Here is a 144,179-nt window from a genome sequence, read left to right as displayed (position 1 = left end):
CACAAAGCTCTGACCTTATCAAATAATTATTTGGGGTTAAACTTATCGCTTTTCAAATCTTCATTAGTGTCTAACTTGGAAATCAGGCTCCTTATTTCCTCCTGTAGTTATATTTCACCTTGTCTGATTTGTCTCTGATGCAGTCCCTTTGCACCTCATGCTTTTTCTCAACTTATTGTGGCACATTTGCTGAGGTTTCAAGTAGCAAGGTGCAAGGTGCAGCAAGGATGGCTCTTTGCATATTATCAGACAAAGAAGGAAAATTGTGTGGAAACTGAGATATGGAATGTCTTTAGGCACCTATGACTTAAGTAACATATACTGTATATACATGTGGAAAATGAATGTGGGAAAAGAGTAGCTCTCCTGGGGAGGCAGTGAAACTGATAAGAAAATAGGATATTGCATCTGAGTGTAAAAATCTGGATATGCACTGGATGGGAGTAAAGTCGGAGAAAACTGCCATTCTCTTTGTTGCAATCTACTAGTCTTCTGGGTTTTTGTAGACCACACTGTATATAGTAACTTCACTTCCTCATCTGTTTTACTGCCTGCTTCCCATGTCTATGATAGCTTCTCCCTTGCTCATTTTCTGCCTCTGGTGCCTGGATCATAGAATCATCAAGCTGGAATAAGCCATTCTAGGCCATTGATTCCAGCTGCTTGCTCAGTGCAGTAATCAAAAGGCAAGAAACCCAGCCAAATGGCTAACCAAATTTTGCTTTTACAGAGTATCAGTTCTAGCTAATTTGATTTGCTATTGACTTTCTCTTGCAATTAGAAAATTGTTTCTAACATTCTGTGGAATCTTTCTATAAATCAAAACCATTATTATAAATTCTGCAGTCTGAAACAGCAATTATGGCTTTGTTGTAGTTGTGATGTTATGCCAGTCACCAGCCCTCCCCAAAAGTTATCTTTTCTCTAGGCTAAACATAAGCAGTAACTTAATCTTTGCTTGAAAGACTTAGTTTTGGAGTTTCTGTTCTTTTTATTTTTGTTTATGTATTAATCAAATTTATATAGCCACTTATTTCCCACAAAGGGGATTCTGGGCAGCACACAAGAGTGTTGCAACTCTTCCAGATCGTAGTCCTCAGAACTGTATTACAATTGCAAAATAAGCTACATGTAGTTCTCAGAAAATAGCTGTAATTGGGACCAGGAATTCTATTGCTAAACAACATGGTTGTAAAGAGAAAAAAACCCGACTTGACTTACAATGGCTGTGCCCGCTACAGGTGTTAAATGAATCCTGCAGTCATTAAGTGTGATGTCACATGGCCATGGTTTGCAACTCCCTACCAGCTTTTGCATTGACTTTCCTTGTTGGAAGTGGACAGTGAATGTCACAAATGGTGCTCATGTGACTGCAGGACACTGCATTATTGTCACTGCAAGCTAGTTGCCAACTGCCTGGATCACAATCATGTGACTGTGGAGACACTGCAATGATCTCTGGTCATAAGTCTCCTCATTCAGAGCCATTGTAACTTTGAACAGTCACTGAATGAGTGATTGGTAAGGGAGGACTACCTGTACCACTATGCCTTTCTCTGATTTGGAAGCTATCTCTGCTGAGGCAAAATCAAAGGAAGTCTGCCTTTTGCAGCAGCACTGCATTCTTGACTCATGTTCTGCTTTTAATCCACTATAACAGCGGTTCTCAACCTGTGGGTTGCGACCCTTTTGGGGGTCGAGCGATGCTTTCACAGGGGTCGCCTAAGACCATCGAAAACACATATTTCCGATGGTCTTAGGAACCGAGACATCGCTCCTCTATCCGGCTGCCGCTGCCGCCGCCCTCCTCCTCCGGCTCCTCCGCCTCCAGGGTGCACTTCTCTGACAGCGCCTTCTCCTGCCACTGCAGCACCATCGTGCACGCCCCTGATGCCACCCTGGGCCGGCTCAGCTGTGTGGGCGGCCGGGCTGAGCCGAGCCAGTTCTGGGCCACTGCTGGTGCTGCTGCTGGGCTGCTCCGCCGCTGCCGCTGCTGCTGGCTGAGCTGAGCTGTGGTGCCGAGCCAGTTTCCATGCCTCCTGGTTGCCCGGCCACACTCTGCTCCCGGCTGCCCTCCATGCCACGCCAGAGCCTTCCCCACGTCGCCCCGCCCACCTCCCTTGCTGTCGGAGGCTGCCTCGGCCCTCTGGCACCCGGCGCAGCCCTAGGGCTGATGGGCAGGAGCAGCTGCTACCCGGCTCATCGGTCTCCGGGCCTCGGAAGCGGCCAGGCGGTGGGGAAGAGGGCGGGGTGGCAGCGATGCCCGCATGTGCATCGGAGGCCAGCCGGCCGGGCTGGGAGGGGAGAAGCGGCACCTTCTGAGCAGGAGCTGGCGCTCCGGCTGCACCCCTCTCGCGTGCGACGAGTCAGGGAAGGGTCATGGCGGTGAAGGCTGCATGGCGTGGAAAGGGGCTCCCGCAACCTCATCGCTATGATGGCACTCAGGAGGCTGGAGGGGCGGGCAGGTCCCTGGAGGCGGCTGGGAGAGGGCAAGAGGTATCGGGATGAGGATGCGGGGCTCCAGGTTGGTGGGCACGAGAGGGCGGCCGGCGGCTCTGAGGCACGCGGCTGCTCTGCATGGCTTCCAAGGCCCCAGAGGTGCCGCCGCTTGGCTCTCTGCCAGGCTCTCCGCCAGATCCTCCCCCCTCCCCGGGAAATTGTGCAGAGCTGCTTGTGCATCCTTGCCTGTGGGCAAGGCTGTGTGCCCAAGCCGAAACACAGCACTTTTCCTACCGCTTCTCTTCCCGTTGGTCAAAGAGGCAGATGTGATTCCCCTTTCCCTGGTTCTTTTCATCTGTGCTGGAAAGGACGATTTGGGCTATTTTATTACCGGTACCTGTTGCTTGTTTTATTACTTGTTGCCTTTGCTGAATCAGGGAAAATTGGTTAAAGTGATTTTCAGGAGTTGCAGAATGCGTCCAAGTAAAGCCGCAGCAATTACCCAGACAATTTTCCCTGCTAGGGTATCTGTCTGTGTCTCCAGACCTTACTGGACTACCATCCCCAGCAGCCCTAAAAAGTACTGTGGAAGAGTGGGGAATGCTGGGAGTTGCAGTTCATCACCATCTGGGAAAACATGACTCTCCAAAGATCCATCCATCCTTCCTTCCTTCCTTCTTTCCTTCCTTCCTTTCTTCCTTCCTTCCTTCCTTCCTTCCTTCCTTCCTTCCTTCCTTCCTTCCTTCCTTCCTTCCTTTTGCCTCCTGGCTTTCTATCAATCGAGGCAGATTACAGAGCTGCGATCCACTCCCGCGAGCCACAGGGCCCCGAAATCAAAGGAGAAAACTCGTTTCGGGGCTGTAAGAAAGGATCCCTCTTCCCCACCCAACCCCCGCCACAAGCAGCGTCAGAGTTTGGAAAGGTGCTGGTCTGGGACCCTTGGCTATGGGGGCAGGCCGGCGGTGCCTCTGCTCAGATATGGGGGATAAAAAAAAACAGCTGGAAGGGAAGAGAAATCATTCAAGAGGACCCTGCTTTGGATAAGGCTTCGTGGCTCAGAGCGTTTAGTTTGGAAACGTTGGCACCAGTTTTAATCCGGGGCATTTGTGCTTTCTCACCCCTGAGCGCACGCGCCTGTGTGTTTTCCCCAGTGGTAGCCAAAAAGGGAGGGGAAGGGGCAACGGTAAGCATCCTTTAATACATCATTTACACTCCTGCCTCCCCAATCAGGCTTATTTGGAAATCGGTCCGACGGACCTGGCTTCCTCAATCAGCCACCGGGGGTTAAAATATCTTTCCCTGTCGGGCGTTATAAAGCACCTTTTCCTTCCTTCCTTCCTTCCTTCCTTCCTTCCTTCCTTCCTTCCTTCCTTCCTTCCTTCCTTCTCCTTCCCTTCCCCTTCAATCTCTCCTTCTTTCCTTCCTTCCTTCCCCCTTCAATCTCCTTCCTTCTCCATCTCCTTCCTTTCCCCTTCAATCTTCCTTCCTTCCTTCCATCCATCCATCTCCTTCCTTTCCCCTTCAATCTCTCCTTCCTTCCTTCCTTCCTTCCTTCCTTCCTTCTTTCCTTCCTTCCTTCCTTCCTTCCTTCCTTCCTTCCTTCCTTCCTTTCCCCTTCAATCTCCTTCCTTCTCCATCTCCTTCATTTCTCCTTCAATCTTTCTTCCTTCCTTCTGCCATCTCCATCCCTTCCCCTTCAATCTCTCTCTCTCTCCTTCCTTCCTTCCTTCCTTCCTTCCTTCCTTCCTTCCTTCCTTCCTTCCTTCCTCCTTCAATCTCCTTCCTTCTCCATCTCCTTCCTTTCTCCTTCAATCTTCCTTCCTTCCATCTCCATCCCTTCCCCTTAAATCTCTCTCCTTCCTTCCATCTCCATCCCTTCCCCTTAAATCTCTCTCTCCTTCCTTCCTTCCTTCCTTCCCCTTCAATCTCCTTCCTTCTCCATCTCCTTCCTTTTCCCTTCAATCTTCCTTCCTTCCTTCCTTCCTTCCTTCCTTCCTTCCTTCCTTCCTTCCTTCCTTCCTTCCTTTCCCCTTCAATCTCCTTCCTTCTCCATCTCCTTCCTTTCCCCTTTCCCCTTCAATCTTCCTTCCTTCCTTCCTTCCATCTCCATCCCTTCCCTTTCAATCTTTCTCCTTCCTTCCTTTCCCCTTCAATCTTCCTTCCATCTCCATCCCTTCCCTTTCAATCTTTCTCCTTCCTTCCTTTCCCCTTCAATCTCCTTCCTTCTCCATCTCCTTCCTTTCCCCTTCAATCTTCCTTCCTTCCTTCCATCTCCATCCCTTCCCCTTCATCCTTCCTTCCTTCCCTCCTTCAATCCTTCTTCCTTCCTTCCTTCCTTCCTTCCTTCCTTCCTTCCTTCCTTCCTTCCTTCCTTCCTTTCCCCTTCAATCTCCTTCCTTCTCCATCTCCTTCGTTTCTCCTTCAATCTTTCTTCCTTCCTTCTTCCATCTCCATCCCTTCCCCTTCAATCTCTCTCTCTCTCCTTCCTTCCTTCCTTCCTTCCTTCCTTCCTTCCTTCCTCCTTCAATCTCCTTCCTTCTCCATCTCCTTCCTTTCTCCTTCAATCTTCCTTCCTTCCTTCCATCTCCATCCCTTCCCCTTAAATCTCTCTCCTTCCTTCCATCTCCATCCCTTCCCCTTAAATCTCCCTCCTTCCTTCCTTCCTTCCTTCCCCTTCAATCTCCTTCCTTCTCCATCTCCTTCCTTTTCCCTTCAATCTTCCTTCCTTCCTTCCTTCCTTCCTTCCTTCCTTCCTTCCTTCCTTCCTTCCTTCCTTCCTTTCCCCTTCAATCTCCTTCCTTCTCCATCTCCTTCCTTTCCCCTTTCCCCTTCAATCTTCCTTCCTTCCTTCCTTCCATCTCCATCCCTTCCCTTTCAATCTTTCTCCTTCCTTCCTTTCCCCTTCAATCTTCCTTCCATCTCCATCCCTTCCCTTTCAATCTTTCTCCTTCCTTCCTTTCCCCTTCAATCTCCTTCCTTCTCCATCTCCTTCCTTTCCCCTTCAATCTTCCTTCCTTCCTTCCCCTTCCCTCCCTCCCAACATTTTTGAGCAAGGAAGAGTAAGCTTCTCCAGCAAGCATTGCTATATTGTTTTTGTGATTAACCACTATGCTTTAATTATGTTCAGTTCGTAACAATAAAAATACACCCTGCATATCAGATATTTACATTACGATTCATAACAGTAGCAAAATTACAGTTATGAAGTAGCAATGAAAATAATTTTATGGTTGGGGGTCACCACAACATGAGGAACTGTATTAAAGGGTCAAGGCATCAGGAAGGTTGAGAACCACTGCACCATAATATTTTTTCACACACGCATATTATAAATCGTATTACTTCTCACTCTGTACTTGTGCTTTTGAATTTTTCCCCAAATGAAGAAATGTCTTTTGTCTCCACTTATATTTGAACAATTTCTTTGTTTCATTTTGTTTCTGCTTTCTCTTTCTCAAGCCATTAATAGAAATATTGAACTAAACTGAGCAGACTGAAACTGTAAATTGTGAGTCATCCTACTCAGTGCCATCATGGTGAAGAGCTTTTGATGTCTTCACCAAGGAGATATATAATCCAGCCCATATTTAACTTCCTTCCTAAATAATGTTTAAGAACTATGTGTCAGTATATTATTAATTAAGAAGAAGCTGCTGGAGAAAAAAAAAACATGACTGTAAATTGAAAGAGAGAGAGGGAAAGAGAGAGAGAGAGAGAGAGAGAGAGAGAGAGAGAGAAAGAAAGAGAGATGGTTATCCTTTTTCTATCAATTTTACAATGCTAATTTGAACAATTGTATTTATTTCATTAAAAAGTATGTTTTTGCTATTTCTCACTATACAGACAGTCCTTAACTTATGACCACAAATGAGCCCCAAATTTCTATTGTGAAGTGAGACATTTATTGAGTTTTGTTCCATTTTATGACCTTTCTTGCCACAGGTGTTACGTGAATAACTTCAGTTGTTATATTAGTAACATGGTTGTTAAGTAAATGTGGCTTTTCCATTGACTTTGCTTGTTAGAAGGTCACAAAAGGTGACTGCATGACCCAGAAGATTGCAACCGTATTAAATAGGATACCAGGCGTCCGAATTTTGATCATGTGACCTTGGGCATGCTTTTTTCAGTGCCACCATAACTTCAAACAGTCACTACACAAACTGTAAGTCGAGGACTACCTATAATTGCCTCTGAAAGGTTTCTTACGGGGGTTGAACTAGAGGGAGGTGTGTATGGAGTGGATTAAGGCAATCTATGATGATGTCATGTAGATGAAATTTGTTTTTATTACTATTAAGGGCAGTTATATGTGTGTCCTTAAGGGGATATACGTTATACCTTTGCTCTGTGAGCTGCGTTCGTTGCCAGTTTGCTCCCAGGTACAAATTCAAGGTGTGGTTTTGACCTTTAAAGCCCTACATGGTATGGCACCAGATTATCTGAGCTACCACTTCTTCCTGATTACATTTTTCTGTCCTATCAGGTCTGGCAGAAGAGGCATGCTGTGGGCCCCATCTACAAAAAAAACAATTCATTGGACGGAACCTAGGAGGTCAGCGTTTTCTGCCATGGGACCCACCCTCTGGAACCTCCTCCCTCTCAATGTGAAGTTAGCTCCAGCCTTACTGCTTGTAGAAATCCTTAAAATTTGGGTTTTCCAGCTCTCTGGGGATTCCTAGATAATAGGGAGGCCATGTGTTGGCTGTATCATGTATAGTATTTTTCCTTCTGTGGTTTTATCATATGTTTATTGTTTAAAATGTTTTTAATGGTTTTGTATTTATTATATGCTGCACAAAGCCATTTCATGTGAGATATACAGCCATATAAATTTGGCAAACAAACAAATTTGATTTTATAATGACATAAATTAATTGATTTATCTGAAATGAATTAAAATGCTTCAAATGTGATATTCCTAAACCAGTGCTTTTCAACCTTTTCACAGATTGTACCACTTTTAGGATATGGCAATATTTGAGTACCACAGTCACCTAGCAAGGTGTCAAAAACCTGATGACCCAAAAAAATGAAAAAAGTGATAAAGTACAGATAGTCCTTGATTTACAACAGTTAGTAACTGTTTGAAGTTACAACGGCACTGAAGAAGGGACTTGTGACCATTTTTCACACTTATGACTGTTGCAGCATGGCTCCAGAGTCACAATTTACATTTGGATGATTGGCAACTGATTCATATTTATAATGGTCACAATGTTTCAGGGTCATGTGATCCCCTTTTGTAACCTTCTGATAAGCAAAATCAATGAGGAAACCAGATTCACAACTGTGTTACTAATTTAACAACTGCAATGATTCATTTAACAAATGTGGCAAGAAAAGTTGTAAAATGGGACAAAACTCATTTAACAAATTTGTCACTTAGCAACATAAATTTTGGGCTCAATTGTGGTTGTAGGCTGAGGACTATCTGTACACCCACTTATCACACTTTCAATGGGAAACTTGTACCTGTTTGTCTGACATTAATCTTTGCATTGTTCTATCCCCTTCTCTCCCTCTGCTTGTCTCAAAGAAGCCTCTCCTCTTCTCTGTCTCTCTCTGTCCCCTTCTCTTTCCCATTGTCTTTTTTTTCTCCCTTTCCCACCAAAACCTCCTCCTTTTATATCCTCTCCTCTCTCCCCCCCTCCTCCTCCTTTTCTTTTCGGTGCAGCTCCAGCTGACTCATCTCCCCAAGACTGCTCCTTCTCTTTCTCTGTCCCTTTCTCTTTCCCTGTCTTTTTTTTCTCTTCCTTTCCCACCAAAACCTCCTCCTTTTATATCCTTTCTCCCCTTCCTCTTCCTTTTTTCTTCGGTGCACCTCCATCTGACTCCTTTCACCCAGGCTCTGTGCTTCTCCCAGAAGCACCAATCATCTGAAGCCAGAGCCCCAGCAACACCACAGCCCCAGCTGACTCTGCAACTGGCCTGTGCGGCACTGCCGCTGCTTCAAATCATCCCCCCCCACTCCACTTTAACTTTTTTTTTACACCTTTATTAACAGTGCTTTTCAACACATTGTACACGTATCACCTGCCAGGTACCAAAGTACTACCAGAGGTACGCGTACCACAGGTTGAAAAGCACTGCCCTAAACCTCTATTATACTGTATAGTTTGCATATTCCTTTATTTTTAATAATTAATAGGTAAATGAAGAAAAAGAGAGTATTGTCATTTATGAAACCAAGGGGCAATGGAATAGAGATTTTACCCATATAAAAAAGGACAGGCATAGTCATTTTAACTGCTGCTTGTCTATCAAACAGTGATAATGAAAAATGTTGGCAGGACTTCAGTTGTGTTTTAATCTTCAGCAAAAGAGGTCTTAATTACATATTTTTAATTGATGTGGAACCTTTGCGATAATTACTCTTCCATACTTTGGTCCATTTCAATATGAAGTCCAGGAACTTCTTGAAGCTGTTTTATTATTCTTTACTGAATTTAATTAACAAAGCAAAGATTTATTACAGTCAACTTATAAACCAACAATTGCATGAAATTTATTTTAACTTAGAACTGCAATAATACCAGACTCTTTAAGAAAAAAGACCACATCAAAGAGATTAATTGTATTATGTTCAATTTTTATATTAAGACCCTTAATACTAATATTATTCATAATACTCAGTGCTAATGTTACTTTAATTACATTGAGTAAAATAGTTGAGCATAGGTGTATTTGTTTGGTGCCCCGTTTATTTAAAAAAGTCTATCCAATTCATTGATACTAATGACTGTTTATGTTGGTGAGCATAGCTGATTAATCGTAGAAATGAACTTGTGTTCCATTTTCAATAACATTTTTTAAAGAAATAGAGCTTCCACCTGATCAGATGCTTGAAAGAAAAATGTAATAATAGGAAAGCTAGTAAAGTTTTGGTATATCTGGTACACTGTATTTGTAGTGGAATGGCTGAGCCTAGTAAGAGAAAGCTGGAGGTTTCAAAATTCATCTCCCAGAAGAAATACAAATCTCTATTTAGCCCTTGTTTGGTAGTGTTTGTTAGTGCTTTGGAACAGTTAGTCCTTGATTTATGACCACAGTTGGGACAGAAATTTTGGTCACTAAGTGATGTGGTTCTTAAGTGAGTCATCATGTGACCAGAGTTCATTTTATGACAGAATTACAGTTGTTAATTGAATCACACTGTCATTACATGAATCTAACTTCCCCAATTGACTTTCCTTCTCGGAAGCCAACTGGGAAGCTCACAAATCATGATCATCTGACTGCAAGACACTATAACCATTGCACGTGTCAGCTAGTTGCCAAATACCCAAACTGTGATCATGTGTGATGGCCATAACTTCAAGAATAGATCATAAACCACTTTTTGTGAGGTAGTCATAACTTTGAACTGTTGTTAAATGAACAGTTGTAAGTTGAGGACAACCTGTAGTTCTCACTGCCACCATTTAAACTGCAACAAGGGAAATACTGAGAATCAATTAGTCAACTAAACATATAAATATATTTTAAATTGATGGATTGTTAAGCTTTAAGCAAGTTAATCATGTTCAATTTGCTATGTGCATTTAACAGCACTTAATTCCTTCTCAACGCTCACTGAGAATTTACTCAATTTGAATTGCCTGCTAATAGAACTTGACTTTTGGGTGTATTTAGACATTTGTCCCTCCTTGGGGCTATAGTGTACAACAATATACTTATCTTCCAAAATGCTTTTGATAAATATTTTGTGGGTTTTTTGGAATCAGTCAAAGTCTTCTGCAAGATGAGGGCTTTGTGATAACAAAACTTTGACTTAATGTTAAGAGTGTGAAGGCTTTGATGTGCCTTCACCCGACATTTTGTGTCCTGGAGGCAAAGCAATTCTTGTCAAAGAGAAGGGATGCAGAATAGAAATAAACAGGAAGCAGAAGCTTCTTAATAATAATAGTAGTAAAGTTGGAAGGGACCTTGGAGGTCATCTAGTCCAACCCCCTGCTCGGGCAGGAAACTCTACACCATTTTGGACAAATGGCTGTCCAGTCTCTTCTTAAAAACTTCCAGTGTTGGAGCATTTACTGCTTCTGGAGGCAAGCTGTTCCACTGATTAATTGTTCTCACTGTCAGGAAGTTTCTCCTTAGTTCTAGGTTGCTTCTCTCCTTGATAGTTTCCACCCGTTGCTTCTTGTCCTGCCTTCAGGTGCTTTGGAAAATAGCTTAATTCCCTCTTCTTTATGGCAGCCCCTGAGATATTGGAATACTGCTATCATGTCCCCCCTTGTCCTTCTCTTCGTTAAACTAGACATACCCAATTCTAGCAACCGTTCCTTATATGTTTTAGCCTCCAGTCCCCTAATCATCTTTGTTGCTCTTCTCTGTACTCTTTCTAGAGTCTCAACATCTTTTTTACATCGTGGTGACCAAAACTGGATGCAGTATTCCAAGTGTGGCCTTACCAAGGCATTGAAGAGTGGTATTAATACTTCACGTGATCTTGATTCTATCCCTCTGTTAATGCAGCCTAGCACTGTGTTGGCCTTTTTGGCAGCTGCAGCACACTGCTGGCTCATATTTAAGTGATTGTCTACTAGGACTCCGAGGTCCCTCTCACAGTTACTACTATTGAGCATGGTGCCACCTATGCTGTACTTGTGCATTTGGTTTTTCTTGCCTAAATCTAGAACCTTGCTTTTTTCACCATTGAATTTCATTTTGTTAGTTAGTGCCCAGTGTTCAAGTCTGTCCAGATCCTTCTGTACCTGAAGCCTGTCTTCTGGAGTGTTGGCTATTCCTGCCAGCTTGGTGTCATCTGCAAATTTGATGAGTTCCCCATCTATCCCTTCATCCAAATCGTTGATGAAGATGTTGAAGAGTACTGGGCCCAGAACAGAGCCCTGGGGCACCCCACTACACACTTCCCTCCATATAGATGCAGTTCCATTGAGGACCACTCGCTGAGTACGGCCGGTCAGCCAGCTACGGATCCATCTGGTGGTGGTTCTGTCTACCCCACATTTTTCTATCTTGTCAAGTAGTAGGTTGTGATCTACTTTATCAAATGCCTTACTGAAGTCCAAGTAAATTATGTCCACAGCATTCCTCTGATCCACTAATTTTGTCACTTGGTCAAAGAATGCAATAAGATTTGTCTGGCATGATCTATTTTTGACAAACCCATGTTGGCTTTTAGTAATGACTTTGTTTGCCTCTAGGTGTTCGTTGATTCGTTGTTTGATTATCTTTTCCAGGATCTTCCCAGGTATTGAGGTCAGGCTGATAGGTCTGTAATTTCCTGGATCCATTTTTTTTCCTTTTTTGAGGATGGGAACTACATCAGCTCTTTTCCAGTCCTCTGGTAGTTCCCCTGTGTTCCAGGATCTTTGAAAAATATAGTTCAGTGGCTCCGATATCACATCTGCCAGTTCCTTGAGAACTCTGGGGTGTAATCCATCTGGTCCTGGCGATTTGAACTCATCTAGGCTGGACAGGTGCTCACTAACCATTTTCTTGCCTATCTTAACTTGTGTTTCTGTTTTGTTTTTTATGGCACTATTTTTGATAGGTTGGTCTGTTTTTTCCCTTTGTGTAAAGACAGATGCAAAAAATGAGTTAAATAGTTCTGCTTTCTCCCTGTTGCTTGTCACCTTCTTGCCACTTCCACCCACTAATGGACCAATCATTTCCTTCACTTTTTTCTTGTTTTTTACATGTTGAAAGAAGCTTTTTTTGTTATTTTTGACTTTGGTCGCAAGCCTTAGTTCATTTTGAGCCTTGGCTTTCTTCACTTCATCTTTGCAGGCTCGGGCTATTTGCTGATATTCTGACTTAGTTATGTTCCCCTCTTTCCACTTTCTATACTTGTCCTTTTTATCTTTCAATTTGTCAGAGAGTTTTTTATGCAGCCATGCTGGTTTCTTTTGAGAGCTGTTGTTTTTCCTCTTTGTTGGTATTGTGCTAGACTGTGCTTTTATTATCTCATTTTTCAAAATTTCCCAAGCTTCTTGAGTTGTTTTCCCCTTGAGGATTCTCATCCATGGAATCCTTCCCAAGCCCTCTCTAAGTTTATTGAAATTAGCTCTCTTGAAGTCCAAGACTCTAGTTTGACTGTGTTCTATTGTTGTGCTTCTATAATGTTGAATTCTAATATTGCATGATCACTTCCTCCCAAGGTTCCTATGGCTTCAACACCATCTATCATTTCATCTCTGTTAGTGAGAATTAGATCCAAAATGGCTAATCCCCTAGTTCCCTTCTCTACTTTTTGGGAGACAAAGTTGTCTGCTAGGTTTGCCAGGAACCTGTTTGATCTTCCACTTGGTGCGGAGTTTGTCTCCCAGTTGATGTCAGGGTAGTTAAAGTCCCCCATTACTATTGTGATGTGCTTCCTACATACCTTAGTTAGCTGACTAGCAAAAAGTTCATCTATTTCCTCTGTTTGGTTGGGTGGTCTGTAGTATACACCTATGGCAATGTCATTTCCCCCCCCTTTTATATTGACCCAAATGCATTCAAGACAGTTTTTATCATTGTTGTACTCTATTTCTGTGGAGATGTAGTTATTTCTTATATAGAGAGCAACTCCACCTCCTCTTTTATTTGGTCTGTTTCTTTTAAATAATTTAAATCCCTCTAGCTGTGTGTTCCATGTGTGAGTTTCATCCCACCATGTTTCCGTAATGGCAACAATATCGTATCTGCCCTCATTAACCTGAATTTCTAGTTCACCCTGTTTGCTGTTCATACTCTGTGCATTGGTGTATAAACATTTGAGTCCTTTGTGGGTGGCCCTGTGTTTCCTTTCTACATAACCTGTGTGGTGCCTGAGTTCCCCTATTGTCTTACCACCTATTTGGTTAGTGCACTTTATGTGGCACTCGCTATTAGAGGCTTCATTTTGATTGGTAGCAAGGTTGGTATTCTTGTCCACACACACATCTATGCTACATGCACTGATAGCCCTATAGTTTTTAAATTGCCGGGGACAGGGTTGTTCCGTATCAATTAACTCCCTGTCCCCGCTGTTTAGTTTAAATTTCCCTCCAGAAAATCTGTGAATTTATAGCCGAGTAACTCAGTCCCTTTTTTTGATGGATGCAAACCATCTCTTTTGTACATCTTTTGATTGGACCAGCTACTGACATCGTGACTAATATATCCGAAGCCTTCCCCTTTACACCACTCCTTTAGCCACATATTGAATTGTGCTATGCGCTGGCCTTTTCCGTTTTGCTCCTTATACACTGGTAAAACCTCTGAGAAAGTAAGCCTACAGCCTATTCTGCTAAGTTCCTTCCCCAAGCTCTGGAAATCATTCTGCACAGAGAGTACATCTTTTTGGGACAGATCATTAGTGCCAAGATGTACAATAGCCTCCACATCACAGTCCTTGCTGCCATTCTTGATTATTTTAGAAATACGCTTCTTGTCCCTACTGGCAGTAGCACCTGGAAGACACCTGACCTCTTTCAAAGCCTCTGTGTCCTTTCCTAAATTTACATCCCTTATAATTGAATCACCTACCAGAAGGTAGCTTCTCTTTTTGGGAGCCTTTCTATTCTTGCATGACTGATGTGCAATACCTGATTCACACTTCTCCCTGTCAAAATCTAGTTCTTCATCTCGGACCACAATCCCCTGCTTATTTGAGTTATCTTCACAAATACCTTTACCAGTCTCCTTAATGTCCCTATTAAGGTCAGCAAGGGCACTGTAGCTGTTGTGCAGGGACACAGTGAAAGCTTTGTGTTTATGGTTCACAGCTCTCACCCTGCCAGATCCCACGGTTGTCCACACTGCCCTTTTCCTGCAGGATCTTTGTGGTAAAGGGGGCTGATAGCAGGGAGGCTTACTAGAGTAGAGGGGCTGAACTGGACACCTAATTTCTGCCCGAAAAGCACGGATTACAGACCCTAGGTAAGTGATCTGTCCTTGTAGGCTAGTGATTTGTTTACAGATAGGACAGTTTCCAAGTTTGAAAAGGGTACTGCGAAAGACAGCTGCAAAGCAGGTGTTGCACTGAACTAAGCCGGACATCTTAGATACAGGGGATGTCAGACACACTTGCCCTGAATGTACTGCTACTGTTTGTGATTTTTAGTTATATAATTATATAATTTGCGTGCCATTAGGCGCGCGGGCTGCTACTTTCCTGGTGGATTCTCCCAAAACGTACAGTTTAAGCAGCAGCTGGTGGGATGTAGCACGTTCCAGCACCCCAACCGAAGTTGGAATGGGGTTTAAATAGAGTATAATACACTATAAATATAATGGAGATCCAATCAGGGCCTCGCTACTTTCCTGGTGGATTCTCCCAAAACTTACAGTTTAAGCAGCAGCTGGTGGGATGTAGCACATTCCAGCACCCCGACCGAAGTTGGAATGGGGTTTAAATAGAGTATAATACACTATAAATATAATGGAGATCCAATCAGGGCCTCGCTACTTTCCTGGTGGATTCTCCCAAAACTTACAGTTTAAGCAGCAGCTGGTGGGATGTAGCACGTTCCAGCAGCCCGACCGAAGTTGGAATGGGGTTTAAATAGAGTATAATACACTATAAATATCCTCTACAGCACATACATTCTGATATCCTCTACAGCACATACCGTATAAGAATTACAATTTTTCTCTTACTCTATAATTACAAAAAATGCACATTTTTCCTATATCTCTTTTTTCCCCTAATCATCAAAACCACATCGTATTTCTTTTTATTCTTTCTCGGTGCACTTTTTTTTCCATCTTTTTTCTTTGTTCTCTCTATTTTGTATTAGTTTACATTAGTTTTTATGTTGTTTTTAAACTTTTGATAAAATTTATTTTCAAAAGAGAGAAAGAAGAAAGGATGTAATCTGCTTTGATGGGGCATTGCAGGACATTTCCTCAAGCCTCCATGGAACTGGATCTCCAGGCATTCTCTGAGGGCCAGATGGTAGTCAAGAGAGGGAAGATACTTAAGGCTGGTGAGGTGGACCTACCAGAGGGCCACACAGCAGACATACAAATCAGTTTGATATTCCACAGTCACACAGGAACCTCAATGGGGAGGTAAGGTAGACAGCAACATCCCAGTACCACCAAAGGATAAGAGGTCCTGAAGAGCCAGCTCAGTTTAGTGAGCTGGCCAAAGAAGGACATGGAAATTGCTGATATGAAGACCTGGTACAAAGGTTTCCACTTCAAATCCAAACTGCACACTAACTGGAAAGAGTAAAGATCAAAGACATTGTCCTGGATGAAACCCAAAGCACCCAGGAGCATTATACAGGAACTTCTGCATAGAATATGGGATAGACCAGGGTAGGCAACCTTGGCTCTTTTATGACTTGTGGACTTCAACTCCCAGAATTCTTGAGCCAGCCATGCTGGCTCAGGAATTCTGGGAGTTGAAGTCCACGAGTCATAAAAGAGCCAAGGTTGCCTACCCCTGGGATAGACCTTTCTAAGTCTAGATGGGAGATCCCACAGAAGCTCATGGAGAATAAGAAAGCTAAGATCCTGTGGGATATCCATATCTAGACAGGTAGACAGGTACTAGCCAATTGACCAGATACTCTGGTAGTAGACAAGGACCATAACACAATGGTGGTGATAGATATAGCAGTGCCAAGTGACAGTAACATCAGGAAGGAGTATGAGAAGCTGGAAAAGTACCAGGGCCTGAAGGAGGAACTAGAGAGAATGTGGATAGTAACCCTAGTGGTGGTAGGAGCACTTGAGGCTGTGACTCCTAAGCTGGGGAAGAGGCTCCAACAGCTCCCAGGAATGATATCAAAGCTCTTTGTCCAGAAGACTGCTGTGCTAGAAAAAAGCTAAGATCCTGTGCAGAGACCTCAAATTCCCAGGCTCCTGATAGAGAACTTGAATTGAGGAAGCCACATACCACCCATAGAGGTGAGCAGGGTTAGGTTAATGATAAATAATATTTTTATTCTCTTTACATAATGTAATTTCCCAAAATGCATTTAGTAAAAACATATTCAAAATAGTGTGTTTTAACAAACAGCCCCCTCACTGTCAGCCCAAACAAGAACAGATTTCCTTTGGAGGGAGTTTCCTTAGCTGAGAAATCTCTTTGAGATCAGAAATATCAGCTTCCCAGCTGTTACACCATTGTTCTGTGAACTGCACTGGCTTCCAATTTGCTTCTGAGTTAAAGCCCTGTCTCACCCCAGTGGGAAGACCTGTTTCTCCTGTGCTGGCAAGAGTGGCCTGTTGCGGGCCCCATTGCCCAAGGAATTCCAGCTGGTGGGGTCCAGGAGACAAGCCTTTTCTGCCGTGGCTCCAGCCCTTTGGAACATCTTAACTCCCTCCCCGCCCAAAGTGAGATGGTCTTCCATCCTTTTGACCTACCATAAAAGGGCCTGAAGACCTGGCTCTGCCAGATGTCTTGGAGATCCAACGGGGGAAACATCACACTGAAGGTGGTTGATAGAATAAGACAAAATCACTTAACAACTGTGGCAAGAAAAATTGTAAAAATGGAGCAAAACTCACCCAACAAATGTCTAGGTTAGCAGCAGAAATTTTGGGTTCAATTGTGGCCGTAGGTTGAGGACTACTTGTACCTCTTGAGGATGAAAGACAAAGATGAAGTTTGCTTGAGCATCTTAAGCAAATTCCTCAGCAGCTATTACAATACCAATCAGCTTTGTATAAATCAGTGAGTGGTACTAATCTTAATTACTTGAAGACTTTAAAGACTTTTAAGATACTTTGTGGCTTATTGTAAATTTAAATAGAAAGCTCCAGTGATAACCCCCATTCCTCCCTACTTTTGCCTGCTGATGTAACATTGCTGTAGTAGATCTCATTAATCTTAACTTTGCAATTGTCATTGTTGAGACAATCACATTTGATATTTCCATTTCTAATAAGCATGTTTTGGAGACTAACAAAGTTATAATCATGTCTTTATTTTTGGAAATGTATCATAGCATCTCAGTCTAGGATCTTCCCAGCAGGTCAAGTGTACAGTATGATTAAGTGTATTGGACATATCAGTTTCTGGGATTTCTTCAGTTGCATTTAAAATTGCCATAAATTAGATGTTTGGATTGGATCCTTGGCACATAATGTAAAAACTATTTTATAGCACAGCATTACAGTATATAGTTGCTGGTGAAGTGTTTGTTTATTTATCTATTTTCAGGATTATATGTCTGCCTATCTCATATGATGACTCTGGGCAACTCACAAGAATCCATAAAAAATATAGCTTGGAATAGAAATTGAAGAAATAAATAAATAGTTAAATACTAAATATCCTCCTCCCCTCCCACTCCCAGGCTCCAGACTAATCCCCCTTGTAGTTCATCTCCCTCTAGCCCAATGCTTGGAGGAAGCTAGATGAACAGAGATCCTTCAGATCTCAGGTGGAAGGCTGTTTTGAAGAGCTGAGATAGCTATCTAGAAAATGCACTTTTGAGATCCCATCTGATGACAGTGTTTAATAGAGGGGACCTGGAGTGCACCTTTCATATCTAACGTTGTAGGATGGGCAGATACCCTCAGGGAGAGGCAGTTGCAGGTTATGCATGGTCTTCAAGGGTAGTCCTATGTACAGAGCATTGAAGTAATCAAAATTGGAGGTGACTAAGGCATGAATGATTGTGAGGAAGACTTCCTAGGCTAGAAATGGGCACAATTGGTGCACAAGATACATTTGTGCAAAGGTCCTATGGGCACTACTGTCACTTGCCCTTCCAGCAGGAGCTGTAAGTCCAAGAGGACCCCAAATTTGCACAAGATCTGTGGGGGGGGAGCATTACATATTCCAGAACCAAAGATGTCAACTCTCTTTGATCCCAGGGCCCCCGAACCCCACAACCAGTCTGTTTTGCTAGGATTAAGTCATTGGTCTAGGCTTTCATAACCTCTAGGCACTGAGACCAGCATCTGAACACTATGAGTTGCCACGCATGGGATACAGATGTATAAAATTGGGTATCATCAGAATATTGATAATACTGCATTCCATGCAGGTGAATGATATCTCCCAATGGCTTCATGTAGATGCTTAATAGAAGAGAAGAGCAATCTGAGGTACCCCACATAGTAGGGACTAGGACTGGACCTCTTCTCTCTCACTAGAACTGACTGGTATCAGCTGCAGAGAAAGGAGGAGAACCATCACAAGATAATGCCCCCTGCTGCTGAGAGATCCAGAAGAACCAGGATGGACACTGTCCCCATCCCAAGCCCTCCAAAGTCATCTGCAAGTGTGACCAATGCTCGCCTCAGTATTGTAGCCCAGGGCTATTGAATTCTGACTGAAAAGAGTCCAGATCACAGAATCATAGGACCATGAATTTGTGACATGAAAAAACTGTTTATAGAGGAGGGCTGCATTTATATGTCTGACTGCCCATAATTCTGAATTCGTATAAATAAAAATGTTAAAAACAAGAAAAAAATACAACGATGAACATAAATGAATAAATATGGTAAGGATGAAATGGGAATACATGGGAATGAAAAGAAAGAAATAGGAATAGCAATAGTACTTAGATTTATAAACTGCTTCACAGTGCTTTACAGCCCTCTCTAAGCAGTTTACAGAGTCAGCGAATAGCCCCCAACAATCTGGGTCCTCATTTTACTGACCTCAGAAGGATGGAAGTCTGAGTCAACCTTGAGATGGTGAGAATCGAACTGCTAGCAGTCAGCAGAATTAGCCTGCGATACTGCATTCTTACCACTGCACACCATGGCTGTCAAGAAACCCACACAACCCAAAAGGGGATTTACTCATGCTCACCAAAAGCATACTGTTACGACATCCTGGACTGGGATTTAGTTTGCAGCAATAAACAACCAGCAGGCATGAAGAACAAAGCTTTAATGATGTCAGGATGCATGAATAAAGTCGGCACTGAGAACTCTCTGCTCTCAGTGCCTTTAAATACTCTTTGGAACCCAAGCCCCACACCTGAATTTCCCACACCCATCACCAAGCAGTTCCGCCTAATTACCCCCCCAGGAAACCACCATTCGGCTCTGTCCAATTGTCCCATGTGCTGATGATCCATCCCGAACAGTGTCCTCCTCCTCTGCGCAGGTGTATGAGTGTCAGTTCACCTCCTATTGTTCACTGCGCATGTGCGAAAGTACTTAGAAGACTCTGCGCATGTCCGGAAGCGTTCAGTAGTCTCTGCACATGTGCAGCATCATTCAGAAGGTTCTGCGCATTTCTGGAAGCGCCAAATACCAACAGTGCATGCGCAGAACACCATTGCTTGCCTTTTCGCCTGTGCGCATGTGCAGGACAACCAGACAGGTATAGTACTAGATGTTGGGCGCCATTATGGAACATTGCCAGGAGCATCGAGGACTGCGGGACTCGCCGGATTAGCCGGTAGTGCCTTCAACCATGCCTTAAAGGCCCGACATACCGCCCCCCTTACCAGGGTTCCCCCTAGGACAGAAAACACAGCAGGTTATTTAAGACACTACATTGGTCTACACAATACTTGCCCCTGGTTTTCCTGGATGCCGCATATGAAACTTCCTTATCAATCAAGGTGCCTGTACATCCGCATCAACCACCCATGAGGCTTCCGACAACGGATAACCTCTCCATAACCTACCCCGTCTAAGGCGTGAGTCCAATATCTCCTGTACTTCATATTGATCACCTGCGATAGGGCCAGGCAGAGTTGTTGCTCGAAATTCAGATACCGGCTTCAATAAGCTGCTATGAAACACAGGATGAATTTTTCCCAAGAACCTAGGAAGTTGGAGTTTTACTGTGACTGGATTGATTATTTTAATTATTTTGAAAGGTCCTATATATTTGGGGCCCAGTTTTCTACACGGAACCTGCAATCGTATGTACTTGGTGGATAAATATACTGATTGCCCTACAGTAAATGGTTTAATTGATCTACGTTTTTTATCCGCCTGTTCCTTGGCTTTCACACCAGCGTTTGTTAACGCTTTTTTAACTATACTCCACACTCCACTAATTTTATTTGCCCAATCTTTGGGTAAACATGGGTGGGATTCGAAATCTTGGCATTTGGGTATTGGAACAAAGTCTCTATCAGTTACTACCCGGAAAGGGGTATATCCGGTGTTGCTGTGTACCGCGTTGTTGTAAGCAACTTCAGCGAAAACAACTAGGTCCACCCAATCTGTTTGTTGATATGACACATAGGTACGTACATATCTTTCTATTGCTGTGTTTGCTCGTTCTGCCGTCCCATTCGTACTCGGATGGTAAGCAGAGCTGAGCGCTTGAGAAGAGCCTAGTAAAGATACAAAGTTCCTCCAAAAGCACGCTGTAAATTGGACTCCCCGATCGGATATAATTCTTCGAGGAGCACCATGTATCCGATAGATGTGGGTGAGAAACAGATGGGCTAACCTCTGAGCCGATGGCAATCCCTTGCAGGGAATAAAATGAGCCTGCTTGGAGAACAAGTCAATAAATGTCCAGATCACTGTATAACCCTTGCTATCTGGAAGGTCTACAATAAAGTCCATGGCTATATCCTGCCATGGATATTCTGGATCGGCTACTGACTGCAAGAGTCCCAGAGGCTTTCCAGGGTAATGTTTAGAAACAGCACACGTTGGACAGCTTTTCACATATTTCTCCAGATCGCTTCTCATTTTGGGCCACCAAAATTGACACCTCGCAAAATGTAAGGTTTTCAAAAAACCGAAATGCCCTGCCTGTTTGACGTCATGGCAGCGTTTAAGGACACTGTTACGCATTTCTTGAGGCACATATAGTTTCGTTCCATACAACGCTAAACCCCCTTGCTGGGTCAACAAACTCTGATGATTTTGGAACCAAGGATCTTGTGGAAGAGCTGTGAGCAACTCATGTTCCAAATCCATAGTGATCGGGCGGGATACTGCCTTGGCAACTCCCTGTGTATAGGGAGGTAGGGTTGCCTGAATTACTTCCTCTCTTTTACTATCATACTGTGGCATTCTGGACAGGGCATCGGCTAAGAAGTTTCATCCCCCTGGCACGTACTTTAGGCGGAACTCAAAATGCCTAAAATATTGTGCCCACCGCACATGCTGTGGGGATAGTCTTCTAGGCGTTTGTAAAACTTCTAAATTTTTGTGATCAGTCCAGACCTCTACTTCATGTTTAGCGCCCTCTAATAAATGCCTCCACATTGACAACGCCCATTTAACAGCAAAGGCTTCTTTCTCCCACACAGCCCAGGCTCTTTCAGTATCCATCAGCTTGCGTGATGTATATGCACAGGGTTGTAAAGTTCCTTTCGAATTCCGTTGTAACAAAACTGCCCCCACTGCTACATCACTTGCATCGGTCTGCACTATAAATGGTTGGTCTGGATCTGGATGTAATAAGAAGGGCTCTTTGGCGAATAAGGTTTTTAACAGCTCAAATGCTGCCTGACACTCCGACATCCAAGCTAATGCCTGACCATCCTTCCAAGGTCAGTAAAAGGAGGACCCAGATTGTTGGGGGCAATATGCTGACTCGTAAACCACCTAGAAAGGGCTGTAAAGCACTATGAAATGGTACATACAGTAAGTCTAAGTACTATTGCTATTGTCATATCTGTTTTGTAGCATTGTAGCATCACACTTACCACTCTAATGGCAGAAAGTGAAGAGGAACTAAAGAGCCTCTTGATGCGGGTGAAGAAGGAGAGTGCAAAAGTTGGCTTGAAACTCAACATTAAGAAAACCAAAATCATGGCATCCGGCCCTCTCAATTCCTGGCAAATAGATGGGGAAGAAATGGAGGTAGTGACAGATTTTATTTTTCTGGGCTCCAAGATCATCTCAGATGGGGACTGCAGCCAAGAAATTAAAAGACGCTTGCTCCTGGGGAGGAAAGCTATGGCAAATCTAGACAGCATACTAAAAAGCAGAGACATCACCCTGCCAACAAAAGTGCATATAGTCCCGGCCATGGTTTTCCCAGTTGCAAAGTATGGCTGTGAAAATTGGACCATAAGAAAGGCTGAGCACCAAAAAATTGAGGCCTTTGAACTATGGTGCTGGACAAGACTCCTGCATGTCCCTTGTACTGCAAGGCGTTCAAACTGGTCAGTCCTAGAAGAGATCAACCCTGACTGCTCTTTAGAAGGCCAGATCCTGAAGTTGAAACTCAAATACTTTGGCCACCTAATGAGAAGGAAGGACTCACTGGAGAAGGGCCTAATGCTGGGAAAGATTGAGGGCAATAGAAGAAGGGGACGACAGAGAATGAGATGGCTGGATGGAGTCACTGAAGCAGTAGGTGTGAACTTAAATGGACTCCAGAAGATGGTGGAGGACAGGAAGACCTGGAGGAACGTTGTCCATGGGGTCGCGATGGGTCGGACACGACTTCGCAATTAACAACAACAGCATCACACTTAATTGGAACAAATTGAAAGAATTTAAAAAGTAGAATTTGGCTGGCCAAAACAATACTGTGCCACCCCTATTTTCTGAGGGAGGATCAGCTAGAATTCCACCTGTAGTAGTGTTGGGGTATTTCACACTTATGCCTATCTGCTCAAAAATAATCCACATGATTAGGTCTTAGTTAGAGGAAAAAAATGAATTTGGTATGCTAACAATTTTATTTGCGTATAAACATAAGTAACAGCAATGAAAGGCAATTAAATGAAACATATGTCTTGCAGAAAGCTTTGTTTGATTAAGTGATCTCTGGCATGAAGATGTAATATATAGAAACTTGAGGGCAATTGGAGAGATCAAAGGTAAGAACAAAAATAGTGATGTAGGTGCTCATGAAAAACTAACACCTCCATTTGGACAAAACATCTTGCAATAATCCTTGTAAATATTATTATCTACCTTGGAAGAATATTTATTTTATTCCATTCTATTTTATTTAGAGTCAGAGGCCAAATTTAAAAAGCAAAATACCAAAATACATACAGAACAAGTAAAAGCAGTGCTTTTTTTCTCATAGAATGCCGAGAACGGAGTTCTGGCACCTTTTTGGGATGGAACCTTGTAGGGTAGGCAAGGCGAGTTGTATGATGTGTGTGAGTTCCGGCACCTTTTTTTTATTAGAAAAAAAGCACTGAGTAAAAGTATAAAACTAGTACAAGTATAAACTAAAACTACGTAGACTAAACTAATTATCCAATTATCAGTTGCCAGCTGTTGTTTCAGGGGCTGCACCTGAGCATATGCAGTGACAATCTAAATAGGGCCTCCCCTCCTTGCTAGGTACATCTGTGTGGACAAGGTGACAATCTCACTTGATGGTAACCCCCGCTTAGGCAGCAACAAGAGGAAATGCACCAGTCAAATGTGCAAATGTATATGTTTTCTGTGTTCTGTACTAGACTTCTTAGCAGAAATGGAACAAAAGGGGATTCATGACCAGCAACAGCCTGGAGATTAAGGGTGAAGGATTGGGAGATATAGAGGAAAAAGAGGTGCTTGTTGGAAACAGAAGATATAAGAGTGAAGTGACATCCTTACTTAAGATGTGCTTTGTATATAGATTTTAATGGTTATTTTTGGAGATGCTATATCGAAGGCTGAGTACTATAATAAGATGGCCTCCCAAAAAATAATTTTTTTTTAGAAAAATGGATTTACTACATTGAATAAATGATCTTTGTTGAAATGAATTTTTGGTTTAGTAATAAAAAGACAGTTATAAAAGGAAAGATATATTTGTTAAGAGTGTTTATATGCATATACTTCCTCCTTCCTAAGAATCTGGGCTACATCAATTAATTTTGATGATTAGTAAATATGTGGGCTTAAAGAATGAGGCTTATAGTGAACTGTATTTGCAATGAGCTTTTTATAAAAATGTAAAGACAAAACGTAATGCAATGGATCTTTTGCTAGGATGAATGAACAGAATGGGGGAAATACAAGACTTTGTTTTTTGGGTTTATGACATTTTACCACGGCCAACTTGCCGTGGCCAACTCACCACAGAACAACGCACTGCAGGACAAGAGTTACACTGATATCAAACAAATAATGGAACAGAAACATTAAAGAAAGGATGCAAAAAGAGGGACAGAATGAAATGTGAATGGCAAACATTAAAATATTTTTATTTAGTTATTTTAAGTAATTCAATAGAATTGTTCAATTGTCTTGCAGCGAGTTATCCCATGGCGAGTTGGCCATGGCAAGTTGTCCCATTCCATTGTTTTTTCTTGGGATTACATTAGTGTAGCAACATAATGTACAGAGACGAAAGAAACAACAATTAGTAATGAAAGGTTTGATTTGGAAAAATGAATTCATGGAGAAGTTATTATTTACTATTTGGTTATTTTAATATTTTGTTTTGGTTTATTTTTAATATGGAGATTTTTATAATTGTTTGATAATGACTATTTTTGAATTAATCATTGAATAATTAGTTTTGTTTAAGATTGTAGAAATATTGTATACATTATTAGAGTTAGATATTGGTTATATTAAGTTTAGAATAAGAGAATGCTTAATTGTTTAAAGTGAGGTACCCCAAGGCTCTGTTCTGGGCCCAGTACTCTTCAACATCTTCATCAATGATTTGGATGAGGGGATAGAAGGGGAACTCATCAAATTTGCAGATGACACCAAGCTGGTAGGAATACCCAATACTCCAGAAGATAGGCATAAGATACAGAAGGATCTTGACAGACTTGAACATTGGGCACTATCTAACAAGAGGAAATTTAATGGTGTAAAAAGTAAGATTCTACCAAATGCACAGGTACAGTATAGGTGGTACCTCGCTCAATAGTAGTAACTGTGAGAGGGATCTTGGAGTCCTAGTGGACAATCACTTAAATATGAGTCAGCAGTGTGTTGCAGCTGCCAAAAAAGCCAACTCAGTGCTGGGCTGCATTAACAGAGGGATAGAATCAAGATCACGTTGTAAATGCCACTTTACAATGCCTTGTTTAAGGCCACAGTTGGATTACTGCATCCAGTTTTGGTTACCACAATGTAAAAAACATAGTGAGACTCTAGAAAGAGTGCAGAGAAGAGCAACAAAAATGATTAGGGGACAGGAAGCTAAAACATATAAAGAACGGTTGCTGGAATTGGATATGTCTAGTTTAATGAAGAGAAGGCTAAGGGTGACATGATAGCTATGCTCCAATATCTCATACGTTGCTATAAAGAAGAAAGAGTCGACCTATTCTACAAAGGGGCAGGAGAAGAAGCAACAGATGGAAACTAACCAAAGAGAGAAGCAACCTAGAACAAAGAAGAAACTTCCTGACAGTTAGAACAATTAATCAGTGGAACAACCTGCCTCCAGATGCTGTGAGTGCTCCAACACTGGAAGTTTTCAAGAAGAGACTGGACAGCCATTTGTCTGAAATGATATAAGGTTTCCTGCCTGAGCAGGGGGTTGGACCTCCAAGGTCCCTTCCAACTCTTTTATTCTATTCTATTCCAATTATATATCTGTATCTGTACTACGGAAAGTTGGAACTTTTTTTTCTAGTTTTTCTCTTTCCCACACTTTTAACCTTCTACCTTAATGAAGTTTTTTTTTTTAAAAAAAAGAAGAGATAATTTAGGATTAAGTATGAATAAACCAAGTAACAACGATTCCTTGCACGCTATTTTATACTTTCTCTCTCTCTCTCTCTCTCTCTCTCTCTCTCTCCTTGGAAGTTTTATTTAAATATTTTGCTGTTTTTAAAGTCATGAATTATTACATCATTTAAAAATATTATTTGTAGATGTTTTAGAAAATATGCATTTGAGAGGAATAAAAATTGTGCTATAAATAATTAATAAACATGAATCCAACTTCCTGATGAATCTTTATTTTGTGACAAATCTAATTAGATTTCTGTTGATATGCAAAGACATATTTGTTATGAGAAATTTTTGCAAAAACATTTTTTATTACACAAAAATAAATACTAGTAATATTCTGAACTTGTTTTATAGCCATTTTAATGTGCTGCTGATACTAGTTCCTGATTAATATTATTAGAGACTTTACTGGCAATTTTTTTAAAAAAAATCAAATTGTACATAAAATGCTAACATATAATTGCATAATATAAGATCTGTTCTTTATAAAAATGTTCTTTGATATCATTAGTACAGGCCACAGAATCATAGGGCTGGAAGGTGCTTTGAAGGTCTTCTAATCCAACTCCCCTGACCAAGGCAGGAGTACTTATTCCATGCCGGACAAATGGTTGTGTAATCTTTTCTTGTAAACCTCCAACAATGGAGTATCCACAACTCTGGGATGCAAGCTGTTTCACTGATTAATCATTCTCACTATCAGGAAATTCCTCCTTACTTCAAGATTGGACCCCCCTCTGATCATCTTCAACCCATTGCTTCTTGTTCTGCCTCGGGTGCTTTGAAAAACAAATCAACCCCCTCTTCTCTAAAACAGCCTTTCAAATATTGGAAGACAGCTAACATGTCACCCCTGAGCCTTCTCTTTGTTAGGCTAAACATAACTAGTTTCCTTAGCCGTTCAGTATATGGTTTAGTCTCCAGACCCCTAATCATCTTTTTGCTCTTCTCTGCACCCTTTCTAGGGCCTTAGCATCTTTTTGGTATTGAGGTGACCAGAATTGGAGACAGTATTCTAAATGGGGCCTCACTAATGCAGCACACCACAGCCCTATTTCTTCTTGGGATCTTCATGCTGCCCCTCTGTTGATGCAATCTAGGACTGCTTTTTTGGCAGCTATGGCACATGACTGACTCCTACTTAAACAGTGGTCCCCCAGGACACTCAAATCCCTGTCTGAATAGGCACTGCCTGTTCTCTACCTATGCATTTGGTTTTTCCTAAGTGCAGTTGTTATGTCCCGAGCCTTGCAAACGGGCTCGGGGTGTTTGCAGGCGGTCCCGGGCAGGTGCAAGCTGCCCGGGACTGGACAGGCTGTCGCCAGCACCTGTGTGCATGGGCGGGTGCTGGCACGGGAAAAGTAACACATTGACCCGGGAATTGCCTATATAAGAAGCTGGGAGCTTTTGGGCGTTGCTGAAGCCTTCACCTGTAAGCTGAACACAGAATAAAAGAAAACCTGAGAACTACAACTGCTTCTCGTGTCTGCTTTTCGCCAAGGACTCAACACTGGCGATGAAGGTGGGATGCCTTACATCGTCTGGAAAGGAAGAGGTGTAAGCTTACCCAAGTGAGTCCTGAGCGGCGGAACGGAGTTGACTCGGCAGCTACCCGCCAATCCAGTGCGCATTCGGGGGTAGGCTGGCTGATAGACCCGTCTCCAGAAGATGGCAAAGGTTGGAAGGCTTTCGGAGTTCGACGTCTCACATCCAGAGCGGTGGGACTCCTACGTAGCCAGGGTGGAAAACTACCTCAAGGTGAACCAAGTGAGGGAAGATAGCTTGAAGGCTGCCACCCTGCTTTGTGTCTGCGGCCAAGACGCCTTCGAAATCGCAGAGAACCTTGCAGCACCTGTTTCATTAGAGTCTGTCAGCTACGCAGATCTAAAGAAGCTATTGAAGGAGCACTTCCAGCCCAAGATGTCCGTCATCGCATGGCGCCACACCTTCGAGCAGAGGGATCAACGATCCGGAGAGTCGGCCAAAGAGTGCATCGCCGCATTGAGGAAAGCCGCCAAGCACTGCGAGTTCAAGGACCTCGAAGAATGACTGAGGGACCGATTCGTGTGTGGCTTAAGGCATCGAGATTTACAACAGAGGCTTTTCGCCAAAGAAGACTTGTCCTTCCAAGATGCCTTAAGAGAGGTCACCGCAGAAGAAGCAGCAGGCGGCGCCGTCAAGAACATGCGGCCGATCAGGAACAGTCCAGATGTTGCATCCGTGCACCAAGAGGACGTCCAAGGGAACTCCGAGGAGGATCCGGACGAGGAAGTCGACTGCCTCCACCCCGCGAAGGAAGGGAATCAGAAAGGAAGCTCTTCAGCTCCCCTCAAGTGCATCGGCTGTGGAGGTCGCCACAGGAGAACCGATTGCAAGTTCCGCTCCGCTATCTGCCGGGCGTGCGGAAAACAAGGACATATTGCAGGTGTGTGTCTGGGCCGATGAAAGGTACAACCTCAGGAAGAACTGCGCCTGAAAGGTACCAGGGTCCCCAGCCAGAACAGGGTAGGTTTTTGCGCTTCGCGAAGGAGCATCTTCAGGACAGGCACACACAAGCCCATCAAGAAAAAGCTGTCACTCAAGGTGAAGCTACAAGGGGTTCCATTAACTATGGAACTAGACACGGGGTCTGCCCTTTCAATCATATCCTTACATACATTTAGGAAGATTTGTTCCGGCAGTGGAACTCAGGCTAAATTAAGGCCTTCTGACATTGTGTTAACAGACTTTCAAAATTCGAGAGTGTGTGTTAAGGGGGAGGCCACCCTTAACGTACAGTATAAGAATTTTGAAGGTCCACTAGACCTATTAGTAGTAGGGGGTGAACGAACGAGTCTCATAGGACTCGATTGGTTTGAAGCCTTGGGGATACACGTCACGGGGCTCAACAGCTTACAAACACTCGACCTACAGGAAGTCTGCAAAGAATTTGCAGATGTCTTCAGCCCCCAGCTGGGCACATTCAAGGGACCCCCTGTGTCCTTAAAACTAGACCCCACTGTCACTCCCATTAGAATTAAAGCAAGAAGGGTCCCTTTTGCTTTAAAGAGTAAAATTGACACTGAGTTAGACAAACTGATCCAACAGGGAATTCTAGAACCTGTTGATTTCAGCCCTTCGGAGACCCCCATTGTCACGCCTCTAAAGGCAAATGGGGACATTCGCATTTGTGCTGACTACAAATGCTCTCTTAATAAGGCATTGCAGCAACATGCCTATCCTGTTCCTGTGGTCAGTCATATTCTGGCCTCCCTCAAGGGGGGGGGGGCGTTTTTGCAAAGCTTGACCTAGCTCAAGCGTATCAACAGCTGTCTGTTGATGCTGCTGCTGCTATAGCTCAGACTATTGTGACCCACAGGGGAGCCTTTAAGGTAAAAAGGCTACAGTTTGGAGTGAATGTCGCTCCTGGGATTTTCCAAAGCGTAATGGAAAACACACTACGGGGCATACCGGGGGTTTGCCCCTACTTTGATGATGTCTTAATTGCAGGAGACTCCACACACATTCTAGCTGAAAGGCTAAGGGCTGTTCTGTTAAGGTTCAGGAAAACAGGCCTCAAGCTCAAAAAAGACAAATGCAAAATTGGGGTGCCTTCTGCTGAATTTCTGGGGTTCAAAATTGATGCTGCTGGGATTCACCCTGCTGAATCCAAACTAACTGCCATTTTAGAAGCACCTAGGCCAAAGTCTAAGGCCGAACTTCAGGCCTTTCTGGGCCTCCTGAATTTCTACAATTCCTTTCTTCCACATAAAGCTAGTGTAGCTGAGCCTCTTCACAGGCTATTAGACAAACAAGCAGTGTGGCAGTGGTCACAAACACATGAGGCTAGTTTCAATGAGGTCAAGGCCTTACTCACTTCTAACAGTGTACTTGCACACTTCAATGAGTCCCTTCCTGTGTGCATCGCTTGTGATGCTTCCCCTTACGGGGTAGGAGCCGTCCTGAGCCACCTCAGGTCTGATGGAACTCAGGTTCCTGTTGCATATTACTCCAGAACACTGTCTTCTGCTGAGCGCAACTACGCTCAGATAGACAGGGAGGCTCTGGCTGTTGTTGCTGGAATTAAAAAATTCAATGATTTCTTGTATGGCAGGCATTTCACGGTCTTCACTGACCATAAGCCTCTGCTGGGACTGTTTACCACACGTAAACAAACTCCCCAAATCATTTCCCCTAGAATGCTTAGGTGGTCTATTTTTCTGTCTGCATATGATTTTTCCTTACTCCACAAGCCTGGGAAAGAAATGGGCCATGCTGATGGCCTCAGTAGATTGCCCCTGCCAGTAGTAGAAGCTGACCCTGCGCCAGCTGTCAACATTCTATCCATCCAAGCCTTGCCCGAGTCCCCTCTGAATGCCAGGGATGTCGCCGCTGAAACAGGCACAGATCACACACTTTCACGTGTCCTTTCTTGGGTTTTGTCTGGATGGCCTGAGCACTGCCCTAGTCCTGAGTTTCAGAGTTTCTGGTCCAAAAGGAACGAGTTGTCCACTTCTCAGGGTTGTCTGCTTTGGGGAAACAGAGTTGTCATTCCCACCTCAATGAGGACTAGGATCTTAGAGTCCCTCCACGAGGGTCATCCTGGCATTGTTCGCATGAAGGCCCTTGCGCGCAGCCACTTGTGGTGGCCTGGTTTAGATAAGGACATTGAGGCTAAGGTGCATGCATGCCACCTGTGCCAGCGCTCTCGCCCAGAGATGCCCCAAGCTCCTGTGCATAGATGGGAGGATACACAGTCCCCATGGTCTAGGGTGCACATTGACTACGCTGGGCCCTTTCAGGGCCAGTTCTTCTTGGTCCTCGTTGACAGTCATTCAAAATGGCTTGAGGTTGTACCTGTCTCATCCACCACCACTGCAAAGACTATCCAGGTACTGAGGGGGATTTTTGCTGCACACGGGCTCCCAGATGTCATCGTGTCTGACAACGGCCCTCAATTTACTTCCTCCAAATTCCAAGCTTTCTTACAGGCTAACATGATTCGTCATGCCACATCTGCACCCTTCCACCCGTCCACCAACGGTATGGCTGAACGCATGGTCCGCATCACAAAGGACGCCTTGAAAAGACTCACCTATGGGGACTGGCATCACAGGTTGGCTGACTTTCTCCTTTCTTACCGCACCACACCGTCCACTTCTACAGGGAGAAGCCCAGCTGAACTTCGCTGGGGGCGCAAACTTACTACGAAGCTTGACCGGTTGCATCCGGACAGACTGCCTTCATCTACCTCACATCCTAGGGCACCTAGAGGACTACTTGTGGGTGCCCCGGTTTGGACTCGCAATTACGGGCCTGGTCATACATGGGTCCCCGCTTCTATTTCCAGGGTCACAGGTCCTCTATCCTACGAGGTAGCCCTGGACAATGGTCGTGTCCTGCGCCGGCACATCGACCAACTCCGCCCTAGGCGGGATCTTCCAGCTGAGACTCCTGGGTCTTTTCCAGGGGGGGAGGGGGACCCTTTGGAGCAAAGGGAAGGGCACGAGCTGCTGCCCACCTCCAATGATGGAGCCACAAACGGCCCATTCCAAGATTCCGTGAGTGCCCCAAACAGGAATTCATGGGGTTTACCCAATCATCAGGCATTCACGCCTACTCCAGCCAGGGAGTCACCCCGGGGGTACAATCACTATCCATCTATACCACACAGCACTCCAGTCAGGGAGGATACCCGGGAGCGTCCCAATAAAGCATACCCCGCAAGAGAGCTGGCACATAATCCCCAGAGTTGGCCTGACCTTACCCCAAGTCCTACAGGGGGTCAAACATACAGGGAGGTGGTCGAGGAACCAAGTCCCGACTATAACACCTCTAGCACAAATCAGGGAGCAACTGAGTTTTGGGAAGGCACAGAAACCCACACAAGCCCGGACACAGAACGGGGCTTAGGGGATGGACAGCCTCCTGACAGGTCTTGGACGGACCTAGGAGGTTCTATAGAGACGCCCAGCAGTGGCTATCACTTCAAGGGGCCCGAGGGCCTACAGCTAGGCGGGTCAACCAGGTCACAAAGTGACAGAAGCCCTGGCCTGACGAGCCTGGTGGGCAAGCAAGCAGGCTAGGCATTGGGGCACAGTCCTTGGAAGGCACCAAGGCATGATAAGGAGAACAGGCTCACGTCTCCCCTCAGTCAGGGAACACCTGTTAGAAACCCAGAGCTGAGAAGGTCACAGAGAGCAAGGAAATCTCCTAAGTACTTAGAGGATTACATAACATTGCTGGCTAAATAAAAGCCAGTAAACAGTAGGAGCACTGGGGAATAGAACACTGCATCAAGAAACAATTGTATGTTGGTAGTAGTCTTAGCCCGGGGGAAAGGGGTGTTATGTCCCGAGCCTTGCAAATGGGCTCGGGGCGTTTGCAGGCGGTCCCGGGCAGGTGCAAGCTGCCCGGGACCAGACAGGCTGTCGCCAGCGCCTGTGCGCATGCACGGGTGCTGGCGCGGGAAAAGTAACACATTGACCCGGGAATTGCCTATATAAGAAGCTGGGAGCTTTTGGGCGTTGCTGAAGCCTTCACCTGTAAGCTGAACACAGAATAAAAGAAAACCTGAGAACTACAACTGCTTCTCGTGTCTGCTTTTCGCCAAGGACTCAACAGCAGTATCTTATGTTTCTCTCCAGTGAGCTGCATCTTGTTGGATAGAGCCCAGTGCTTAAGATGGTGGACAAGTATAAATAAAATACATAGATTACAGGTTGATAAATATAAATAGAAGGCATATATAACACAGAAATGTTTTGAAAAGAATATTGTATAACTGGTAATAGTGGGTTCTTTAAATTCTGACTTAAATGAGATTGTTAAGACTGTAATTGTCCTGAGGGTGAAATACTGTTATACTTTGATTTGTTCTTGGGCCCCAAATATGTAATCACCATTTGATTCTGAAAAAAAAACCTCATTAGAAAATAGAAGCAACATTGTAAACAGCACCAAGTTCCCATAGAATGAATGAAAGGACATCTTGTTTGCTTTCATTAATACCGGGTAGATTTTTTTATTTTTGAAAAGAACAGAATATTTTTTTTCTTGCCATGTTCATTTTTCTTGAAGTTTATTTACATCCTTGAACCTTCTTTAGTAAGATTAAATTCATTCTGCTAAAAACAATATACTATGCACAATTATGAATGCATAATATATGAATATTACTGTATGGAGATTAAGGACTGAAGTTCATTAGTTTACACTGAATGTGAAATTGTGTAGTGATGTGTGTTTAGATCAATATGTAAACCAACACTTTCTTATATTTCCAAGCACTCCTTCTGAAAATTTTACTAGTTTGCCCACATTTAAAATTAAGTTATGAAAATGTCTGTACAGAATTACATCTATATATAATGTTAATGGACTTGATGACCTCCAAGGTCATCCCTTCCAATTTTATTACTATTACTATATAGTCAAATAGGAAAAAATGATTTTAAAAATATATATTAGGTAAAAATTAAAAACAAAATGTGCACTTGAAAATATTTGCAAACATACAAAGAACCCTCAGGTATGGCAATCACATCTTTGCAACAATGAGAAACGAAGAAAACATTTAATGCATTTGGAATATAAGAAATGGGGGGGGGGGGGAATCCAAAAATGATACTCATCCTTTTCTAACAGGATGCGACATTGAGAAATGCAAGTCCCCATCTAGCTTGGGGATTGTTACTCAGACAGTTCAGTAGGAATCCAGATTGATCAAGCCATTCTGCCCAGAAGGGTTGCTCACCAATTTCCCTAGGTCATTGTGCTATAATTTCTTTATGGAATTGCCCTTGTAATTTCATTAGTTTTCCTATCTTTTTGTAAACTAAAGCCATTATGCAGTGCCCCACCCACAAGTATGAAAGGAAACTGAATTACGCCTTTTCTCTGACTGACCATTATTATTCTATTATTTCAAGAATCATCTTATATTCATTCATCTTCTCAAGCCTCAAGAATCTATTATTTCAAGAATCATCTTATATTCATTCATCTTCTCAAGCCTCAAGTGTTCCAAGTTCCTTCAATTTATCTTTAAAGGACTTAAGTTCTAATTCCCCCCCCCCCCACTTTCCTTTCTCTGAGCCTTCTGTATTGTCTGAATTCTTCTTTCACAATGATACCCAATCCTTGAGTCTGATCAAAATAAAGGGGAAAAATTACCTCCTCTAAAGGAGAATATTTGTAGTTCAGGGTTGAAATGAGGGGTTCTTGGTACTCTCTGAGCTTGGTTGTTTTCTTGCCGATATTTCATTACCCAAGCTAGGTAACATCATCAGTGCTAGTAAGGATTGGGGTTTACTCATAGTTTATATTCTAATGGGTTGCCTTGAGGTGATCTTATAGGTTCTTTGGTTGGACTGTTTACTGTTAGCTTGTTGGCTTGATCAGATATGTAGACATCTTCACCACGATGACACCAAAAAAGGACCAATTTGAAAACACCCAGTGTTTTCTTCAAAAGAATTAATTTTAATTCCTTCAAAGGAATTAAATTTACCAGAGAAGAAGAAAACAACAACTTATTATCCTTCCTGAACATCCTGATCAGCAGAGATCACAATGGCAAACTAGAAACACAAGTGTACAGAAAAATCACCTACACCAACCAAGTGCTCCACTACAAAGCAACAACCCAAACTCCCACAAGAGAAGCTGTGTAAGAACAAGCTCACTGCAGCAACTCTGAACAGCAGAAAAAAAACACAGCATCTATACAACATATTCCAACAAAATGAATATTCATGCAACTTTATCAAAAAGTTCCTGACCATCAATCCAATATAGCATAAGCAACATAATCCTTATAAAGAATAACACTGCCATACACCAAGAACATCTCAGAAATCAGTAACAGACTACGACAACCAAATGGAATCAGTGTATCACACAAGCCAACTAAAGCCCTTCAAAACATCCTAAATAAACCAAAAGACCCAGCAGACCCAGAAGAAAAAACAGGAGTCATCTACAATATGCAGTGTAATGACTGCAACAGTCACAATGTAGGACAAGTATGGACATGAATACCAAGTAGACATGATGAAAACTCTTTAATTTCATAACATATAGACAGACTTAACCATACTTTCAATTGGGAAATTATGGGTAGCCATACTAGATCAAGCCAAGTCCAAAAATGCCAGGAATTTCTAGAAGCCTGGCTCTGTGACAAATATACACATAGATATAAACAATATCTATATACTATATACTAAGAGACAATCAACAAGTCAAAAAGGAAACAAAAAGACCAATACACCTCCCCACCAGCAATCAGCACCCAGATGAGCATAGTTTAATTCAAAGATTAACATCAGACCAATAATCAAGTAAACAATACCCCTATCAAGGAATTGGCAAACAAGCCAACAGCCCAACCAAAGAACCTCTAAGACCATCCCCATCAATGCTGAAAGGGCAAGCCACTAGAATATAAACTGAGAGTAAACCCCATTACTAGCACTGTTGATGTTACCTAGTTTGGGTAATGAAACAGCTGCCAGAAAACAATCAAGCTCAGAGAGCCCCAAGGATCCCTAATTACCTCCTCTGATTTAAAACAAACTGCATGGTTGCCTCCATATACTTATTAGGAACTGACTTCAGTAACAGTGCATTTGCTTTTATTAAAAGTTTCTTTTGAATGTTTCTATAATCTGAGCATTAGTATATAGTATATGGACAACAAAGGCCGTGAAATTTATGAGTTAATTATTTTCCTGATTTTAATGTTTTAATAGGCCCCGCTGTCCCTACCTCCATTTACATTGTACAAATAATAATCCGAAATCCACACTTCAAAGTTTTTATCTTCAGACCCTGAGAAGATTCATTTTAAAGTCCTCCTGATCAAGCTTTGGCCAAAGAGGAATTCACTAATCCTTGGAGGTGCAACCCCTGCTGTGCCTTTCATCATCCAGGTAATTACCTGAGCTCCCAGGTTCTTGGGCTTCCTTCCTAGATCTTCAATGGCCTGGTTGTTTGAAGTTGCTCTCTGTGGTGCAGTTTGTTCCCTGTGGATTAGTAGGAAAGAAAAATTATCACTGGAAAGTCTTCTAGGTTTTCTGTATCAACCCTGATCTTAGTAGGCAGCTTTCCTGACTGCCTATCTTATTGGCATAGTTTCAGTTCAGTTCCTCATAGTAGTAAATTATCAACTACAACAAATCTGAGTTTCTGCTGCACCCTTCACCCTGACTGCACATATTCATTTTTTTCCTCATAATAATTACCGTATTTTTCCGTCTATAAGACGCACCCTTGTATAAGACGCTCTCCGCGCCGATCAGCTGTTCAGCAGAGCGCTGAACAGCTGAGCCGGCAAATCAGGCATCATGGCAACCCACACAGGCATGCCATGGGCTGTGGAGGTTACCATTATTTTTCCATGTATAAGACACACCTGATTTTTGAAGAAGGTGTTTGCAGGAAAAAATAGCATCTTATAAACGGAAAAATACGGCAGTCATTAGCTAACCACAATTCTAATAGGGCACTGTTGCATTCCTTCTACCTTTCAAGGAACAAACTTCCTGCTCAGAAACATCTTTATCTACCTGAAAGACCCAATTTCTTTTGTAAGGGACCGAAAAGTATTTCTGAGTTCTAGCAGCACTGAGTATCTTTTATGCCTTTGCTTCTAGTTGCCATTCTCATCTACCAGGCTTGCCCCTTTGGTTGTCTTTCTTATGCTTGTTGTTTCCTTTGTTGATTCCTAACAGAACAGCTCCTCTCATTGACCTGATGAATGCTCATCCTGTCTATTTAACAGAGCTTAGCTGTTCACACCTGGCCTTTCTTCAAGTATCACTGCAAACCTACATTGGTTCCAGATATATTCTAGGTTGTTCTAAGAGTGGCATACAGACATAAGGCAATAATAATAATTCTGTGGATGTTGACTTGGAAATAAGTCTCCTAATATTTAGTGGGGCTGTTGACATAAAAACATTCCTCATTAATTTCAAATAGAAATCCAAAGTAAACATTTGCTTCTATGCTTTTCAGAGTTTTATGGCTCAGATCAATTCCCTCCTTAGCAAACTTAGTAGTACATAAAAGAATTCTCAAGGTAATATAGTTTAGGGGTCTTTTTTTTTTCCAGATTCCTTCTTCTCATGCTTTTTCTTCTCCAAGCGGAAACCTATGTTTCATGATTTATCTGTTTTCCTGGCCAATAGGTTTCATTGGTTAAAAAAACAAAACAAAAAAAACCACATCAGATCTCACTGATTACCATCTATAACTGTCCAAGGGAAATCACAACTTGATGGGAATGAAAAGCAATCTATCAGAATTTTTAGGTGGTCAGACCTTCTAAATCAGGTATGTCAAACTCGCGATGTCATGTAATGTCACACAATGTATCTGGCCGGTTTTGCCATTGCCGGCAATGGGGTGGGTGCGGCTTTCACATGACGCGTCTGGCCTGTGGGACGGCAGTTTGACACCCCTGTTCTAAATAAAAAAATCTGCAACATGTTCACAGCTTTTTTTTTCATATTTTTATGATGCTGTCAACAGCTAAATATATGGAAGTTAGAAAACAGTAAGCTCAAAATATATTGTTTTTACTTGTAACATATATTTTTCTGCCTACTTTACACACACACACACACAAATAAAAGTGCATGCTAAAGTATGTGTGCATGTATGTGTAGCAAAAGTTTTCACTGTGTACTTGTAGGGCCTAGAGAGTTTGCAGTAAAATGAGAAATTCAGAAGAAATAAAATTGGTCTCTTCGGGACACATATTACTTCCCTCATAAAGAGAAGATGAGGTACTTCTTTATTTTCTGTCCAAGCTGGTTGAATTCTTTCTCCTGGTTGAACTCTCCTATACTTCCTGATTTCACTTTCTTGCCTCTTCTGGCCTCTTTGATGTTCTGCCTATTTTCTCCTTCCTTCCCCCATCTTTTGCCTCTTTAGAATTCTTCTTTTTTCTTCTTGCCTCTTCACGCTATCCTTCCTAAATTGCTTTTGTCCACCATTCTTCCCCTCACTTCCTCTTGCTTCTGGTTCCAAGGACCATTTCAGCTGATTTGATTCATGGTAAAATGATCTGCAGTTAGATCCTCAACCACATCTCTGGCAAGCTGGCAAGTATACAGGGCTCGCTGCTGACATCATTGTTGGATTCGGCTACCCGTTGCCAGCTCAGCAATGTTTCTGCTTGAACTGACTTGGAAGTACAAGAAGTGTAGCCAGCCCTAGTTCTCTACTGACAGAGCTAATTTTCTACCATCACAGTCTAAGAGGGAAAAGAAGAAAGCATGTTCTCCATTCCTAAGTTCAAAATGTCCCTGGAGATAGTCTCCAAAGTTTAACTGGAAAAACTCCCTCAGGTATCTTTCTCCCTTCTTTCCACTTCAGTTGTTTCAACTAGGCTTGACTCAGTATCCCATGTAGCAATCAGTTCACTGTGACCTTAGGCAGAGTTTGGAGGTGAAAGAAAAGAAGCAGAATCTGTTGTAATAAAATGGTTTCAAAAGATTTTTGGAAAGGGGGGAAATTCTGATAATTAAAAATTTTGTTCAAGTCAACAGAATAGAAGAAGAACCAAAGTGAAGTGTATCTAAGATATGTATATTTCATGACACAGTCATGACTGCAAATGCTGAATGCATTTTTATGCTACTTAAAGGTTCTTCCTAGTTGTTTTTGGTTGTGTGATTTAGACTCTTAAATATGGCCTTCTAGAAAAATATAGTAAAATTCTGCAGCTGAAAAAATGAGGTTTTTTTATGTCATCTGACACTGATGCCAGTTTATAAATTAAAAAGTTTAGTGGGTTACTACTCAACCAAAGACACGGGGAATTTATATGTTGTTGCAATAATTATTCATTCTGACATTTAAAAATGGGTGACATTTCACACCAGTTTCATCCAAAGCAATTTATAAATTATTTAAAATCATAAAGCACTTTAAAAGTGCATCTGCTTGATAAATATGAGTGAATGATAGATGAAAGTCTAATTTACCTTTATTGTTTAAGAAATGCGAAAACTATTTAAGTCAAGCAGCAAATCCCCAATCAACATAAGGATTATTTTTAGCCATTCTTACTCTTCATTTTACTAAACTGTTCTGATAGGTGGAAACCACCTTGCCTTGAACTCTTGAATGAAAGGTGATATATAATTGTAATCAAAAAATAATTCTTCAAGGTTTTATAGGTATATATCTATATAGATAGATAGATAGATAGATAGATAGATAGATAGATAGATAGATAGAGAGTGTGTGTGTTTTGTGTGTACATGTTTATGTGTGCATTCATCCTCATCTTAAATCAATGCTCTTTTTTCTAATTGTGAATAATGTATAATATTTATGTTAAAGTCTAATGATGCTTTGATACAAGTTTTTGAATGTTGAGTTCCCTGATGTTGTTAAGAGTTTAATACAAAATTCTTCTAGCTGTAGGAGTAATTCCTGCTATTCTGTATGGCTGAAAGGTACACTGGATCCCTTTGTTGCATCCTCAGCTCTAACCCACCATTCTTAGGAATAAATGTAGAAAGTACTCTCACTGCAACATGAAATGCATTAACTAGATAAAACTAGTGATGCATAATCCTTCATTTTTACATGCAGAATGGTCAGCTCCTATATTTTAAGTAATATCACTTATGACTAATTTTGTGTTCAGGCATGATTCCTGGTAATTAATTGCTCCCAAGACATTAAAATGTGAAATGAACCTCTGGAAATATATGAAAATTTCTGAAGAATCTACCACTGCTCAGTTGACATCCTCACCATGGTGTCCATGTAGCTGGATTCTGCTGGTGCAGCAGCATTAGTCACTGTAGGGCCAAAGCTCCCAACTGTTTCTATTTCAAGGCAGTACATGGGCTGTGTGTGCGCATGGGTTATAGGACTGGGGTTACGGCATTATACTCCCTGTAGTTTTTTAAATTATAGCCTGTCAATGTGAAAAGACTGTTTTGGTGGTGGTATGCAAATTAGAGCCTATAAAATAATATTTTAAAAAGGAGACTAAACAAATTAAAATAGAAGGGGAAAATAACTAGGGCTAGAAACTATGCAAGAAGCTAAAGTTGAAGTCTCCCCTAGAAAAGGAAAGCTACTGAAAAAAAATGCAAGTTTTTTGTTTTTTGTATTTTTTATTTTATGGTTATGCTATATATTTCAATTGCTGACTACTTAGCTATTTGTTCCCCTTGCGAACAGATTAATTATATACAGATTATTATACTTTACTCTCCCCGACTTTTGATCAAAATAAACCCCTTGTTAAATACAAGTTACATAATAGTAATATTAGCTGATTTTCTGTTTGTCCAACAAGCTCGGAAAAAGCTGGTGGAAGCTGTGAGCAAAGTTCTCAGGGTTGGATGAGTTAGAGGCATCCAGAGCTGAAGAATGTTAACTTCTTTGTTCAGCTGCCCATCGAAGCTGAAAATATTCTGATGATGCACATCAGTAAGACATAGGTTGGTCAAGAAGACATGGGTGATGCATTGAGACAACTCATCTCTGAAGAGTAAGACCCGTGTACACAGTAAGAAGTCATTTGGTGTTAGAATTGGGTCAGCAAAGGGTGCAGAGTCAAGCGCTTACTGTAGAGAACCAGTAGGGACTATAAATTCTACCAGAAATCAGATGAAAAGCAAGAATTTATTGTAGAAGCAATATATCATCATAGGTTATATATCTCACAGTAAAGCTACAAGCCTCCAGCAAATAGCTTCCACAGAAACTGAATTCTGTATGAGTGTTAAAATTACTGAAACTTTTCTGTGCTCAGGAATACACAAACCTACTCTATGTGCAACAGTTCAGTTACTCTGTGTGGTTGGGATGAGAAACCAGGAGACAGAACAGAAAATGCCTTCAACTATAAGTCAAGAAAGGTCTGAATCTTTTTAGGAATCTTGGTAAGCATCAATTTACAATCAGCCTGCAATTAAACTGTAAGGGTGAGGAGCCAGAAGATGGCATTTATGTCATAGTAGAGGTTGTTGCATACTCTTCACATGTTGAGAACCCATCTCTCATGATGCTGGTGGCCTTTATTTCTATTTTGCATGTATGTTTTTTGTTTTTATCTTAATTTTCAGGAAAAATAGATATAAAAACAGACTTTTTAGCTGTGCAGTTTTTGCTGAATATTGAGATGGGCACATTGTTAAAACCTATTGAAGAATTGTTGTTGAGCCAAAATGTCTTCTGTCAACTGGTTGAGACACTGGACCAGTACAACTTCCTGGGCCTGGTGCAATTTCTAGTCCAGGAGGAGGAGGAGGAGGAGGAGGAGGAGGAGGAGGAGGAGGAGGAGGAGGAAACTCTGAGATACAGGAATGTTATAATGATTTCCTTCTGAGAAATTAGTCTTCAGTAAGGCCTCCTCATCATGACTGAACTGGAGTACAATTATGTGGTCTCAAGTGAGTGCCTGATCTGGATAGAAAAGAAGCAACAACCTATGTTAATGTGTAATGCCAGATTTTGTATACTGTAGGTCCATTTAGTCTATAATCAGCAATCTATAAAGTAATTGACAGCCATTTCTATTTACTATCTCAGAAATTTCCCTTTGCTGTTAGAACTTGTATTATTGTTATTTATGATATTGCATTTTTATTAGTAGTTGAAAGTTGCCTGGAAAAGCAATATGAAAAATAAGTAATAAATATTTCCCAGAAATATCTGGTAGAAGAGATAGGAAAATGGTTATAGTAAAGAACTGTGGAAAGAAAGAAGAGAAAAGATGGAGTAGATTTTGTGAGAGTGAGAAGAATCAGAGAAAGTGCATGACTATCTAGCAACACAACTTGGTAATCAGTTGCAGAGCATAAATAAATCTACACTTAATTATGCTATAATCAAGAAATGGAATTTAAAAGAGCATGCAAGCAGATAGGTTAAAATATTGTGAGCTGCATGTATATGAACAATTTTGTGTTTATATCAAATTCAGTCACAGATCCATAGCAGAGATTTTTTTAAAAGCAACTAATTACTGAGAAAATAGTATCTCCCTTATAAATAATGAAATATGTTTCTTCTTCCCCAATGCTCAAAATGAAGGAATACAGATTATGGATGGCCACATGGATTAGAGCCTCGCTAGCTGTAAATAATGATTGGAACTCAGTTGCCAAGGAACAACAAATAAAAGACATATGTATCTTCTCTTTTGATTGTCCACCACTATTTTTACCCCATACCCTCCTTCTTGTTATATAGATAAGGATTCTTTTCTTATTCCCTGCCACAACAGTCTTTGAAAATTTAGCATTTTTTAAAATCAGTTTTTAGGGAGCATGGCTCAATGAGGGGACTGTAATTTTATGCCTGTATGGAGAAAAAATATTGCAAGCATCTATTCCCCAGAAGGTGTGATTCTCATACTGTACAGAGAATCATGCATTGTCTCCCTTTGTAAACATTATGAAAAATTCTTGTAAGATATACTCTTGTTAGAAATAGACCTGCAGTTGACTTAAAAATCTATATTAGCAATTTTGCCCTCTGTTGGAGATATGCTTCTCTAAATGCCATTCAGTGATTTTAAATGAAGTTATATATTTGGGGGGGGGGGGGAAATGCTGAACTGGACTGCATTGATATTTTGGTATACTATATCTGATTGATTTGCAGTGATAGTAAAATAAACACAGAGAAAAACATTATTTTCAAATGAATGACATTGTTTCTCTATGGCATAAGAGATTGGAAATGTGTAGACAAGAGAACAATGGGGATGCTGGAAAATATCAAAGAACTCAGCAAGAAGGTTTCAGGAGATCCATCAATACCAGCTTCTAGGAAAAAGAGTCTTAATAAAGGGCAGAATGAAGGCATGTAAACTAAAGCACAGAAGTTTTGTAGGCAGATGATCTCCGTATCTGCTATCTCCTAGACCAGTGATGGTGAACCTTTTAGAGACCGAGTACCCAAACTGCAACCCAAAACCCACTTATGTATCGTTGGGTGACGGGTGGGCATGGCCCATTGGGTGGGTGTGGCTGCCGTGGTAACGGCAGACTGGGTGGGACAAAAAAGTTCAATCAATCAATTCCAACTTTATGAAATCTTTTTTTTCCCCTCGAGAAATTGATATTGATTGATTGATTTACCATATATGCCGGCGTATTAGGCGACCCGGCGTATAAGACGACCCCCGTCTTTGTCGCTGAGCCACATTCCTAGAACGTTGTCTTATATGCTGGAAACTACCAGTATTTCTGGCGTATAAGATGACTCGGTGTATAAGACGACCCCCATCTTTGGTGCCGAGTTTAGTGCTTGCGGAAGTCATCTTATACGCCGGCATATATGGTAACTTTTTTTTTTTGCACACGGTGGCGGAGACCTAAAGCGAAAAGGTTTTATAAAACCCAGCTGAAGACCTAGGACTGGAGCAATGGGGTGAGTGCCCACAGAGATGGCTCTGTGTGCCACCTATGGCACTCGTGCCATAGATTCGCAAACCATGGACCTAGACCTTAAAAGTCCAGAAGTGCCTTTCATCACTTTCTATTGATTCATCATGTAGAATTGCTATTCAGTATTCATATTCATGCTTGCAAATGGAATGTAGTAATATCTGAATTCTCCAGATCTCTATTCAGCAGATTTAAGGAAAAAATCTATTTGAGAATTCATCCCCAAGTAATAGAAAAACTCTACTATTTCTGTAGTGAGCTTAATAATTGATATAATCAATCCATTTTGATACATTGTTTGCATCCATTTACATCATTTGGAAAATTAAATAATGGATTTTTTTTATCAATTGTATGAATTTACATCTGTGATATAAAACTGGATCTAATGGACATTTCAATATAATAGAATTCTCTTCCCCCTTAATAGTTAGTTAGACCAAGAATTAGCATAGCAAAATAACTTGCACAGGTAGTCCTTGACTTACAGCCATTTGTTTAGACTATTCAAAGTTGCAACAGCACTGAAATAAATGATTTATGACTATTTTTCCCACTTATGATCACTGAAGCATACCCACTGAATGCTGGTTTGGACGCTTGGCAAGAGACTCACATTTATGACAGTCGCAGAGTCCCTGGGTCATGTGATCACCTTATGCAACCTTCTGACAAGCAAAATCAATGGGGAAGCCAAATTCACTTAACAACCATGTTACTAACTTAACAACTACAGTGAATCACTTAACAACTGTGGCAGGAAAGATTGTAAACTGGGGCAAAACTCACTTAACAACTGTCTCATTTAGCAGCAGAAATTTTGGGCCCAACTGGGGTTGTAAGTCAAGGACCACTTATATAGTCAAGGAATATAGAAATCAGCTGCTGGATTGCCAACAAGCATGCTGAATGTCTCTTCCTAACCAAGCCTGCCTGAATCTTAAAATATACTCAAAGGACCTGCAAGAAAACAACCAGGCTCAGAGATCACCAAAAGTGTCCAGTTTCTGGAGCTCCTATCACAAATATGTGACCAATAGCACTGACTTTAATTGTTTTTTGAGCACCAAGTTAAATTTCTTGGCTCCAGCATGTTAATTGGCTTCTCCTTTTATTTGTCTAACTGCTTTTGAAATTTTGTTAACACTTGTTGGCAAAATGTGGAGGCAGGTCAGAATGAAGAAACCAGCCATGTTAATCTAATTTAGGCAAACACTGGGCAGAAATGGGCTTCCTTCTTTTTTTCCTTTCTTCCTACTCAAACTACTAACATGATGTTTTCTATATTCTGAAAGAAAGTTGTCATCTTCTGACATCTATTTCTGACACTGCACCTGTTAGAATCATTGACATTCAAGAAAAAAATATAATTTAAATGATACTTTAAATTTATTTTTATATCTGTGTATCTGGTGAATGATAAGAAAGGAATCCATACTACTGAAAAAGAGTATGATTTGATCAGAATGGCAAGATTCCACAAATAATAAGATAACAATCAGCAATTTTAGTTTTGATATATAAAACATTATCTTCTTTGGTACAGAGGTCCAAACCCCCAGGCCATGGATCAGTACCGGGCCGCAGCATGCCAGCAACTGGTCCACACAAACAAGCAAAGCCCCATCCATGGGATGCAGGCAGCACACAAAACCACACACTCTCCGGTCCACGGAAAAAACTTTCTCCACAGAACCAGTCCCTGGGGACCTCTGCTTTAGTATACCAATTCTATACTACAAAACCCATCTTTATCTAAAAGCCACATTGATACAAAGGAGAAAATTAGGAGCTGGTCCACCTCCAATTTTGACTCCACTCTTCCCACACTCACCACTCTCACACATGGACAAGTTGTTGGAGACATTGCAAAAAGAATGGTTGTAAACATCTCTTAATTGCAAACTCCTCCCAAAAATTGATGGTTATCTTCATGAAATAGCTACTTTCTGGCAGATCACTTTGAAGTGTCAACTCCACTGCAATTGAAATATGTCCATTTTATTTGTTCTTTAAGTGGAAGACCAAGAGTTTCTGAAAAATAATCTTCTCAAGAAGTTTCCACCACCTTTCAGTAGTAGTTGCCTGTAGGAATAAGCAAAATATTCCCTACATTTAGTAGACATAAGAGCTGCTTTTGAGTGATAAACTGAAATGTTTATATCATGCATATAAACTGAACTGAAATGTGTATTTGGTATCTTTTAAGTCATGCATAGTGAAATGGATGTGTTTTGCTTCAGTCAGAAGTGGTTGACAGAGCAGAGAAAAAACTAAGGATTTTAGTGGTTGGAGAATCAGGGGAAGAAGGGAAAGAAAGGCTCCAGGTTGGAAACAAAACACATTGATTGATTGATTGATTGATTGATTGATTTTTCACATTTCTGAATTGCCCATCTCTCTCAAAGAGGGACTTTGGGTGATGTACAATAAAGCATCAAAATATAAAGCAATATATAAAAATTAAAATGCTTTGGTTAAAATTTCAAATATAGATTGAAATTAAATTTTTTAAAATTTTTAAGGAGGCAAGAATAATTATTTAATTAAATATTATTTAATTAAATAATTAAATTATTAAAAATTAGTTGACAAAGGTAAAGGGAGAGCTCTCATAGCACCATCCAACTCAGGCCTGTGTACTCCTTTGGGCTTCCTACACAAGGCTGCAGAGCTACGTTTTAATCCTTTTTCGGTAAGTCAGGAGAGTGGGGATCTGCCTCACCTCTGAGGGAAGATCGTTCCATAGGGCAAGGACAATGGCAGAGAAGGCTCTTTTCCTAGACTCTGCCAGCCAGAGTTCCTTAACTGATGGTGTCTGCAACATACCTTTCCTGTCTGACCGGGTTGGATGGCCTGATGTGATGGGACAAAGCCAGTGTCTTAGGTAGCCTAACCCTATTCCATGTAGGGCTTTGTAGCTCATAACCAATACCTTGAACTGGACCCAGAAACAAACTGGCATATGGTTACATGTGCTATATAGCTTGCATGGTCCAATATAGCTTGCACCAGCTGAAGCTTCCAGATACTTTCAAGGGTAGTTCCATGTAGAATGCATTGTAGTAGTCCAAAAAAGAGATGACCGGGGCATGAGTGACTGAGCAGAGAGCCTCCCTATCTAGGAAAAGGAGTAACTGGCACATAGCACGAAGTTGACCAAAGGTCCTCCTAGTCAAAGCTGCCACCTGCTCCTTGAGCAGGAGTTGTGAGTCCAAGAGGACCCCCAAATTATGTACCAAATCTATCTGGGGTAGGTCATCTCAACCCTCCTCACAAGGAGGATAACTTAAGGAGAAACCATGTGGAGTTAGCCTTTGCCAAGAACAATTTTGTTTTGGATTACACTCCCCTGGCTTTTACTCATGCCTTCTTGCCTTGCTTCAAGGACTGCCTTTGCCTTGTACCCTATCTTTGCTTTGAGGACTTCCATTTTTCATATGCCTGGACTTTGCCTTGCAGATTTTCCTGGTATTATATGAGCTGCTGTTTGGGGGCTGAGGGTGGCTGCCTTCAGGGTAGCATGGCATGAAGCCTTATTGGTCACTGGAGGGCCATTTATTGAACATTTCTGGAGGACAATAAAGGACTCTCAAAAGGTCTCAGGACTTGACGTTGTCTTGCCTTGAACATCTGGGTCATAACAGCAGGGGCCATGAGTTGGACTTTTCATTCCCTATTAAAACCAATTCGGGCCTGCCTCAGAGGAACCAGCACAAAACTGTGCCACCCACTCCCATCTCCCTAGGTCAGCCCTGTAAGGACCTACTTCAACTAACCACCCAAGAAGGCAGAACTCTTGAAACAGTCATTGTCTCAAAAGGATACTTTTATTAGGAGTCAGTGACAATAGGGAAGTCAAGGCAAGATCTGGGGAAAAGCTTGCCAAAACGGTAGTTAACCAAGCAATATGCCTCCTCCCACCAAAGTCATAATGTCCATTTGAAATCCAGCGAATCCACAGATGGTCTGATGAGCGGGTAACTGGTACAGTTGGCACAGAAAGATGGCATGCATTTCATTTTTCTGTAACCATCTCCCTGATAAGGGAGACACATTCCTTTCTCAAAGGGACGGAGGCAGCAAGAGAGAGTAGAAAGCAAAAGTCATCTCAAGCTAATGCAAAGCTCCCCTTCCCCCAACAGAATTGCAGGCCCCAAAAGTATAATATATGTGCAAGATAAAGAATAAGGGTTTGGGGACCTGATAAACCCAGAGAGATACTGTGGTTGATTGTATTCAAAGCTGCTGTCAAAAACAGCAAGGATAGATGTACCACCTCCATCCTGCTCCTGCCAGAGATAATCCATGATTGCAATCAATGCAGTTTCAGTCCCATATCTGGCTCTGAAATGTGACTGAAAATAGTCAAGATATGTTTCCTCTAGGTTTCTTTGAGTTTCAATGCCATCGCCTTTTTCAGCATCTTTCCCAGAAAGAGGAGGTAGGAAACTGGATAAAAATTATCCAGAATGGTAGTGTCCAGAGTTAGGGGGCATGGGGGGGGGCATACCAGCGCTTTTTAAAAAGGAGCCAGGAACAGCCCCCCAATAAGGAAGAATTCACCATCACTTGGACCCACCCATATGACACCTCCTAAGCAGCCTTTACCAGAGTCTGGGTGACCCTAAACAGGGCTGCTGGGTGACATTCTGTGGATGCAATAAGAGAGTATTGAAGTTCCTCTGCTCTTGCTGCTATGAGGTAAACGTTAATAGCAGTTTTAACTCATGTTTGATCAAGTTTGCTTTTGGTTTTCCTGCAGCAGTGTTCTAGGCATCTCTTGACCCTTTTCAACTCCTCTGTGAATCACAGGGAGTAATGGGAGTGAAGGGCCAGGAGAGGCCACATAGGTGCGATCCTGTCTAAGGATCCAGCAGACTCATTAATCCAGGCAGAGAAGAGCAACTAATCCAGTACAGAGAAGAGCAACTAAGATGATCCAAGGCCTGGAGATTAAAACATATGAAGAACGGATGCAGGACTTGGGTTTGACTAGTCTAAAGAAAAGAAGAAATAAGGGAGACATGATAGCAGTATTCCTGTATTTGAGGGGCTACCACAAAGAAGAGGGGTCAAATTATTCTCCAAAGTGCCAGAAGGCAAGACAAGAAAAAATGGTTGGAAACTGATCAAAGAGAGAAGCAACCTGGAATTAAGGAGAAAATTCCTAACTGTGATGACAATTAACCAGTGGAACAGCTTGCCTCCAGAAATCATGGGTGTTCCATCACTGGAGGTTTTTAAGAAGAGACTAGACAGTCACTTGTCTGAAATGGTATAGGTTCTCCCTGCTTGAGCAGGGGGCTGGACAAGACCTCCAAGGTCCCTTCCAGATTCTATTCTATTCTATTCTATTCTATTCTATTCTATTCTATTCTATTCTATTCTATTCTATTCTATTCTATTCTATTCTATTCTATTCTAACCCAACTCATCAGGAGGGCTTTAAATTAAAACTGAAGGGGGAGGTTGACTAATCTCTAGAATTTCTAGAACCCAAAGCCAATCACAAATCCCAAGAAAACAAATCAAACAATGAGGTAAGCAGAGATGAAAAAAAGAAAAACTCAAACATCAACCAGGAGACACAGGAAACACCCCCATGGACAGGCATAAAAATCTTAAATGTTTACATGCAAACACTCAAAGCTTGGGGAACAAACAGGGTGAATTAGAAGCAATAGTACATGACGGAGGGTATGACATAGTTGGTATAACAGAAACCTGGTGGGACGAAACCCATGAATAGAATGTACTGATGGCTGGATACAAATTGTTCAAAAGGAACAGGTCTACAAAAGAGGAGGGGGAGTTGCACTATATATAAGAAAACACTACATATCTGCAGAAATGCACATGATCAAAGATAAAATCTCTCCAGAAAGTATATGGGTCAATATAAAAGAAAAAAAAGTGACATTGCCATAGGTGTTTATTACAGACTACCCCAACCAAACAGAAGAAATAGACAAACTCTTTGCCAACCAATTAATAAATGCATGTAGGAAGCATACCACAGTAGTAATGGGAGACTTCAACTATCCAGATATCAACTGGGAAACAAACTCTGCAGTGAGCAGGAGATCAAACAGATTCCTAAACAACCTAGCTGACAATTTTGTCACCCAAAAGGTGGAGGAGCGAACTAGATTTAAAGCTATAATGGACTTAATCCATACAAACAGAGAAGAAGTGATAGAGGGAATCAAAATCACCAGAAGCTTGGGTGAAAGTGACCGTGTCATACTGGAATTTAATATAATGCAAACACCAGCAATAGAAAACAATCCAACCAATATCCTAAACTTCAAAAGAGCTGACTTTAACAAACTCAGAGAGAACCTAGGAAAAATCCCATGGATGAAAATCCTAAAGGGGAAAACAACCCAGGAAGCATGGGAAACCCTGAAAAATGTGATCACAAAAGCCCAGAGCAACACAATACCACTGAGAAAGAAAAACAAGAAATCCAAAAAGAAACCAGCATGGCTATACAAAGAACTCTCTAACAAACTAAAAGATAAAAAGGACAAATACAAAAAATGGAAACAGGTGCATATAACTAAAGCTGATTACCAGCAGACAGCCAGAATATGCAAAGATGGAGTCAGGAAAGCAAAGGCTCAGAACGAACAAAGACTAGCAACAGAAATCAAGGACAATAAAAAAGCTTCTTCCAACATATTAACAACAACAAAAAAATCATGAAAACTGTAGGCCCACTAAAGAGAGTGAAGAGAGAAGATGGCAAGGAAATTACAGGCAACAGGGAGAAAGCAGAGCTGCTTAACTCATACTTTCTGTCAGTCTTAACACAAAAAGAAACAATAGCCCGACATACCCAAAAAACCACTGCAAAAGACATACTAGAAACAAAAATTAAAATAAGCAAGAAAATGTTAAAGGAACACCTATCCAACCTTGACAAATATAAATCATAGGGACCTGACAGGCTACATCCCAGAGTTCTGAAAGAGCTGGCAGAAGTTATCTCAGAACTATTGTACCACATCTTTCATAAATCCTGGAGCACCAGGGACGTTCCAGAGGATTGGAAAAGGGCTGATGTGGTCCTCATCTTCAAGAAAGGAAAAGAAACGGACCCAGAAAACTACAGACCAATCAGTTTAACATCAATACTAGAAAAGATTATCCAAAAACAGATCTGCAAACAACTAGAAGCAAACAAAGTCATAACTAATAGCCAGCATGGGTTTGTCAAAAATAGATCATGCCAAACCAATTTCATCTCATTCTTCGATAAAGTGACTAAACTAGTAGACCAGTGAAACTCAGTGGACATAATATACTTGGACTTCAGTAAGACATTTGACAAGGTAGACCACAACGTACTCCTTGGTAAACTATGAAAAGGTGGATAGACCACGTCACTATCAGATGGATCTGTAACTGGCTAACAAATCGTATTCAATGGTTCTACATCCATATGGAGAGAAGTAAGCAGTATGGTACCACAAGGTTCCATCTTAGGCCCAGTACTCTTCAATATCTTCATCAATGACTTAGATGACAGAATAGAAGGGGAACTCATCAAATTTGCAGATGATACCAAACTGGCAGGAGTAGCCAACACCCCAGAAGACAAACTCAGGATCCAAAAAGATCTTGAACAACTAACAATGGGCCCTATCCAACAAAATGAGTTTCAATGTGGAGAAAAGCAAAGTCTTACGCTTAGGCAGGACAAATCAAAGGCACAAATACAGATTGGGTGTGACCTGGCTTAAAAACAGTAACTGCGAGAGGGACCTTGGAGACCCAGTGGACGATCACTTGACTATGAGCCAGCAGTGTACAGCAGAAACCAAAAAAGCTAATACAATCCTGGGTTGTATAAACAGAGGCATAGAATCAAGATCACCATGAAGTATTATTACCACTTTATAAAACCCTAGTAAGACCACATCTGGAATACTGCAGCCAATTTTGGTCACCATATCACAAAAAAGATGTTGAGAGTTTGAAAAAAATTCAGAGAAGAGCAACTAAGATGATCCAAGGCCTGGAGACTAAAACATATGAAGAATGGATGCAGGACTTGGATTTGGCTAGTCTAAAGAAAAGAAATGGGGGTGACATGATAGCAGTATTCCAGTATTTGAGGGGCTGCCACAAAGAAGAGGGGTCAAATTATTCTCCCAAGTGCCAGAAGGCAGGACAAGAAAAAATGGTTGGAAACTGATCAAAGAGAGAAGCAACCTGGAATTAAGGTGAAACTTCCTGACAGTGAGGACAATCAACCAGTGGAACAGCTTGCCTCCAGAAATCGTGGGCACTCCATCACTGGAGATTTTTAAGAAGAGACTAGACATTTACCTGTCTGAGATGGTATAGGTTCTCCTGCTTGAATGAGATAGACTAGAAGACCTTCCAAAATACATTCTATTCTATTCTATTCTATTCTATTCTATTCTATTCTATTCTATTCTATTCTATTCTATTCTATTCTATTCTAGGAGACCATGAGCTCCCATGGCATTTCGAATATCTGCCCCAGGGACAGCAAGTTGAAGTCCCCCTGGACTATATAACTGGGGAATTCAGGCAGGGAAGTTGCTATGCAGTGGGAAGGCTGGATCCCAACTGTTCCTGTGAGCCTAACTTCAGGAACAGAGTCTCACAACTGGCAACCTGTGGAGCAGGGCCCCTGACAGCCACCAGAGATTGCTGGATTACAACTGCTACCCCTCTTCCCCTGGGCTCTTGACTGGTGCCAAACTAAACCCAGCTGGTCATACTGTATTTCCAGGTTTCTCCGGGCAGGAAATAAGAAGTATAAATTTGGGCAATAGGAAGGATTTTGGTAAAAGGGTAGAACGTCAGTAAGCTACCCTGGAGATTAGTTGAACTAAATCTGATCTGTAGATGGGAATCTTTGCATCTACAGAGAAACTTCAAAAGATACCTCTTCCCTGGACATCTAATTTGAGCATTACTTTTAAAGGCTTTGGAGATGGTTTATTCTTAAAAAGCCCAATCTATGCTGTATGTTATTGTCTATTCTTTATGTTATCTGTTATTTTTTTATAATATAATATTCATTTTTAAAAAGCAAAATAGACTAACATTTGTCTTTCTGATTGAAGGTAGCTGTAACTGTGACACCAAAACCTTTGCCCCTGGATTTATGTGAAAAATAAGACATGAATCTGTTCAATTTTTACAGCTATATTTTATGGATGAAAGCTTAGATTCATCACACAAAACTGCAAACGGCATTATGGGCCTTGGTGCTGAGGTATTCATGAAAAGAATGGTGAAAGAATCACTTCTCTTTTTCCCTATCTCTTATCTTTCTGCCCATGAATGATTTCGCAGCAACAAAGCATGTCATCACATGCTGGGATTTAGTGTTCATTGTAAAACAATGGGAAAGATAATTGTATACAGCAATGACACAGGTTTCTGCTAGTCATATTATATAAAGTCAATTGACAGAAAAATGACACAATTGGTCTTTTCATTCTGCAAGCATACAACTAATAGTGCTTATGCAGTCTTGAGAAAAGCTAAACCCATTTAGCAATTCTGTGGAGAAATTCACCCAATCCTCATTCTAGCTGCTGTTGCTTTGTCTTTAGTTTCCATGACAGTGAACTCTGCCACTATCATTTATGTTTTTAAAAGATTGTTGCAAAGGTGGTCTCCAAAGAGACTATTTGCAAATTGAAAATTCTAGCACTCTTGTATCATTATGTTATGAAATCCTATTTGAATGCACGCACCCATCCATGCATCGCTCTCCAATAGCTAGCTAACACCTACAGTGCATTTGGAAATGAGGGTGATCAGAAAGATCTTAATCAAGTCCCCAGTACATTGCAACAAAATAATACTGCTTTAGAGGGATTATTAGATGGGATAAAGATTTCTACCTCAAGGGTTTGAGAAGAGGTTACCTAGATTAATTAATCACTTTAACACACTCAGAATGTCATGTGTGATTAATAAAATAACTGTATTTTCTAGTTTAACTGAGCCTACTCCCCTCAAAAAGGCTCAGATGAAGCAATCCATCAACTGGGAAGGAGTCAAAAAGATTTAATTAAGTGAATCTGAATTTGGAGAAGCAAACTTTTACATATCTACCAACCTCAGTTGTGGAGCAGTCACATCTATTCTCCAGGGAAGTAGATTACAAATGGATTACAAGTGGCTGAAAAACTCTGGAGGGTAACTTGTTCAGATGTCTCCACATATTCTCGAGTGTGTTTTATACTATGTATCTTGGAATGCAACTGGCTAGGGTTTGTTGGTTAGAGGTGAAGATCATATTGAACTGTGTGCTCAATGGTTCTTTGCAATTACTTCAAAGAAGTAATACTTTTTTAGATTAGTACAATTTGATAGAATATTAAGTATTCAGCATTAATTTACACATCCACATACTGTGGACGGGGTAGAGGAGAGAAATCAGGGGATCTATCATTCTGTAACTTCAGAGATGGTTATAGAATGAGTTATTTTGTTTAGGCTGATAGATGAGGCTCATTTTGGGATCCTGGCCAGATATCAAATTATTCTAGAAATTCAAGATAGAATGAAACTGGAAAACATTACATAGTTTTTTTAATTGGTTAAGAAATAATATAATATAATATAAGAAATAGTATAATATAATCTTTATATTATACACAAAATACATTTCAGGATAGTTCAAACAAATATACTCACATATTGCCTGGTAAATACCAAAGTATAAATTATAGTTGTGTGATTTTCATGGAAACTTGGTAAAATGCCAGTGAAGAAAATAATAATTTCCACATGTCTTTCATTCAAGCTTCCAACCTACAAGAAGTCCTTGACTTGCAACCATTCATTTGGTGACTGTTTGAAGCTAGAACAGCACTGAAAAATGTGACCTTTTCACACTTACTATTGCAGCATCCTCATGGTCATGTGATCAAAACTTGGATGCTTGGCAATTGACTCATATTTATGATGGTTACAGTATCCCAGGGTCATGTGATCCCCTTTTGAATTTTCTGACAAGCAAAGACAATGGGAAGCCAGATTCACTTAACGATCACGTTACCAACTTAACCACTGCAGTGATTCACTTAACAACTGTGGCAAAAAAGATCATAAAATGGGGCAAAACTCAACTGTTTCACTGATCAACAGAAATTTTGGGCTCAACTGTGATTGATCAGTAGTCTAGGACTGCCTGTAGTCCTTTTAGAAGAAGAAGCGATAGAAAGAATATATGTGGAAAAGTGTATAAGTTGCCTGGTTTCCCAAGTATTATGAAATTAAGATCTTTGATGAGATAGAGATATACATATATATAAAACTAAGCAACCGGCTATAATCAGGATCATGTAGTCTGTAGTCTTTATAGTCCATAGTCAAAGTCCATATGGAATCTTAAACAAAAATAGTATGAAGGATGAATAAGATTCAAGGAAATTATACCAGCTAACACTTTGGGGAAATAAAAGTATTCCTCTTTGGAATCTAAAATTGAAGGCCAAGATTCTCTGGGGCTTCCAATGAAAATATCAAAATGGAGATGGGAAAAATATCTCTATACATGTTTACTCTTCAGCTAATATTGTGGAATTTGGCTTAGGGATCTCACTTGGTGGCAATCAGGTTTGATATACCTAAGACTGCCAATACTGTCTGTTATGTCCTGAGCCTTGCAAGCAGGCTCGGGGCATTGCAGGCGGTTCCGGGCAGGTGCAAGCTGCCCGGGACCAGACAGGCTGTCGCCAGTACGTGTGCGCATGCACGGGTGCTGGCGCGCCAAAAGTAGCAGATTGACCCGGGAAAGGCCTATAAAAGGAGGCCGAGAGTTTTGGGCGTTGCCGCCATATTCCAATGTAAGCTGAACTGAAGAATAAAAGGTTTCCTGAGAACTACAACTGTTTCTTGTGTCTTACCATTTCGCGACGGACTCAACACTGGCGATGAAGGTGGGATGCCTTACATCGGAAAAGAGAAGGTGTAAGCTTACCCGAGTGAGTCCGGAGCGGCAGGAACGGCGTTGACTCGGCAGTTACCCACCAATCCAGTGTGCATTCGGGGGTAGGCTGGCTGATAGACCCTTCCTGATACGAAATGGTGAAGATTGGAAGGCTTTCGGAATTCGACGTCTCACATCCAGAGAGGTGGGAATCCTATGCAGCCAGGGTGGAAAACTACCTCAAAGTGAACCAGGTGAGGGAGGAGAGCTTGAAGGCTGCCACCCTGCTGTGTGTTTGCGGTCAAGACGCATTCGAAATCACTGAGAACCTCGGAGCACCTGTTCCTTTAGAGTCTGTCAGCTACGCAGATCTAAAGAAGTTACTGAAGGAGCACTTCCAACCTAAGATGTCCATCATCGCGTGGCACCACACCTTCGAGCAGAGGGATCAATGACCCGGAGAATCAGCCAAGGAGTACATCGCCGCACTGAGGAAAGCCGCCAAACATTGCGAGTTCAAGGACCTCGAAGAACGACTGAGGGACCGATTTGTGTGCGGGCTAAGGCATCGAGAGTTGCAACAGAGACTTTTCGCCAAGGAGGACTTGTCCTTCCAAGATGCCTTGAGAGAGGTCACCGCAGAAGAAGCAGCGGCGGCGCCATCAAGAACATGCGGCCGATCAGAAACAGTCCAGATGCTGCATCCGTGCACCAGGAAGAAGTCCAAAGAAACTCCGAGGAGGATCCGGACGAGGAAGTGGACCGTCTCCACCCCACAAAGGAAGGAAAACCAAGAGGAAGCTCTTCAGCTCTCCCCAAGTGCATCGGTTGTGGAGGTCGCCACAAGAGAGCCGACTGCAAGTTCCGCTCCGCTATCTGCCGGGCGTGCGGAAAACAAGGACACATTGCAGCTGTGTGCCTGGGCCGTCAGAAGGTACAACCTCAGGAAGAATTGCGCCTGAAAGGTACCAGGGTCCCCAACCAGAATAGGGTGGGGTTTTGTGCTTCGCGAAGAAGCATCTACAGGACAGGCACACACAAGCCCATTAAGAAAAAGCTGTCACTTAAGGTGAAGCTACAAGGGGTTCCATTAACTATGGAACTGGACACGGGATCTGCACTTTCGATCATTTCTATGCACACATTTAGGAAGATTTGTTCCGGCAGCGGAACCCAGGCCAAGTTGAGGCCTTCTGACATTGTGCTAACGGATTTTCAAAACTCCAGAGTGTGTGTTAAGGGGGAGGCCACCCTTAACGTACAGTATAAGGATTTTGAGGGTCCACTAGACCTACTAGTAGTAGAGGGTGAACGAACGAGTCTCATAGGACTCGAGTGGTTTGAGGCCTTGGGGATACACGTCACAGGGCTCAACAGTCTACAAACACTCGACCTACAGGAAGTCTGCAAAGAATTTGCAGACGTTTTCAGCCCCCAGCTGGGCACATTCAAAGGACCCCCTGTGTCATTAAAGTTAGACCCCACGGTCACTCCCATTAGAATTAAAGCAAGAAGGGTCCCTTTTGCTTTAAAGAGTAAAATTGACACTGAGTTGGACAAACTGATCCAACAAGGAATTCTAGAACCTGTTGACTCCAGTCCATGGGAGACCCCCATTGTCACGCCTCTTAAGGCAAATGGGGACATTCGCATCTGTGCTGATTACAAATGCACTCTAAATAAGGCATTGCAGCAACATGCCTATCCTGTTCCTGTGGTCAGTCATATCCTGGCCTCCCTCAAGGGGGGGCGCGTTTTTGCAAAGCTTGACCTAGCTCAAGCATATCAACAGCTGCCTGTTGATGATGACGCTGCTATAGCTCAGACTATTGTGACCCACAGAGGGGCTTTCAAGGTAAAGAGACTTCAATTTGGAGTAAATGTCGCTCCTGGGATTTTCCAAAGCGTAATGGAAAACACACTACGGGGTATACCAGGGGTTTGCCCCTATTTTGATGATGTCTTAATTGCAGGAGACTTCACACACATTCTAGCTGAAAGGCTAAGGGCTGTCCTGTTAAGGTTCAGGAAAACGGGACTCAAACTCAAGAAGGACAAATGTAAAATTGGGGTACCTTCTACTGAGTTTCTGGGGTTCAAAATTGATGCTGTTGGGATTCATCCTGCTGAATCCAAACTAAAAGCCATTATGCAAGCCCCTAGGCCAAAGTCTAAGGCCGAACTGCAGGCTTTTCTGGGCCTTCTGAATTTCTACAATTCCTTTCTTCCACATAAGGCTAGTGTAGCTGAGCCTCTTCACAGGCTATTAGATAAACAGGCAGTGTGGCAGTGGTCACAAACACATGAGGCTAGTTTCAATGAGGTCAAGGCCTTACTCACTTCTAACAGTGTACTTGCACACTTCAATGAGTCCCTTCCTGTGTGCATCGCTTGTGATGCTTCCCCTTATGGGGTGGGTGCTGTACTGAGCCACCTCAGGGCTGATGGAACTCAGGTTCCTGTTGCATATTACTCCAGGACATTGTCTGCAGCTGAGCGCAACTATGCTCAAATAGACAGGGAGGCCTTAGCTGTTGTTGCTGGAATTAAAAAATTCCATGATTTTTTATATGGTAGGCAATTCACTTCCTCTGAATTCCAAGCTTTCTTGCAGGCTAACATGATTCATCATGCCACTTCTGCACCTTTCCACCCGTCCACCAACGGTATGGCTGACGCATGGTTCGCATCACCAAGGACGCCTTGAAGAGGCTCACCTACGGGGACTGGCATCACAGGTTGGCTGACTTCCTCCTTTCTTATCGCACCACACCGTCCACTTCTACAGGGAGAAGCCCAGCTGAACTTTGTTGGGGGCGCAAACTGACTACCAAGCTTGACTGGTTGCATCCGGATAGACTACCTCCTTCTGTCTCACACCCCAGGGCACCTAGGCAACTACTTGTGGGTGCCCCGGTTTGGACTCGTAATTACGGGCCTGGTCATACATGGGTCCCCGCATCTATATCCAGGGTCACAGGTCCTCTAGCCTACGAGGTATCCCTGGACAACGGTCGTGTCCTGCGTCAGCACATTGACCAACTTCGTCCTAGACGGGACCTTCCCACTGAGACTCCTGGGTCTTTTCCAGGGGGGGAGGGGGAGCCCTTTGGGCAAAGGGAGGGGCATGGAATGCTGCCCTTTACCAATGAGGGAGCCACAAACGGCCCATCCCAAAATTCCGCGAGTGCTCCAAACAGGAATTCTAGGAGCTTAACCAGTTATCAGGCATTCACGCCTACTCCAGCCAGGGAGTCACCCCGGGGGCATGATCACTTTTCACCCATATCACTCAGTACTCCAGTCAGAGAGAATACCCGGGAGCATCCCAACAATCCATTCCCTGCAAGAGAGCTGGCACACACTCCTCCTAGTTGGCCTGATTTAAACCCTGTCCCTAGAAGGGGGCAAACACACAGGGAGGTGGCCGAGGAACCAAATCCCGACCACAACACCTCTGACTACACTCAGGGGACAACTGAGTTTTGGGACAGTACTGAAACCCACACAAGCCCGGACACAGAACGGGATTCAGGGGATAGACAGCCTCCTGACAGGTCTTAGATGGACCTAGGAGGTTCTATAGAAACACCCAACAGTGACAGTCACTTAGAAGGGCCAGAGAGCCTACAGCTAGGCGGGACAACCAGGTCATAAACTGGAAGAAGCCCTGGCCTGACGAGCCCGGTGGGCAAGCAAGCAGGCCAGGCATTGGAGCACAGTCCTTGGGAGTCACCAAGGCATAACAAGGGGAACAGACACACATCACCCCTCAGTCAGGGGGTACCTGTCAGACACCCAGAGCTTAGGAGGTCACAGAGAGCAAGGAAATCTCCTAAGTACTTAGAGGATTACATAACACTATTGGCTAAAAAGAGCCAGTAGAAAGGTAGAAACACTAAGGCAATGGAAACGAGGGAACTCCGAACATTGGGGGAGCAGAGCATTGTACTAAGAGTGGGTTGCGTATTATTATGGCATTGGTCGTAGTTTTAGCCCGGGGGAAAGGGGTGTTATGTCCTGAGCCTTGCAAGCAGGCTCGGGGCATTGCAGGCAGTTCCGGGCAGGTGCAAGCTGCCCGGGACCAGACAGGCTGTCGCCAGTACGTGTGCACATGCGCGGGTGCTGGTGCGCCAAAAGTAGCAGATTGACCCAGGAAAGGCCTATAAAAGGAGGCCGAGAGTTTTGGGCGTTGCCGCCATATTCCAATGTAAGTTGAACTGAAGAATAAAAGGTTTCCTGAGAACTACAACTGTTTCTCGTGTCTTACCATTTCGCGATGGACTCAACACTGTCTATTTCACTAATAGTTGGAATGTCATTTTATTATCCTCATCTATAAGAAAAGAAGTACATCTCATTCTGGTGAGTACTATTCCAATAGTTTCCTTTGCATCCTTTGTAAAGATTTACTCCAAGTTCTTATTAAAAATAATTGACTGGATAGGCCCTGTATCTCTGAGCAAGCAGTTTTCATATAACGCAGATCCTCAGTCACCAGGACAAATCCTCAATCTCCATCATTTTACCTGTAATTCATTGAACATTCTAAATCTCAACTCTATGCTGCTTTTATTGATTTGAGAGCAGTCCTTGATAATATTCATAGAGATTTTTGTGGAAAATAAACATCTTATCTTGAGCACTGATGAGAGACAGCTTATACTTAATAAGACTTTTCATTGACCATAAATCATAAAACATGGATATTTTCAGATGGACATTTGATCAATAATATCTGAATGTCAGCAGGGGTAAAGTAAGATTGCCTCTTAGCCTGCCTTGTGTATGTGTGTGAGTCTACACACACACACACACACACACACACACACACACACACACAGAGAGAGAGAGAGAGAGAGAGAGAGAGAGAGAGAGAGAGAGAGAAACTTCACCATATACACAGTTATATATACAATTATACATGTACACACATCTATAATTTCATTCTGTCTTTGAATTAACAGAAGCTAATACTGCTGTTCTAGCTATTTATGGAAAGTGAATAAACAGTGAAGATATGATGGGAATATCATTGACCAGGTGAAATCTTTTAAGCATGTTGGAACACATTTCAGAACCATATAATTTGATTGAAACACTGTGAAGAGGTGCCACTTTGTGTTGAACTGTTGGCTATGATAAATATAATATTTCACTAGGATGTGAGGATGCTTGGTTCCCTCTGAAATAAAGGTTTCTGACAATGAAGTCATCAGTCACATCTTGCATGATACTTCTCTTTGAGGTATAAACATGAGAAAAATCAGATATATAGATTCAAGCATTCCTTATTAGAAGATATCTTAGCATTTTTTCTTTTTCTCCCTCATTGGAGTTGCTTGTAATTGAGTTTTTAGTATTTATCTAAAAAATAATAACCTCCCACCTATCTTGAGCTTCTTTTCCATATGTTTTTCCTGCCATGGAATCCTACTAGCTTTACTCTGGAGTTCATAAAAATCTACTTTCCTGAAGGCCAATGTATGCTTTTAAATATGTTAAGCTTTATAGTTAAAAGCAAGAGCTTCTTCATTATATTATCACTTTCCTTCAATATTTCTGTTTTTTCCATTTTGTCATTGAAGACTTTCACTGAAGTATCAAGTGAAGGATAGCTGGGATCTTCAGCCTTTCTTCATCCTCTGAAGAAGAAAGTTATCACCAAGACAAGTCAGTAATTTCCATGAAGGATCATCCTTGCAACATCTGTTTCTGAACAGATGTCAGGATAATTACAGGTAGCCCTTCAGTTACGAAGGCAATTGGCATCAGATCTTTCATCTCTAAGTAATGTGGTCATAAAACATGATGTTTCATGACTGTATCACTTACTAACAGTAAGCCCTGGCACTCCCTGTTGCCATCATTAATTGAATTTCACCAGTTGTTAGCCAAGGACTCATCCCAATCCAAGACTCAACTGAAACGTGAATCTTAATTCCTCCAAGGCAAGGGAATGACTCCCTTTCATCTCCCCCCCCCCATGTCTCTCCCCTTTTGGCTGTCCTCTATCCAACATTTGGCTGCTCAGTGATTCTTAAAGAAAACCCTGGAAGCCTTATATTTTTTCCACAGTCTCCATAGCTTCCTTTGCTTACACATCAGGAAGCAGTCACTCATCCATATGGACAAGCAGCATCTCTCAAGAACATCCCTTGCAATAACAGCTGCACAGAAGATAAGCTTTTCATTCTATAAAGCTAAGCACAAAGTTCCTTGAAACACACAGTTTATCTGATTACTCTCCTCTTCCTTGTCTCGTCCTCCTTTTTAATTTCATTTCTTGTTTGCTTGCTGCCTAGAAACTGTTTGACTTTTCTCCCTCATATGGACTATAAGAGTTTTGGATAATATGAAAGCTACTCTGATTGTAAATTAAATTATATACCTTATTATTATACCTTTGATATATTGCTAATGACCTTGATTTGTAAAATCTCATGGGTTTAAGAAAAAATTATTGCATTTTCTCACAAATTTCCAATCCTATGAAGATCCCTTTATACTATATGCATCATAAATTACTTTTTGTTCTGGAAAGTTTAGTTCTGGAAAATTATGGAACTAGTCCTAGAATGACCAAGGTAACCTTCCAGCCCAATGATTCTACGACCAGATAGACCAGTGGTTCTCAACCTTTTTAATACCGTGACCCCCAACCGGTTGTAAGTCGAGGACTACTCGAGGTTATAAGTTGAGGACTACTCAACTGGTGCAGCACCGTTTGCAGAATGGGACTTTTGGCGGGCTCAGCAGGGCAGAGACAGCCTGGACAATTCCTATTGGCTTTTGAAAGCCAATAGAATTAGACTCTATTCAAGAGAGTCTATTCTATTGGCTTTCAAAAGCCAATAGAATAAAAGGGAGTAGCATAGCTAAGGAAAAGGGGGAAAAAAATGGCAGACTGCATTGTTTGGCGACCCCCGTGAAATGGTCGTTCGACCCCAAATGGGATCCCAACCCACAGGTTGAGAACCACTGAGATAGACCCTTTCTTGAAGAAAAATGGAAAGGTCTAATATTTCTTGGAATATTTTATCAGTAGAATGGAGTGTTTTGGACCCATGAATAGATAATAGTACATTGAATCTGCTTAGTCTTTTTAATTCTTCCCTCAGATATTTTTCCATTAAGTAGAAGTCTTCTGATTATTTAATTTATCTTCAATTATTATGATCATTTTAATCCATGTCACAGTGTCTATGCTGAGAACAAATCTTCTGGAATGACAGAGTAATTGGCATAAAAAGAAGAACAAGGGAAATGAAACATAGGAAAAGAAAATAGAAGTGCAGCTATTAACTAAAAGAATCCTGAGTCCAGACTCTCAGAAGACATGGTTAAAAAGGGCTGGTGGAACAGGAATCTTGAAAAGACTGAAAAGATCAAGGGTTAGATGGTTACCTTCACATATTGTGAATCCATCCATTTGGAGTTGAGCCAATTACCTATTGTCACTTCATTTATGGATCTCTTGCATTCAAGTCAGTGATTAAGAGGAGATATTAAACGATCCATGCAGTGGTGGGATTAAAATATGTGAACAACTGGTTTGTGTGTGGATGCTGCTTCCGGAAGTCCATTCTGGACCTGGGCAACCAAAAATTAGCTACCAGTTCTACCGAACTGGTGTGAACTGGCTGAATCCCACCATTGGGTCCATGATATTAAAGGATATTTACTGTTCATATTTGCGCATAAGTATACCACTGGATAGCATATTTTATTTACTTGTCAAATTTCTACACTGGCCATCTCACTTGGGTGATTGATGTCAAGTCTACCTTTCAAAAGGTAGACTTTTTTGTTCTGAGTCACATGCTTCCTTTTACAGAATTCTAGGGAATAAATTGCTATTAAAATAATGAATATCTGAGCAATAAAGAGCTTGATGCTGTTCTCCTGAATTCAGTGGTTCCTTATAACAATAGAGGCAGACCTCTCTCAATGACCATCATTTATGAGAAACATTAGAACATTCCAAAGGACTGAATTGTCCTTTCTTTTCAACTGATTGCCTCAGAGTGTTAATTGGTGATAAAGATTTATTTTATTTTATCAACATCATTAGGAGCTCCTTTTTTATTCTTTTCAGAGGAAATTATAGCTATTCTCAAACTTTTGTTTTAAATAAAAAAGAATACTTGTCTATGCTTCTTTTATATTTCTTCGATACCATATGTTTTGTTGTTTGTACTAATCCTCCCTCTAACTGCTGTAATATTTTCTATGTTTAAAACAGCACCAAAATAGAATGAAGTGGGAAGGAATCTATCTTTGATGAAAGGGCTTAATTACAGAATTTTATAGTAAGATTTGTATGGTTTGCATTTTCTTTCTTTTAATATAGATTGTTCTCTTTTAATCAGTGAATAATCCCTACCTGTCTTTTCCCCACTTAAAATTCTCATCTCATTTCACAAAACGGGGAAAAAAAATCATGACTGCCCAATATTCATAGGCTTTATTCTAAAAATAGGGAGGGGAAAGACACTTCTGGGCTCCTAATGGCTTCTCTTCTCAGTATTCTCCAGATCTCTCACTGTGTCCAACCAGATGTCAGTGTGAAAATCCAGAGCACAACATCTCTTTTCCACCCTTCAGCAAGAGTTTCTGAAATACCCTCTGCTGTGCCAGAGGAAGAGCCAAGTATCTTTAGATAATCCTAGGACAACATGCACTGAAAGGGGTTTGTGTGGGCATATGGAGTCTGCCACTTGCCCATCTTGACTGACAGGAAACAGATTTTAATTGGTTCATTGGGTACATAAAAGATAGTGCCAGTTAGATTGATAGAAGCATTTGTGAAACCATCCATTACCCTACTTCTGCATTCTTTAAAATCATAGTACAATACAGAGATGTGCAGAAGGCATGCACTGTTTTGCACACACACACACACACCCAATAATCCTATCCTTCTGAGCATTCTGTCAAAAAAAGATTTTTGAAAGTTATAGAATAAATCTTGCTCTCTTGTCCTATACTCAAATGCAACTTTTTTGTCTTGTACTGCTTTGAGTCTACAGGACTGCACTTTGTCTTTTTGTATTGCTTTGAAAAAAAAGTCCTGAGTTAATTAGTCTAATTGTCTATGGTCCTGAACTAGCAAGAGGCAGTACCAAGGCCAAACCCTTTATTGTTTAGTTCAGTTGCTTTCCAGGAGCAATTAGCTAGTTTTCCTTAAGGAAAGGTAGCCAGAACAGCTTGCCATTCCCCTCCTCTCATCTGCCTCACTATATTGAAAGCAAGTCAGGAAAGCTGCTGTGTCCAAGTGAAGGGAGCTAATTCTACTTTTCTTTGAATAATTCTGACTGACTGAACAATGGGTGGTATACAATTCAATTTGAAAAGGCAAAGAAATATGGCCCAGAGAAGAAGATTAATTCTTCTCAGCCAAGTATTCATTTACTATTCTCTCACAATGATCACTCTGCTTTTAAAAGGGGTAAACGAGAGGTCATCTTATTTTGTCAAATGAACAAGGATTTGTTTTCTTTTAATTTAACTTTTAACCTTTTTTCAAAAAAAAGGCCCCACTTAGCCTAGCAATGAATTTCACTGGCTCAATTTTCTGGCCAAACTTTAAATTGCAGATAGGTTGACAATGTATGAACTTAAGAACATCTGGACTAGATGGAAAAAGTGGAAGGCTATATTTCTTGAAAACAGATTTGGTACAATGGGACCTATGATGAAAAATTCAGAATTCCCACCAGATCAGTGGCAAAGGTGGTTCTCGTGGAGAAACCTTCAGCTATATTTCCACCTTTTCCTCCTAATGCACCTTGAAAATGATTTCCAACCTGAAACTGAATCTCAAAGCTGATATGATCATTGATCATGAAGTGATCATTGATATTACCAAAGAACAGTGGGTGGTTCTCATTTACCCACCTAGTTTGGAAGAGCCATCTCTTTGTTATCCCTCCAAAATTATGTTCAGCTATGCTGTTTGTTTTAAACTATTGTAGTGAATTGGATGATTAGAGGGGAAAGAAAGAGATGGACACTCTCCCCTCCTTTATTATTTGAAATAACATTTCCTTCCAAATTCCACCATGAATGCCTGCTTTTCATGGACTTAATTTTTTCAGTTAGGTGTTGTCTATGTACTTAGTAGCGATAGCATTGCTGTGCTGCTTGTTAACTATATACATTAAAGAGAGTTTTCCTCTGACTTTTAAATAGAAACTTGCCTTTAAAATTTCCTCCATTCCACCACCATTTGCCTTCTAATAGTAGATCTATTTAGGTATTATTTTTAGCAGGCAAAGGGGAGCTATCCCTCAATCATCAATACAGGGAGGAATGCATTTCACATCAATCATATGGTCTAGTTGAGGTGGGGCACACACAGCTTGCCTTGCCCTCACTATGTATTGATGAAGATTGGGCAAGACCAAGTAGATGAGGCTGTAGACACAAGTACAGCCTGACCCAGACAGATGCTACTTTACAACAAGATACTTGACCTGGCATACTTGGAGCAAGCATAGCAGCCATCTGGCATGATTTGTCAGTTCCATAAATTGAACCAGCATTTTCATGATCTGCAAGATGGTTAATTAGTTCCATAGCACATGAAGGAAAGAGACTAGATCACCAGCAGATTGATTTCTATCTACTCTGATCTTGGACTGGATTGATAATTTTTTGATGTGTATACATTCTGTTCATGCTCTTCTGCCTGTGGATCTAAAGTATTAAGTATACATTTAAAATGCAAATAAGAATCCTTGCTGGTTCCATTTATTTATCAAATTCAATTTTTTCCCCAAGCTTTTAGTGTGTATGCACCCTCTTGTGTTTGTCGATACTGAGCTCAAATGTACATTTAAGAAACAGAAAATTCTGTATTGATTACTTGCAGGTTATTACCAGGTATTAGCATGCATGTACTAATTAGTACTTGTGTATTGTTCCTGATGAATTATAAATGCTGATATTGTGATTGGCAGAACCTGGCAAAGTACTAATGAGTGGTGGGAATGAATGCTATTGGTCTCTTTGATTTTAGCATTGTGATATTAGAGTTAGATGTTAGACCCTTCCTTCCTTCCTTCCTTCCTTCCTTCCTTCCTTCCTTCCTTCCTTCCTTCCTTCCTTCCTTCCTTCCTTCCTTCCTTCCTTCCTTCCTCAGAGAATGCCTGAAAGAAGGACAGCAAAAGAATCAAGGATAAAGTGAAAGTCATTTGCTTTTGAGCTTCTTTTTATGTCATTGATGGGAACCCCTCAGGGCAAAGCCTTTGGAAAGTCTGCATCACAAGCTCACTCAAAAGCAAAAAGAAAAGGATGAAAGAGAGCCTGGTGTTGTTGAAGCTGCTTGATGTATCTCATATGTTCTAAATTAGAGATACAGGGAAATCTGGTAATCCCTAATTGAAGTTATAAAGTGAGAGGCTGTGTTGGGTCCTGCAGCACTAATATGGTCAGAATTGGAGACCTAACCCACTGAGTAGGATATGGACATGCTGAACAACCTGAAAAGCAGTTTAGTGAGTGGACTCGACTTCTAAAACAAAGCAGCCTGGTCAAATGTGCTGTGTGGGATCATTTCAGAGAGTTATTGAAGTGAGTCAGATACATTCTTTTATTGTTATAGGTAGGGTTATAAATACAGAGAAACACATGCAAATCAGATGGAGCAAAACACTATATGTAACCTGAGTAATGTTTACTCTTAAATGGTAATCAGTCCCTATTGATTCATTTGATCAGTCATGCATGCTTTTATCAAGCTACTTTAAGAGGCTGTGTCAAAATGAAAGTGAGGCGGGATAGAAAATATGGGTTGGCACATAACATTCCCCACGGTTGTCCTACAGATGGAGTCATTTTTGGGTTCATCAGTCTCCAAGTGTTTGTGGTTTATCTTTGCAGAGAAAAGAGGAAAGAGAGAAGGAAATCATTATAAAAATGTTCTTGATAAAATATACAATTGTGCTTCTGGATTAAATGTGATATAAAGCAAATTGCTAAATTAAAAAAAACTGATTTATTTTTTTTATAATAGTTGTTAATTGTTTATAGTAAACATATGGTTTATTTTTTTCCTGTAGATCTGTTAGCCATCTTGAGTTTGTTATTTAAAAAAGTATGCTAGAATAGCTTAAAATAAACAAAACAAAACAAAAAAGTAGTGGAGCCTAGGAGGGGCCTTCTTCCAAGGCATAGCTCTGGTGGTTGGCTAGAGCAATCAACATATTGTGATAAAGTGCCCTTCACCTAATGGCACTTAATCTGGTTTGCCTGCATATATTTGGACACATGCTAGGTACTTGAAGAAAATTGAAATAGGCTCTGTTCCCACTCCTGTCACTGTTAACAGTAGCAGATACGAACAGACTGCCATTATCCCCTCAAAATTGCAAGCAAAACAGTCTAAAGAGAAGCAAGATGGAATGACACCCTTCCTCGCTTTTCCTTTGTCTGCTCACACAGCTCTGCTAACTTTCTGAGCACACTAAACTGAGCTGCAGCAAAAACCTAAGTTGTGGATTGAGCTGGCAACCCAAAGGAGCAGGATTCCCACTGGCCACGCACTGACCTCTCTGCATTGTTTTCATTTATGCCATATCAGAAAAAAGATTTTCTGATCATTGAATATAATAAGAAAATTCAATTCATTGGAAAAGATTAACTGTATTGATTTTTTTCTCAAGTTAGGATGTTTTTGTATCATCATCACCATCACCATCATCAAATTTTTAATATGTTGCTTTACACAGTTTAAAATTCGTGGATTACTGCTCTCTTAAGAATGTAAAGAGCTGCAGAAAATGTCTTAGGCTGCCTTTTAATGATTCTATTGGGAAATACAGTCTTAACTGCATAGAATAATAATGTTGAAAGCAAACTAATTTTCTCCTTGGTTTTGTAGTAGGTAAGAATGCCAACAATTTTGCTAGCATATGTGGTGTCACACTCCAGCAGACTGCTAATGAAATTTCTGTGTTGTAAAGCATGTAATGTTTTTTGCACAGTTATAATTAGTGCTAAGCTAAAATGAGTATGAAACTAAGTGGGGAGGGGGGGAGGCGGGAGGAGCAGATTTCATAAAATTAACCAGAGTCCATAGTAACCTTTTTAGTCATAGATTCTGAGGTTCCAAATTATGAGCTATTTCTGGAATAGCATCAAGGCAACTGTATCCTATTATGATTCTTCTTTTTTAAAAAAGAAACAAACAAACAAACAAGGATCTGAGCAACTTGTTCATTCCTGTGACTTACTCCAAGGATCCCAAGTAGTTTGGTCATAAGTACAAAATATTTAAATATAATCAAAATATCATATAATTCACCAATCTGAAATCTCCTACAGTTTTATATGAAACTGTTGAAATATCTTGTATCTTTTCCTGAGATATCCAGAAATCACCTGTGAGCAATGTGGAATCTCACATGATTCTGCAAGCTTATAGCATTATCATGATCTCTGAAGAACAGTTAGCAAAATTACTGTTTGGAACTGTCAACATCCTTTTTTAACTTTTCAAATTCACTTTAATTAGTGTTAAAGGAAGGTAGCATCTTTTCAACACTCTCTTTCCACATGAGCAGTTTATCAATATTTTTTTCATCAAAATAAATTTGCGAAAGCAACCAGTATTAATCCAACCCACCCAGATTTAAGACTTTAAAAATAAAGGTCAATTAAAAGGCAGCTTGCCTTTTGCTGAGGAATAGTAATAGCTTTTAGACTTATACCCCAGCCCATAGTGGATTACAGCACTCTCTGGGTGGTTTACAATCAGGATAATACCCCCCCCCATGTCATCATATTGCCTCCAACAATCTGGCTATGACCTCAGAAGGATGGAAGGCTGAGTCAACCTTGAGCCAGTCAGGCTTGAACTCCGGGCTGTGGGCAAAATCTGCCTGCAATACTGCATTCTAACCACTGCGTCATCAGGGGTCCTAGGAAGCTGTTGCCCTAAAATATGTCTATACCATGGGTAGGCAACCTTGGCTCTTTTATGATTCGCGGACTTCAACTCCCAGAATTCCTGATCTATCCTGGCTCAGGAATTCTGGGAGTTGAAGTCCACAAGTCATAAAAGAGCCAAGGTTGCCTACCCCTGGTCTATACCAACAGAGATATAAAGAAAAAAAAAGGACCTTTAAGATAAGAATAAGAAAACCATATAGAGGAGCTCTGATCTCCATTTTTTGATTTAGCATGAATAATTGCTTCAGCTACCTGAAGAATCTATTGAGAAAATTCCAGGCCCTCCTTAGCAACCTGATTTTCTTCCATAAAAGAGATGACTCATGTATATTAGGTAACAGAAATAAATTGAGTAAAAGATCACAACAAACAGGACAACATTCCTTCACTAAAATACCTTAATTGGAGACCATGGGTAAATGGTTTCTTTTTAATGAAAAGTGCAGTCTAGATATGTTTATAAATGCCAGAGTGAAAGCAGGTCTTGCTGTTTCCTAGAGCGCTCAGAAATATCAGATTGCTGTGAGAAAGTACAGGTTGTGTTCCAATTTCTTGGGAGATAATGTTATTTCACTTTAGAGAGCCACAACATCTTTTTAGAATGGCCTGATTCATAGCAGGCTTTGGCAAAATCCAATGCCTCCTCTTACTCTCCATTCAAAATTAATTTTGTAATCTGCCATTATCTATTCCAGAGGATGACCCCATTCTGATGAAGAGCTACTGTGCTATGAAAATAGTCAGCTTGAAGGCTGGGTCTGAGAGTGGGCAGAAATTGCAGCTTTTTTTCCCTCTGGGTTACCCCCTCCTTCTTTCTCTCCCACACAAGTGGAAAAAGAAGCCATTCCCAGAGGGGCTGCCATGGAAAGCATGAATGATCCTGGCATGACCGAAGCCAGATCTTGATGTGTCCTATACTGAAGAAATAGGACAAGGCTAATAATGAAGTTCTCTACCTCAAGGGATTCTCTGTATTGTTGGATTCCTGTAATAGAGAGAATCTAAACTGAAAGCCAAGGCAGGAATAGTCTTCCGGCATTTAAAATGTTTTTTTCATCTCTTCAAACATCTTATATAAGATTTTAAGAGCTGGCCATATTTGACTGTTCTCAGGTTTATTTAGCATATGGCATCTACACAGGTCATTCAATCACTGATATTGAACACTAATAAAATGCATTATACAGTACATACAAACACAAATCTGAGTTTGAGTAAAGCATCCGTGTATGTGTGTGTGTGTGTGTGTGTGTGGGTGTATAAAACTGCCATAATATGGTACCATAAAGTTCTCATAGTTCTCATGTTAATGGCCTCCTAATTTTGCAATTTGTAAACAAAATGTATAGGTCTTGGATTTCACTTATGGGAACTTTTATTTGTACATTGTGTGCAGTTCAGGAATGAAGAATTGTGAGTTGAGTTACTTGATTCAATAAAAACTCCCACCTATCTAATATATTATTAATATTGCATTACATCGCATTCAGTCTCAGCTGAAGGGTGGGAATCAAATCACTCCACCATACATGGCATTTTTATCAACCTGGCGCTGGTGCCATGTTGCTGTGTCTCCATGTAGTTCCCCTTGGGCAAGTGAATTAATTTCCTTCCTGTTTAGTTGCAGCCAGGTCAAATATCAAGTTGTCTGCTCTGCAATTAGTGATGCTAAACCTCTGCAGGCCTTGGGGGGTGGGGGAAGCATGTTCCCCTGTGCCGGAATTCTTGCTTTAGCTTACCTCCTCACCTCCTGAACTCAAAGCTTGCTTATTAGCAGATTTCATAGTCCACTTTACCAGTGAACCTGATCTTAATCCTACTAGTCAGATTTGTAATACCTCTTTAGAAAAACCTGCCTACCTTGATTTTTTTTCTAATTATATATGCAGCATTCATTAACTCTTGCAAAAGAGGCTATCTTCCAGGTTCTGGCTCCAGCAAGCTATTATTTTCTCTGGTGCTTCAGTCTGCAGTTGCAGCCAATAGAGAAGGTTCCTTGCTGAAAACTCAGTGCCATATCATCATCACAGTTAAGTGGGAATAAATGTGGAGGAAGACTCATGTTCTGACAGCCAAACATTGTCCCCACAGCTCAAACTGTTTTTTGCAAAGTGATTAGACAAATGCATGCAGCATATACTGAAAATACTGAGGGACAAATTTATTTTTCCTCCTTCTTTTGTGAAGGAGGATGAGTGGATATATATATACAACGAAAGACCTACACATATATATATATATATATATATATATATATATATATATATATATATATATATATATGTAGGTCTTTGGTTGTTCGGGTTTTCTCCCGCGTAAAATTGGAAGTGTCTTGGTGATGTTTCAATGAAGTCCCATTCGTCATCTTCAGGCTGGTGTTTTCAGCTTCGTGCTTCGAGGAGCAATGTGTGGTCTTAGCTGTTTCTTCCTTTTAACTGCCAGTGGGGGTATGAACTGATTGGGTGGGAGCTTGGCTATGTTCTGATTGGGTGGAGGTGTGTTCTGATTGGTTAGGGGCTTGGCTGTGCTCTGATTGGCTGGGGGGGTTGGCTGTGCTCTGATTGGATGGGGGGTTGGCTGTGCTCTGATTGGATGGGAGAGTGTTCTGTTTGGGTGGGGGCTTTGTTGTGCTCTGGTTAGTCTGAGTTTCAGGGGGGTTTAAGATGGTGGGCTGCCTTTCTATTTTTGGCTTCGCGTTCGTGGTCGTGCCTCATCTTCATGGAGGGTGTCAGTTTGCTTCATGTATGGATTGGAGGGGTTTAAAGTGGCTAATGATGTGACAGCTGAGGGATGACAATTGGGGAGCAAGTAAAGATCAGAAGAAGGAGGAAGGTAGGAGACACGGAGGTGTGAAGAGGGAACAACTTAGAGATACGAATGACCAAAAAAGGTGAGGAAAGAACCTCCCTAATTCAAGACAGTGGGAGGTAGAGGGGAATAATGACACACCCACAAGCAGTAAAAGCAAGAAAAGAGGAGTCATCAGTATGGAAGCCATAATTAAAAAGCAGTTAAATCAATTAGAACCTACGACAAGATCTAAGAGCCGTGTGCAAATGACGGCTCACCTATAAAGGCACACTCCCACAGACCAGCATTAACCCTGACGATGTCAGAAGTATCTGACGAAAGCTTGGTGATCGGTGATGGTATTAAACTTTTATAGTTTATTATATTCCTGGTGCTCACGTTTTATTGGTAATTGACTATGGATTCACCCAGGAATCACATTTTTATTTTCACTATTCTTATTAATATATATGTATGTATATGTGTGTGTATATATATATATATATATATATATATATATATATATATATATATATATATATGCTGGAAAATTTGCATAAAAATACGACTCTTGGGCATGTCTATGGTACAAATAAAATACGAACACCAGGAGAGTATAAATATAAAAATATACTTTACTAAAAGCTGCCAAGCTTTCGTTTGGAAACTCCAAACATCATCAGGGCTAAGGAGCCAGTAAACAATGACTTAAATGGGTTTTGCCGGCATCTGCACCCGGCTCATGGACCGCGTCACCGGTCCCGGCCGGTTAATTAGTGTTCCAGATGTTTCTTTATTACTCTCCTTATGCTTCCTTCTATGGTTCTTCCGGATCGTTCCTTCCACTATCTCATTACTGGCATTCATCTCCTCCACCACCCCTTTATCCTTATTTCCTTCCATAGTACTGACCCTCCTCCCCTTTTTGTTTTCATTTTCCACCCTGGGGGCATCTGTTTCTCCACTATCAGTGTTACAAGCTTCCCTGAGCTCACTGACGCTCCCCCACACACACGCTTTTCTCAATCCCTGCTCCACACCCTTTCTTCTCACTCCTCCACTGTCATAAGTAACTTTCATACGGGTGTTGCATATTTGGGGGTCTATGCCCTCCTCCTCCGTCCTGGCAATCTTCGTGTCGACAGTTCTCCACCGTTCCATTTGTTTGCTGCGTGATCGGGTGCTTACTCCGTCTCTCAATTCATCATCCCCCCTCCTCCCTATCGCATGTTCTTCCCTATTGCTGATAGGAACGGTATTCAGGCGGACACCAGGTCTCCAGATCTCTGCATTCTGATTCCCCGCGTTCTCACTCCCCTCTTCTGTGCTCGTCTTTGGGGGGACTTCAAAGTGTTCGTCCCGGGAGGGGGCTGTATTGTTGGTGGGGGTATTCCTTGTCTGCAGGGAATCCAGGCAGAATTCCGTGTCTCTCCCTTTCACCGTATGCCTAGGCACTCGAGCCATGCTTTCGTTCTTCTTCTCCCCCCTACCCACAGCGTCAGGCTGCAGGCTCCTCATGCTGGATCTTCCACACTCTCCACAGTTGTTGTTAAGTTCTGGGGGTGGGGGTCTATCATGATGATATTGGGGGAGGGGGAGGTCTTCCATCGGTGGATGATTACGTGTGTTTGACAGTAGTAGCCTCCTCAGACGTTCATTAGAGTGGTATTGGTGTTGATCGGGCGAAACGGGGGTGTCCCTGGAGTGTAGAGGGTTGGCCAAAGTTCCATCTATCTGTTCAGGATGGAGGCCAGGTATCCCGTCACATTTACAGCTGTGCAAGCATTGTTCAGGCCGCTTATAATAATTGGTATGGTGTTTAAAATCCCATTTCCTCAATGCTTGTTGTGCTGGATGTAAGTCAATGTGACGATTAACCGCATCTTTGTTGGAATACCATGCCTCTTTCAATAGCCGGCCTCCCTTAGTGGCATCCTCAGACATAATGCAAACATTCACAAAGTCAAACTGATGGCCATGTTGTGCCATATGCATCCACAATTGAGAATGCTGCTCGCCCCTTCTTATAGCTAACTGATGTTCATGCAAGCGAGATCTTAAATGCTTAGCTGTTTCACCCACATAGTTGCCATCGCAGTTCTTGCAATTGATTTTATAGATTACTGCTGATCTATCCATGGCAGGGCGTGGGTCCTTAACTCGATCTGCTCCGACATCCAGTTTACAGTGGAGGAAGAAAAACAAGGTCACCTAGCCTTCCTGGACATGTCAATATACTGTCAGTTGGATGGGACGTTACTTACAGGGGTGTTTCGTAAACCCACCCACACGGACAGAATACTCTACTATAGGAGCAACCACCCCGTATCTCATAAAGCTAGCTGCATTAAAGCATTGTTTAAGCGCGTGGACTCCCACTGCAGCACTGAGGAGTTTAAGAAGAAAGAAAGGCAATAGCTTTTCCGGATTTGTCAACGTAATGGGTATCCTTTGAGGTTTATCAGACAGTACGGTCTTACACCCCAGTCCCGGAACAACCAAAAGAGAGAGGAACCATTATTACAAAGAATGCGTGTTTCTTTGCCATATATTAATAACGTCTCGGAAGCAACAGCCAGACTGCTGGCCCCCCATGGAATAGAAGTGGCCCACAGACCCAATCAGACATTACGGTCCAAGGTCTTTCGCCCCAAGGACCCACTCCCTGCCATGGATAGATCAGCTATTGAAAGAGGCGTGGTATTCTAACAAAGATGCGGTTAATCATCACATTGACTTACATCCAGCGCAACAAGCATTGAGGAAATGGGATTTTAAACACCATGCCAATCATTATAAGCGGCCTGAACAATGCTTGTACAGCTGTAAATGTGACGGGATATCTGGCCTCCATCCTGAACAGATAGATGGAACTTTGGCCAACCCTCTACACTCCAGGGGCACCCCCGTTTCGCCTGATCAACACCAATACCGCTCTAATGAACGTCTGAGGAGGCTACCACTGTCAAACACACGTAATCATCCACCGATGGAAGACCTCCCCCTTCCCCAATATCATCATGATAGACCCCCACCCCCAGAACTTAACAACAACTGTGGAGAGTGTGGAAGATCCAGCATGAGGAGCTTGCAGCCTGACGCTGTGGGTAGGGGGGAGAAGAACGAAAGCATGGCTCGATTGCCTAGGCATACGGTGAAAGGGAGAGACACAGAATTCTGCCTGGATTCCCTGAAGACAAGGAATACCCCCACCAACAATACAGCCCCCTCCCGGGACGAACACTTTGAAATCCCCCCAAAGATGAGCACAGAAGAGGGGAGTGAGAACGCGGGGAATCAGAATGCAGAGATCTGGAGACCTGGTGTCCGCCTGAATACCGTTCCTATCAGCAATGGGGAAGAGCGTGCGATAGGGAGGAGGGATGAATTGAGAGACGGGGTAAGCACCCGATCACGCAGCAAACAAATGGAATGGTGGAGAACTGTCGACACGAAGATTACCAGGACGGAGGAGGAGGGCATAGACCCCCAAATATGTAACACCCGTATGAAAGTTACTCATGACAGTGGAAGAGTGAGAAGAAAGGGTGTGGAGCAGGGATTGGGAAAAGCGTGTGTGTGGGGGAGCTTCTGTGAGCCCAGGGAAGCTTGTAACACTGATAGAGGGGAAACAGATGCCCCCAGGGTGGAGAATGAAAACAAAAAGGGGAGGAGGGTCAGTGCTATGGAAGGAAATAAGGATAAAGGGGTGGTGGAGGAGATGAATACCAGTAATGAGATAGTGGAAGGAATGATCTGGAAGAACCATAGAAGGAAGCATAAGGAGAGTAATAAAGAAACATCTGGAACACTAATTAACCGGCCGGGACCGGTGACGCGGTCCATGAGCCGGGTGCAGATGCCGGCAAAACCCATTTAAGTCATCATTGTTTACTGGCTCCTTAGCCCTGATGAAATATATATATATGTATATATATATATATATATATATATATATATATATATATAGGTCTTTGGTTGTTCGGGTTTTCTCCCGCGTAAAATTGGAAGTGTCTTGGCAATGTTTCGACGAAGTCACATTCGTCATCTTCAGGCTGGTGTTTTTAGCTTCTTGCTTTGAGCAGCAATGTGTGGTTTAGCTGTTTCTTCCTTTTAACTGCCAGTGGGGGTATGAACTGATTGGGTGGGAGCTTGGCTGTGTTCTGATTGGGTGGAGGTGTGTTCTGAATGGTTAGGGGCTTGGCTGTGCTCTGATTGGCTGGGGGAGTGTTCTGTTTGGTTGTGCTCAGGTTAGTCTGAGTTGCAGAGGGGTTTAAGATTTTGGGGTTAGGGAGTCGTTTGTCAATAAGGGCAGGTTTCCAAATGGCTGGTAGGCGGGAGGTATCATCTCGCTTGTTCATGCTGTGTGGGCGTTTTTCTATCTCGATGGCTTCTCTGATTATTCTGTTATTAAAATGTTCACTTTTGGCAATGGTTCTGGTATTTTTAAAGTCAATTTCATGTCCTGTGGCTTTAAGGTGTTGGACCAGGGAAGATGTTGGTTCCTCTTTTTTGACTGAGTTCTTATGTTCTTCAATGCGTGCACTTATTCTTCTGTTGGTTTGTCCGATGTATGTGGTGGGACAAGTGGTGCATGGGATTTCGTATACTCCTTGATTTTCTAATTCAATTTTATCTTTGGGGTTTCTAAGGATACACACACCAACAAACTCCGAAGACTACAAGAACGCCAGAAACAAACCCCTCCTCCCTCACAGCCACACATGAAACAAACAGTGCATAACATCTCAGATAGGATCCTCACCAAAGCCGAAACCAATGTCCTTTCCAAAGGATTCAACTTTGCAGTCGCTCCCAAACACATCCCCACTGAAACCATTATATGTGGAGTTGAAACCAGCCTGACCAAAATCAACCCCGATGACGCTAACAAAATCAGACTCAAAATCACCAACATCCTCTGCACCAGCAAGCCACCCAAAAGCAACTTACCCAAAGAGGAACAGACAGCACTACGTAACCTGAAAGAAGACACCAGCATAATAATCCTACCAGCAGACAAGGGCAACGCCACGGTGGTTATGAACACATCTGACTACCAAACCAAATTAACCAACCTACTCCAAGACTCCACATACAAACCCCTAAATACAGATCCCACCACCTACCTGGAAAAAACCACCAGATCCAAAATAAAAGCCTCCCCCATTAGCGAAGAGATCCAGCAAAGAATCATTCCCAGAGAGAAATCATCCAGATGCCCTAAACTCTATGGTCTCCCCAAGATACACAAAGAAGGAACCCCACTCAGACCTATAGTCAGCTCCATAGGCTCACCTCTACAAAACCTAGCCAAATTTCTCGCCAAACAACTACAGCCCTATGCAGAATCCATCACCTCACACGTAAAAAACTCATTCCAGTTTATAGAGATCATAAAGAAACAAAACTTACAGCCCAGCAACCTACTAGTGAGCTTCGATGTCATATCCCTCTTCACCCAAGTGCCTATCAAAGAAGCCTTGACAGCTATTCAAAACAAATATAACCCCCCCAAACACATCTTAGATCTGACCAACCACTGCCTATCCAACACATACTTCATCTATAATGGACAAAAATACAAACAAACAGAAGGAGCACCCATGGGATCACCCCTCTCACCTGTCATTGCCAACCTCTACATGGAACACTTTGAAACCCAAGCTCTAGAAAAATCGGATCACAAACCCAAACTCTGGCTCAGATACGTAGACGACACCTTCATAATCTGGCCACATGGGAAAGAAAAACTGGACAACTTCCTCACACACCTCAACAGCCTACACCCCAAAATACAGTTCACCATGGAAACAGAAGCTAACAACCAACTTCCCTTCCTGGATGTCTTAGTCTACAAGAAATCCAATGGCTCCCTAGGACACACCATCTACCAGAAGAAAACACACACAAACCGCTATCTGCACGCTCTCTCACACCACCACCCAGCACAGATCAACTCTGTAGCCAAGACACTCATCTCCAGAACAAAACGCTTAGCTGACGAACAACACCTAAAACCCGAACTACACACTCTCACCAATGTACTAACATCCAATGGATTCCATAGAAATAAGATTACAAACCTAATCCAAAAAGAAACCCCCACCAAAATCCAAGACAAAGAACAAGAAAACGGCAAAGCCCTCCTCCCATACATAAAAGGCACCACAGACAGAATCAGTAAGATCCTTCATAAACACAACATCAAAACAGCATTCTGCACAAACAGAAAAATATCCACCATCCTTAGAAACCCCAAAGATAAAATTGAATTAGAAAATCAAGGAGTATACGAAATCCCATGCACCACTTGTCCCACCACATACATCGGACAAACCAACAGAAGAATAAGTGCACGCATTGAAGAACATAAGAACTCAGTCAAAAAAGAGGAACCAACATCTTCCCTGGTCCAACACCTTAAAGCCACAGGACACGAAATTGACTTTAAAAATACCAGAACCATTGCCAAAATGAACATTTTAATAACAGAATAATCAGAGAAGCCATCGAGATAGAAAAACGCCCACACAGCATGAACAAGCGAGATGATACCTCCCGCCTACCAGCCATTTGGAAACCTGCCCTTATTGACAAACGACTCCCTAACCCCAAAATCTTAAACCCCTCTGCAACTCAGACTAACCTGAGCACAACCAAACAGAACACTCCCCCAGCCAATCAGAGCACAGCCAAGCCCCTAACCATTCAGAACACACCTCCACCCAATCAGAACACAGCCAAGCTCCCACCCAATCAGTTCATACCCCCACTGGCAGTTAAAAGGAAGAAACAGCTAAGACCACACATTGCTGCTCAAAGCACGAAGCTGAAAACACCAGCCTGAAGATGACGAATGGGACTTCGTCGAAACGTCGCCAAGACACTTCCAATTTACGCGGGAGAAAACCCGAACAACCAAAGACCTATATACAAATACCCGCGAAAACCTCAGAAAACAAATATCGAACCTCTACGGGGAGGAAATCCACCATCTGACCAGGACCTATGAAAAACTTGAAGTCCAAAGAGCTTCCATTTTATGTGACCTCGCATTCCTACGTAACTGCCGAGATCAAAATCTAATCCCCACATGTTTCCAACTGAAATTCCACTCCAACTCTGCAGCCACCAAACGGATCCTGAAAAGAACAGAATTGGCCCTAATCAGAAATGAACTTCACACAAAAAGATTCCTCCTAGACCGAATTAACAAAGATCTCCTCACACTCCACCTCAAACTCAGCAACAAGATCCACCCCGCACTTTGGGACAAATCCAAACAACTCGCCGTCTGGAGAGCCGAAACACAGACCACCCTCAAGACAGATACACACACCAACAAACTCCGAAGACTACAAGAACGCCAGAAACAAACCCCTCCTCCCTCACAGCCACACATGAAACAAACAGTGCATAACATCTCAGATAGGATCCTCACCAAAGCCGAAACCAATGTCCTTTCCAAAGGATTCAACTTTGCAGTCGCTCCCAAACACATCCCCACTGAAACCATTATATGTGGAGTTGAAACCAGCCTGACCAAAATCAACCCCGATGACGCTAACAAAATCAGACTCAAAATCACCAACATCCTCTGCACCAGCAAGCCACCCAAAAGCAACTTACCCAAAGAGGAACAGACAGCACTACGTAACCTGAAAGAAGACACCAGCATAATAATCCTACCAGCAGACAAGGGCAACGCCACGGTGGTTATGAACACATCTGACTACCAAACCAAATTAACCAACCTACTCCAAGACTCCACATACAAACCCCTAAATACAGATCCCACCACCTACCTGGAAAAAACCACCAGATCCAAAATAAAAGCCTCCCCCATTAGCGAAGAGATCCAGCAAAGAATCATTCCCAGAGAGAAATCATCCAGATGCCCTAAACTCTATGGTCTCCCCAAGATACACAAAGAAGGAACCCCACTCAGACCTATAGTCAGCTCCATAGGCTCACCTCTACAAAACCTAGCCAAATTTCTCGCCAAACAACTACAGCCCTATGCAGAATCCATCACCTCACACGTAAAAAACTCATTCCAGTTTATAGAGATCATAAAGAAACAAAGCTTACAGCCCAGCGACCTACTAGTGAGCTTCGATGTCATATCCCTCTTCACCCAAGTGCCTATCAAAGAAGCCTTGACAGCTATTCAAAACAAATATAACCCCCCCAAACACATCTTAGATCTGACCAACCACTGCCTATCCAACACATACTTCATCTATAATGGACAAAAATACAAACAAACAGAAGGAGCACCCATGGGATCACCCCTCTCACCTGTCATTGCCAACCTCTACATGGAACACTTTGAAACCCAAGCTCTAGAAAAATCGGATCACAAACCCAAACTCTGGCTCAGATACGTAGACGACACCTTCATAATCTGGCCACATGGGAAAGAAAAACTGGACAACTTCCTCACACACCTCAACAGCCTACACCCCAAAATACAGTTCACCATGGAAACAGAAGCTAACAACCAACTTCCTTCCTGGATGTCTTAGTCTACAAGAAATCCAATGGCTCCCTAGGACACACCATCTACAGAAGAAAACACACACAAACCGCTATCTGCACGCTCTCTCACACCACCACCCAGCACAGATCAACTCTGTAGCCAAGACACTCATCTCCAGAACAAAACGCTTAGCTGACGAACAACACCTAAAACCCGAACTACACACTCTCACCAATGTACTAACATCCAATGGATTCCATAGAAATAAGATTACAAACCTAATCCAAAAAGAAACCCCCACCAAAATCCAAGACAAAGAACAAGAAAACGGCAAAGCCCTCCTCCCATACATAAAAGGCACCACAGACAGAATCAGTAAGATCCTCCATAAACACAACATCAAAACAGCATTCTGCACAAACAGAAAAATATCCACCATCCTTAGAAACCCCAAAGATAAAATTGAATTAGAAAATCAAGGAGTATACGAAATCCCATGCACCACTTGTCCCACCACATACATCGGACAAACCAACAGAAGAATAAGTGCACGCATTGAAGAACATAAGAACTCAGTCAAAAAAGAGGAACCAACATCTTCCCTGGTCCAACACCTTAAAGCCACAGGACATGAAATTGACTTTAAAAATACCAGAACCATTGCCAAAAGTGAACATTTTAATAACAGAATAATCAGAGAAGCCATCGAGATAGAAAAACGCCCACACAGCATGAACAAGCGAGATGATACCTCCCGCCTACCAGCCATTTGGAAACCTGCCCTTATTGACAAACGACTCCCTAACCCCAAAAATCTTAAACCCTCTGCAACTCAGACTAACCTGAGCACAACCAAACAGAACACTCCCCCAGCCAATCAGAGCACAGCCAAGCCCCTAACCATTCAGAACACACCTCCACCCAATCAGAACACAGCCAAGCTCCCACCCAATCAGTTCATACCCCCACTGGCAGTTAAAAGGAAGAAACAGCTAAGACCACACATTGCTGCTCAAAGCACGAAGCTGAAAACACCAGCCTGAAGATGACGAATGGGACTTCGTCGAAACGTCGCCAAGACACTTCCAATTTTACGCGGGAGAAAACCCGAACAACCAAAGACCTATATATATATATATATATATATATATATATATATATATATATATACACACACACACATACAGGAACTGTCATAACTCAGGGATTAAATGAGAATTTTAACACTCTTCTAGAAGTTGGTTGCAAGGAACACTGATTGGCTCATGGTATTCCCATGCCAGGCTTGATATTTTAAGGTCAGCAGAAGTAAAAGTAAGAACATAAAAAAATCCCTGCTGGATTTGGCCATCTCCATCTAGTTCAGCATTCTGTGTTTCACGAGGGCCAAATGAATGTTTTGGGGAAGCCCATAAGCCCGGATTGGAGTGTGATAGCCTTTATGTTGTCATTTATCTGCAAGCTATGACTTAGGAGACATGAAACAATTATCAGTACCAATGAAGGAGAATATTTGTAGTTCAGGCTTGCACTGATGATGTTACCTAGTTCGGGAAATGAAATGTCTGCAAGAAAACAACCAAACTCAGAGAGCACCAAGGACCCATCACAATTATTAGTGTTAGTAGATGTCGATAGCCTGATACTTCATGAACATGCCCTATCCCTTTACAACAAATGCATCACTTTACTCTGCACCATATAAACAAGTATTTCCCTCTATGATGCCCTGTATTTAATTCAATTAGAATACCTCACCTTCTACCATCGCAAGAGAACAGTTCTCTCTCTACCACATCTATGCTGGTCATCCTGGTATATATCTCATCCATCTCTCTCTCTCTCCTTACCTTTCTCTGCTCCATTTTAGAGAGTCCTGTTTCCTGGAGCCATTCCTCACCGAAGCTTCAAAATAGCATAGCTGGCTTCCAAATGCTCTGGAAGGATTGGGGAGTGGAAACTTGCCATGTGGAAGTGCCCTCAATTATGTTTAATAAGGATTGATCTGTTTCCACCCAGCTCATGTGTGAGTTACTCTGATTCCAATTGCCCAAAGGATAACAAGTTCTTGTCAGAGGTACATCAGAAATGTGCTGAAGGAGGGCTGGCTCCCATCCAAGCCTTTAAAGCCTAATAGGTGAGACAGGAGTTCCAGTTCTCATATTCCCAAGACAACAGTTCTGGAAGGCAATTCCAGGAAAAGCAATTTAGGCAAATGGGGAGAGGAGAGTTGCAGCTGGATGCTCAACAGCATACTGTTCTTAATCCTACTATACAGGGGAATGCTTTAAGTTCACTTTCTGCACTATATAGTGGCTTGGCTGTAATCGCCTAAGAACCTTTTCTGACTTACTCCATGCTTCTGTACTCTTCTTTCGCCATGCTAGATCCCAGCATTATGTCTGACCACTAGATTTTGCACCAACTGAAGCACACGTAAGATGCGCCCATTAAGGAACAAGTTGGAATGAGTACAATGGGACAATCTGGACTGCATTGTCAGATTGATTGCTTACAGAGGAAGAGACAAAGAATGTTGGTTGCAGCTTAAACATGGTTAAATAAGGGGAGTAATTTCCAATCCTTGTTGTGGAAGAGGGGTACTTGCTCAGCTGCCAAAAAAAAAATCCTATCCAAAAGATGACACTGAGGGATGGACAGTGTTTAGGAACGGAAACAGGTGATCCTGCCTAGAAGAGATTAATTCCAAAATAGATGTCAGCCTCCCTTGATTATGTTTACTTACAACCTCCAAACCTGTTAAAATGCTATTTAATTTGGTTTCCAAGTTGTTTTTTGATCTATAAAATTAATTATTGTTACCCATTTTTTGATTGGGAAAGCAGCAAGGAAGGGAACACTCTGATTATGCCTTTTTTATTGTAGTGCACCTGACCCAAAACCCAGGATGCCAATGGAGTTCTGGCTTTCACAGTAAAGCATCTTAAAGATTCCACATCTGTTTCCAAAGCAAACCCAACAAGTTTCATTGTTCTTCCAAACCTTCTGAGCAGTGTCATTTCCAGAGAAATATTTTAGTGAGCTCTTAATTAAACACTGCCATGGAGAAAAGCTGACTTTAATAAGCTATCTGGTTCTTCTTGCATCTAATTTACTGAAACACATCTGAAATGCTGGTTGTGTTCCTTTGGAATTTTAAGATAAAAGTAGAATTGATGCAAATGAGAACTCCAACAGATAAAACCATCCCTGGGTCCTTATGCTGATAGGTAGATGGTGCAGAGAAACTGACACACTGCTTTGCACTGAGGTAGACAAGATAAAACCTGGATTATGAGGAACCCTGCTGAGATTCATGATCATTTAAAATATATATTCTGAAGAATGAGTGAAAAGCAGAAATCTGAGCAGATGTTTTAAGTAAACAAGGATACCAGCTGTCCTTTTAATCTTATAAACTGCACACTTTTTCATTTGCAGTACTGCTGATAACTAAACAGGGCCCCCTTCCCTCCCCAAATGCAATCTTTCATTATAGAAAAGCCTTTGATAAAAGTCTAATTTTCACTGAAATGGTGCCATTTGAGACTTTCAGTTGGAGTGCACATGAGACTATATTTGATTAGAGAAAGAATTATTTTATTATTGTTTTCAGCATACCTTTTATTTCATTTTAATACCACTGCATGTTACTGTATATTATCTTGGAAAGATCTGTCGTAAAAACTAGATTATAAATTGTTAAAAAGAGAGGAATGGTGATAAATTAAATGTCATGGTTACAACAGACAGAGACAAATAAAGCAGAACTCCAAGGCTTGCAAATTCCTCAAAGAACATGTTTATTAGTTACAAAGTATCAGCACGTCAAAAGTGAAACCAAGTCTGAAGACACAAGTAACAATTCCCCAATAAATCTCACCTCTAAAACTATGCAAGCAACTATGTTCCCCAATACATCTTCTTGGCGGGCTTTTCATGAAATGCCCAGCCTGTAGTCTTGGGAGCAGCTGATGACCTTGGTTCCCATGGGGCAAAAAATTATTTTGACTAGCAAGCACCTGGCAATTCCCCCTCTCACCTTTCTATGTGTCAACTGAAAATGAATAGGGAAAATGGTCACAGCATGCTCATTTTTAAAGTTGACAGTCGGCTCCCCATCAGAAAGAAAGAGTCTCCTGCAAGAAAAAGAAAAAACAGTTTAAGCATTCCTTGAGGTTTGTGAGGGTATTTATCATAAATCTTCTTTATCACATTTGTATATTTCACCCATGTAGCTTCTGAAAGGTGGTAACCTTTCCACTGAACAAGGTATTGTAACTTTCCATTGTACAACCTTGTACAAGAATACATTTTATTTCATAATGTGTCTCCTCCTCCACCACCATTGGACCCTGTAGCTTCTTTAGGACAGGTCTCAAAGAGGATTCTAATACAGGTTTTAATAGACTGCAGTGAAACACAGGATGAACTTTCCCCAACAATCATGGTAGTTTCAATTCCACTGTGACAGGGTTAATGATCTTAGTGATAGGAAAAGGACCAAGGAACTTTGGCCCCAATTTTCTACTGAGTGATTTTAACCTTAAATATTTCATTGAAAGATAAACTAATTGTCCAACATGAAAAGGTTTATGAAGGAAGTGTTGTTTGTCAGCTTGCTGTTTGTAAACCTCAGTAGCTTTGGTCAATGCCTTCTTCACATTCACCCAAACCCCCTGAAAGAATGTCACCCATTGGTCCAAAGTCTCAGAGGTAGGTGGCTTCTGTGGATACTCAGACATGGGCACAAAGTCTCAACCCATTACTATTTTAAAAGGGATTAGTCCAGTGCTACTGTGCACCGTATTGTTGTAGACTACCTTTGCGAAAGGCAGGAAGTCAGCCCAATTGCACTGCTGGTAATTTACATAGCATCTGAAGTACTGTTCCACCATAGCATTAGCTTTCTCAGCATCTCCATTAGTATTCAGATAAAAAGCTGATGATAACCCCTGAGAGGACCCAATCATTTAAACAAACTCCCTTCAAAATTTTGCAGTAAACTGGACCCCTATGTCAGAAATAATCCACTTTGGGGCACCATGGAGTCAGTATATGTGCTTCAAAAATAGTTTGGCTAGCTTCTGGACAGAGAGAAGTCCCGAGCAAGCGATGAAATGTGCCTGTTTAGAAAATATATCAATCACAGTCCTTATTACAGTATTCCCCTTGCTCTCAGATAATTCCAATATAAAATCCATGGCTATCTCCTCCCAAGGTTGAGAGGGATCGGCCACCTGCTGCAACAAACCTGCTGGTTTTCCAGGATGCCTCTTCATGGCAGCACAAGTGGCACAAATCTTAACATAACTCTCAATGTCCTTCTTCATTCGTGGCCACCAGAATTTCCTTCGCACCAGATGCAATGTCTTTTAAAAAAAACAAAGTGACCTGCTTGCTTAGTGTCATGACTTCGTTACAATGCTTGGAGCCTGAGGCCATCTGGGAGGTATAACTTAGAACCCTTCCAAGCTAGCCCTCCCCTTAAGGTTAATATAAAATTTGTTATCTTTAAACCAGGCATCAGTCTCTAACTTCTCCTTTAATTTCTTTAGCAAGCAATCATCAGAACTAGCAGGGGGTCCCTGGGTGTGTGATCTGGTTGTTATTTGAGAAGCAGATTGCTGTGGACGAATAATGGAGTTAATGATTTCCTCTCGGCTGCCCTTGAACTGGGGTATTCTAGATAAGACATCAGCTAAAAAGTTCTTACCTCCAGGAAAATATTTTAAAGTGAAATTAAAATGGTTGAAGTACTGAGCCCACCGAACTTGCTTGGGGGAAAATTTATGGGGGGTCTTGATAGCCTCCAAATTTTTGTGATCAGTCCATACCTCAAAAGTTATTTTTTCCCCTTCCAAGAAATGACACTATGTCAGCAAAACCCAACAAACTGCAAAAGTCTCTTTCTCCCAAACAGCCCTCCTCTCGGTGTCAGTTAATTTCCGGGAAGTGTAAGTGCAAAGTTGTAACTCCCCTCTGCGATTTTTTTGTAGGACAACAGTCCCCATAGCCATCAGCTTGAATGATGAATTGTTATCCAGGGTCAGGGTGTTTAAGAACTGGTTCAGCTGCAAAGAGTCTCTTTAGTCTTTTGAATGCTGCTTGGCATTCTAATGACCATTGCAATGACTGACCAGGTCAGGGTTTTTCTCCTTCTTTGCCTGTTTTGAGTAAATCAGTGATTGGCATGGCTATCTTTGTGAAAGAGAGAATAAATTGACAATAAAAGTTTGCAAACCCCAGAAAACTTTGAAGCTGCTTGCGGGTGTATGGGGGTTGCCATTCCAATACTGCTTTGACTTTGGCAGGGTCCATCTCTACCCTGTCATTCAAAATCTGATACCCTAGATCAGGGGTGTCAAACTCGCAATGTCACAGGACGTGTCACGACGTATCACAATTTTTTTTACATTGCCAGCAATGGAGTGGGCGTGGTTTCAGCATGATGCATTTGGCTTGTGGCCCAGCAGTTTGACACCCCTGCCCTAGATAATCTAAGTGGTTCTGATGAAATTCACACTTTGTCAGCTTTGCGTACAGTTTGGCTTTCAACAGTCTCTTTAATACATACCATTTTGAAGTGTTCATCGATGGTTTCAGAGTAAATAAGGATGTCATCAAGATAAATCAAAAACCCCTTGTATAAATGATCATGGAGCACTTGATTTATCAATTGCATAAACACAGCATGGGTGCCCTGCAGTCCAAAAGGCATCACTTTAAATTGGAAAGTCCCCAATGGGCAATTGAACACTGTTCTCCATTCATCCCCCTCCTTGATCTGGATTTGGTAAAAAGCCTTTCTTAAATCCAGCTTGGTAAAGATTTTTTCTTTAGCCAGATGAGCTAACATGTCCATCATCAGGAGGAGGGGATATGTATTTTCCATGCTGACAGCATTGACGGATTTAAAATCAGTTGCTCCATGAATAGATTAATGTCATACAATTCAGGAGCCCCTTCATCAGGAAGTTGGTCACCTAGTCGACCGCTTCTCTCTCTAGATTTGCAGCCACAGCCTTCACCATCATAGCCCCATCCAGGTAGGCATAGGCATGGTGATCTAAATGAGCCCACACCTGGTTTAAGAAGATGAGCTTCTCAGGATCCCCATCAAAGGTGGGCTTGATGGAAGGTAGTTCGAACCTCAGTGGAGCCGCCTGCACCTGCAGCTGGGCTTGGGTGGCTTGCTGGGTTTGGGCAGCTTGCTGGTACTGGGGATGTGGCCAAACCACTCTCCAGACTTCTCTTGGCTGGATTCTGGGACTGGCATCCCAAGGTTGTGACAACAAACTTGGCTGGGATACAGGGCTTGGTATCACAGCTGGTGGGGGGTTGGGCGAAGCAGTATGGACTCCAGCAGCTGGGCTGGAGCTCCAGCAAAGGGGGGAGAAAGAGATGGGTAGTTCTTGGCATTTCCCCCCACGGCACCCACCTGGGCAACAGGGATTGTATCCCTTATCTCCAGCCAGCCGAACTTCTCCTTCAGCTGTTTGGGTGAGGGGCTGTGGACTGCGGACTGAAATCTCCACTTGCTGGAGTTGTCCCATCTCATCAACCTCTTTCCTTTGTTGCCATCCACAGATGAAGAACCCTGGGACAGCAGCAATAGGAGCTCCTCTCCAGCGGTTGCAGGAGTGCTTCTGCACTGAGGGGCAGCCTCAGCTTGGAAGAGGTTCGCTAGGGCTGTAGCTCCCTCCTACGGTGCCAGCTTCCCAGGCTGGATCACCCTGGTCTTCAGCCAAGCCCCTGCCAGTGATGCCTCCTCGGTGGCTGAAGCACCTGCCTGTGCTTTAACAGTCCAAGTCCCATTGTAGCTAGCAGCGGTTTCAATTTTCTCCTCCATCCTGAGTCTTCACCGAGTCTTTACTGCTCTCCCAAAAGTGAGTGGGTAGACGGTTGGAGCCCAGCACTCTGAGAAAATGAAGTTTTAAGAGACTTGGTTTAATGTCATGGTTCTGACAGACAAAGACAAATAAAGCAGAATCTGAGGCTTGCAAATTCCTCAAAGAACATGTTTATTAGTTACAAAGAATTGGCACGTCAAAAGTGAAACCAAGTCTGAAGACACATGAAACAATTCCCCAATAAATCCCACCTCTAAAACTATGCAAGCAACTATGTTCCCCAATACATCTTCTTGGCAGGCTTTTCATGAAACACCTAGCCTGTAGTCTCGGGATCAGCTGATGACCTTGGTTTCCACAGGACAAAAAATTATTTTGACTAGCAAGCACCTGGCAATCCCCCTTCCCACCTTTCTGTGTGTCAACCAAAAATGAATAGGAAAAATGGCTACAGCATGCTCATTTTTAATTTCTAGTCCAACCCCCTGCCCAGGGAAGGAGTCCTTATACCATCCCAGACAAAACAATCTTTTCTCAAGGGCCTCCAGTGGTTTGGCACCTACAATTGCAGAAGGCCAGCCATTTCATTGATTAATTGTTCTCACTGTCAGGAAAATTCTCTTTAGTTCCAAGATGGATCTCTCTTTCACCCATTGCTTCTTGACCTGCCATCATGTGCTTTGGAGAATAAATCTATCCACTTTTCTCTGTGACTGCCCTGAAGTACTGGAAGACAGCTATCATGTCACTCCCTTATCCTTCTCTTAATTAGGCTATACATACCTAGTTTCCTTAGCTGTTCATCATACAGCTTAGCCTCCAGATCCCTAATCATCTTTGTTGTTCTTCTCTGCACTCTTTCTAGAGCCTTAGCACCTGTTCTATACTGTGGTTACTAGAGCTGGACACAGTATTCCAAGTGTCGTCTTATTAATACATTATAAAGCAGTACTATCACTTCTTATGATCTTGATACTATTCTCTGTAGATGCAACTTAGGACTGCATTGGCTTTTCTGGCAGCTGATCCATGCTGCTGACACATACTTCACTAGGACACCTAGATCCCTCTCACAGTTACTCCTGTTGAGCCAGATTCTGCCTATTCTACATCTGTACATTTGGTTTCTGATCCCACTTCAATCATTTCAAGACCAAACATCCCAAGTTCCTCCAGTCTTTGGTTTCTAGCCCCCTAATTGCAGATCATTATGTTTTTCTTTGTTAAATTCCATTCTGTTACATTTAGCTCATTTTTCAAACCCTTCAAGATTTTTCTAAATGTTATTGATTTGAAATGTTAGTAATTTTTCTAGAAATTTTATATGCAGTCCCTTAATCTCTTTATCTAAGTTTTCTATAAAAACATTAACAAATAGAAGTATAAAGCAGAGCATTGTGGCACCCTATTTGATACATGCATCAGTTTGATGTGGAACCATTGGTAAGCAATCTTTCTCTATGCTTTTCTGAAATCAAGAAATTGCTATGTATTAGCTGCTGGCAGTCAGGCAGCATATAAATTTAATAAATTATGGTTGGTCACATAGTCAGCCAGATGTTTAAACTGGATTTGGCATTTTTATCCATCTATTGAGTCCTTGCCAAGGATCTGGGACAGGCAAATGTTGTGGTTTCATGGTGTTAAAAGTCTGGTCACGCAATGTTGCTGTTCCAAGTAAAGCTGCTTTTGGTAATTGACTGATGGTGATTTTGTCAATGCTGATAGTGTTCAAGTGGTGTTCCAGTTGTTTTGAGATTGTATCCAAGGTGCCCAACACTATTGGTGTATGTATTTCCTTTTTTTTTTGCCACCACAGTTGTTCTATTTCTGGGTTGTTGTGTTTTGTGACTTTCTTCAGTTCTTTCTCTTCTATTCTGCCTTCTTTATGTTATGCACCTAGCTATTTAAGCCATTTCATTCTACACTAGCTAAAGCTTCCAAGTGTGTTGTAATAGTGCAGTCAATAAGTGACCAAGGAATCAGTCACTGTGAGCAACAGCTTCCAAACCTGAAATTGTTCTTATTGGTGTATCACATGGAATAGTGCAAAGGACCTTCTGGCCATAGCTACCACTTGCTTTTTAAGGAAAAATTGCAAGCTCAAGAAGAAACCCCATTACAAACCATTTCAATATGGGGAATTGTAAGCTCATCCAGGGTCAGGATAGAACATTTCTGGAATTGGTTGACTTTTGAAATCAGAGTTCTTCCATCTTGCTGGAATTCAAATACAATCATGTTCCTCTCATCCAGTCTTTAACAGCTTCCAGACACTGGAACAAAATCTCAACCACTTCCCTTATTTTGCCTGAGTCAAGATACTGATTGATTCTGTTCTGGTGAATGACCTTCTTCAATGGTTTCATGTAGATGTTACATAGGAGTGGTAAAAGAATTAAGCCATCTGGCACTACACATTCTCTGCCACTAAGACTGGCTGAAATTGCCTGCTCAGAAAGGAAAAGACTATAAAATCATTCTCCCAGCCCCTGCAAGGGACACAGAAGAATACTATGATTTATGGTGTCAAAGGCCACTGAACAAGAGGTCCCATCTCAGTCCTGTCACAAGTCATATAGAAAAGTCATCACTGTAATCTCAGTTCTAAACACAAACTTGAAACTAATTCTGTACATTCAGAGTACTACCCAGCTGCAGCCCATCTCCTTCTCAGCAATCTTCTCCTCAAAGAGGAACTTGGAGATTGGCCAATAATTCTCTAAAACAGCTGCAGCATGTTGAAGGCTAGTACACATAGCATGTCATTTTTTTACTGGCGATTTTTCCCATTTGCACCTAATTATGGAGCAAGCATACTCTGGCAATATTGTTTCTGCCATATCCCCATAATGTTTTCTTCATCTTGACCCCATCCATATACGAGACTGGCTTAAGTCATCCTTAGTTGTATCAAGGATAAACTAGTGTTTTCCAGTGACAGCATCCAAGGACAACCACAAGATAAGTAACATTTGTTATATTTTTTCACCCATTATGTTGAAAGCACAGTCAAATAACAAATATTGGATAATATCAGACCAATGGCTGCAAGTCAATGTACAAACCTCTGGACATTGGTTAATCTTATCTACCATTTTCATATTGTTCCTCTAAACACATGGCTCTGCTAATATACTCTCAGAACTATGCAATAATCTAAACTACTTAGCTAGTGGTAGTTTGGTAAGCACTTTAATTTTATAACCACCACAGGTTTGATGGTTATAAAATGGTAAAACAGTGGAATGACAATTTTGGTTCTACCTCACCCCAATTGCCCTCTGACCAGAGGAGGGAAGAATCCTTGAAATCAGCATTCTGCCTACATAGAGAATACAAAGGGGAATAAATGCTAAGTAAAAATGATTCTTGTGACTCAGTTCTTTGGAGACACCATTATTTTATTCAGCTTGGGTTGTGAACAGAATGGGATATAGGCAGGGCTTTTTTTCTCATAGAACGCCCAGAACGGAGTTCTGGCACCTTTTTTGGGGGGATGGAATCTTGTAGGGTAGGCAAGGCTGGTTGTATGACGTGTGTGAGTTCTGGCATCTTTTTTTTTTTTTTAGAAAAAAAGCACTGGCTATAGGAGTAAGGATCCAGGATGACATGCAGCAATGACAGACAATACTCCCCCTGCTGTCCTTTACTTGCAAGTTGTTCCTCTTACCAGCTGATGACATGTGGAAAAGGGAACACAGGCAAGGGGAAGAAAAGGGCTTTTCGTTCTGCTGGCCTCAGCAATGGCCATTGGTGGTTAGCAGCAGGGAACGTGATTAAAACTGGTACAACTGGAGTGTGTTTAACTGCTGCTTGATACTTGTTCTGATGAAGGTTGATATCAGCTGTGTTATCATGTAGCAGCAAACACACCTGATATGTCTGTTTGCATGCTTTCATATGTTAAGTAATATCTAGTATAAGATTTCTTCTATGTTATCTAGAGCCAGAACAGCTAGATATTAAAGTAGAAGGAAAGATCTAATCCACAAGCTTCTTTGGGAAATACTTTATATTTCAGGCCAATTTTAGTTTAAAGAAGTGATTAAAGACTATTTTCCTGAAAAGAAAGCAAAGGGAGTTGTCAGATTCGACATGATAATATCGTTACTACAAGAAATATTAAGGAGCAAAAAGAACCTAGCTGTGGGATTAAGACACTGTATTTGTAGGATCTTTTTTGAAAATAACCACCCAAAGAAAGAAATGACTAAGACATAGCTCAGACAACATTCAACAATGTAAAAGAAAGCTGGGGAAGGAGCAAGGCAAGTTGAAGAAAGGGGGGGGGGGAATCTGGTTTATTTGTCATGTGGAGTACATGAACAATCAAGACAACACCAGTTGGCAGTAGGCATTGAGAGCAGTGACTGTTCTGATGGCCTTACAAAGTGAAGGCTTTATGACCTCTTCTAGAATCTTTCTAACTATGAATATGAGGTACACTGCTCTGCAGATCTCTGGCTCTTTTTACCATGTTTTGAAGAAAGAGGCAGGGCTTCTCAAAGTTAATACATAAAGATTTGATCAAACCACAGCAAATTCCTTCATTATATTAGAATGGAATTAATTCAGCCCTGGGGGTTTAAACTTATTTTAATGAAATAGATATTTCCTAATTGTAAGTCTATCCATCTCAAGCTTCAGTGCTGCCCTTTCTTTTATAGCATCTGACAGCAAGAGTTTTCTGAATGGTGAATAGTTAAAATAGATTATTAAAATTGTTATTATAATATTGTAAAAATAAGACATCAGCTTAAGAATCAAATGATAGACAAGATACACATGAGGGCAAAATAGTAATGGCAATAAATAAAGCATAAAATTATGATAATAAAGAAGCAACAAAATGTTAAAACACTAGGTATGTATGTATGTATGTATGCATGCATGTATGAAAAGCTCTTGTTGAAGGGCGAAGGGAAGGGAAAGCAGGGAAACGTAAAAGGAGAGATGAGAGACAAAACAGCTTTACAAGTGACCCAACAAGATGAAGGTGTGATACAGACATTCTTACACTGAATAACTTAGTTGATGTATGCTGTATAGTAAGAAATCCTGTTCTTGGTTTAGTCTGTAAGAAATCACATTAAATGTTCTAATGTATTTCAGTTCAGCTGTTTTATGAAAAAATTGTTCTCTGCTTTTCTTTAAGTCAGAGAAAAGACGCCACAGGGAGTTGAAATGTTCTCCACTGGTTTCTGTTACCACATTTATGTTGACTTATTGTTCCTCATAGAGAATGGACAGTTTGTGCAATGTCATTTGTAGTAGGACATTGTTGACACATGACAGCCTTTCCACAATCAAGGATGAGAAAGCATATGGTTCTCCTGATGGGGTAATCTCATTATGTCCTTTAGCAGGGTTGTCAGCGTAGATCCAGGGACAAACTTGTCATCTATCATTTGCCCAGGTCTGTATAACCTTGACTTGACAAAAGCTCTGGTCACCAAATTAGAAAAAGATATTTCAGTTAGATCAGTCAAGTGAGCCCATCTTATGGAATATGACTTTCTGCCTCTAGGAATACATGTGCTGGAGGAAAGAAATTTGCAGCACAATCAAGAAAGCAGCTAAAAATGAAAGAGTGCTGTGCCTCGCTGATAGCAACAGCAAATTATGTTCATCATCTCATAACCTTAATGGGATCAATGTAGTAATGAATTCAAAATTGTGATAGAAAAAAGCAGCTGAACATTAGAAGACTCTCCCATTTTAGCAATCTCAGAGTCTAAGGAGATGAGATAGTGGACATATGTGATGGATGTCCCATGTTTTAAAATAAATGTGTAGACTGGGAGGAGTGAGTAGGATGGAGATAATAGCATTGGGGAAGAACAAAAATTTTCTCCAGTACTGTTTTACTCTCTTCCTACTCCAAGTTATTTTTTGCCCTGTTTACATGCTACATGACATTTAGACTCTAAGTAGCAGGTGCCAAATGCTGTCACTTTCATAGGTTTGATGAAAAAAATATGGAGCAACAACCTTTTATTTTTCTGAATAATGGGTAATAGAACCTTTACACAGACTTCTTTAAAAAAAAAAGAAATACCTTTGTGGAAGCAAAGCAATATGTAAATGTATGCAAGTTTAATCAATCAATTGATTAATTGGTTAAAAGCCAGAGAGTTAATCAACTAAAAGGTCTTTAATCAGTTGATAGACCTAGAAAATACCCTTTATAAAAAAACCCAGATGAAAGCAATTTTACAGTTTGCCTATTCCCATCCATGAGAATGAATGTTAATGGAAAATAGACAATTCCTACTAATTAAAGCCATAACATTTCACAAAAGCAATTTCCTTCATGTGTTTTCATGACTGCACACCAAGCAGGTTGCAACTTTTTCACAAAGAGAGAGGACATTGTGTGATACACAATGACATTTGAATGAGCTGCTGATGGTTTCAGAAGAGCAGCAGAGATAATAAGAACAGTACTGCAACTAATTAATTCAATTTAAGCTCTTAACCCCAATATAAAGAATATAAGAGAAAATTAGATTGCATGTTGTAGTTCTACAAACATGTGAAACAGCAGGATTCTAGCACAAATAAAAGAAACAACCCAGCAGTCATTTTTGAGTGTTTTACCTTTTCCATCACTGTTCTGAAGTATCTTTTTGCCTTTAAATCGGAAGAACCACCACAGCCCTTCCTTCTAGGCAGCAATTCTCCCCCAAAGGTTTTTAGCTGTTCCTTTGGCTTTTGTTATTGTTGTTTTTGCATTCCTGGTTCCTAACAGGGTTATTTCATGATCTTTTCTTTCTTTTGGTGGTAATTTCTACTAATGATCTAGGAAAATTCATTCAGGAAGAGGGAGCCTCTGAAATGAATCACTATCTTGCTTCATCCACCCCATGGAAAAAAATAATTTGCCTCCACCAATTAGGGCCAATCAACTCCTGCAACCAAGCAAACATATAAGGAGGTCTACTCTTCTGATTTGATTTTTTTTGTTTTATTATTTTTATTTTATTAAAATTGGTGCATACAAAAATGTATTAAAAATTGAAGAAAAGACAGGAGAAGGGGAGGAAAAAGTGAATAAAAAAAATCTAGAATTATGACTTCTGCCTGTCTTTCTACTGAGTAATTTCCGTCTTATCCTATCTCCTCTTTAACTCTTTTTAGTCCCCAAATCAGTTCAGATTTTTCTTCTTTTAACAATAAACCCATGGAAGACTCCCAGTTTTTTAAAAATCTTTATTCTTTTTTTTCCTGACCAAACTGGTCAGCTTTGCTATTTTCACAAACTCCATCAATTTTATATTCCAGTCAAAAGAGCATTCCATTTGTTTTTCCATACAAAAATCTTGCCACAGTGACCTCACATATACAGGTAGTAATCAATTTACAATCATTTGTTTAGTAACTGTTTGAAGTTACAATGGCACTAAAAAATATGACTCAATCAGTCCTCGCATTTATGACCGTTGCAGCATCCCTACAGTCACGGGATCAGAATTAGGGTGCTTGGCAACTGCCATGTATATACGATGGTTGCAGCCTTCTGGGCTCAACGTGATCACTATTTGTCACCTTCCCAGCCAGCTTCCAACAAGCAAAGCCAATAGGGGAAGCTAGACTCACTTAACAATTACATAATTCATTTAATAACTGCAGTGATTTCCTTAACCATGGCAAAAAATTGGGTGCAATTTGCTTAACAATTGCCTTGCTTAGCAATGGAAATTCTGGTCCTAATTGTGATTGTAAGTCAAGGACTAACTATGAAATATTTGACCCATGCAGTATTTCTTTTCTAGTTCAATGTCCATAAAGCCTAATAGAAATAATTCTGGTTTTATCAGTTATTAATCCTCAATATTACTCTCCTGATTTGGATGAAGTGTAATATTTTATCATTCCATTGCAAAGTCCACATTTCTATCTGAGTCATAAAACCTGCCAGACAATAGCAGTGACAGATGGTGCAAAGATGTATAAAAATTATATAGTGCATTTTGTGGTTTTGTGGCATTAAGCTAAATTCTTATTTGTGTGGTTCTGAAATGGAATAGAGAACTTAATTCCTTCTTTCAGGTTTAGATGACCTGACCTGGTTAAGGGAGTTAATACACAATTAACCTTATGTATTTTCAGATACTCTAGATCACAAGGCAACTTAGAATTAATCAGGTTACTAAATTTACATGATATCCTAGATCAGCGGTTCTCAACTTATGGGTCGCGACCCCATTTGGGGTCGAACGACCATTTTACGGGGGTCGCCAAACAACGTGATCTGCCATTTTCCCCCCTCAGGGGGCGGCGCCGCGCATGGGCGCCGCGTCCATGTGACGGGGGTCGCAGTCACACAAACGTTGAGAAACGCTGTCCTAGATCTTTAACAGACCTTGTTAAAATCTCGTGTGAACATATCTGTACCAAAGGACTCATTTCCACATAAATCAGTTTAAAAGGGCAGGAAATATTGAGTTGGACCAAGGCATTTGCTGTCTCATATGGATTGGGAACTGTATTCTTCAAAGTTGGCCTTAGGCCAGTCTCAACACTCATTCGAACTTTACTCAGGCAACTGGGGAAAGATAATATCAAGAAACTTTCAGGTATTAGAGGAGAGGCTGGGTGTACATGAACTAGAATAGAATTATCAAATAATATACTTGAAAAACATAACATTACAGTTAAATATAATCCTTACTATGTAAAATGCCAATTTCTGCACTGTCTACACATATATCTAGTGCCTACTTTTAGATTAATCGTATTGATATTTTGGAACAGGAGCAAAATCCTGAAGACAGATGCCAATTTCTATAATTCATAATAAGACCAAGATATGAAAACAACCTGTTGACATAGACCTCCACCAGGAACAATATAAACGTGTATATATTGGCTCTGAAGTAAGGCTATTCAGTTTAATGGGGCTTGCTCACAAATATCTATAGGATTTCTGCCTATATAAATGGAATACATAATACACTATTTAGAAAACAAAATCCATTATTTATCTGAAATTGTAACCTGGATACTCTCAACTTTCTCTGTGTTACTACATTGCTGTTAAGGGTCACAGAGTTGTCCCCAGCTGCATTTTCCTTAAAAGCAAAAGCAAACTACCAGTCATACCAACAAATTGGAAAAGAATACACTAGGTCTACTTAGAGACCCCAGATGTGAAGACCAAATGAATGATTTAGGAAGCAGGTGGGTTTCCTGCCAGCCACTTCTTAAACAAGCTGAGCTTATGCCACAATCCAAGGGGGTAAAAATCACAACTGATTTAAAGAAGTGCCAAGAGATGTTTATCCATGTCCCAAGTGTTCTTCAAATCCCATTTTCCTCTTCTGGTCTAAATTCCTGGACAGTGGGCTTCACTACTTTTCTTCTTGCCTTTCTAGCAATATGGAAATAGCTAAAGGCTATTTGCAAATGAATGCTTATCCATAATGCTTACACCCATCCTGCCTATACACTATGGATAATGGATGTTCTTCACTTTGGCAGGGTAATTTTTCATTGTTAACAGCTTTAAGAGAAGCTCTTTCATTTCTTTGCTTCCCTTCCCCTAATTCCTTTTTTCTTTTTCATGAGATAAGACTTGAGCAAAACCAAAAACCAAAAAACAGAACTCCTGTTGTTTTTGCTACCTGATATTTTTTTTTAGATAAGCTATTGCTTGGTCACCAACACTAAAATTCCAGATTTCAGAATTTTTTTCTGTAAGACACAGTCAATGCTGATTGAGAGGTCATAGACAAAGCATTAAGTTTAGAGTGAATAAGGAAGCCTCTCTCTGCAAGGGAAAAATAAAAAAGGGCCATCTTGCCTTTTTCTTTATAATCAGAAAAGCTCTCAGTCATGATTGGACTTCATTGTTAAATACACTGAATGGCGGTATGAGTTTTCTTTCTCACAAAACAATGGAATAGAAGAGACATATTTTTGTCATGCGTCTCATTTTTTGCAATGGCAGGCTTGTTAAAACTGCATACGATATATATCTAGGAGTATTTGAGTGAGAAATTTATCTATTTTCAAACATTTCCTTGTATGTCTCTGTTTTAGTTATGCCATTTTTACCAGTTGACAGATGGATTTAGAGCTTTTGAAGAATACCTTCAAATTTCCCTGAGAACATATGTCTGTTTAGGGACTTAAATGCACAGTATTTTTCTTCAAATTATTCTATGAAGCAAAAAACCATCTTTCCTTTTACTAAAACACAATACAGTTACAGGTTATAGAAGGTTCCAAAGTCTATCAAGTTAGTTTAGTGTGCACAACATTCAAACAATCAAACCACTAAAATTTCTACATCAAGCCTAGTCAAGACAAATCAGTCTGACATCAATATCTGGGAAAATACTGGAAATGAGCATCAAGCAGTGGATTTGTGAGCACCTTGAACAAGGTGATTACTAAAAGTCAGCATGGGTTTGTTAAAAACAGGTCATGCCAGACAAACCTTATGTCCTTTGTTGATAAAAGTGACTAAATTAGTGAAGTAGTGAAATGCTGTGGTCATAGTAAACTTAAACTTTAGTAAGGTGACTTTGCAGAATTTTCAGACAACACCAAGCTGGAGGGATTGTGAACACTGTAGATGACAGACTCAAGATTCAGAAGGATCTTCATAGATTTAAGCATTGGACTTTATCCAACATGATGCAGTTCAATGGTGAGAAAAAGAAAGACTTGCTCCTAGGCAGGAAAAATAAAATGCAGATGTATAGAATATATAGTTTAACAGTCGTAACTGTGAAAGGCTTCTAAATGACCACCATTTAAATATGAGCCAGTGTACTGCAATTCCCCAAAATGCCAATGCAGTCCTAGGATGAATCAACAGATAGCTAGTATTAAGATCACAAGAAATGTGATCAGATCAAGGTCAGAAATGAGGAGGTGATAAGCTACCTGGGAAAGCCAAGGGAAATCATCAAAACAATTAAAAAACGAACATTAGAATATTTCAGACACGTAATGCGACACCCATAAAAATATGGCATACTCCATTTAATCCTCCAAAGGAAAGATTGAAGGCAAACAAGGTCCAGGCAGAAGAAGAACATCATGGCTTCAAAATCTAAGGGACTGGTTTGGACAAAACTCAGCAGCACTTTTTGTGCAGTTGCTGATAAAAACAGGATCGCCAACATGATCGCCAACGTCCGATAACAGATATGGCAGAAGAAAAAGAAGAAGGAGGAGGAGGAGGAGGAGGAGGAGGAGGAGGAGGAGGGAGGCTATACTTGCATACTGCATCCAGTACTGGTCACCACAACACAAAAAAGATGCTGAGACTTAGGAAAAACTACAGAGAAGAGCAACAAAGATGATGAGGGGTCTGGAGGCTAAACTGTATGATGAATGATTAAGAGAACTAGGTATATCTACTCTATCAAAAAGAAAGATTAGGGGGTGACATAATACCTATCTTCCAGTATTTGAAGGGCTGTCACAGAGAACAGGGGGTTGACCTCTTCTCTATAGTACTGAGGGCAGGACAAGAAGTAATGGGTGGAAGCTCATTAAAGAGAACTAAGGAGAAATTTCTTGATAGTGAGGACAATTAATTGATGGAACAACTTGCCTTCTGGAATTGAGAATGCTCTATCACTGGAGATTTTCAAGAAGAGATTGGACAACATTTAGTCCAGAATAATACAGGATCTTTGGACTAGAAGAGCTCTAAGACCTTTCTAAGCCTGTTATTCTGTGTTCTAGCAAAGTATTTGCTTAATAGTTCTGTCTGAATTATACAGTACATGTTGGACAGCTCAACTGACTTCAGTATTCATTTCCCTTTTTATACATTTCTAATCTAATATTCATTTAATCATTTGTATCTCACATTTGACAGATATTTCTGAGTGGATAACTTGCGATAACACCATCTTCTCTCCCTGGTCATAAAATATTCTTGTGTCAAACATCTTTATCAATATGCATTTTCCTGAGACAGATTGATGTGGGTAAAACCATACTCCCAAAACATGGAATATGTGTGCATTTCTAGGTCTGCCTATCTAAAAACCAAGCAAAGAAGTTGTAGCATTTTTACCACTCTGATTTCCATTGATATGGCACCAATAGTAGATAGCTGGGTCAGCAAAAAACAAAACAAAACATGGGAATATTGCTTTTTACTGAATTGTAGGCTTCTCCTTGCCAGAATCCTTTTCTCCCCCCCCCCTTATACACACACATACTTCTCTCTCACACACACACAAAACACAGACACTAAAAAAGAGAGAAAACAGAAGTGTGAGATTTTCTAATTTTAATCCAGTGACAGATGGTACTTGACCAATGTGTAAAGCTTTAAAAAAAAATACCTTTTCTACATTTTTACTCTGAAAAATGGAAACTGAGATAACAGAAGGCAATGGCTGGATCCTCAGACTGTAGAATCATTCATACAGTTGTCTAAAGTGTCTTCTGCTATATATATGTTTTCTGAGGTTTTCGCGGGTTTTGTATGTAGGTCTTTGGTTATTCAGGTTTTCTCCCGCATCAAATTGGAAGTGTCTTGGCGATGTTTCGACAAAGTCTCATTCATCATCTTCAGGCTGGTGTTTTTGGCTTCGTGCTTCTAAGAGCACAAAGCCGAAAACACCAGCCTGCAGATGACAAATGAGACTTCGTCGAAACGTCGGCAAGACACTTCCAATTTGACACGGGAGAAAACCTGAATAACCAAAGACACACACACACACACACACACACACAGACTCACACACAGAGTTTTTTTTTCTTTCCACCCAGACTGGTTTTTTGGTTGATACACCTTGGTATTTTGACTGCTATACTGCAGTTCTACTGTTATAATTACTTTTGCCTTGCAGCCCCCAAACTAGGGGCGTTAAGCAGGCTCAAGTCACTACTGCGATACATTACAGGGGATGAAATAATTAAATTAAATTAAATCTGAGTGTTTGAGTACATACTAAGAAATTAGCAAGCATAAATTTATCAACATCCTGTGGTCATATGGCAATTCAGGCATGATTTTGAGAAATTATTTTTCTTTTCATTATTTCTCACATTAATATCATCTCAAAAGCAGGATCTTTTTTTTCCCCTAAAGCCAATTAATGGCATTGAAGTCTTCATTTTATTTTGGAGACATATAATTAGAATCCCCAGAGAAGAGGCTTTTATCATTGAACTACCCATTCTGTTATTTACTTGTGTTTACATAATATATTTTTATATTGTCATTATGTAAGAACCTCTTGAAATGGTGTGCACTATGGTTTTAGATGATCAGAACTGAAGGCTTAAGAGCACCAAAGCCTTGTCACATTCTCAAAGAGAAGACTAGGAGGCAGCAAGAATGCTTCCCTGGCATACCCAGATTTCACAGGCATGTTCCCATAGAAGCCTTGAGCACATTTCATCCAAAAGAGCAAACTGGGAATGTCATATTAATTGTGGGAAAACAGAAAGGTCTCTATCAGTCCTTGCCAAGAGAGGATGGGAAAGAAATGTATTTCCAAGTTGGGGGTTACATTTATTTATTTATGGATTTATACCATTGGCCAACTCTAATAGTGAGATTCTTTGTGATATATAAAGATCACACATGCACATCTATAGTACTATTAAACATAGCACCATTAAACATACTAAGAATAACATGACAAATAATATTAAAACTATTACAACTCACCTACTAGGAACTCTGCTCAAAGGCTGGGGAAAAAAAACAGGTCTTAACCAACCACATTGTTGAAGGCCTGTTGGGTTCTCTAATTTTCAGGTTCAAACCACAGAGCACTGATCTTTAGATTCAAAATGTTGCTTTGGGGGAAATGAAAAACAAAATTTGGGCCACACCTTTGGGAAGATCTGCAAATTGCATTCTTCCCATATTTTAATCCCACCATTCTGGAAATGTATGACATTTTCCTACCATTAAATGTATTATTTATTTAATTAGGGGACTCATATGGCCACTTAACTCCATGAGTGGTGACATGCAGAAATAAAATCAGAATTACAGTGTCCCAGAAACAAAAACAACCAGGAATCAACAACTGCAAACACGCAGCTGAGGTACACCAACATAAAGATTAATAATAATAATAGTAATAATAATAATAATAGTAATGACCCCCAGTGAGGCACTACCTTGACGTGGTTTGTGGGCTTGTGTACTCTGAGGAAGATGAGAGCTATGCCAGAGGTTCAACCATACTGGACAGGTCTCACCAGAGGAGTCAGACAAAGAGTGTCTCTCCCATAAAAAATATGGTGAGACGTAAATTTCAGAATGCCATACTGGCTCGGATGTCGCCCAGGTTAACAAGGTCCACGCTAGATATTGGAGTTCCTGGATATCTGGTGAAAAATGGGTTACAGGACTCAGGACTGTTGGCTGAGCAACCAGGGCCAGCAGCTGCAGAACTACTGGAAGAAAAGGTGTCTACCCGTTGCAGATACACAGTGATTGCAAACAAAGAAATAATGATCTGTTACTACAGATCAAGTCCAACAAGAAGAGGATATCTAAAACAAATGCACCAGTTGTGGAAAGAACAACATCCAGAATCAGAAATAACAGAACAGAGACTAGCAGATCAACGCCGAGTTATAATACGAAATAAAGTATTCACAGAAACAGAATTGGACGAACTGCAAAGGTTTACCCAGGGCAAAGAAATCAAAGCCTTACCAGAAGTAATTCAGAATGTAGAGGCAAACCAGGGGAGTTGGCAGTGAAGGAATCCAGCAGAGATATACAACTGTTCTCATTTGGAAACCAGGCACCTCTTCCTCAGGAAGAACAAAACCCTCTAACTAAAGAAATAAAAGAATTGAAACAAAGAATAACTGAGCATCTAGAACAGCACAAAAACAATAGAATAAGGCTGCCTGCATTGAAGCTTGTTCCAAAGAAACAGCTAGCACAAGCATTAAAAGATGCAAATACTGCAATATCAAGTATAAGCACCAATTCACTGCAAGAAACAAACCAACTAATGTACAGCACAGCTGCAGTTATAACAGTATACCTGGGATGCAAAATCAACAAAGAAGAAAAACAAACAAACAGTGCACCACAAAAATGGAAAGTTAGACTAGAAAATAAGATCAGCAAGTTAAGATCACATGCAAGCAAGCTAGAACAGATGAAAGAAAAGAAGCTGAAGAACAAGAAGACCAAAGAATACCTAATCAAGAAATACCACTTAGAAACAAGGAAGATCAAGGAAGCACTGGAAATAATAAAGCAACAAATAACAGCTATAGCCAGGAAAATCAGTAGATATGAAGCTCGAATTGCAAACTATAGGCAGAACCTCCAATTTCAATCCAATCAGAAACGTTTCTACCAATCCATCAATGGAGAAACTGCAAGGAATCAGTCAGTACCTGACAAGAAGAAACAGTGCAGTTCTGGAAGCAGATATGGGATAACCCAAAGAAATACAACAAGGATGCGGCTTGGTTAAAAGAGGTGGATACAAATAAAACAGAAGTTGAAATGAAAGAACTAGTAATAACAACAAAAATGGTAGAAAAAAGAGCAAGGAAAATCAAAAATTGGTCAGCACCAGGTGAAGATGAACTGCATGGGTTTTGGTTGAAACATCTAACTGTTATACACCCACTCATTGCCAAGCAGTTCAACAATATACTACAAGGAGGAGAAATTGAAAAGTGGCTAACAACTGGGAAAACCTACCTAATAATGAAAAATCCAGCAAAAGGGGCAACACCAGGTAACTACAGGCCAATTACCTGCTTACCAACAACTTTCAAATTACTAACTGGTGTGGTAGCTGATGCAGTACAACAGCATCTAGTTGAAAACAATCTCTTTCCACCTGAGCAGAAAGGAAACCGCCCCAATAGCAGAGGAACAAAAGATCAACTCCTAATAGACAAAATGATCTTGGAAAACTGCAAGAGAAGGAAGACCAACCTGAATGTGGCATGGATTGACTACAAAAAGGCATTTGACTCTCTGCCACATGACTGGATAATCAAGTGCCTAGAAACATCAGAAAATTTGTGCAAAGATCGATGGCACAATGGAAGACACAGTTGCAGATCAATGGTGAGAGACTGGGAGAGGTTAATATCAAGAGAGGAATATTTCAAGGAGATTCATTGTCACCATTACTATTTGTGATTGCACTGTTTCCTCTGTCAACAATGCTGAATAACTCAGGACATGGCTATCAAACATCAAAAACATCTACCAGATTATCCCATCTCCTTTACATGGATAATGTGAAGCTGTATGGAAAAACATCATCTGAAATAGAATCACTGTTCAACACTGTCCGTATATATAGCCAAGATATTGTTATGGAGTTTGGCTTGGACAAATGTGCCACACTTACTATCAAACAAGGAAAAGTAGTGAAAACTGAAGGAATCAAGATGCCCCACGAAAATAACGTTAAGAGTCTGGATGAGGAAGATTACTACAAATACTTGGGTATCCTTCAAGCTGACAACATCAAGCACACTGAAGTCAAGAAAAAGATTAGAGGTGAATACATCAAGAGAGTGAAGAAGATCTTAAAGTCCAAACTCAATGGAGGAAATACCATAAAGGCAATCAACACCTGGGCAATCCAGTCATTAGGTACACAGCTGGAATAGTGGACTGGACTCAAGCAGAACTAAAAGCAATGGATAGGCAGACCAGAAAAATAATGACAATGAATCATGCCCTTCATCCACGCAGTGACATTGACAGACTTTATCTACCAAGGCAAATAGGTGGGCGTGGAATGTTACAAGTACATCAGATGGTTGAAGAAGAAGAAATGGCCTTGGAAGAATATCTGAAGAACAATGATGAACATGCACTGAAATTAGTATATCAGGAAGGCTTACTGACTACTGGAGAGACCAAACTGGCCTACAAGAAAGACCAAATGAAGAACAGAATAGATGCATGGGAAGACAAAGCACTACATGGCCAATACATTAAAAAAATAGCTGGGAAAGCAGATAATAACAAGACCTGGCAATGGCTAAGAGCAGGAAAATTGAAGAAAGAGACCGAGGGACTAATTCTGGCTGCACAAGACCAAGCCTTAAGGACAAATGCATATAAAGTCAAAATTGAGAAGACAGCAACAGACAGTAAGTGCCGCCTATGCAAAGAAGCTGAAGAAACAGTGGACCACCTGGTAAACGGTTGCAAGAAAATTGCACAGATTGACTACAAGCAGCGGCATGACAAAGTAGCAACAATGGTGTATTGGAAGATCTGCAAAAAATATCATTTGCCTGTAAGCAAAAACTGGTGGGATCATAAAATAGAGAAAGTCATAGAAAATGATAAAATTAAACTGCTCTGAGACTTCCGAATTCAAACAGACAAGCACCTGCAACATAACACCCCAGACTTAACAACTGTCGATAAGAAAGACAAAAAAGTCTAGATAGTGGATGTGGCAGTGCCTGGAGACAGCAGAATAGACGAGAAAGAACTGGAGAAGATAACAAAATACAAAGACCTACAAATAGAAATAGAAAGACTGTGGCAAAAGCACGCAAGGGTAGTACCAATAGTCATAGGCTCCTTGGGTGCAATCCCAAAACAACTGGAGCACCACTTGAACACCATTGGCATCGACAAATTCGCTATTAGTCAATTGCAAAAGGCGGCCTTACTGGGAACTGCTTCCATCCTGTGACGATATCTGTAATACCATCAAACATCTGCCTATCCCAGGTCCTGGGTAAGGACTCGATAGGTAGACAAAATGCCAAATCCAGTCTGAACATCTGGCTGACTGTGCGATGATCAATAGTAGTAGTAGTAGTAGTAGTAGTAGTAGTAGTAGTAGTAGTAGTAGTAGTAAAGTTGGAAGGGACTTTGGAGGTCATCTAGTCCAACCTCCTGCTCAGGCAGGAAACCCTATACCATTTTGGACAAATGGCCGTCCAGTCTCTTCTTAAAAATGTCCAGTGTTGGAGCTTTCACCGCTTCTGGAGGCAGATTGTTCCACTGGTTAATTGTTCTCACTGTCGGTAAGTTTCTCCTTAGTTCTAGGTTGCTTCTCTCCTTGATTAGTTTCCACCCGTTGCTTCTTGTCCTGCCTTCAGGTGCTTTGGAAAATAGCTTGACTCCCTCTTCTCTGTGGCAGCCCCTGAGATATTGGAACACAGCTATTATGTCCCCCCTCGTCCTTCTCTTCATTAAACTAGACAATCCCAATTCCAGCAGCCGTTCCTTATATGCTTTAGCCTCCAGTCCCCTAATCATCTTTGTTGCTCTTCTCTGTAAAGGTTTCCCATGTTCAGTCATGTCTGATTCTAGGGGGCAGTGCTCATCTCTGTTTCTTAACTGAGGGAGCCAGTGTTGTCTGAAGACAGTTCTGTGGTCATGTAGCAGCAAGACTATACACAGAGGCTCATGGAATGCTGTTACCTTCCCACTGAAGTGATACCTATTTATCTACTCACATACTTTGCATACATTCGAACTGCTAGGTGGGCAGGAGCTGGGATGAGTAACTCACCCCATTGCACAGCCCTCAGGTCATGAACCTGAGCTGTCAGCTTTCCAGCTGACAAGCTCAGCATCTTTAGCCATTGAGCCATTGTATCCCCTCCAGCAACATACATTGCACCTTCCAAGATAAACTTATGTAACATCTTGGTCCCAATGCTGCCTTGAATTATTTAAAAAATAATTAGGGCAGGATAAAATATCAAAAAGATAAGACACAAAAATTCCCTGTGGTAAAGGCAAAAAGAAAAAGACCCCCCTCTTCCTTTTAACTCACTTAAGAAGCAGGGAAACATTGCTGCTCATGATTATGGTTCCTGGGCTTTTCTGGTCTCTGTCTACCTTGACAGGTTTAGAATTGATTGATGAACTCTTTCATATCTGAATCTCATAGAATTCAGTCCTTTCATGGCTCAAAACAAAATTATTTTTTAACTCTTACCAACAATATAATAGCACAGAATAGAGCTTTATGCTATTGGATAGTTCCGTTCTAAGCCCCTGTAAGGTTCAGGACACCCATTTTAGCCTAGACAATCAACCACAGTCCCTAAAATCAGACTCCGGAATTAAAGGCTAAATATTGGAGATGGGAGGGACCATGAAGGAGTTCTAGTCCAACCCCCTGCTAAAGCAAGAGACCCTATATCAGTGATGGCGAACCTTTTAGAGACTGAGTGCCCAAACTGCATCCTAAAACCCACTTATGTATCGTCAGGTGCCAGGTGAGTGTGGCCCATTGGGTGGGTGTGGCTCATTGCATGGGTGTGGCTGCAGTGGTAACCGCAGACTGGGTGGGATTAAAAAGTTCAATCAATCAATTGATTGCGAGATCTTTTTTTTCCCACAAAAAGTTGAACTTGATTGATTGAACCTTTTTTTTTTTTTTGCACATGGCGGCGGAGGCCTAAAGCGAAAAGGTTTTATAAAACCCAGTTGAAGGCCTAGGACTGGGGCAATGGTGCACGTGCCCACAGAGAGGGCTCTGCATGCAACCTGTGGCACGTATGACATAGGTTCGCCACCACAGCCCTATATTTATTTATTTTTATTTATTTGTTTATCAAATTTTATTTGCCATCCATTTTGTGGTTCAAGGCAATTCTTTATAAATATTTATTATTTATTTATTTGGGGTGTTGTTCTGAGCCCACAAAAAGAGTCTGGAGGCACATGAGAAAATGATGGAATTCTTTGAGCCTGGAAAAGTATTCTGCTTCTAAGATTTTGTAATCTGACCCATTTTCCCTTGAAGTAATCATGCCTATTCAGAATGCAACAATCTTACTTTCCAGGTTGTGAACTATTGTGAGGTACTTGACAGAGGCAAAAGGGTTTCCTATCTGTGCTATCTATGGAAAGTAATCTTAAGTTGGAGTTACCTTGCACTATAGCCCAAAATATCAGTTACATGCTGTGCACTAAGTATGGGTGCAGTGACCCACAGTTTATCTAAATTAGAGACATCTGTGGAAAGATCTTTAAAAAAAAAAAAGATCAAAATCCTCTAAAAAGTAGTGTCAGGAAAGAGAAGGTTGCTGCAGTCATGGACATCTATTGGAGGCAGTGATGGTGGGGAGCAAGAGAGGAAAAAGCAGCAATTTATGTATTTGTGGCAGATGCTGTGGTGGCATTTGCATGATATGCTATCACACATGTGTTGTCATGTAGGTATCATTGCAGCTGACTTTGGACATTGCTAACTGCAATGTTTATCAATGGTCACATCAGCAGGGAAAGTGGAGATGTTTAATTCTTTTCCTACAAAGCTTCCAGGTTGCCTTTTTCAAATTGCTGTTTTGCAGAATGTATTGCTTTTTTTTTTTTTGCAGTCAGGAAAACAACCAGCATGGATTCTTTTAGGAGCTCAGTTTGATAGTCCAATGCCTTTTGACTTAGAAATAATTTTCATTCCTTAAACTGGGCATTATTCTCCAAGACATTTGTGCAGATAAGGAGCCCAAAGTCTAGCTGGTGTCTCAAAAAATTCCACACCTCTACAGGATCACTATCTTCTTCCAGTAAGAGGCAGGAGGGTGAAATTGGAGCTGTTAGAAAACCCCCACCCCTACCTTTATTGTTGGTTGGTTGTGGATTGACAGAATAGCAAAGACTGTAGTGCTAGATTTTCTGCTTGGGTCAGGATCTCAGGATCTCTGTCCCCCAAACCCTAGGAGAAATGGAGAATTATTAGTTGAACCCAATATAAATGTAACTGTATTATGAGTTCATTGGAATTATTTTCAAATTTGTATTTTAAAGTGTGTGGATGTGTCTGTATGTGTATAGTTTTTTTTGTCAGCTATCCAAGATTATCTATTTAAGATGGTTGCCTATATATATTCTCCAAGCAAACAGCTAAGAATATTTAAGTGTTTTGTCAATTTTGCAAAAAACCTTTTCAATCCTAGTTTAGTTGCTATGTGACTGCCTGTTGATTTCAGCTTGATCCTCCATATTATGTAATGTTTCAGTAACTGATTATCACTATTCATAACCTTGAGATGTTGAAAATGCTTTTCAGATCCCATATGATGCAATTCTTATTCTATGGTATCTTTTTAGTTTGAAGAAACTAGAAGCAGAAAGCCTGTTAGGGAAAATGGGATCTTCAGCCAGTATTAACCACTAGCCTCCAAGCTTCTGCCCTGATTTTAGGCATCTCTGTCTCCAATTCACTACGGGCATTTCCTACGTATACTTCCTATGTTTCTTCACAACTTCAATGTGTCCTTCTCAGCTCATTACAAGTAACAACCAGGTCTTAGGAAGGAATGCATCTCAGAAGGACATAACTCTGATTTGAGGGTTGCTTTTCTGTGTGCCAGTGGAAAATCTGCAGGAATTTGATACTGGTAGCATCAGGAGCATCAACACTGTGAAAAGGATATTGATAATTCTTAAGAAGCAGATTTTGGCCAACTGAAGCTGTAGGAGATCTCATACAAGATTTAGAGAGCTCCCTTGCCTGTCTGTGGCATGTCTAGGGGAATCAGTGTTCTTTTCATGAAGGATTATCCAGCCTTGGCCAATGGCCTGCAGTGCTGAAAAAGACCCGTGGTTCAAAATAAACTAATAATTAGGTCAATGGGGAACTTTCAGTTCCAAATAGCTGCCGAAGAGACATTCCAGAGTTTAAAAAGAACCTTTGCTGTTTTCTGATAAAATGGAGGTTCAGGATAGTTATCCTTGTGAACAGCAGTGTATGTGAAGTACAAGGGTGATTTGATCAAACTCAAGAGCCAAAAGTAATCTGCTTATATATAACCTCTGTGACTCAGGGATTTAATTACAAAGAGATGCAAGAGTCTCACTTCTCATCTTTTCTCAGAATGAATGGAAAGGGAAGCAACAATCACTCACTCCTTCTTTGTAGTGAAGCAAGCAGACATGATGAAAGGATGGAATAGAAATTTGTTTTATCTGAAATATTATGTCAGTTAACCCATCTAAGCATCTTAGAAAATAATACAAAACCTGTGTATAATTGAAATGCAATATTACTTGAGAATATTAGAAAATATATCATTTCCCCCAATTTTACCCTTCAATTAAATAACTTAATAAAATAATTAAAGGCAGCCCGTAGAAAAAGGAGGGATATGCACAAAATAACCATAAATAATTTTTGTATATATAATTTTTATTTTTATTAAACATTTTGATTACCATAGTAAAAACTAATACAAACTAACCTCAAAGAAAGAAAATAGTAAGAAAGAATAAAAGTGCAAGAAAAAAGAAAAAGAAAGAGAAAAATATGATAAAAAAATATACAAAGAAGTGATTTCCAATCCTCATTACATCTTCATCCTCTATGAGGTTACAAATATTTCTTCACCCCGTAGTCCATCCCTTATCTCTGAACAAATCCATAAAACATCAACTTTTCAATCCTGGTAGAGCAAAAAGTCTGTAAAAAGTCTTGCCAAAATTTTGCAAGTAAATGTCTTATTTTAACTTTGATAAACAAATCAACTTTATATTCCTTTCTTTTACTTGTAACAGTCTTAATCTTTAGTTCATCTAAATATTGTCATAGGATTTGATTTCTCTCCAGTTCTTCTTTATTCCATTGTATAGACCTCTTCGGGGGTTTAACAAGCCTCCTTTGTCGATGTAATTAAGAACAAAATCCAAGTCATTTTCTTGGTTTGTCATTTGTATTTCCCCTTTAAATTTTTAAACTAAAAATTAATTTCTTTTACATATCTAATACATTGTCCTTTTCCATTTCATTCTCTTGGCCTGCTATTTATAATTCCACTTCTGTGCTTTCTCTTTCTTGTCAGATTAATTTTCTTCCACATCTGTCATTCTCTCATTGATATATTTTGAACATAATCTATCCATAGAATCACATATCATTACTGTTGCTATTGTAGCTACTTATTTCTGGCTCCATTCTTCAAAGATCTCCGTTAATATTTCCAATCTTATGAATTTTAGTGTCATTTTTTAAACCCCAGTTAGCTTGTATTTTCTTTTCATTCTATATTACTTAGAAACTTTAGTCATTTCAAGTGTCCAGTTTCATAAATCATGAAGTTTTCTCAAAGTGCTATCCATATAATGGGCAGAAATGAAGGATGGACACAGTGTATGGAGAAGATAATAGCACTAGAGAAGAGAGTCATAGCTATTTAAAGTTTTGTTGCATTTGTATTTGTCTGTAAGGTCAAGTTTCATAATAATTCTTTTCCCAGCGAGCAATTCAGGAACTGCAAGATATTAAGGTTGGTTGCCTCTCTTCTCAAATCTTTCAGCAAAGTCATAATGCAACTCAGCCATTTTTCTTTGCAGCAGCATTTACCACCATCACCATCCTGCAAAAAAAAAAAAAAATCTTTATAGGAATTACTGATATCCACTTAATATTAAAAGTGGGTAGGTAGGGAGGGAGAGAGAGTGAGAGAGACTGACATTTATAGATGCATAAAATTAGATGACTACAAGAGGGCAGCAAGGAGATACAGAAAACTGTTACTCTTTACTGCCATCTAGCTGTAAATTGTATAAATGATTGCTCGTGTTTTTTTTTTAATAAACCACAACAAATGGATACAAAGTTTTTAAAATTGAAGCTCTAAACTGTAAAAACAAAGGTGTTAAAACTGCTGCAAATTTTCCCAAGGTAACATCAGCAGAAAAAGAAGAGATGCTAAATAGTTTTATCCACAAGCCATCTTCTAATCAAAACTGCCTTTCTCACGCTGCTTGTTCCCCTGCAGACAAAAAGATGGAGAAAAAACACATTTTCATTATGTAGAAAAAGCAGCTGGAACTGATTATGAATGGGGAAACAGTTCATGCAGGAAAATATTAAGTATTCCCTTGCTCTGCTGGTGAGATCAAAACAGTTTTTATTATTAGTGGTGGTGATGGTAGGAGGCAGTTGATCGTGGTCTTTTATATTGCATATATTGGGCCAAAGACTACCAGTTTGATTGCACAATTATTTGACCTATCTGTATACACAGGAGAGATAGTGCCAATGTCTTTCTAAGGTACCCTTGATAAATAGCATTTCTTGTCTGTTCTTTAGATCCACAATCCCAATGAATTTTATCAAATATAAGATTCAAGCCCAACCCAGTGTATCCTTTTGAGACAAAACACCATGAAGATTTCATAGGCACTTTAGAAAGAAAAATACATTGCATGGTGAGGGGGTTTAAATTTTGAATTAGCAAATTTGTTGTGAGGAAAATATCAAACTATCTCAGTTTTCTGCTTTTCTTGCAGCTGTTGCAACTAAGAAACCTGTCCATTAATTAAACAATGCTCAAACACAAACAAATAGCACTCCATAAATATATACAAAAATACATTTTATTAACAATGGCATAAATGCATGGAAAAATAAGAGTACTGTAAAACGTATCAACTAAAATTAAAATATATACTGTGGTAATTGAATTTTCAAAAGTGCTCTTATTTATTTAATTTGTTACTAATTTCCACATTGTGGTACTTTGTATCAAAAGACTGAGTGTGTTCCTAACCATTTGCTTTTTAAAGAGAGAAAGAAAGATAGACTGATCCTGGAAATAGCTAATTTGCCATTATATTGCAAATGAATTACTTGAATTTCTAGTAGTTTGTAAAACAAAACAAATTTCTAGTAATTTGCAAAACCAAAACCAAAACCAAAAAAACCCAAACCCATTCAGAAAGATCCACTCTTCCTGAGATCTCATCTCATGCCTACAGAAAGCCTGAGGCCAGTCTTTTCTTCTCTGCGTTGCTTTACTGACCCAGCTTCTTCCCCACAGCCCTTCTCTTCACTGGTAACCTGACCTTTGGCTTTCTTCACTTGACTCTACCTGCCACTGGCTTTTCTCTCCCCTCCTTGCTTTCCGTAGCTTTCTCCGGGGCCCCATCATTGTCCTCCACCTTCCCATTGATCCCCTTGCCCTGCTTAAATATGAAGCATTCCAATATTTCAAAATACAGTCAGGATGTAATCAAAATGTTCTGCTGGTCACAGTCAATGGCAGCTGAATTATACACACAAATAATTGTGTGTTTGCCATTTACACAAAAACAGTTCAACAGACTTGCAACCAACTACTTTCAACTTAGAAGCTTCCCATGGCTGACTCTTTTGAAGTCTATATGGGTTTAATAATGAGATCCTGACCTGTATTAATTCCATCACACTCGTATCACTTGTTTTTGTTTATTTCTTTCTTTTGTTCTGAATGTTGCACCTTATCTGAAAAAAATACTGTGTTTTTACTTCTGTAGTTCCATCATTAATTTGAACTGAATAAAACCATGGTGTTTTATACTAGTTGATTACAGTATCAGGCCTCCACAATCCATTTTATTTATGTAAACATTATCTTCTACTTCTAAAGGAAGTAAAACTCTGAAACAGTGATCAAATCTTTCTGGTCTCAGTTTCAATTATTCTAATACGTTCTCTTGATCATCTTAAAGCTTTAGCAAGACTGTGGTTAATGGTAAACATGTTCTTAAATGCTGTACTATTAAAAATTGAGTTGGTGACCTATAAGCCAAAAGATCAAAATATTCATATCATCAACAATATTTTTTCTTCCGAGTTTGTATGATTTTATCTATCGTTCTATTTGGCTAAACAAAATATGAAGAAGTATGAAGTCTTTAGTAAATGATCAACATTCCTCTGAACCAAGCTTATTATTCTTCAGGGGTTCTATTATCCACAAAAATAAAATGGCAAGGTATTGTAACAGTTTTACTAATCAGATATTATAACAGTTCCATAAATACATACAATAAAATAAATAATAAAATCAAAATAAAATAAATAAGAAATTTCACAAATTTTGAATTTAATTTTAAATTTCACCATCAAGCGATAGTCTCTCTTCTGAAACTCAGATAGCTCCAATTTTTCCTTTTATAAGTAACACATGTTTTCAGTGGTTCTCAACCTGTGGGTCGCGACCCCATTTGGGGTCGAACAACCATTTCACGGGGGTGGCCAAACAAGGCTGTCCGCCATTTTGTCCCCCTTTTCCTTAGCTGTGCTATTCCCTTTTATTCTATTGGCTTTTGAAAGCCAATAGAATAGACTCTCTTGAATAGAGTCTAATTCTATTGGCTTTTAAAAGCCAATAGGAATTGTCCAGACTGTCTCTGCCCTGCTGAGCCCGCCAAAAGTCCCATTCTGCAAACGGTGCTGCAAGTTGTCTGCAGCAAAGGTGAGCTGTCTGGAAGTTTCCACCCCTCCCTGCTGAGCAACTACTAAAAATGTAAGTAAAAGAGGGCCAGGGGTGGGAGGCGGGAGGCCGGCGGGTGCAGGGAGGGTTGCTGGCACGCGTGGGGCCCGGCAGGTGCCTTACCTCCCTTGGGCTGGGCCAGCTGGTGGCCCAGCCGGTGGTCCGCCTGCGCTGTGTCTGCCGCTTGCCAGCTATGCCTCGGCCGGTGCAGGGGGCGGCACCACGCATACACGGTGCTCCCGGGCAGGGAAAGTCCTTGACTTACGACCGGTTGGGTAGTCCTCGACTTACGACCGGTTGGGGGTTGCAGCATTAAAAAGGTTGAGAACCACTGATCTACATTTACAAAATCATCATCAGCCAATTGCAAAAAGCAGCTTTACTTGGATCAGCTTAATCTTATAACAATACCTTTAACACCGTGAAGCAATCTCTGCCTATGCGAGGTCCTTGGGAAGGACTAGATATGCTGATAAAAATGCCAAATGCAATCTAAACATCTGAATGACTGTATGCCCAACAACAACAACAAGAAGAAGAACTGTTCCAAAATGGTGTATCTGAAAGAGGTAAATACAAAAAAAATAAATGAATTGCAACTGTAGAATAATATGAATCCAGTGCCTCTCCTTTGTCAAAATCTTTACCTATTTACTGCATTTATTTTGATGGGATCTCAACAATAACAATTGTATTTAGGGGATTGGCAATTCTTCTTCCATGTTCTCATGGCTTCCTCTCCTCTTCTCTCCTCTCCTCTCCTCTCCTCTGCGGCTATCTTATTCTCAGTCAATGTCTAGTAACTAGGATTACCTTCATCCATTGTGGGGCACAGTCTTTAGTTGCCTGCTCTTTTCCTGCTCTCTGTATGCTTCTGGGGTAGTCGATAACTGCAGATCTTCTTCCATATTATAAAGTTTTTTTTTACAATCATGTGCCAATATTATAATTCAAATTGCTGTTCAATGCAGCAAAATTATAGTTCCTGAAGCTTTGTGAAGTACATGCCCTGTTGTGTTTCTTTCTTTATCAGATTCATTCTCCAACACAGTCATCACATTTCTTCCTATAAAATCTTTTAGTTACCAAAATGATGTCTGGTCCATGGGCTGCATTACTGTTATATTTTGAGGTAAAAACATACAAGCATTTTTTGTGATTGATTGAGCATTATCAAAACTTAGCAGATGATATTTTCATTGTCTCATTTTGATACGGTCTGATTTTGGCACAGAAAAACTGAAGACACAATTTTGATTACGTAAATTATGCATTTGGTGAATTATAATATATGACTGGCAGTTGTTGCATGATGTCTTTCAGCATTCTTGGACAAAGTGACTGGCCAGCAGTGTTTGTGCAGTCCATTGGCATTTGCAGAAAAAGAACACAAGATCCACTCCTTGCTGATTTTTCTTCCTACTATTGATCTGTTATGCTCAAGTGTCTGACCTTTGTGGGGAGCTGAAAACCAGAACACACCAGTCTCCACAGCATTGTAAATTTGGGACAGTATGAGTCATACATCCTCAATGAAGGGGTCTGTCTTCTCCATAGGTGCACTCAATGTTTCATTGAATGTTCACTTGTTAACAATACCATGACATTTACAAAATCATTGCATCTCCCCAATACTGGCTTTGAATGTTGTCTTCATGTGGTTTGTTATTAGTAAATATAAACACTACCTGAAGGTTGCTGAGCATACCATTTTAGCACTGCTCCACTGAATGACGTTTCATGCATCATTTTCATGTTTTCTTCCCCCATCATGCTTTCTAAATAATTGACACATTTCTCTTTTTTATACCACATTTTACAAATACAAGCAATGGGCACCCCAAGTCTAATTTTTCACTCATTCTTAACTTTTGATTTAATTCTTTATTTTAAGCCTACCTTTGAAGTCTTTGAAATTATAGCAGTGTACTCTACAATACTATGCTTGTCACAATCAAGTGAAGAGTCAACATACCCATTTTTTTTTCTCCAGGTCCACCATATTTATTTATTTATTATTTCTTTTATTTTTATTTATTTATTTACTCATTCATTCATTCATTCCTTTCCTTCCTGCCAGCATGCCATCAACCAACACCAGCTTGCCAAATTTACCAGGAGTGAAACATAGTACTTAAGCTGGAAAAAATGGCTAATTCCTGCACAGAATCAACCACCATATAGACCAAAAGTGTCAAATTGCTGGCCCATGGGCTGGTTGCATCATGTGGAGGTCGCGCTCACCCCAGCTCCGTCAATGTGAAAAAAGTCACAATACGTTGCGACACATCACGTGACAGGGTGAGTTTGACATCCATGATATAGACTGTTTAGAAATAATGTATCTATCCAATCAATTTACTCCATAGTAAAATTTTGTCTATTGTATCGGATGTCTGCTGAGTGAGCATCAATAAAATCAAGAGTTTGCTCTATTCCAGTGGTGGTGAATCTATGGCACGTGTGCCAGAGGCAGCACTCGGAGCACTCTCTGTGGGCACATGTGGGCTGCTGGTGAGGAGGGGGCCCCAGCCCCACCTCTCCCCCATGGCCCCCTCCTCACCAGCAGCCCCCCTGGAAGAGAGTCACCCCCCCAGGCAGCGCAGCCAAGAACATAGTCGGGAAGTATGGACAAGACTCTGCCCTCGTGCCCCATAGCGTGCAGATGATGCTGCGGAGTGTGGGTGGAGGGTGTGGCTGCCATGGCGCTGCAGGGCTGCCTGGGCAATCTGCTGCGGTGGGCCATGGAGGCGATGTGTGGCCCTGTAGTCAGGCGGGCAGGGGGCGGGCAGGGGTGGAGCAGGCAGGGCAGAGGTGGAGCAGGCAGGGCGGGAGGCGGAGTGGGGGGGTGGTTTTGGGCACTTGGTCTCTAAAAGGTTCGCCATCACTGCTCTATTCGAACATCTGAAAACTGAACAAATTCCAAATGATTCCTCCATGATTTTTTTTCTTCCATGATCATTATAGGACTGTGGTGACTGTGGCATGCAGAGCCCTCTCTGTGGGCACGCGCGCTGTCACCCCAGTCCTAGGCCTTCAGCTGGGTTTTATAAAACCTTTTCACTTTAGACCTCTACCGCCATGTGCAAAAAAAAAAAGGTTCAATCAATCAATTTTAATTTCTCACAGGAAAAAAATGATCTCGCAAAGTTGGAATTGATTGATTGAACCTTTTAGTCCCATCCAGTCTGACGTACCACTGCAGCCGCACCCACCCAATGGGTCATGCCCACCTGGCACCCGACAGTACATAAGTGGGTTTTGGGTTGCAGTTTGGGCACTCGGTCTCTAAAAGGTTCGCCATCAGTTATAGGATTTACATACTTTGAAGGTTGATTTATAATTGCCACCTATTCTATTAATTTAAATACTTTTTCAATTTTTTTCTTGTTATCACAGTAATAATTTTTCCTGAGGTATAAGCCCCTAGAGATACATGCAGGTTTAATGTAATAGAACTGTGACCTGACCTATTTTTTTCAAAATATATCTCTAAAGTTGGAGGCATAATCATCTTTTAGTTAAGAGTATGTTTAGGTGTGTGTTGACTCTTGACAATCAATCAAATAGATGATAGATAGATAGATAGATAGATAGGTAGATAGATAGATAGATAGATAGATAGATAGATAGATAGATAGATAGATAGATAGTTTTATGTATTGGGGTTTGTAGCATTGAAGTGATAGACAAGTTGTTAACCAAGCTCTTTCTTTTATTTGTTCCACAACACAACTCAGCAAGCAACAGGCGCGCAGGCCTTTTATAGCTTCCCAAACCAACCAAATCACAAGCACCTCTTTTCACGCCTTGTGCATGTGCACAAGACCGGCGCCAAAAGCGTGCCTCCAAGCAATTACAGATAGCTTCAGATGAAAGTGATCCTTCAGCATGTTCTTCAGGTCTGTGTAGGTTACAGACTCAAGCGGTGCAGGAGCTACTAAATTTTCGGCCACGTCAAAAGTGTTCTGACCGCAGATGCACAGCAGGGTTGTTGCCTTCAACCCGTCTTCTCAAACCTGGTTAACTCACAGGTAATTTTCCACCCGGGCCATGTAAGAGTTCTAGCGCTCCAGGTGAGACATGTCAAACTCTGACAACCGGCCAATCTTCAACATTGCTAGCTTCTCTTAGCCTCGTTGCAACTCTGGCTGGGAAGAGGCCTGTTTGCCAAGCCCACCTCCAGCGTTTACGTACTGGCAGGTGAGTGCAGATCTGGGCACCGACTTCCTGGCTTCCAGCTCTTTGTAGAGGCTAGGTTCTTCGAGTTGTCTTCTTCTTTGCAGCGATCCCACCCTCGTTGTCACTTTTAGGTATTGGGGTTCGCAGCATTGAAGTGACAGAAGTGAAGTTGTTAACCAAGCTCTTTCTTTTATTTGTTCCACAACACAACTCAGCAAGCAACAGGCGCACTGGCCTTTTATAGCTTCCCAAACCCAACCAAATCACAAGCATATCTTTTTGCGCCTTGCGCATGCGCACAAGACCGGCACCAACCAGTGAGAGAGAGGCACTTGCGTTTCCCTGCTTCTCTCTCTCTCTCTCTCTCTCTCTCTCTCTCTCTCTCTCTCTCCCTCTCTCTCTCTCTCTCTCTCCCTCCCTCCCTCCCTCTCTCTCTCTCTCTCTCTCTGTGTGTGTGTGTGTGTGTGTGTGTGTGTGTGTGTGTGAAAGAGAGTGCACTCACAGTGTTCTCTGAGGAGCTGAAAAGCTTACTGGGCAGAGCTCCTCCCTTTGCTGCGTCTCTGCAGGAAGCAGGAAGGGCAGGAGAGAGCTAGCTAGCCCAGCTAGGCTGACTCAGGAATTCTGGGAGTTGAAGTCCATGAGTCATAAAAGAGACGAGGTTGCCTACCCCTGAGCTTGTTGGACAACAGCTTGAAGCTTGCCAGGTGAGCACCAGATAGGAGGGGGGGGGAGAAAGAGAGAGAGAGAGAGAGAGAGGGAGGGAGGGAGGGAGGGAGGGAGAGAGAGAGAGGAAAGAGAGAGAGAAAGAAAGAGAGTGGGGGAAGAGGAGTGGCAGACCAAGGGCAGATAGAGAGGGAGGGAGAGAGAGACCCTTTTGACATCTAAAATGAAGATAACACTGCATATATCCTTTTTTTACCTCTTTGTGTATGTAATTTTATTCTCTTAAAGCATTCTCTTGGTGATCATTGTTTTAATAGTATGGATATTCCCAAGAGTCATATTTTTACTTTTATTTTTAATGTGTATATATACATATACATACATACACACACACACACACACACACACACACACACACAAACACACACACACACCTATAATAAAGGTAAAAAAGCATATATGCAGTGTTATCTTCATTTTAGATATCAAAAGGGTTTTGCGGCTCCCAGTGTTTTGTTTTTAGTGGGAAACCAGTCCAAGTGGCTCTTTGAGTGTTTTAGGTTGCCTACCCCTGATATAGAGAGAGATAGACGATAGATATATAGAGATAGATAGATGAAAGATAGATTGATAGATAATGATAGATGGTAAATAGATAGATAGATGACAGATGATAGATAGATAGATGATATAGCGAGAGATAGATGATAGATACATAGAGATAGATAGATGAAAGATAGATAGATAGATGATAGATATAAAGAGAGAGATAGAGAGATAAATGATAGAATAGATAGATAGATAGATAGATAGATAGATAGATAGATAGATAGATAGATAGATAGATAGATAGATAGATAGATAATACAACTAAAGATAGAGGAAAACCCCCACCACCCCAAAAAAAGATCAAATAAAGATAAAAGAGAACTGGTAAAAACTGTCAACAGCATTAGATTAAAAATAATATTTTCTTTCTGACTGATATAGCAGCTGATAAAAACAGCCCCTCTACTAACAACAGTTGAATTGTGATCGTGGAAGTGGATGTATACAGCGTCTATGAGGTCATCATTTATTGCCAATACTGTATTAAATTTAATTTGCTACTGCTTTCATTCTAGAACAACTTCAACCTCAAAATCGACTACTTGAACTTCATAATGCTTCAGTGAAGCAATATACTTGATGTGGTTTCAGAAGCGTGCCTTCTTTGTCATGGCACTTAGCTTATGGTACAGGCTTCCCTGGAGATATGGTTGGCCCTGATCCTATTGGCCTTCAGGAAAATAGTGAAGACCTTTTCCCAAGCACTGGGGCCAGGATGTTGATAGAATTAGCATGGGAATGGGGCCTCAATTCAGTTTATTGTTTAAAATTCTGTTTTTAACATATTGTATTTTTTATTTTGTTTGCCATCCAGAGTCCTTTTGGAAAATGAGTGGCTGTATTTGTTAGATGAATGAAATCCTTGGATTTAAAGTCTGTTCACATTTCCCCAACAGTTGCAATGTTTGTCCAGAATAAATAACTAATACAATAATTACATTTTACAAAAATTAATAAACACTAAAGGACAATGCATTTGTTTGTGCTCTTGTGTCTATATTTAAATATTAAATTTTATGTCTACAAACAAGTAAAGCAACCATCTAGTCTTCTTCTATTTCAACTGGATTCCACATACCAACAATTGTCCAAATTATTTAGATAAATTTGTCCAAAGTGAACAATTGTTTACAGTCCATGCAGAGGACTGCTCTAAGTCAATTACTCATGGTTCTTTAGTTTCTCATCTAAATTATTTTGTGAAATGTATGTCTTTCACCATGTTAACTTTTTTCTTCTGTGATAACTTTCAAATGTATTATTTAACATACATATCCCTGCCTTATCTTCTTCTCCTCCAGGCACAGTATTAAACAAGGCATTAAACCCTCCTTCTACTTCTCCCTCTGCAGCATGTATAAGCAAGACTACTTGTAATTTTTCATTCTTCATTTCATCAGCGCTGTAAGCCGGACAACATAGTTAAGTACAATGTGTTTGCCCTTCTCCTGTTTTCAGCTACATTTCCTTCAAAGTTTAACTTATCTGTAGAGTTGAGTTAATCTAGTTTCCTCAGACTTCTTCCTGCCTTCTTTAGAATCCATCTTGTTCCATGTTATGTTATCCCAAGCAAAGAAGGATTCAAAGAATTCAGAAGAAAGTTGAATAAAACCAAAATACTTCACTGCTCTGAGTCAGCACCAACTGAGCTGAGCATGCCGCTTTACTCAAATATAACCTTAACCATAGTTAATACGAACCACATACTGCTCTACCCTGATATTGTTCATGCCTCCTCATCCTTCCACATCCCTCTGCCATGGTCTCAGCTCCTTTCCTCCTTCCCAACATAATTCCTTACACCATTCCACTATCTCATGTGTTTCTTAGAGATTCTTGGTTATTTCCACATTATTTCCCAGGTTTCCCCTCCCCACTGCTTCCTCTGCTTGGGTGTATTAGTTAAGGCCTCCCTGTTCTCAGTGACACTCGGTTTACTCTTCAGGCATAATAATGGCTCATGACTGCAGATGGATTCCTTCCTTCCTTTTCATGTAAGATGGGGGAGATAAAACTATGCTTTTTACATAGTATGTCCTTGTCTGATATATGTATTTATGGTGCATTTACTGGTGTATAATCATATACAAGACATTGTTATAAACAGTGCTGAGACAGCAAAATATTATTGGCAGGTTTTCAGGATTCTTAGCTTTGTGCGAGATCTAAATACAGAACAAAATGAAGGTAACAGATGAGAGTTTCTGTTTTACAAATGATTTTTGGGGTATTAATCATTCTTGCATTGCTAGACAGATGGAATATGGAAATAAAAGATGGGCCATGCTGTATACAGAGAACTCTGGGTTTATGTTTGCAAACAAATATGTACTTGTTACCTATGAAGCATGAACACATACATCTCTTTGGAAAGAAGACCTACTGAATTGCTTAGGTCTTTCTCTCTGATAAGTGTGCTTAGGATTGCATTATGGCAGTTTAAGTGAAAAATAGCTTGTATGTATAGGGAATTAATTTGACGCAACAGGCATCTGTATTCAGATCTTGACTTCTTGGGAGTAAATTGAGAGATACTACTGGCTGGCTGTTGTTTTCTTCTAATCTCTCAGCAATGAGAAGAAACACATTTGTGCACTATATGGCATTTGTTAAAAATAAATTCCCAGGAGGGAAATTTCTAGGTACTTATCATGTATTTGAAAAACTGTCATTGGTCACAAGTGTAGTTTCTTGCTCTAAATTCTTTATGTAATATATTTTTCCATGCCATGCCATGTCTCATTATTATAGCATCAAAATATAAACAGTATGATATAACAGAAATATATATATGCCATTTACATAGACAGGAAATGCAAGAAAGGAACAACTGTTAGTAAGAAACCGGCAACCGGAACACAGTCTATTTCATCAGGCCCGGTGATGAGATCTAAGAGCCGGGTGCAGATCCTATTCAATGTATAAAAGGGACTCTCCTACTGACCGGCATCTTGAACCCTGATGATGTCGGCAGCCGACGACGAAAGCTAGGCATTTTATTAAAAATTTTATTAAAATTTTATAGCATTCTGTTATATCATACTGTTTATATTCACACACACACACACACACACACACACACACACACACATATATATATATATATATATATATATATATATATATATATATATACACACATACATACATACATACATACATACATACATATATATATGTTTTCTGAGGTTTTCGCGGGTATTTGTATGTAGGTCTTTGGTTGTTCGGGTTTTCTCCCATGTAAAATTGGAAGTGTCTTGGCGACGTTTCGACGAAGTCCCATTCGTCATCTTCAGGCTGGTGCTTTCAGCTTCGTGCTTTGAGCAGCAAATGCATTTTATATATATTAAGAATATTAAAAACAAAACGGTGATTCCTGGGTAGACTCAGGTTAAACGATAAAATATACGAACACCAGGAAGTTACAAAATTATAAAAAGTTTTAATAGAATAAAACCAAGCTTTCGCTGGCTTCTGCCAGCATCATCAGGGTAGCATCCAGTCGATGGGAAAAGCTATTTATAAATGTGGCGCTCTTTGCGCCCGGCTTCTTGACCTCGTCATGGGTCCCAGCCAATCCACCTGCGTTTTGATCGTAGTTTCTGTATTGCAAGCTGTAATTTCCTCAGTTTCCTTACTTGTGCCTATACCGCAGTTTATATATGAATATAAACAGTATGATATAACAGGAATATATATATAATATTTCTAGCTTCAGGTTTGGGAAGCAGACAGACAGATAGATAAATATTCTCTGTGCACTGCCTCCTAAACTTAAACTTGAATGCTTTAATGGTAAGATGCCTTGAAATTATACTTTCTCAAATGTTCTGAACAAGCTATAGAAATATCTCCTCCATTCTCCAGACATTGCCCTGAAACAATTTCACTCAGTTCTGCAATTAGTGAGTGGAATATAGTAACCATTGCCATCTCATTTTGTACTGCAGATAAAACTATTGTAAATATGGGTGTTCTGGCCATGTTCAGCTTTGCTATGCTGAAAAAGTCTTGATTTTTTAAACCATTCTTAGATAGCTTGATAGAAAATGAATTGCTTGTAAACCATCTTTGGAAAAAGAACATGTTTATGAAATTCTCCTGCATAATGTGTAGGGCTCTTGTCCTTGCCAGCTGTATTTTATTGTGTCCTGTGTTTTTATTGTACCAACTAAAGAAATCTGCAGCACTTTGGCTTGCCATACTTCATTTCAAACCCATTGCTGATAAAGTTTATTGAAATCCCAGCGTGAAGGAGGAGTTCTTTCATAAGCGTTTTCGGAAGCAGGAAGCAGGGTAGACAGTGAGACAATTGAATGATGGCTAGATGTATACAAAAAGTAGCATCTTCTACTACTTTGTAACAAAGAAGTACCATTAAAACATATTTAAAAGAAGTTCTTAAGCATTCTAAAAAGCCTTCTAGGCCTGGCTGTTTATTAGCATGGCCCAGATACACAGATACCTTGTGTGTTTGGGTTTATGCTTACTTATCTATCCCCCTGTTGGAAATTTAATCTTATAATTCTGGTGCTGGGATACCAAGCCAATGCTTGCAAATTATTCTGCTGAACCATCTCTTTACTCAGCCAGCTAATTTTTCCCCATTCCAGATTCCTCTTTGTGTGGCATATTGCATCAGAAACACCTACCTTGGGGGTTCTAGACAGCTGTCATAATCTAGTTTCCATACTTTCCTCAGGCAAAGTAAGTATCTTCTATGCTATTTTGAAAACTGCTATTATAGTATCTGTCTCTGTACTTGCTGAAACACTGCTGGGAACCTATGACCATATATCTGGCCACTTCTCTCAGGCAGGTCACCGTAGAGCAGACATGTCAAACACAAGGCCTGGGGGCCAGATGTGGCCCGCAAAGTGGTTTCATGTGGCCTGCGAAGCCATCCTGGAAACAGTGAGGGAACGGCCCCCTCTGCCATGGCCCTGGCCCAGACTGGCCAAGAGCCAGTATACAATTTTGTGCTGGCCATTTATGCTGAAACGCATTCAGTCTTAGCTCCACAAGGCTGTCTGGAAACAGCGAGGAACCAGGAGAACCTTGAGCAGCAGCCTTGGGGAAGTGGGGCTGGGTTTGGTGCTGCGGGTGTGCAAGGGCCAGGCTGGGCATTTGACCTCTGCTGCCCAGGGCTCTGGGCAGCCTGTACCACCATCCAGCCCCCCCCACATGGCCTGAGAGGAACAGTGAGGCTCGTCCAATGGACCATGCCTTGGTGCTTGCCCTGGTCCCACCCCCTTCTGCTAGAGACCCTCAGATCTGTCACACTCCTGCCTGGGCCCCCACAGGCACCCTTGACACGAACGATGTAGAGCTGGCCACACCTACCCAGTAGGCCACACCCACTCCATCCACACCCACCCAGTAGGCCGCACCCACCCTGGCCACACTCACCTGGCCCCCTGAGGGCAACCACAATGCTGATGTGGCCCTCAATGAAATTGAGTTTGACACCCCTGCCGCAGAGCCAAGATGGAAATTCCAGTGGAAAGCTAAGATTTGAAAACTTCTTTGGTTAACTGATGTGAAATGTGCTCATTTTTCCCTCCTCACAAAATTGACTATTATGGTTTTAATTTGAATACATGTTTGATTGAATTGAATAACCCAAAGTGCCATGCAATGGGTGAGCTCCTGTCCTAACCCCAGCTTCTGGGAACCTAGTAGTTTGAAAGCATGCAAATGTGAGTAGACAAATAGGTACCACTTCATGGGAAAATAACAGCACTCTGTGACATCATGCTGGCCACATGTCCAGGTGCATTGTTAAACTAGACATACTTAGTTCCTTAATCATTCATCATCTGGTTTAGCCTCCAAACCCTTTATCATCTTTGTTGCTCTTCTCTGCACTCTTTCTAGGGTTTCAACATCTTTTTTTCTATTGTGGGGACAGAATTGGGTGCATTATTCCAAGTGTTGTCTCACCAGTGTAGTATAAAGTAATACTGTCCCTTTATTTGATCCTAAACTATCCTATATCTGTTGGTGTAATCTAGGACTGCATTTACTAATATTCTAGGTTTTCAAGAAAAGATTGGACAACCATTTGTATGAGAGGGTATAAGGACTCTTGCCTTGGGCAGGATGTTGGACTAGGAGACCTCCAAGGTCTCTTCCAGCTCTATGAGTCTATGATTCTAGGGCCCATAGTCAAAGTGGTCAAGGAGGGCTGAGTGGATCCCTATGCCCAATGGCATCATTACTAATATTTTTTCTGTTGTGTTATCAATTCTATCCATGGTAAGACTTGGGTTGGCAGAAGAGGAGAAACACTACTTTAAATTGAAACATCTAAAACTGAACTTAAAATGCTTCCATAGGATTAGATGTGGGCAGATGTAGGAAGACATGCTCTCTAAAAGTGGTTAGTGAAGTCACCTTCATTATGCAGTTCCCCTAACTGGAGGAGAGTCCCTAGCACCTTCTCCATAGATTATCTGTTGGATTGGAGCTGTAGATTCACTTACACTTTTTCTTGCACATAATTGTGTGTGTGTATGTGTGTGTGTGTGTGTGTGTGTACAATAGAATAGATTATTTGAAAGAAAAATCTTACAAAGAGTCTTAACCATTTTGAATGAAAGCTAAGAGGATATTATCAGTGTGGAGGGGAATAAAAACTGATTTTCTCATAATTTCTAATGGGTTTTGTGTAGCCTTACCATTTTATAGATGGTAACTGATGTTAATAAAAAAATTATAGCTATTGATAGCTGTTTATAGTTGGAATAACATTTGATCTATTGCCAACTCTTTTCCAATTTTTGTAAAGGCAGGGAAAATTATTACTGTTACAATTGTATGACTGAAGTCCATTATTGTGAAATTAACATAAAACACTTAGAAACCTTTTTAAAGTAATGCATTCTACTTCATAAAATGATCTGATTCCAAACTACAATTGCTAATTATAGAAAAATTGCATTAAGGTTAATAAGATACAACATTAATGGACAGATAAACACCTGAGTATCTTCAAATTAAGCCTAGATGCATTTGTCTCAGTCTATCTTAGATATACTAAAAAAGTGGAAGAAGGTCAAATGATTTCAGTGAAATACATTACTCTTTGTTTATGTTTGCTGAAAATAAGGATAAGAAAATTTGCCAAAATTAATTTGGTATAATTTTTCATTTTCTACTTCCAGTTCATTCCACTTATTTTTATACAGTATAGTGTTTCTTGCATATCTGTTATTAGAAAGATCTTGCATGCCTGTAGTTCACAATCGGTGCATCTTTGAATGGAACTCTTCAGTCATGAACTGAACCATAAAATTTGGGAAACTGTAGACATTCGGGCAGTTTGTACATACCGTAGATTTAATTAATGTAAATTGGGTAGGTTTGAATAGAAATGCAGATACAACAAATTTATCTCCTGTTCCTCTGCCTGAAAGTAAATCAATAATTTCAAATTAGAAGGAAGAAGAAGTATTTACACTTTAAACTACAAAATCCCCACAAGAAGACAGACAGATTTAGAATGAAGGAAGATTGAAGGAAATGTGCAAATCTTTTCATCAGATTCACATAAGTCAAATTTCTAAAACTAAAGTAAAGGATTTAACTAATCACTATCCTCAGGGATCTGTTTCAAATCCTGATCAAACTTTATTTTGAGTAATAACAGCCATTCTTTTAAATTAACCATTTATGATGCAGCAGAAGCATAACAATCAGTAAAACTGCTAGTTGAAATTTCAGTAGATAGCATTATACACTACATTGATTGCTCCTGGACTAGTCCCTACAGGGTTTTTTTTTTCTTCAAGATTTTTGGGTAGTGGTTTGCTACATTCCTAGAGAGAGGGAGTACCCAAAAGTCACCCATCTGGCTTTGTGCCTCAGGCAGGATTAGACCTCACAGTCTTGCCTGATGTATTAATTAGTGGAATGAAATAGTAGATAGGCTAATTTGATGTCAACAAGAAAGGCTACTGATTACCAATTACATGTAACATCTTTATGTTGTATGTTGATAGTTAGAAGTAGACAGATCTCTTTGCTGCCCTGTCAGGCAAGTGGCTTGGCACTTTAGGACAATCCCACAGTGGTCCTATTCTCTGTGGCATTTTTGAAGGAAAAACAAAATCTTGCCACCAGCCACGTCTTTTCCCCACAGGAATATCTCTGGGAATTACACTGTACCACCATGTGTAGCTTCTCACCAAGCCCTTTACTCTCAGGAATCCACCATCTATGAACACAGAGGTTGCAGAAGCCACTGTAAAAGCCAATAAATGAAAAGACAATAGCAGAACCAAAGGCATTTGAAGATACAGTTGCACTTCATTGGAGAGATAGGAATGACACTCTTCTCTTCAAAATTAAGAAGCAACAAAGCTGTTTCACTGTATTTGAAATATTAGCATCAATTTTACTGGTGTGGAGGTGTGGGGGGGGGGAGAGAAATCCGTAAGTTCATTCTCAGTATTGATAAGTCATTGTCTGACATAATTCAGCTTCATGCTGTCATCCGACCAGCATTGCATGGCACAGTGAAGCCTTGGAAACTACAAACAAACAATATTAATTTGATGCAAATGTATGGGTATTGAATTAATTCATATGTATTGATTGGTTTTCTTTGTCCTAGCCCTTCTCCTTTTTGCAGTGCTGTCCTCAGTGTACCACACAAAAACAAATGTTCCCTTTGACATTGCACAGCCTAGATTTAGATTTGAAATGTACAACTGAGGTTTTAGCTATCTACAGCTTTATGACTTTTAATGTGACAAAATAATGAAATGATTAAATAGACCAGACATGTCAAACAAAAGGCCTGGGGGCTGCGTGCGACCCACGAAGTAGTTTCATGTGGCCCGCAGAGCCATCCTGGAAACAGTGAGGGAACAGCCCCCACAGCCTTGGCCCTGGCCCAGGCCGGCTGGAAGCCAATGTACAATTTTGGCCATCTATGCTGAAATGCATTCAGTCTTAGCTCCACAAGGCCATCTGGAAACAGCGAGGAACCAGCCCCTGCCACATCAGCCCCACCCCCTGGGTGCATGCTGGAGAGGTGTCATCCTTTGTGAGGAATGAAGAAATGCACCATCGCCTGGAAGTGGCCAGCAAATGGCCCTCGTCTACTTCACATATCTGGCTTGATGGGCTCTGGGGGAGAGGTTTCTGTAGGCAGTGGGGTGCTCTCCTCACAGCACTGAGAGGTTGAGCCAGGTGGTATAAATCCAAAAAGAAATGCGAGGCCGCCAGCTCCCAGCCTGCCTGGTTTTAGCAGGCAGCGGGGCGCTCTCCTCAAAGCGCCAAGAGCTGAGCCGGGTGGCACGAATTTGATGAGAAGTGCAAAGCTGCCTAGCCCCCAGCCTGCCCAGTTTCGGCAGGCAGCAAGGTGCAAAGTTGGCGAGCTTTGCACCACCGGCTCAACCTCTCGGCGCTGTGAGGAGAGCGCCTGGCTGCCTGCCGAAACTGGGCAGGCTGGGGGCTGGGTGGCATCGTGCTTCTTTTTGGATTTGCGCCACCCAGTTCAGCCTCTTCGCACTATGAGGACAGCGCCCCGCTGCATGCTGAAACCGGGCAGGCTAAGGGCTGGGTGGCATTGTGCAGGTAATGTTGACTCTGCTCATGGCATCCCCTCCCCCAGAGTCCAGCAAGCCAGATATGTGAAGTAGTTAAGGGCCATGTGCTGGCCACTTCCAGGCAATGGTGGATTTCTTCATTCCTCATGAAGGGTGACACCTCCCCAGCTGCGTTTCTTGCCTGTTTTTCCTCCCTCCCTCATCTAAAATATTTTACCACCACTCTGTACTTAGGAAGGAAGGAAAGAAGGAGACGGAGGGTCTGAGGGAAGTCCTGCCTTAGTCCTGTCCTGCTGCCCTTTAACCATCCCCTTGCCCCCTCCTCCTGGCCTATCCTGGGGGTCTCCCATCCTATTGCTAAGGAAGCTTTGGATACAAAGCCGGTCTCCTTCCATGGAGAGGGAATGGGCCTCCCTCTGACTTTGCCCTTGTACCCATCATGAGCAACCTGGGTAAGGAGAGCAAACATAGCAGCAGCAGCCTTGAGGAGGAGGTAAGTGCAGCTGGGTGCCCCCTTGGGGAAGTGGGCTTGGCTTGATGCCGCAGGTGCTCAAGGGCCAGGCTGAGCATTTGACCTCTGCTGTCCAGGGCTCCCAGCAGCCCACACCACCATCCAGCCCCCCTCGCATGGCCTGAGAGGAACAGTGAGGCTCCTCCAGTGGACCATGCCTTGGCACTTCCCTGGTCTTACCCCCTTCTGCCAGAGACCCTCAGATCTGTCCCACTCCTGCCCAGGTCCCCACAGGCACCCTTGACGTGAATGATGTAGAGCTGGCCATGCTCACCCAGTAGGCCACACCCACTCCATCCACACCCACCCTGTCCACAGCTACCCAGCCCCACCAAGGGCAATTGCAATGCTGATGTGGCCTTCAATGAAATTGAGTTTGACACCCCTGAAATAGACAATTGGAAAGAATAATATTTATGGTTAAATTACACTTACTTGAAATCAAGCTTAGTTCTTATTTTGGCTCCACACATTTCTTTTGGAAATGTTAGCCTCATGATACCACTCAAAGACTAAATTTGGCACTTGATGATAAAAAAGCTGTGAATTGTTTATTTATAGCATTAAGAGGGTGAATCACGATATCCTCAAAGTGTACCGCCAAAGTTTGGGAACTGTAAAAAGACATTTTTTAGAGTAGATATCAATAAACTGTGAACAACCAAGGAAAGCTGTGAAGGATGGTTAGATGTAGTTAACCCTCCTTGTTGGCTTCACAACCAGTTGATGAACAAAATGTCTTATGTCTATCCTTTCTCATATCAAGACTTATGTTTCTGGCATCTCCTCTATACACAGCAATCCTGTTTTCCAAATTGTTTAATTGTTTGAAATTCTCTAGTCTGTTAGGGACTATCTATGTCTCCATAGCACTGCAGATGCCAGAAGATGTGTCTCTTCTTCATCACATCTTGCCATTCCATAGAGAGAGCAAAGGCCTGAGAGCATCACCTTCTCTAGCTTGCACAAAAATCTCATAATATTCAGAAGTCCATTACATTCCATAAATCTTCAAGAAAAAAACTTAGGTGCCTTCCTTATACAGGAGGAAAACTACCCTGAAATTGAATTTTATCAAGGAATGGTCTGGCCATGATCATGGGGTACTACTTATACTATACTTCAAGATAATAATAAAGTTACATCTTGCTATCTGTCAGGCTGGTGACTAATTAAAATATTCCTATGATTGCGATAAAGGCCTCAAATTCCCAAGCTGGCTATCCAGTGTGGTCTTAGGTTGAAGGTTTCCTGGTATACAATTGTTCTAGATTCTTCCCTACTTCCCAAACCACTTTTGCTAGCTGCTGAACAGGAATATCTCATAGCCTGACCCAGGGTAAGTATCCTGATATATGAGATAATGACTCTGTGGATCATGGCAGCTTTTCCTTGACTCGCTGGTCTTTGTTGCTTCTGAATGGAATGGTCAAGTAGGTACTGCTTTTTCAGATCAAGAACTTCTAGCTCACCTACCACTCCATGTTATCTGTTTTATGTGATTAAATGACAATACTAATCCTATTATAGATTAGTTGAGCATTGAATGTGAGCTATAGAGAACTGTAGCTATGCATCAAGAATTCTGGATATTAAAAGATTGAAATAAATTCCATGGATCCTGGCTTACTTTCCATAATCTCTATTTTCAGGTCATATCTTATCCTTCCCTCCCAATAGTTGCCCAGACTCAATGACAGTCAACTTAGATGGTCTGAATTAAAACCTCTAGAAATAGTGTAGTTCTCAGTCATTCGGGGATTAATCTTACTAAATTTAGTTCCTGGATTGAAACCAGGATTTTGAAAAATGGATCTCTGCACTTCTAGTTTAACTTGAGAAAAATAGGAACAGCTGTCAGAATCCAATTATATTTCATTTCTAGTTATCTACTATGGGAAAAAACCCATTTCTGCCCTCTCTGGATTCTGTCATACTACGAAGGGGAAGGGGGATGAGCAGGGGGGTTTTATGGCTCGCACTTCCTTCACTAAACTACAAAAGGACTGGATGTTGATTCCCATCAAGAGGACTGACCATAACAATATGGCCATTGCCTTTCATCTACTCAGCTCTCTGAAGTCTTCCTTTTGTCGGAAGAGAGGGAAAATTGGGGGAACAAGGCAGCACCTGGAATCTGGGAAAAGAGGATGAGTGATCGTTGCCGGAAGAACTATGGGGTGGGGCTGCTTGGGAGCACTAAAAACATTGAAGGATGGGAGAGAACTCCTCAGATCCTGTCTAGAACGCCTGCAACCATCTTCTCTTAATAAAGATGCCTGTTGGAAGAGATATTCCAAGAGTTCTGTCTTCTTAAGATGTAAAATGGGGTGGGTCCTTACAACAGCTAGAAGTATTTTATTTTTATATTCAAATGGGAAGGAATTTGCAAAAAATGTACATCATTAGGAATAGTAACTAAATTTCACAGAAATGGATAAGGGTTTCTAAGCTGTTTTTTTAAAACTGATTTAATTGTAACTGCCAATCATACTGTTTTATTTTTGAGGAGGCAAACATGATGTGAGGGTTAGGGTTAGGGTTAGGGTTTCCTGATAGTGAGAGCAATTAATTAGCGGAACAGCTGCCTCTATTACTCCATCACAGAGGTTTTCAAGAAAAGACTGCACAGCCATTTGTCTGAAATGGTATAGGGTCTCTTGCTTGAACGGAGGGTCAGACTAGAAAATCTGCAAGATCCTTTCCAGCCCTATAATTCTATGATCCTGGAGGAAGAGGAAACAGCTAATAGAAACCATACTGTTGTGTGGTATAAAGGGAGGGAGTATACAGCCAAATAAATGCCACTGTTTATGGTACATGGTATTAATATCTATAATTGGGGGAAATAGAGCCCCATTAGTAGAGTTGAATAGATAGCTATAGCAAGGTCATCCCATAGTATTCTCAGATGCTACATGCTGGTTGTAAAGGACACAGTATGATGATTACTATTTTCTTTATAGTTCCTGTGTAACATTTTGGATGGTATATAACCTTAACCATGCTTAGTTAGGAGGTCTTTGGCTTCATTTGGCTGTGAGCCCAGGAAACACTATAGCTGTACAGGGCAATAAAAGATAACCTTTGTCACATCAATTTTCAATGGTGTTGGTTATTTAAGTAGGCATTTTTCCACAACAGTTGTCAAATAGACTACGCTGGGAAAAAAAAAGAATTCATATCTGGTGCAGGTCTTTCAATACACCATTACATATTTCACCTAATGTTTAGTGTGGGTCAGAGTGAGAGCTTAGTGGTATATGACATATAGTAACTTGCCTTGAAAAAACAGTTGGTTCAATATCAGTTAACAAGGCTGAGAAAATAATTTTTAAGTTAAACTACAACAACCATGGGACAGTTCACCATTCTCTAATTCCTTTTGCTCAGTAGTTCCTCTCTTCCCATACTGGGCAGGCTCCAATTTCCCAGCAGCTGCTTGCTTAGTTTCTCATTTAGAGAATTCAAATGCTCTACAAGCAATATTCTAAGAAGCAATAAAACAGGTTAAGCACTGGATAGATTTATTGGATAACGACACACCAGTTTTACAAAGAGAAAGAAAGAAAGCAAAAGGAAAGAAAAGTTAATTAGTAAAAGTCTTGTGAAATATGAATTACTATTATTCAACTGACCACAAGAGTTAACTCATTCTGCAGAAGCTACCTTTAAAAGAAATTAAGATTGGAAAGAATTCACAAATGGAAGTTTCTTAATAAAACACAGGGGAAAACCTGAATACAGTTACAATGAAAACCAGTAAAGGATATCATAGTAGCTAAGCAGGTTAGGATATTAAATAGGTCATGGTCCATGGCAGAGTCCACTCATGCTAGTCAATATAAAGATTTTCCAATTATTAATACATAGGATATTAACTTCATTGGCTGATCCTGGCCACCTTAGACAAAGATTGTCTCTTTAGCCTTGAGGAAGATTTCAAAATACAGATAACAGAGTTGGAAGGGACTTGGGAGGTCTTCTAGTCCAACCCCCTGCTCAAGAAGGAGACCCTATACCATTTCAGATGAGAGACTGTCCAGTCTCTTCTTAAAAACCTGCAGTGATGAAGCATCTATAACACGGGTGTCAAACTCGCTAGTTCTCATGATGTGTCGCGATGTATTGTGACTCTTTTTGCATTGCTGGCAATGGGATGGGTGTGGCTTTGGTATGATGAAACTGGCCTACAGGCCAGCAGTTTGACACCCCTGATCTATAACTTCTGAATGCAAGCTGCTCCATTGGTTAATTGTCCTCATTGTTAGGAAGGTTCTCCTTAGTTCTAGGTTGCTTCTCTCCTTAATTAGTTTCCATCCATTGTTTCTTGTCCTGCCCACATGTGCTTTAGTAAATAAGTTATTCCTCTTTGTGGCAACCACCCAAATACTGTAATACTGTTATCATGTCCCCCCAGTCCTTCTTTTTTCTAGACTACCCAAACCCAAATCCTTCATATGTTTTAGTTTTCAGGCCTTTAACCATTTAGTTGTTCTTCTTTGCACTTTTTCCAAAGTCTCAACATCTTTTTTGTAATGTGGTGACCACAACTGGATGTAATATTCCAGGTGTGGCCTTACTAAGGCTTTATAAAGTGGTACTGATACTTCACATGATTTTGATTCTATGCCTCTGTTTATACAACCAAGGATTGTGTTAGCTTTTTTGACTCTGCTGAATACTGCTGGCTCATATTTAAGTGATCATCTACTAGGATTCCAAGGACCCTCTCACAGTTACCGTTAGTTTTCACCTAATCTGTACTTAAAATAGAATAGAGCTGGAAGGAACCTTGGAGATCTTCTACTCCAACCCCCTGCTCAAGCAGGAGAATCTATACCATCTCAGACAATTGACTGTCTAGCCTCTTCGTAAAAATCTCCAATGATGGAACACCCACGATTTCTGAAGGCAAGCTGTTCCACTGGTTAATTGTCCTTTCTCTTTAATTCCACGTTGCTTCTCTCTTTGATTGGTTTCCAACCATTGTTTCTTGTCCTGCCCTCTGGTGCTTTGGAGAATAATTTGACCACCTCTTCTTTGTGGCAGCCCCTCAAATACTGGAATACTGCTATCATGTCACCTCTATTTCTTCTTTTCTTTAGACTAGCCAAACCCAAGTCCTGCAGCCATTCTTCATATGTTTTAGTCTCCAGGCCTTGGATCATCTTAGTTGCTCTTCTTTGAACTTTTTCCAAAGTCTCAACATCTTTTTTGTAATATGGTGACCAAAATTGGTTGCAGTATTCTAGGTGTGGTCTAACTAGGGTTTTATAAAGCAGTACTAATACTTCTCATGATCTTGATTCTATGCCTCTGTTTATGCAACCCAGGATTGTATTAGCTTTTTTGATTGCTGCTGCACATTGCTGGCTCATAGTCAAGTGATTATCCACTATTACTCCAAGGTCCCTCTCACAGTTACTGTTTTTGAGTCAGGTCTCACCTAATCTGTACTTATATCTTTGGTTTTTCCTGCCTAAATGTAAAACTTTGCTTTTTTCCACATTAAAACTCATTTTGTTGGATAGGACCCATTGTTCCAGTTTGTCAAGATCTTTTTGGATTCTGAGCTTGTCTTCTGGGGTGTTGGCTATTCCTGCCAGCTTAGTGTCATCTGCAAATTTGATGAGTTCCCCTTCTATTCCCTCATCTAAGCCTTTTATGAAGATATTGAAGAGTACTGGGCCTAAGACAGAGCCTTGTGGTACTCCACTGCTTACTTCTCTCCATGTGGATGTAGTACCATTAAGGACTACTTGTTGAGTATGGTTTGCCAGCCAATTATAAATCCATCTGGTGATGATGCTGTCTTTCCCACATTTGTCTAGCTTACCAAGAAATAGGTTGTGGTTTATTTTGTTGAATGCCTTGCTAAAATCTAAGTATGCTATGTCCACAGCATTTCGCTGGTCTACTAATTTAATCACTTTGTCAAAGAATGAAATAAGATTGGTTTGGCATGATCTGTTTTTAACAAACCCATGCTGGCTTTTACTTATAACTTTATTTGTTTCTAGATGTTCACAGATTTTTTTGATTATCTTCCCAGGTATTGATGTTAGGCTGATTGATCTGTAGTTTCTTGGGTATGGCTTTTTTTTTTTTTTACCTTTTTTTGAAGATGGGAACCACATCAGCCTTTTCCAATCCTCTGGTAATTCCCCAGTGTTCCAGGATTTTTGAAAAATATGGTACAATGGTTCTGAGATAACATCTGCCAGTTCCTTCAGAATTCTGGGATGTAATCTATCAGATCCTGGTGATTTATATTTGTCAAGATCAGATAGGTCTTCTCTAATCATTTTCTTGCTTATTTTAATTTTTATTTCTAGTTTGTCTTTTACAGTTAGGTTTTTAGTAGGTTGGGCTATAGTTTCTTTTTGCTTGGAATCAGGTTCTAATGGTGTTGAAGATTTGCCTCTCTCCCCCCTCAATTTTAGTTTAAAGCCCTTCTAATAAGATGAGCCAGTCATTTTCTGCATATTCTTTCCAGTTCTTGTGAGATTCACTCCATACCTTGCCAGTAGCCCTTCATTTAGGTAATACAACCCATGGTCTAGAAACCAATGTTCTCTTGACAACACCAGTTTTTAAGCCAGTGGTTCATTTCTAAAATCTTTTGCTCTCTCATTCGATGTTGGCCTTTTGTTGGAAGTACACATGAAAACATCACTTGAGCTCCTAATTTTTAAACTTTCTTCCCTAGCTGTTTGTAATCTCTTGTTATTGTTTTTAGATTCATTGTTCCATCATTGGTTTTTAGATTCATTGTTGTATCATGTGTAGGAGAAGAAAGGGGTAATAATCTGTTGGGTTGATTATTTTAGTAAGTTTCTCAGTTACATCTTTGATGTTTGCACCAGGGAGACAACTTACCTCCCTAGATTGATTGTTCGGTCTGCAGACTATAGTTTCTGTTCCCCCAAAGAACTGAATCTCCTATCACTAATATTTACCTTTTTTTCTGTAGGAAAGTCTGGGATACTATTCTTCCTGTCACAGGAATACTGGGTTGAGTCTCTTTTTTAGAAACTATTGATGACTGCTCTTTTATAGGTGTCTGCATATTTTCTTCCAAGGGAAGGTTGTATAAGGTCATTTTTTTTTTGAAGTTAGTTGTTGCCTATTGTGTTCGCTTTGGGTGTTTTGGTTTTCTTCATTTTGTTCTATATGGGGTCATTTTTAGAAGCTGTTTGCTCCCTATTGTGTTTAATTTTGGTGTAGTCTTCTTGTTTAGGTTGGGGATTCTTCATTTGTTCACTGAGTTTCAGAGTGGCTAGAGTTGCTTCTAGACTCTTTACTTTTTCTTCTAGTAATTCATATGATTTATATTTATACATCTATCGTTTTGGGTCTATGACATATGACATATTTTGCAAGTCACTATATCAGTATCTATGTCCATGATGCTTATAACCTTCCCTGTTGACTTTCCCATTGGCTATTTAGGAAAGCTAGCAAGATTACAAATAGTTATCAGATTATCATAGGGCAAGCGGTCATACATGCAAACACGTTACCAAGCACCCAGTTCACAATTACATGACTGCAAGGAATGATGATGCAATATTTAATGATGGCTTTCCAGGTAATCATAATTCAAGACCATCATTAAATCAATGGCTGTAAGTTGAGAACTATTTGTATATCCTCTCTTAAACCCACTCAAGGTCCCACTTTCTCCTTGATCATAGATCATCAGCTTTTCAAGTGCAGCGTCCATGCCATATTGTACTCAGAGGTCCTGAATGGCAGCACCACATCCCTACACCACCCATCTGCAGCAAAACTGTAAGCACCAGGCTCCAGATGGTACCTCTGACAATAGATTTAGTTGGAAACTATTGGATCACTTTCAGATTTTGTGTTCCTCTCTAACTATGTAGGTTTTCTTTCATGGATACCATAGTAAACTCTTAACCAACCCTATGTCAAATCTTCTTGTGGTTTCTAAAGCATTTCCAGAATTCTAGCAGGAAGTCTCCTTCCTTTAATGAAGAAGGGCAATAGAATTTATTCTTCTGGAGTACTGCATACTTGCTCTCTTTCTTCTCCAAAAAGCGTGGCAAACTCAGACATATAATGGATCTTTGTGATTTTCAGTGTTTTATGTGGTTTTTCTAATTCAGGAACATTTCAGTCCTTACCATTTTTTCACTTCTGAAGAAAGGATGTAGTTTGCATCTATTAATTTGCAGGATGCCTACATTCCTAGCGTCTTGCCATTCATCTTTCTTTCATTTTATAGTAGAGGGTTCCATTTATCACTTTAAAGTTTTGCCATTTGGACTCAGCATGTTCTTTTCTTCTAAACACATGACACCTGTTGGACAGTTATCATTTTCTTTCTTTGTCTGGATGGCAGGTTTTTTGCTTTTGCCTTTCAGTATTAAGTTTTCTTGTCAAATAGCAAAAATAAGCAGGATTTGTGCCATCATCTTCCTTTTATTGCCATACCATACTCTATACACTACATCTACTCATATGTCAGATTTCATCTTTAGAAAGAGTGAGATCGTCATCCAATTATTGAACCATATGGCTATTGTGACTTCAGTCTTTCATTCTGCCAATCTTGGAATAGCTCCTCATAGATGTAACACCCTTGTACTGCTTCACCAATGGCTTCATTTCTTGGGCCCGCCTTACATAAAAGAACTACTGTTCTGGTCACAGATTATAAGTGATCCCACTGAAGATGTATCATGCATCCTTCCCTGATGTAGATCTTCACCACCAACTTTGATTAGATAGATATCCTACCTATTTTATATCTGAAGCACTTGATCCATATAAGAGACCCACTGGCATATCAATGAATTGACAACTGAGATTTTTTTTATCGTTATCTGCAAAGTTGAACTGTCTTTAACAACATTATATTTTGTCTGATAAATAGACAAACCAGTGGTAACCAGATTTGCCCACTATGTATGCCTTGATTTGCCAATATGGCATTAATGTGCTCTTATGTTCCACATTTATCCTGGCAATCTATAGGTCTGGAAATGACAGTGTCCTTGTTCACCAGCTCAAGTGCACCCTCAGCTCTGGCTCTTATCAAATTGCACTGTTTTACATCAGGATCAGTCTTTTTACATAGGAAGCCAGCCGTTAAGTTTCTACAGTAGGGGCAGGATAAATCCCCAGTCTTCAGATAATGCACTCCTGTTCTCTTGAAACTGACCTTTACTAAACTATTTCCCCACCAATTCCTCTTCAAGCCTTTAGGGATTCATAGTTGGCCTCAAAAACATTGATTCACTCCAATGTTGTGTTTCTCTCACCAAAATCATCTTTATCTCCCAAGTCTTCCTGGCTACTTTAACTAACAAAGACTGGTGGACCAGTGAGATCTTAATTTTCTATACTTTACAGCTTAAAAGGATCTGATGCCTTTGCATAGAAATATTCTGATGGCTTTTTCACAAAATAAATCATTATACTTTGGCTTTCTCTCATTTATAGACCAGCCTGACTTCCTGTTTCCTTTTGTACAACTGTACCTTGCAGTCATTTCCTCCTTTTCTGTGTGGAATCTCATTTTCTTTGTTCCCAATGATAAAATATCCCCACCTAGAATCCATCTTGGAATCTTTCCCTCTAAATCAGGGGTCTTCAAACTTGGCCCTTTTATGTCTGGTTGAGGAATTCTGGGAGTTGAAGTCCACAAGTCATAAAAGGGCCAAGTTTAAAGACCCCTGCTCTAAATGTTAAGATTAGTATCATTTGATATCATGGTTGCAGCCCCCTTGGGCTGCCAAGAAAAACAAAATTGCTGGCAGCTCTGACATTGACTAACTGAATAGTAGAATTTTAAGTCTTGTGTAAAGATGCTCCCTTATTTATTTTTCATGAGGATGAAGTAGTTCTTTGTCCAGGTATCTCCCCTCTGCCAAATACATCTAGGCATTCCACTGGAATCAGGACATTACATTACTCCTCTTTTCTTTTCCCTCAGTCGCTTGACACCAATAGAAAGATTGCTTCTTTTTGATATTTAAGTAAACTTAATATTAACACACCCAAAAGAATTTATATTTCCCTCTACACAAGAATGAAGATATGAAAAGCTGATATTGCATAAAATAGCACAAATGTCATTAATTATAATAGGAACTGTATTATGGAAAGTCCTGGACACAATAAATCACTAGAACTGTTTGTCCTCCTCTTCTCCCATCGTCAGTGGAAAATAAGGTGGACAAGTTAGCAGTTCTGTTGTTGGGCATATCAAGAAGATCTATCTCTCAGTTGTTTGCATTACCTGTTAAGGTATGACCAATAAGATGAATCCAATTAGCAAATAAAATTTTAGCCCAAGAGTCAATAATCTGAAATAGAAAAAAAGGGGAGACAATCGTCAAGCAGGGCAATCAAGTAAACATATAGTGTTATTTTGCTGTGTAAAGACTTGCCCTCTGCCCTGCTCTGACACCCAGCCATATGAGGGCTGATTCATGCAGTTGCTTTGTGCCTCCTTCTTGCAAAGAGAGGGGAGGTAACTATAATTTATTTTTGCCAGGGTACACTTTTATGCATGATTACTTTAATGATAATGTGTCTGTTGGCTAGTAGGATGAATCCATCTGGGCCTGCAGTGTAAAGTTAGTGTATGTGTTTAATGGAAAGAGTCAATTCACTTACTAGATGTCTTCACATTTACATTAAGGTAAAATTCACCAAACTGTATAGCTCTGAAAGAGAAGGCAGATCCACAGTGACATTCTCATTCCTTTCAGACTATCTTTCAGCTTGTTTGTATGCATTACCATGGAGAACAGCTTTGCAGAGACCACCTGTGGAGGAATGATGAACTCTGCAGATAATGCTTAATCTCAAATGGCGTTTTAACCCAATTGAAGCATGCACGGAATTTTGAACATCTTATTTCTGCTAGAGTATTCTTTGTGCTGCTATATTAAAAGCATTTGTAGCTTCAAACAAATTCCCGACAACTTTAATAGAAGGCAAAAGAGCCAAAATGAAAATGAGGGGGAAAAAATGAAGATTAAATGATAAAACCACAAAATCAAATCTTAACCCTGCTCCTAATGCATGTTGGGACTGAAATCTTGAGGCAATGGTTGGGAAACCTATTTTACACTGAATTAACTTGGATTTGGACATACTACCATATATAGTAGATGGCAGCACTGTTGGTCCAGGTCAACACTGGCAGAGACACCCCACATTCGTTATATGGCTTTATTAAGCAAGCCTGGAAAAACCTTATCATGCATATCACACTTATACTCTTGAACATATAATTAGGCTGAAGGGAGAACAATTGCTGCTTAACATTGGGAGAATCTGGACTGGTTCTCTGATGAATTGCGTACATGTCCTTTTCACTTTCAAAGGAAAATGAGGAGGGAAGCTAAATCCTAGGAAGAGTCACCTCAAGAATTGCCAGAACCTTGAGAGAAATGGTGGGGAAGGGTTTGGTTTAGGATCAGCAAAATTGAAATTTCCTTCTCTCTGCCCTAGAACATCTATAATCAGAATTTAGAACACTTCTGTCTCCAGTAATTTGAACCCGATTTCCTATTGTCTTTACAATCTAGCTGACAGATAACCTGACTAATAAACAAAACACTATTTTGTTAATCTAAGCATGTCTTAATTATTGCTAGTATGTGTGAAAATTGTGCTTCCAGTTGTTTCTCTGCTTTTTTAATTATTTTGAGTGCTTTAAGTAGACTATTTAATTAAATTATCATACTCATCTCCCCTTCTTTATCAGTTTGTTTAAAATATATTGAAAAACCACTTTGGGAGATTTAGGGACCTCACTGATGATTAGTCAACTAGTGCTAGGTGAAAAGCTAACACAAAGAAAAAAAGTTTCCTTCTGGTAAATTTAAAACACAATCTAGAACATAATAAGTACCCTTCTACAGAAGTGTCAGTACTAAAATTCAGTTATCACTTATTTACTTATTCCCCATACAATCTTGAATAAAATCTATCAGTACATGGGTACAGGATCCTAAAACTAGAATCTAGGAATTCCATATGGATCCAGACAAATGTATTCTAGGCTTATATGAACATTAAGGAAAGCAGGAAAAAATTCAAGAGCTTTTCTCACTTACTTTTAACCAGGGTATAAAGATGCCCAGTTGCTACTGTTTTGTTTTATTTTGTTACATCCTCATGACATGGCCTTTGTCTCTAGCTCATACCTCAGGCATTTAAAGTCATCTTTAGTTGTTCCAGAACTGTTTTCACTCTTTCCCTAACACATATTTTTTTTGTGTGCTATGGATGTGTTTTACTAATCATTTAATTGCTGGCACAGTGGAGTACTGGGATCTCTGCAGCTCCTTTTGGCTGCTTCAGGCTACTGTGAGTCACCCCTTCACCTCCAGTTACAGGCTGCTCCTCTCCATGCAGCCTTGACCTCTTCTACAGGCCAGATCCGACATCCAGCTTCTATACAGAGGCATCTGCTCATTCAACTGGGGCTTTCCAGAGTTCTCATCAAACAAGGTCCAGTATGGGATCCTTATACATATGTGTTTTCTGATCTTTTGACATAATACTAGACACACACACACACACACACACACACACACACACACACTCACATACATTCACACACACATTTATGACTCTTTTGGAAGAGTGCTAATTCAGAGCTGCACAAAGAGCAAATTTAAACAGGTCAAGAGAACCAGATTCTGCCACTTATGTTCCTAATTCTGCCACAACTAGATGTGTTGGAGTTTTTCCATTACTTCAGTGATCTAGGGGAAAATTATTCTTCTAGATCAGGGGTTCCCAACCAGGGGGTGCAAGATGATATTCCAGGGGGTACGAAAACAGGTTTTCAAAATTATAGTGTATATGCATAATTCATTGTCGTTATTTCAAACTTTTTTAAGGGGTGCGACAATAAATCAGAAGCATTCTAGGGGTGCGGGATATAGAAAAGTTTGAGAGCTGCTGTTCTAGATTAAGACTTTGTGAGGCTTTGATCAGCAAAAGGCTGACCTTCCTGGCATGGAATAAAGGTGCTGAAGGCAGGACATTTCTTGTGTATGCTACTATAGACAAATACAGGAAACACATAGGTTATTCTGATTCCTCATATCTTTGTTTGAGATGGTCTCCCAGATAAAAATAGATATCTATAGGCAATTTAGTGGGACTAAGATTCTTAGTAATATTATATTGCATGGAATGGGCAGAGGTTGAACCACAAGACAATTGTTTGCTTAAACTAGCAAGTGAGTTAAAAGGCATCCCGTTTAGATCCAGGCTTTGCCTGGGTGGTGGAGAAATCATTAAAACCAACTAATATGTTTTATTATACTGCCATTTTATGCTGACACTTACTGCTAACCCCACCCCTAATTAAATATCCTAATCACTCTGATCAGTTTTATTTAATTTTTTAACTTTCAGATTCAATAATTTCAATTTCTTAAGTGTGGCTATGTTTTGTCATGTAATAAGTAAGATGTGAGGCAGTTGAATTGATCTGTTTATCTAATTGGTTAATCAATATCAGATTTATGTGTGCAAGATGTTTTACGGACTAGTCATTGACCATAATAAAGTTTCTACTTCTTCACTGTTGAGTTCACAAGAGGCAAGATGTTTACAAGAAAATGTGATCAGGATAAATACCTTGGTCTTTGAGTTCTCCTTTAAATATTCCACCACCTACTTATTCTCTCCTATGTCAGATATCAAACAAACTTTAAACTATATTACTGCAATGAATTGCAATATTAAATATTAATTTATAATTTGAAAGTGAGTCATTATTTCTTTACAATTTCTGCTTGTGAAAGATATCATGATCTGGGATTTTACAGCTGTACCTCTGCTCATTTGATCATTTCACTTGTGTCACAATGAGACTTTTGCTTCCATGTCAAGGGATGTTATAGAGGAAAAATGAAAGGAAGAACATGCCACTGGTGTCATTAATTATTCAAGGCCTGATGATAATTGCCTGTCTGCCTGACTATAGGGCTGTATCTTGTAACTGATAGTATCAACCTATACAGCACTGCAGTACTTTGTTCAAATGGGGCACTTTCTTTTCTGCCTGAAATGAGGATATCACAAAAATGGAAAACAGTTATTCAAATAAT

The sequence above is a fragment of the Crotalus tigris genome, unplaced genomic scaffold (genome assembly GCF_016545835.1).
Source record: "Crotalus tigris isolate CLP2741 ecotype Arizona unplaced genomic scaffold, ASM1654583v1 scf7180000024124.1850442, whole genome shotgun sequence".
In the NCBI taxonomy this organism is placed as follows: domain Eukaryota; kingdom Metazoa; phylum Chordata; class Lepidosauria; order Squamata; family Viperidae; genus Crotalus; species Crotalus tigris.
The sequence above is the reverse complement of the archived record's forward strand: the minus strand, read 5'-3'. Positions refer to the sequence as shown.